At 39.7% G+C, this 144,179-nt stretch overlaps 1 protein-coding gene across 5 annotated transcripts; it reads left to right on the top strand.

Annotated features, from left to right (window-relative positions):
* Positions 1 to 2,333: 2,333 nt before the first annotated feature.
* On the top strand, positions 2,334 to 78,056 carry GK (glycerol kinase). 5 transcript variants are annotated; one of them, XM_013061114.2, is made up of 22 exons: positions 2,334 to 2,583; positions 14,161 to 14,234; positions 16,303 to 16,409; positions 26,412 to 26,489; positions 35,425 to 35,508; positions 39,105 to 39,181; positions 41,241 to 41,378; positions 44,524 to 44,633; positions 45,091 to 45,157; positions 46,220 to 46,237; positions 47,948 to 47,983; positions 48,362 to 48,429; positions 52,768 to 52,810; positions 53,252 to 53,332; positions 66,168 to 66,246; positions 67,277 to 67,373; positions 67,897 to 67,981; positions 68,741 to 68,861; positions 68,973 to 69,116; positions 72,090 to 72,170; positions 75,929 to 76,015; positions 77,868 to 78,056. In XM_013061114.2, the coding sequence occupies exons 1-22, from the start codon at positions 2,506 to 2,508 to the stop codon at positions 77,876 to 77,878; spliced, it is 1,764 nt and encodes a 587-aa protein (XP_012916568.1). In that variant the 5' UTR covers positions 2,334 to 2,505; the 3' UTR covers positions 77,879 to 78,056. The 5 variants fall into 5 exon arrangements, with proteins under 5 accessions (XP_012916568.1, XP_012916571.1, XP_012916569.1 ...); XM_013061117.2 differs by lacking the exon at positions 75,929 to 76,015 and having other exon boundaries at positions 2,335 to 2,583; XM_013061115.2 differs by lacking the exon at positions 46,220 to 46,237 and having other exon boundaries at positions 2,336 to 2,583.
* Positions 78,057 to 144,179: the final 66,123 nt, after the last annotated feature.

Genomic DNA, 144,179 nt, shown 5'->3' on the forward strand with positions numbered 1-144,179 from the left:
TAAAACTGTACTGGATCCTGAATTCTTGTGTCCTTAAATATCTGGCTGTGATTCTCCAACTAAGGTTTCTAGTTTTCCTTCCTTCTTTTGACTTGGAATCACTGAGAACTAAAATTGCTGTTTTGGTAATACCTGAGTGGCTCAGTAGCTTAAGCGACTGCCTTTGGCTTTGGGTCCTGGGATCCAGACCTGCATTGGGATCCCGCTCAGCAGGAAGTCTGCTTCTCCCTCTGCCCCTCCCCCTTTTGCTTTCTCTGTCTAATAAATATTTAAAACCTTAAAAAAAAAATTGCCGTTCCTGAAGCCCTGCAAACTGGAGCTAGACAACTTGAGATAAACTTCAGAGAAACTGTCACAACAGCCCATGTTTAGATGGTCTTCATGCCTTTTGCTGTATGGGCCATTCAGAAAGATCACCAGAGATACTCAGACTGCAAGCTAGGAAAATTTATCATTGTGCCACCGCCCGCTCTCTCTCCCTCTGAAGATGGTATGAACTTGACATCTAGAAATCCCACTGGCAGCACTCAGGACCACAATGGTTTTATAATTTGCTCCAACCAGTAACATTTTTTCCTTTGTTTTTCTTTTGTTTCCATAAAGAGGCTTTTAAAAAAATTACCTGATTGCTTGCACAGTATGGGCCTAACTTTGGGAACCCCCTTTCAAGACCACCTCCCTAAATGAGACACAACTATTTAACTTAATATACCTATTTTCAAAAGACTAGTTCCTGAGATACAGAGCAGACCTCTTAAGGTCCAGAACAGAATATTTAAACTCCAGTTAATGGGGAATAATATTGATCTCTGATATTTTTCCAGAAAAAAAAATCTTGATCAAAATGCTCCATTTTCCTTTCCACCTCATGAACTCTTGAAGTAGGCCAGGAGCAGCAACTGTTTTACATACAGTTAGTTGGTCATAAAGTTTAAACACAGGAACTGGCATTCAGATCCTAGGAACCCAGTCAAGTGAATTAATACATACCAGAGACAGTTTTGTTTGATGGCACCAATAAAACAATACGATAGTAATCAGAAGTGCCTCCACTGGTTAGCACCAAAGTAGCAGGTTTTTTTCACTTCCTTATCTAAATCATACAATCACCCCTTCCTTCTTGCTCATAAAAACCCCTTGCTCCTTTCATGACCAAGACCCTTTTTTGATTTCTCCAGAATCTGTGCACCTGAACCGCCATTCTGAGCCCCCAAATAAAGGCCTTTGTTGTTTTCAATTTTGCCTCCTTTACTCTGCTGATAAAATGATATGCAATAGAATAAGACAATGCAGAATGCGTAACATGGAAAGATAAATTGTTTTAGAAACATTTCTCAATAACGTAAATATGCATACAATATATTTATGTATAAATACATGTATTAAATATAAAATGTATGCGGACATGCGCGCGGACACACACACACACACACACACACACACACACCTGGAGTTGTCAACTATTTCTCACAGCGGGTTTTGGTTCAAAGTTTGAAAAGCCCCTGAAACAGAAGACTCAAAAGGATCCTGGCAAGGTAAATTCAAGGTCAAATGAGAGAGCCCCTTTCCTCGCCCTTTGCAATGTAGAGCAGTTAATGCAGGGAGAGGAAATTGCGTGGGAGGGAGGGGACACCGGAGCGAGGTCAAGTGAGGAGCAAGGGCGCATCAGGACAGGGAGGTACTGGATTCCCGACTGTCAGCTCAAGTAACCAGGAGGTTGATGCTACAGGCCTCCCTTAAATGCTAAACTGAAAGAACTTCCGCGTTCCTTGTCCCTGAAAAGCGTACAAAGAATGGGGATTCGCTGTGCTCCGGGAGGCCACACTACATGGGGCCAGTTCCCGCACAGGGAATTATTATCCAGGGCAAGGAGAGGGGAGGTGGGCGGGGCGTGGGAAGAGCGGGAAGGCCTGACCAGTTCAGTCGAGAAGAACGACTCACGTCGTGCTCTGCACAGCCCACCAGAGGGACCAGCAGTTCTGCACTCTGGGACCCATTCGCGGAAGGAAGCCCCAGGAGGCGGGTTGGGAGTTGTGCCCTTTTCCAAGAGCCAGCGGCGCTCCCAGCCAAAGGGCAGCACCCGCCTCCGCCCCCGGCCCTGCAACAGAATGGCTGGGCCGCTGGGTCGCAGGAACCCACGTGACCTGCTGCGCGGGCCACCGCCTCCGCCGCGCCCAGGCCCCGCCCCCGTGACGTCTCACCGCCGTCTGATTGTCGGAGCGTTCCGACTCTTTCCGCGTTCGCTAATTGGCTCGCCCGGCAGGCAGCGCTCCCCCCGCCCTGCCACGCCCCCGGAGTCGTGGAGAACGCGTTTGGGGGCGGGGTCTGGGTCGGAGGGGCGGGGTGATAGGGTTCCGCGCGGGTAAAGGGGCTGCCTGGAGCACTGTCCGAGCGTTCTGTCGTGCACGCCGCCTCGCTTTCCCGGCTCGCCGTCTGCCCCTCCCCCGCCCGCCGCCGTCGCCGGGGAAACGGGCCGCGATAGCCCGCTGACCCGAAGCTGGTTTCATGGCAGCCGCGAAGAAAGCAGTTTTGGGGCCACTGGTGGGGGCAGTGGACCAGGGCACCAGCTCAACGCGCTTTTTGGTGAGCCTAGGGTGACATTTGAGGAGGCGCTGAGCCGAGGCGGGAGCCCCAGGGACCTCGGGGCTGGTATTCTAGTCCCCATCCCGCGCCTTCCCCGACCCCGGGCCCGGTCGCTAGGCACAGGGTGGAGGCCAAGGCCCCCAGACCGGGACCTGCCACGCTGGAGCTACCCTGCGTGGGCCTGGGGGACCTCGGCCTCTCGCAACCCCCGCGGTCGAGTTGAGCAGCTCTGGCCTTGGTGGTGGAGCCGGGTCACCTACTAATAGGGGACTCCACCCCCAAAGGGAGCTATGACTCGCCGAGCATCCGTGCAGAGCGGCCCGCCTGCAGCCAGGGACAGGTGGCCACATTGACCGCTAGTGCGGGCTTCCCCAGGAGCATTTGGCCTGCGGGGCGCAGGACGTCCTTGGATGGGGCGAAAGCTGTGTCACGGCTTTGGTAGACTAACACGGCGTCCTTTGGAGCAGTAGAACGAATATAGTATTGGCGTGGGGATGCGTTGTCATCCTCTCCCACAGAAATTGCAGAAGGTGGAATGACGACGTGGGGGGGTGGTGGGGGGCGCAGAACACCTTAGGAAAAAGTCACACTACACTACTTTTACCGGCATCTTTACTTAATTTTGGAGACTGGAAAATTTCAATTTTTGATACTTTGCCAGTTACAGATGGTTTACTCCGTGCTTCACAGCGTAAAATGACGGGAGAATTCTGTTTCCCTTCTTATTTACCATGTATGACAGCAGTTTTATCACACTGAGTGCTAGTTAAGGGACTCTGCTTATTAATATGTTTTGTGCAATTAGGAAACTTGTTCTTAAAGTGATGTAAGACTGAGTTTAGTAAGATAAAAGTAATTGAAATAAGTGGTGGTTAAGAACTCAAGCTTTCAATGGACATTGGACTCATTTGACAGGTTGATGTAAATATTGAATGATTATTTAGCTCTGTCTTTACTTCAAATCATTTTTATGCGTTATGTTGTATGTGTGTATACTGTGTATATATGTAGACATTATATATGAAGTTTATATGTTTCTTCCCAGTTCTGTTGAGCTGACCACTTGACTAAAACCTGCATTTGTGCCTTCATTTTGATACTTGTCTCTCTTGTCTAAAGTGAAAAGCTTTCAGTACTATTTTAGTTTGAGTCTCCCTTAATGACTTACCCTGGTTTGAGTTACCAAGATGTAGTTCTACTGTCTCTTATATTGCTTATCTTTTGATCACCCAGGGCAGGTTTCACTTTGTCTTATTTTCATATCTTATTTTCACTTTATCTTATTTTCATATAAATGTAAAGTAATCCTGAATCATAAGTAAAATAATCTGTGTAACTGGATTTGATTAATATATAAAATACACAATCATCATTACCATCTCCCCAATTTTAGAAAGATCATTAAGACATGTGTGTTGGGGTGCCTGGGTGGCTCAGTTGGTTAGGAGTCTGCCTTTGGCTCAGGTCATGATCCCAGAGTCCTGGGATTAAGCCCCACAGGGAGCCTGCTTCTCCCTCTCCCATTGCTTGTGTTCCTTCTCTTCCTGTGTCTCTCTCTGTCAAATAAAATCTTTTAAAAAAAGACATGTTTGTTAACTGTGGGTTAATTTTTGAAATTATATTTAAGAATTACCCACACAATGCCTGCAGGGGCCATCCAGGTAGAAGAGAGCAGACTCAGGCCAAAGGGGATAGCCTACAGCTGCCAACCAGGAACACCAGGCAATGTTGCCAGAGCTTCAGATTTTTTAAGAAAAGCTGATAGTCTAGAATTCTCAGTGAAATCTTTCTCTTAAATGTTGGCAACTAGTTCATAAAGCCCAGTCGGGGCCAGACTCAACATGGTGATTATTCTCAAGTTTATACAGCTTTTTCCCTCTGTGAATATGGGTAAAGAATTTCATAACTTTGTAGGCTTCCTTTTTAGCAGCCAGCCTTACTGTGCTTGTCTTCCTTTTGACTCTTTTGACTCTTCACTGTTGACATCGATGTAGCTCAGCAGTCTTACCTATTGTAGGTCATTCCTCAGATTCTGCTGCCCAAGAGGCATTTTTCTGCATTGGTGGGGAAAGAATTCATCAACTGCAAGTTATCACAATAATTTGTTCAGTGTGTGATATGAACAACCTAAGCCCCCGGAAGCTGGGTTCTTTCTACGGGGCTCTGTATGGCATGATCTCATTGAGTAAGCTAAGGTGCAAATTCAGATTCCCATCCTGCTTCTAGAATGATACATAAAAGTTGATCAGTTAAGTTTTCTGCTTGTTGAGAAACAAATAATGAAGGCATGCCTCACAGGTACATAAAAGATTTAGATATCATGTGTGAAGTCGAACAGAACTTAGGAACGGTTTAGTGAAGTGTTTTCTTCTTTGAAGATTTTATTTATTTATTTGACAGAGATCACAAGTAGGCAGAGAGGCAGGCAGAGAGAGAGGAGGAAGCAGGCTCCCTGCTGAGCAGAGAGCCCGATGCGGGACTCGATCCCAGGACGCTGAGATCATGACCTGAGCCGAAGGCAGCGGCTTAACCCACTGAGCCACCCAGGCGCCCTTTTTTTTTTTTTTTTTAAGATTTTATTTATTTATTTGACAGAGATCACAAGTAGGCAGAGAGGCAGGCAGAGAGAGAGGAGGAAGCAGGCTCCCTGCTGAGCAGAGAGCCCGATCTTCTTTGGTTATAAGGAAAGTGGTTGCTAAACCACTCCCTGCAAAATACAGATAATAGATTTGCTGAATAAGTGCTTCCATCCTAAGGTGATTCCCAGGAGTTGTTCCAGTCGTTTTGTTCCTTGTTGTAATTATGACTCAGAACTCATTGCTTAGCTTCTCAGGAAAGAATACAGTGGATGTGAACTGTCATAAGGAACCTTACAAAGTTAAAGGTGTTTGAACAACTTCCTGACCATTATTCATCAGATTTGCATACCTCATTCCACTTTTATAAGACCCAGAACCTCTGCAAGCTTTCTTCTTCCTTTTTCTGTAATAGGAATGTTAGCTTTCTCCAATGATGGACACAAGATTTCTTTATTAATGCTCTTTCATCCGAGCAAATTGCCTCCTCCTCTGTTCCTCATATCTGCTGCCTGAAATTCCAGTCTGCTTCCAAATGGTGCCTTAACTGCCATCTCCTAGCAGGTCTTCCTCAAACCTTTGGAATTTCTATCCCTTCCTATACTACTTTTCTTAAACCTCTCTTCCTAGCTCTTATCACCTGCTCTGTATTAAAATCATATACCTGCTCTGCTTCGGAGCAGGGACCTCTTTTGAAGTCTTGTTGGTCTCTGTGTTCCTTAAAACACCTTGGTCAACACCGCAAGTGAACGTGTGTTTTGTCTACAGGGAGCACTTGCTACATATTTATTGAAGAGATGTTTATTTCTCTTTAATAGGTAAACTGAAATTTGATTCCAGTTTTGTTGTCTTTTTTTTTTTTTTACCTTGTCAAAAAAATCTTAAAACTTCTTGACTTGGGTATGTTTATTTAATTTCTTCTATTTTAATAGTAGACCTGCCTTTTTAGAACATGCTCACTTTTAGTTGTCAGAGTCCCCCCTGCGACCCTATGCATAGACTTTGTGCTAAAGGAAGAATTTCATACTTGTCTGATAGGAAAGTGAACTGAGGTTGGCACATTACAGAATAGGAACTTCTTGGAAAGAGAATCAGTGTAACAGGTTTTAAGGAGGGGCCATTTCTTTAGAAGACTATAAAGTTTCAGCTGAAACAGTCAACTTCCTTCTTTAATTTGGTAACTTTGTTTTTCCCCCCCATTAAGTTGGATGTTACAAAAAGCAAAGACTTGGAATGTGTTGTGACTTGAAATGGTGTTAGATGCAGCAATTGAGGATTTTTCCAGCATTATCTCATTTAATCCTCCTAACAACCATGGTGTAGGTAGTATTATTAGGCTCCTTTCCTGTGCCCAAGGTCACAGAGTAACCTGTGGAACTAGGTAGGATTCAAGGCCAGCTCTGTCGCACTCAGAAGCCTGTCCTCCTAATTCCTGCCTTAGGCTTCCCGGCTGCCTGGAGCGCTGTGAAGGGGACATGAGAGCCTGGGGAAGCCCACTTACCCAGCTTTCAGGTGTCCATTCAGAGTACAATCCCAGATGAGTCTTCACCAAGAAAAATATATGTACACATTTGTTTCGCAGTATGTAAAAACAAGACAAAACAAAACAAAAAACAAAGTTGCCTTTGAATAAGTCTTTCTGGTTTTGATCATCCAGTGACTCAGATTCAGTGGGTTCTGGGCAGGGCTCAGGTGTAGTCACCCTGCATAAGGGTTGCACAACCATTTTGTTCCAGTAGCCCGCATGTCCGAAACATGGCTAGATCTATAGTTCGTGCTTGTTTTGGCATGAACCATTGCCTTGGCCCCGGTTGTTCCATCAGACTTTGAGATCTCCTAAGGCTTAGGGACCTATTTCCACATTCCTTCTTTCATTCGACATATTTAATAAGCACCCATAAGGGGCTGGGAACTCATGAAATTTGGTAAAAACTAATCTGCTCCTAGGTAGGATGAGGCCACTGTTGTGGTAAGTTCTGTTTCTTTTGTGTTTTCTTTTTTCCACCAGGTTGGCTTATTTTCTTGCCTATCACCTTACACAAATGGCAAGAACAGGGTCTCATCACAGAGCTGCCACCCTCTTGTTCTCTTATCTCCCATAAGCATTGCATGTTAAGAGCTTTCAATTTTGAGCTCTTTAAAGGGCAGGATAGTATCTGTTTTTTTTCCTCCCCAAAGCCCGACACAGCACTTCACATGTATGTATTGGGTGCTCCTTACATGATGACATCTGAGCCCTTCAGATGTGTTGACTAGATTTCTAGGATTGGAAGACTAGGAGGGATAAAATTTGTGGAGTCTTGGAAAAAGTCTAATTTGGCAGCTATGGCTATGTTAGATATAGTATATGATATTTAATATGGTTTCATTTTAAAGAAAAACATAATGTCATTTGCCGTCTTTTCCTTACTTCTGTGGCTTGTTGGAAGATGCCAGGATGCCTTTTGTGGTCAAGTTGGCAATGTGATAGGTTTGTAGCCAGTATTTTTATTTCAGGTCTTTCAAGTTTATGTAGTATCACAGAGTTCTAGAGGGGGGAGTTTACATTCCTGAAAAATGTTTTATCACATAGTGAAGCTGCGTGTGGTGTAAAAGTGTAGTCTAGTGGGGAAATCACGTGAGGAGGGAAATGAATGTGCATGTTTATGATGGCTTAGTTAGTCATAGGATGAGTGAGCAAGAATAAGTGAATTCATCTTAGGACCCCAAGGGACAGTTGCTTTGTAAGGACAGTGTGTTGTCTCTTCACCGCTGTCCTTCTAAGATGAGGAATGCCTGCATTGTTTCAGAAAGTCCTTCTTAGATAGTTTTTTATAAAAGTAATTGTCCATGTGTCTTTACTTTTTAAGTCTCTCTCTCTCCTGCAAAGCTAGAATTGAGTCATGATTTATGCTTAGTGTTGACTAGAGCTGGTAACTTCTAATTCTACCACTTGAAGGCAATTAGTATCAGTAGCCCTAATAATAATAATAAGCATTAGTAGTAGCCGCAGCAGTAGTGGTGACATTTTGGGTGTGTATGCTATGTGCCTGCACTGCTAAATTTCTACATTCACTTCTTTCTTCAAATTTTTTTTTAATTTTTGAGATTTTTATGTCTTGAGAGAGCGAGCATACACACAGACACACGCATGTGTGTGCACACAGGAATGGGGGAGGAGCAAGGGGGAGGGAGAAGGGGGTGGAAAAAATCTCAAGCAGACTCCCAAGAGAAGCAGGGAGCTCCATCCCAGGACCCTGAGATCATGACTTGAGCTGAAGACTCCAGTGCTTAACTCACTGAGCCACCCAGGCATCCCTTAGTATCATTCAGGACTTAAATGGTCAGTATTCCTTTTATTTTCTTTAAACCTCTCTTCAGTTTGTAATTGAGCTCCCCATAAAACAGAATCTGGAACTGGCAAGTGATTTGGGCTTAGAGATGCATACAGTGGCTTTGAGTCCTCACCTCCACCGGTCAGTGGGGCTGCCGGCTGGTTGGCAGTAGTAGCTGCAGTAATAGTAATGAAAATAGTCATGGCAGTACCAGCGGAGGTCTTGCCATTTGGATGCGGAGGATGTGCCTGCCCTGTGTGAGATAATTTCCATAAACTCTTCCATTTGATCCTTTGATGGATGGAAAAGTCAAGGTTCAGAAAAAGTTAAAGTCAAACCACTGACGTGGGCAGAATTGGTGATTGACCCTGTACCCCCAGCGGTGTGTACTTCCCGGGCCAGTGCTCTTTGCCTCTGTGTTACACCAAGCATGAAGTTCTCATCCGCCTCTCTGACCAACCCAAAATTCTGAGAACAGATCCACCTCTTTCTCTCTCTCTCTTTCTAAATTAATATATAACCGACATGTAACCTAGTATCAGTGTAATGTGTACAAGTGTTGTTTGATCCATTTATGTATCATAATACAATGACTATGATAGCATTAGTACCTCTGTTATGCCACAGAATTATCATTTCTTTTTTTGTGGTGGGGACAATTAAGATCTAGTCTCCTGGCATCTTTGAAGCTTTTAATGCAACACTGTTGGCTCTAATCACTGTGGTGTGTGATAGAGCTCCAGGACTTACCTATCTATTAGTTCCAGGTTTGTAACCAGGTTTGTAATTCTTCAAATTTACCACCTAAAATAGAAGCAACTGCCCACTGGGCATATCTCTGTCTATGCCCAAATAACACCCCAGACAACACATGATCCAAAATGAACTCTGCAATGTCGTTAACCCCTTTGTGTGCCACAATGACCCTTCCTACCCTATCCTGTGTCTTGTAAACATTGCCAAGGCTAACCTGTCCCATCATCCATGAGTTTCCCCATTTCCTTTACTCCTCCCCCTGCAAACCCTTGATGCATCTAATTGCTTGTATCGTAAATTAAATGACTCTCAGCAATGCCCTTCAGTTTCTTTCAATCCTCACTGCTGCTCCCCCTCTGACAGGAGCCCTCCGCTGTCTCACCTGGATCCCCACGGACACATGGTAGCTGCTTTCCCCCCCTAGGTCTAGCCTCCTATCCCTTCCTAGGCCTACACACACTCCCTTCCAGTCCACCTTAAGTCCTAGCCTTGAAGTCACTTATTTTAATAGCCCCTCTCTCTGACCCCTATGGGTCTGAGTGAGGTGTCCTTTCTCCTTTTATGTCCTAAAACTTGGTGTTTGCTGACACTTAATGGAGGACAAAAGGGTCGTAATTCATATTAGCATGATTTTGTACTGGAAAAGCACTGAATTGGCATTTAGAAAACTCAGAGTTTAGTCCTGTTGGTGATTATTATCCAATCTTCTGGAGCTTACTTTGTAAGTACATATTAGGGCCATGGGGTTCAGTTTGTGTCATACATTTGTTTTTTACCTTAGAACTTCATTGTTAAGCTTTTTTCTTTTTCTTTTTTTTTTAAGATTTTATTTATTTATTTGACAGACAGAGATCACAAGTAGGCAGAGAGGCAGGCAGAGAGAGAGGGGAAAGCAGGCTCCCCACTGAGCAGAGATCCTAATGCGGGGCTCGATCCCAGGACCCTGGGATCATGACCTGAGCTGAAGGCAGAGGCTTTAACCCACTGAGCCACCCAGGTGCCCCTCTTTTTCTTTTTTTTTTTTTTAAGGTTTTTATTTATTTATTTGACAGAGATCACAAGTAGGCAGAGAGCCAGGTGGAGGCGTTGGGTGGGGGTGGTGAGGGAAGCAGGCTCCCTGCTGAGCAGAGAGCCTGATATGGGGCTCAATTTCAGGACCCTGGGATCATGACCCGAATTGAAGGCAGAGGCCTTAACCCACTGAGCCACCCAGGCGCCCCGTTAAGTTTTTTTCTGAGAGGGCCTAAATCTGGAAGCTAATGTCGATAAAATGTGAAATCCGAGGTATGGCATGGCCCAGAGGCTCAGCTGGAGCTCCCTGTCCCTTCTTTTGAGCCTCTGAAGGGTCCTAGAGATGTAAGCGGCATATTTTGAAAATATGGACTCACAGGATCTCAGCGATGTCTTCCAGGAAGTACAGATTCCTTGTGCCTTCAAATGTACCTTTTAATTAATTTTCTTTTTTTTTTTTAAGATTTAATTTATTTATTTGTTAGAGAGAGAGAGTTCAAGAGAGAGAGCACACACAAGCAGGCAGAGTGTCTGGCAGAGGTAGCGAGAGAAGCGGGCTCCCTGCCGAGCAAGGAGCCCGATGTGGGGCTCGATCCCAGGACCCTGGGACCATGACCTGAGCCGAAGGCAGCAGCTCAAACAACTGAGCCACCCAGGCATCCCAATTTTCTTAAAGAAAGCCTACGACTCTGTGCTGTTGTGCATCTGAAGTTTTTTTTTTTTAAGATTTTATTTATTTATTTGGCAGAGACAGAGCACAAGTAGGCAGAGAGCTGGATGTGGAGCTTAATCCCAGGATGCTGAGATATGACCTGAGCTGAAGGCAGAGGCTTAACCCACTGAGCCACCCAGGAGCCCCTGCATCTGAAGTTTTAACTGACTTTTAAATTCGGTGAATTTCAAATCTGAAAAGGGAGAAAAAAGTGAGGAATATCTGCAATTTTGAGGTTTTTCTCCTTTGCCACCTAATGAGTTTTAAACAATGACTATGCTAGAACTTTTATAAAACAAGCTATATAGCCACTGCCATCTTTGGTTGACAGTAGCTTTTGGGATCTGCTGGAAAACATCAGACTAGCATTCTTGCTCCTGGGCGTTGTGTTCTCATAGAGTTCATAACCCTCCAGGCAGAAAGTATTGTGAAACATCATTAGCCTTCTTCGTACTTTTGTCTATCTGCAGACAAATGGACAGTCATTAAACATCTTCACGTGAACCTAGATGTATGAGAAAAATAGTACTGCAGAATTTCACCATCCTGTATAATAGCCACTAGCCACATATGGCTATTGCCCACTTCCGATGTGGTGAGTCCAAATTGAGACGGACCATAAGCATAAAATATATACTAGATTTCAAAGACTTGGCTTCTAAAAAAGGTAGCAGGTCTCATTAATAGTTTTTGCTGTTGATCACTTGTCAGAATGATAATTTTTTAGCTCTAGTGACCTAAATGAAACATTAGTTAATTTTACCTGCCTCTTTTTACTGTTTTTTTTTTTTAATGAAAAAACTTAAAATTACATAAGTGTTTGCATTGTATTTCTCTTGGACAATGCTGTAGTAAGCAAGTTGATGATTCTAAAAATAGGAAACCTAGAAAGTGTCCCACAAATATGGAAGTGTTCACAGGGTCAGCTCCTAAACCTCTACAGATGGTACCTCTATATTCTGCACAGTTTCAGAACTCTGAAAGAGTAAGGCGGTCCAGGCTCCATCCTGTTACATCCAGATGGTTTGTGATTACCAGCATCGCAGTCTAATAAGCCGGATGGAATGTCCCAAAATCCTTCCTTTTTCTCTGCCTATTCCAAAGGCCTACAAATCCATTCATGTGAGGGTCCTGAAGTTAGCCTAGTGAAAACTACTAGATGATCGAACAGGGATCCTACTCCATTCAGAGCCCCACAGGTGTGCTGTTGCGGTCTTTGTGAATCCAGCCAACCAGAAGGGACACCTTGTCTCCTAACCCAGAGTCCTTTGGGGATTTGTGAGTAGATCCTGGGAGTCATAGTAGTATGGATAAAAATAATACAACTGTGGTTCTCTATTAGAGATTTCCTACCACATAACCATTTCTTATTTGATTTGGTAATTTTCTTCCAATAAGTACTGGGTAGACCATATTTTTTCAGGCATTCAACAAATGTTTATTGTAAGCCCTATGCCAGGTACTACTCTAGGCCCTAGAGATAATTCCAAATAAAACAGAACAAATGGAGTGAACATCCTAGAGATACACCCTAATGCTAAGTTGAAATTAGAGGGATATTATTTGGGATTCTGTCAAGTGCCTTTTATTTATGACATGTCAAGTTAACCTTTGACTTGTAGAATATTTTATCTCTTCCAAGGACTTGAGAATTTACCTTCTTGCTTTCGTTGCATTTATGATGTCCTCCCAAAAGGAAGATAGTGCGCTGGGGAGGGAGGGCCGCAGCTGCTCACGGTGTGTCTTCTCTTACTTTCTCTTTCATAGACTGCATTGAGCAGGTAGTTTTCTCCCACAGGAAACCTAGGCATGGAAACGCTTTCTTAACTAATTGGATGTAACTTCTCCACTGTAATTACAGTGATTTCGGAAGTTGAGTTTAATTAAAATAGGAATCACGACTCTGAAAGCCTAAGGACTCTGGTACTCAAGTATAGGTTCAGGCACGTGAAAAAGAGTGTATAAGAGAAAAGGTGGCGGAGTTTTTTTCTTTTGAAGATTTTATTTATTCATGAGAGACAGGGGTTAGGCTGAGGCAGAGGGAGAAGCAGGCTCCCTGCTAAGCAGAGAGTCCGACTTGGGGCTCGATCCCAGGACCCCGGGATCATGACCTGAGCCAAAGGCAGAGAAGCTTAACCGAGTGAGCCACGTAGGCACCCTAAGTTTTTTTTTTTTTTTTCCCCCTGAGTATTGTTTTAGCAGTAGTAAAATTGAGGAGGATTGTACAGCACTTCTTTGGTAGGTTTCATCCATTGGTTTAAATGATTTGTACCAAGGGGCGCCTGGGTGGCTCAGTGGGTTAAGCCTCTGCCTTTGGCTCAGTTTGTGATCTCAGGGTCCTGGGATCGAGTCCCACATCGTGCTCTGCTCGGCGGGGAGCCTGCTTCCCCCTCTCTCTCTGCCTGCTGCTCTGCCTACTTGGGATCTCTGTCAAATAAATAAAATCTTAAAAAGAAATTTAAATGTTTTTACCAAAGGTCAAAAACTCATGACAGGTATGTCACACGGAGCACTTTGCCAGATAGGCCAGGAAACACTTTTGCCCTGTTGATAGGGCTCTGTTTTTACCTTTATGAGAGCTAGATGCATTGCTGTGCTTCCCTTTGAAGGAATCTGTGCAGTGCCCTTCTCTGCGTGGGCATCAATGACTCTCAGTCTCTGTATCCAAGATGGAAGCAGGATAGAACCTTACAACGTCATCATCAGCGTTTTATCGCCTCTCTCTTATTCTTGGTTTTCCTACTCTCTCTTGAGATCCATGCTCATTAATTGGTTGATGTATTCAGTTTCCTACATCTGGAGTGAATTTTGTTTTGTTTTAAGAGTAAGGAATTGTCCCTTTAGCTTCATGTCCAATCGATTTCTCTTTATCATGACTCTATCTGAAGAGAAGGTAGAACATCCTGTGTGGCCTTAAAACTGATGAGACTGAGGCACTGGGTGGCTCAGTGGGTTAAAGCTTCTGCCTTTGGCTCAGGTCATGATCCTGAGGTCCTGGGATTGAGCCCCGCATCAGGCTCTCTGCTAGGCAGGAAGCCTACTTCCTCCTGTCTCTCTGCCTACTTGTGATCAAATAAATAAACAAAATCTTAAAAAAAAACCTGAGCAGACTTTTTCTGTCAGTGACTGAGAACTTCTTGCTGAAAAGCTCTGAACACCTTTGCTCTCTACGTGCATTTTTACCCTAACATTGTAATATGTTTTTCAGGTTTTCAATTCAAAAACAGCTGAACTACTAAGTCATCATCAAGTGGAAATAAAACAAGAGTTTCCAAGAGAAGGGTATGTCTCCTGCTTTAATACATAAAGATACCTCATGTCTATTAATCCATCTCGCCTTCTAAACCTTCTGGCCTTGTAAAGCAAACTTGACCAAACCTCTCCTGGGAAGACTTGAGAGAGAGGTTTTAGTCAAGGAAAGAAGTAATACCTTGGTGGCCCAGCAATAATAGTGATTGATGACTTGGGAATTCAGTGACAGGAAAGGAAGGGATAATAAAGTAAAGGAGTATTAAATATCGGAAATCCCGCACTGACTTTGAAAGCATTTAGTTCTCCGTCCATCCTTGGCGAAGCACTGCTTTGCTGATTGCAGTGTAAGCATTCATATCTCTTACCATCTAATGGTGAAGTCATCCTTCTTGGGAATAATGTGCGTATGTAGTAGTTGTGATTAAATAGAATGTTAAGTGTATTATTTAGAATTTAGTGATGTTTATGATGTACCCACTTGGAAAAGCTGTGGCAGTTTCTTATGAAATCAGCCACATATCTGCAGATTCTGCTCTTAGGAATTTATCCAAGAGAAATGAAAGCAGAAAGCATATGGCTATAGAAAGGCATACATGAATGTTTATAGCAGCTTTATTCATAATACCCCAAGCTGGAAACAACCCAAATGTCTGTCATCTGTGGAATGAATAACAGTGAAATACCATGAGGCAAATTTTAAAACACGAACTGATGCATGCAACAGCATGGTTGATTTGTATTAATATCATGAAACATGAAAAAGGCTGAACGCAACGGAGTATGTACTACCTGCCTGTATCTGAGATACAAGAAGAGACTAAAGTAAGATGATAGAAACCCAGAAACTGGTTGTCTATGGAATATGTGATTGACTTGAAGGAGGCATGAAAGAACTTTCAGGAGTGACAGGAATAATTCTAGATCTTGACTGACCTGGGGTATTTGTTAGATGGATACATACATTTGTTAAAATTCAAGAAATTGTGAACTTTCTATCTATTTTACTTTAAAATTTAATGGATTTAAGAAAGTAAAAAAACTTGATGCCCTACCAAATTTTGGTATTTCCTTTCCATGAAAAATGTTCTCCTTCATTTTAGAAAATTACTTTAATAGTAAAAGCTATTGATACGGTACCAACATTAGAATGGCTATCCACAGGCCTAATTCCAGTGCAGTTTGAAGAGAGAGCATCTGGGTCTTAAAGAAACAGAAGTTAGAAATATGTGGAAGGAAGTTAGGTTTTTAGAAAAAGAATTTAGAGAATTCAAAGCTCAGGAAAGCATGGCAAGCTCAAGGAAGACCAAGAAAAAAGGCACTTGAAATTCCCTTGTACTTGCAGATTGGAGGGTAGGATTTTTAAAATTTGGGGTCCTTTTTACTTGTGGTTTTCCTTGTCATTTGTTTTTTCCACATTTCTCTCCTGTGTCATTTATTATGAGACTTTTATCTTTCCGAAGTCCTCGTACCTTACCAAAATGGTACTGGCATTGGGCCTGAAAACTGAAAGCAATCCCTTGTCTACATGAGATAATTACTGGAAGAAATTGAAATTTTTCCCCTAAATTCTCACAAAATAACTTGGGAGAAAAATGGCAAAGGAGATTAGTATACTTTTCCTTTTGCTTCATGAATAAATAAATAAGTACATACCCAAATAAATAAGTAGATCAATCAGTCCATCCATCCCAAGATTCATACATATATTTCACTCTACTTAGAAATAGCTAGTAACTAGTGAAAACATGTAGATGGTTTATTAAAATTCATCAGAGCCACAGGATATAAAGAATTGGGGAACTAATTTCTTACTGGATTTGAAAAAGTTATTTAAAGTAGGTAGAGTGTCTGCTATTTGTGGTCATTACTTGCCGCCTTTCAGATGATTAATTACTATTTGAAGAATAAGGAAAACACAAGGGAATAGACTGGTGTTTACAATCATTTGTTTAGAATATTGGTGATGCTTTCCTTTCCTGATGTAATTTTTGTTGATTTATGCACCAGTCACACCCTCATACGTGCACAATTCTAGAGAAATAAATGACACATGTATTGCTTTCTTGTGGACTAACCAAATACATTCTTTTGTTCAAAGATGGGTGGAACAAGATCCTAAGGAAATTCTGCAATCTGTCTATGAGTGTATAGAGAAAACATGTGAGAAACTTGGACAGCTCAATATTGATATTTCCAACATAAAAGGTATTTGAATAGAATATTTTTCTCCATGTATTATTATCTCAATCAAATTTGTACATTGCTTTATTCAGCACATAACCGAGTGCCTGTGCAGTGGCAAGCATCATCTCTGTGTGAACCTAGCATGCGACAGTAAATGAGAAGATGAGGTCCCTGTTCTTATGAAGCTTGTATTCCAGTGGGTGTGAGCCCAACAATAAGAGCAGACAACTACAAGCTGATCTCAGATACTAAGAAGTCCCATGCAGAAGCTCAAACTGGGTGATACAGTGGTGTGTGCCTGGAAAGGCTTACTTTAGTTTGGGTGGCTAGAGAAGACCTTTTTGAGGAGGGGACACATTTGCTAAGGTCTCAAAAGCCAAAAGGGGCCAACCATGCAAATAGCTGGGAGAAAAAAGTTTGAGGAAAAGGAAGCAGCACGTGCTGCAGTGGTCCTGAGGTGGGAATAGCTTAGTGTATTCCTGGGTCAGAAAAAGGCCAGTGTGTCAAAAGTGGAGTAAAAGAAGGATGAGGGCAGAGGTGCACCCGGGGTTTCAGTAGGAGCAGAAATTGGGGAAACAGATAGGGCCTTGTCAGCCATGGTTAGGAGTTTGGGTGTTACTCTTAGTATTATAGGGAGCTGGCCATGAGAAAGTTTTAAGCAAGGTGACAGAATGGCAGTTTGCAGACAGCTTCCTCACTACAATGTTGAGCTTTGTGGTTAAGTCGTGAAGGTCTGAGTATGGACACAGGGAGACCAGTGTAGGGGGTGCTGTGGAAGTCCTGAGAAAAGAGGATAGTGACTTGACTGACAGTGGTGGCAGGGGAGGCCGAGAGAGGGGGCAGAACTTGACAGTGTATTGGAAGTTAGGGTAATAGAGTAGTGCTGTGGAGGGAAATGATGGGTCAAAGATGATGCTTGGGGTTTTTGCTGGAGCCCCCAGATAGATTGGGGAACAGCTGGCGGTGGGGGATTGGAATCAAAACATTTTAAGAGACTCTCCCTGAAATAATTGAGAATATTAGATCACTACAGATCTCTATTAATTCCAAGTAGTTATATTGTTTTTAAAGATTTATTTATTTGAGAGAGAGAGCACACACAGCCAGGGGGAAGGGCAGAGGGAGAGGGAGAATCTCAAGCAGACTCCGCCCATTGAGCCGCCCATTCACCCCCTTAGCTAGTTGGACCTTATGTAAGTAAGGGCAGCCATCAGTTTGGAGTAATGGTGCCTTGATTCACATCACATTGGCTCTGAGATTTACTAACACTCCTGAGTCGAAACTTCAATTACTTATTTTGGTAGAGATGCTGAGGAGAACCTTTGAATTTTTTTTTCATACTTTCGTCTATTTGTATAAATAAAACTTACTTTAAAAAGACTGGACGGGACGCCTGGGTGGCACAGTCGTTTAAGCATCCAGCTCTTGGTTTCAGCTTGGGTCGTGGTCTCAGGGTGGTAGGATCAAGCTCTGCTTTGGGCTCTGTGCTCAGTGGGGAGTCTGCTTCAGATTCTCCCTCTGCCCCTCCTGCTGGTGCTCTCCCTCTAAAATAAATGGATGCGTCTTAAAAAAAAAAAGACTAAATGTTATCAAAACCATTTATTGAGCAGACTCATGCACTGGGTATGCTAGGGAAACAGTGGAGCACAAATGTCTTGTAGCTAAGAACCAAGTGAGGGAGACACATATTAATGCAATCACAAATTAATGGAATATCCGACCCTTGGTTGTCCCTACATCTGTGTGGAAGTGCTTCAGAATTCCTTTAGAGTTACCTTCACCAACTTGTAGATGAGCTGTGCATCAAAGCAGTAGCTGGTTGTATCCTTGTTCTCATAGCTTTTACAACCTAAATGACCTAAACATACAGGAGGCATTCAGTAGCACACTCTATTGTCAAAATATCCATACCAAAGACATGAAGAATCTAGGTGACTTCTAAAGCCACGTTCAGGATGTGGATTCCAGGGTGATCAGCCTTGGTTTTGATGTCATTCTACCTTTCTCATAGGTAGGATCGGCTGCAACAGGGTGGCCTTCTAGACCTCGAGGCTCGGGTGCCATTCCTTTTCGTCCTCTTTTTTTTTCTTTTTTTAAAGATTTTATTTATTTATTTATTTGACAGAGATCACAAGTAGGCAGAGAGGCAGGCAGAGAGATAGAGGGGAAGCAGGCTCCCCGGTGAGCACAGAGCCTGATGTGGGGCTCCATCCCAGGACCCTGAGATCATGACCCAAGCTGAAGGCAGAGGCTTAACCCACTGAGCCACCCAGGTGCCCCTTTCTCTTGTTTTTGTGATATTTTTGAAGGTGATGCATACTTCCTATTAAGTGCCTTGCCTTCCCCTTGAGCTAATTACACTCTCTGTGTCTGGCCCTTGTGAAACCCATACCTGAGCCAAAGTGACCCGGCATTTCCTTCTCAACGAATACCAGAGGGTGGCCAAGATAGAGACTGTTCCACACCCCCCCCCATTCCAGGTCAGTTGTGCTAAATTTTATTTTAAGTTAGTTCATTGAATTGGCACTGCCAAGGGCCAGACTTTCGCTTGCCTACAAAGAAGTCTAGCTCGCGGAACACTGATGCTCTGAAAGATCTTCTGTCACCGAAACCTAGCTGCAAATGAGGGAAAAGAACTTTTTGGAGGTCATGTAGCTATTTATTAGTGTTAATATTAAAGCACAACTCCCCTGTCTTATGAGCCAGTGCTCATTTTCCTGAGCCATACTGCTAACTTCACAAACCACTTCTCTTTGTTTTTTAAACCACTTCACTTTTTAGGTCCCATGTAGCAAATAAATAGCTGAAGACCAATTTATTGATAGTCTTAGCTTTAATGTTAAGAGTTTAGGGGCGCTTGGGTGGTTCAGTCAGTTGAGTGTCCGCCTTTAGCTCAGGTCATGATCCCAGGGTCCTGGGGTTGAGCCCCCATATTGGGCTTCCTGCTCAGCGTCTCCCTCTGCCTCTCTCCCTTGCTAGTGCTCTCTCTCTCTCTCCCTCCCTCCCTCCAACAAATAAAAATCTTTTTAAAAAATCATTAAGCATTTATCATAGCTGGTTATATTTCTTTTTTTAAAAGATTTTACTTATTTTTTAAAGATTTTATTATTTTTTTTTTTTTTTAATTTTTTATTTTTTATAAACATATATTTTATCCCCAGGGGTACAGGTCTGTGAATCACCAGGTTTACACACTTCACAGCACTCACCAAATCACATACCCTCCCCAATGTCCATAATCCCACCCCCTTCTCCCAAACCCCCTCCCCCCAGCAACCCTCAGTTTGTTTTGTGAGATTAAGAGTCACTTATGGTTTGTCTCCCTCCCAATCCCATCTTGTTTCATTTATTCTTCTACCCACTTAAGCCTCCATGTTGCATCACCACTTCCTCATATCAGGGAGATCATATGATAGTTGTCTTTCTCTGCTTGACTTATTTCGCTAAGCATGATACGCTGGGTGCAGAGGGATGTAAAGATTGCTTAAAAATAAAATCTTTTTTCCTCAAAATGTTGAAAAAAGATTTTATTTTTAAGCAATCTTTACATCCCTCTGCACCCAGCATGGGGCTCCAACTCACAACCCTGAGATCAAGAGTCGCATGCTCCCTGATCGAGCCAGCCAGGTGGCCCTAGCTGGTTGTATTTCTTTTGAAAATTCTCACTTGATTGGTGTTAGTTGTCCTCCACCAGAAACCTGGTGGATTTCAAGTCTGGATGAACAATGTCTCCCAAATTAAAGTTCCCTTTCCAGCTCAACAGCACGCAGGAGTCCAAGACAAGTAAATAGGCTGCTTCTTGAGGAGTTGGGAAGCTCTGTTTGCCTGTGACTAGACTGAAGGAGCTATAGAGTATATAAAGAATTCAAATATCAGATACTCTTCATTCATCTTCCTGTGATAGAAGCAAAACATAACATATACCGCTTTAGCCCTGAGAACATAGGGGTACCTGGCTGTTCTGGCTGGTAGAGCATACAGGTCTTGATCTTGGGGTCCCGAGTTTGAGCCTTAGCTTGAGTATGGAGATTACTTTAAAAAATAAATTTAGGGGCGCCTGGGTGGCTCGGTGGGTTAAAGCCTCTGCCTTCAGCTCAGGTCATGATCTCAGGGTTCTGGGATCAAGCCCCGCATCAGGCTCTCTGCTCAGCGGGGAGCCTGCTTCCCCCCTCCACCCCCTACCCCCCACCTGTCTCTCTGCCTACTTGTAATCTCTGTCAAATAAATACATAAAAATCTTTTTAAAAATTTCAAAAAATAAAAAAATCCGAGAGCATACAATTTTCAGTGATTAAATTCTCTTCTATCATATGTAGTTACCATATTGTTAGAGGAAAGAGAAACCCCCCACATCTGCTGCCCAGCCCTGCTGAACGTATCCACACTCACTTCTGTCTTCTCTCTACTCCGGGCGGGGACAGCGTCTTAGAACATCTAAGGTGTCTTAGAAAGGCACCTTGTTCTCCAAAATAGCTTCCCAGCTGTGGCTACATCTCATTTCCAAATGTTAAAACGTGTGTTAAGCACACATTTTTCAGAGGCTGTTTTTCTTACAAAGCTTTAGACCTTTTCCCACACAGCACTTTTTAGTGGCCCCAAAGCCTTCCTCCAGGGCTCTTACTATTTCACTTCTGGTCGTTTTTGCTTTGTTTTTTTCTTTCTTTTCCTAAAAATGTGTTCCAATTATAAATTAGGATTTTATTTTTAATAATTTTTAAGTGGGCTCTAGGGCCAGCATGGGGCTTGAACTGATGATCCTGATATCAAAGAGTTGCATGCTCTACCAACTGAGCCAGGCTGGTGCTCCTGATTTTATTTTATTTTATTTTTTTATTTTTTATACATTTTTAAAAAGATTTTATTTATTTGACAGACAGAGATCACAAGTAGGCAGAAAGTCAGGCGGGGTTGGGGGGGGTAGGGTCGCTGCTGAGCAGAGAGCCGGATGTGGGGCTCCATCCCAGGACCCTGAGATCATGACCTAAGCCAAAGGCAGAGGTTTTAACCCACTGAGCCACTCAGGTGCCCCTTTTTTATACATTTTTTAAAATATTTTTTATTATTCATTTGAGAGAGATAACAAGAGCACAAGCATGAACAGGGGGAGAGGCAGAGGGAGTGGCAGAGGAAGAGGGAGAAGGAAACTCCCCGCTGAGCAGGGAGCCTGATGTGGGACTCGATCCAAGGACCCCAGGATCATGACCTGAGCAAAAGGCCAACTGAGTGAGCCACCCAGGCGCCCCAGAAAATTTCCTTTGAAACAAAACAAAACAAAACAAAATAACAGGGGTGCCTAGCTGGCACAGTAGGTAGAGCATGTGACTCTTGATCTCAGAGTACAAAGACAAACACTGTAGGACTTAAAGTACAGAGGATTTTAGGGTAAAGTGACAGGAAGTTAGAACACTGAAAAAGTTCAGAGGTACTGCAGAAGGCCTGTGTGCCCTGAGTAGAAATCAGTAATGGAGATGTATTTATGGCTGTAGGAGAATTCCTGAGAAGCTTTTGCTGGACTTTGACTGTCTGCAAGAAAAGCAGTAGTTACTTGGCACAAAGGAATCAAGATAGAAGGGAAAGAAGGAATGGTCAGGGAGGAACCTGTGACCAATGAGTCAGATAGAATATAGCCCTAGATTGCATTCTGAATGTAAGTTAAGAGTGAGCCAATAAAGAAGGGTAGTCTAAAGGGCAGAGAATATTGACTCAGAGACTGTAGCTAAGTGAACAAGAATTAACCTAGTGGGGAGGAACAGGAGATTTTACTGGACCATGAATTCATTGTGACCCTACAGTGTAAAGTTGTCACTAAAACTATCATGTTCACAGTATTCCATTGCTGAGGTCCCACTGAGTTCTCTGGCCTCTGTTTTGTCCTCAGTACTGCTGGGCAATTCCTTTATGGGTCCTGCTCTACAACTATTAGTCCATTCTTTTCCTCAATAATATCGATGACAATGAGGGGCACTTGGGTGGTGCAGTCGATTAAGTGACCAAATCTTAGACGGCTCAGATGGGATCGACCCCTAAGTCAGGCTCCACGCTCAGTCTGGAGTCTGCCTGAGAGTCTCTCTCTCTCTCTCTGCCCCTCCTGCTTGTGCTTTCTCTATCTCTAAGATAAATTAATTACTTAAAAATAATAATATTGATGACAATGGAAGCAGTAAGGAGCATTTATTAAGCAGTTACTATGTGCTGGGCACTATCGTAATAAGCATTAACCTAGGGGTTCCTGACTGTAACCCCATTTTGCAGAAGATGAAACAGATTGAGATCCAGGGTCATGCTGCTAGGAAACAGGAATTCGAATTTGAACCCCAGCAGTCTGGTTTCAGAGTCTGAGCTCTAATTAAATAGTGCCAGAAACCCTATGATCTTATTTTGCTTGAGCTCATTTGAGCAGATAACCTTGTGTTCTACTTCACAGAGAACATTGAGGCTATGGGGGCTTAATTCCTCATTTCCTATTCCTGTACGTAACCTAGAGCTCTTACCCACTTCCCCACATCCCAAGGAAAGCAACAGCCTTTTGTCTTCTTGAGGCTCCTCCCTCCACCTGTGCATTCATCTCATCCCCTCCTGTCACGACAAGAATCAAGACCATGTCCAAATGATTTCTAGCTCCCCTTCTCCCCCACCACATTCTCCTTTGTCTTCCATCTTTATTCCTACAAACATTAGTGTCTTCTGATACTAAGGAAATGCCCCCCAAATCTCTTCCTTTTACCCTATGCCTTGAAGTTTCTTGAAGTAAAGACTGTCAGTCATCTGTGCCTTTAGAAAAGTTGTTCTGGTAAGTAAATTTGCTTTGGATATAGGTTATTAAACTATTAGCTAGACTTTCTAAGAAAAAAAGGAAAGGGCTCAAATAAATAAGAAATAAAAGGGAGGAAGTTACAGCTGATACCAAAGAAACACAGCATCGTAAGAGAATGCTGTGAACAATTATAGGTCGGTAAGTTGGACAACCTAGAAGAAACTGATACATTTCTGGAAACCTACAGTCTTCCCAGACTGAATCATGAAGAAATAGAAAACCTGAATAGGCCAAACAAAAGCAAAGAACTTGAATCAGTAACCAAAAACTAAACAAAAAGGCCCCTGCCCAGCAAAGGAAACCATCAACAAAAGGCAATCTACTAAATGGGAAAATGTATTCGCAAATCATATTATCTGATAAGGGGTTAATATCCAAAATTACAAAGAATTACAACTCACTAATAGCAAACAAGCAGTCTGATTAAAAAATGATCATGGGACCGAAATGTCATTTTTCCAGAGAAGTCCTACAGATGGCCCACAGCATCTGAAAAGATGCTCATCGTCACTCATTATCGGAAAGTACAGATCAAAACCACAGTGAAATATCCCATCACACCTATCAGAATGGCTGTTGTCAAAAACACCATGACAGCCATTAGGGAGCATGTGGAGGAAGGGGAACCATTGTGCTCTGTTGATGAGACTGCAAACTGGTACAGCCACTGTGGAAAACAGTATGCAGGTTCCTCAAAAAAGTAAAAAACAGAGCTACCATATAATCCAGCAATTCCACTTCTGGGTATTTACCCAAAGGAAATGAAAACACTAATTCGAAAAGATAAACACACCCCTCTGGTCATTGCAGTTATTCACAATAGCCAAGACAGCAGCGCCCACAGTGTCCATTGATGGATGAATGGGATATCCAGTGGAATATTAATCAGCTATGAAAAATGAACTCTTGTCATTTGTGACCACATGGATGGACCTTAAGCATATGCTAAGTGAAATAAGTCAGAGAAAGACGAACACTGTAGGACTTTACTTTTATGTGGAATTCAAAAAACAACACAAAACTCATAGAGGCAGAGAACAGATCGGTGGTTGCTGGTGGAAGGGGGCAAAATGGGAGATGGGAGATGAAATACAAACTCTAGTCATAAAATTGGTAAGTCATGGGGATATATTGTACAGCCTGGTGACTATAGTTAGCAGTATTGTATTGCATATTATGTAACTTTGTATGCTGACAGGATACTAGATTTATTGTGATCTCTTCGCAATACATACACCTACCCAATTCTGTTGTATACCTGAAACTGTGTTCTGTGTCAGTTATAGACCTCAGTAAAGTACATACATTTTCATTTTACATATGCCAGTTTTCATTGCTGTTACAAAATCTCCTTAAAGTAAAATCTAAGTAATTACTTTCTAATTTAGATTTTAGTGTATTGTTTTAAAGATAAATAGTTGTTTTGAGCTTTAAAAAGATTATTTAACACAAGGGAAGTATTGGTCCTTCTCAGGTCTCTGCTGGTCAGAACATTCCTATTGTGTTTTTGTTTTTTTTTTTTTTTGTTTGTTTGTTTGTTTAAATTTTTATTTATTTGACAGAGAGATCACAAGTAGTCAGAGAGGCAGGCAGGGAGAGAGAGAGGAGGAAGCAGGCCCCCTGCTGAGCAGAGAGCCCGATGCGGGCTCGATCCCAGGACCCTGGGATCACGACTTGAGCCGAAGGCAGAGGCTTTAACCCACTGAGCCACCCAGGCGCCCCTCCTATTGTGTTTTATTCTGGGTGTACAATTTAAACAGTACAGACAGCAAGTTGCATGTTCCTAGGGGTGGTGGCGAAGGGATTTTAAATGACGCCACATGGAAGGGTGCCCAGCTGGCTCTGTCAGGAGAGCATCTGACTCTTGATCTTGGGGTTGTGAGCTTGAGCCCCATGCTGGGCATAGGGATTACTTAAAATAAAAATAAATAAACCATGCCATACGGTGGGAGCAGTGGAAGGAAATTAGACTGTTTAGCTTACACAGGGAAAGGGAAGACCTGGGGTGGGGGGCAATATAGCTGCCTCAAGTTTGTGAAAAACTTGCACGTAGGAGAAGTATTAACCTTCTACCATATATCCCCAAAGCCTGTAGCAGAGATCTGTAGGTGAAAACTACAAGGAAGAGGATTTTTTTAAAATAACAAAGTTGAGAATAAAGACTGGTCTGCCTCAAGAGAGGTAGCATTTTATCACTAGAAGGGCTGTCCGAATGGTCACAGGATGAATGGTTTTCAGGGAAATTTAAGAGGAAGACCTGTTATTGATTATAGAGCCTTTAAAGTCAGTTCTCACCTTACACTCTAGAGAGTTCGATCCTTCAGCCTGATGTGTTCAACCCAGGCTGCGTGGTAGAATCGTTGTAAAGGAGAAATACTGATGTTCAGATCCTATCTCAGTCTGTTGAATTGAAATGTTTGGGTCATGGCCTGGGCACTGATATTTTTTTTTTTTAAAAAGCTCTCTGATTGGTTCTGATGTACAGCCGAGTCTGAGAACCTCTGCTACAGCTGAATCAAGCTGAATTGAATAAAATGGCATGGGTTAGTATTTTTACCTAGAATAACTACGGACTACAGTGTTTGAGTTGTGCGAAGGTCAGTGTAATGTAAATGCCATCACATATTGTTGTATTTATGCCTTATTCAAATTCATATGTCTTAGAACATATTCCATTACAGAAACAAAACAATTTCTGAAGAACCACAGTAGGAGGTTGCCCAGTGTGAAGGATTTTAGCTGTAGCTGTTCTCTTAAATTGTAGGCGTGTGCGTGCCCCCAGAGAGAAATTGCCTATAGCAGTTTATCAGTAAATGGATGAGGTGATTATTGGTCTCCATAGAATAACGAATTGGGTATTATAAATCTGAAATTAGTGCATTCCCTTTTTTATAAGTTCACCTGGGAGCTTTTCGTTTGGATACAGACCTGGGTCCGTGTTGTCGTGTGCTCGTGAAGTGGGGAGCAGTCTTGCAGAAATATAGAGAAGCACTCGACAGTGGGTGTTTACTTCTCCCCGAGCTGCTCACAGACAGTATATTCATTGCCACTACAGAAGTGCCAAGTGTTTTTTCAAATAATTAAGTTTTGTTATGCTTGTTAAAAAAAAAAAAAAAAAAAAACAACAACAACACAGGAGAACTATTCTCCTGAAGTAGTTTTCTGCTTGTTTAATTTATATTCCCTTCTGTTTCATCTTCTCTTTGAAGCTATTGGTGTCAGTAACCAGAGGGAGACCACTGTAGTCTGGGACAAGTTAACCGGAGAGCCTCTCTACAATGCTGTGGGTAAGCTGTTGTTCATGGATGTCAAATTCAAGGCCTTTCTCCACTTGCAAGCACTGTTCCCCTGAAATGTGTGGCTGAGAAAGCATGCAGCCGTGTTTCCTATAGTCGGATAGGATGACCAGAATAGTCCTCTAAGAAATGAGTTGTTCTCTTATTTGCCACTGTCAGGTATTTATTGACATCTTGAATCACATCTTTCTCCTTTTCCTGATTGTTTGTATTATACAAATGGTTCAGCGTTGCCACAAATGTTTTATAGTCCCTGCCGTTTCTGACGCCTAAAAGAGATCGTGCCTCCTCCCCGTGAAAAATCAAAATTACACATGTTCACAGTCCTCTCTCTGTGAGGTACTTGTGTACCTGTTCTTCCCGTCTAGTAATTGGAATGGACTCATCTGAGGTTATGAAAATAAAATGTCTACATTTTAGCTCCTTCTGCTACACATCAGGCTATTTCGGCAGGGGTTCAAGAACTCAAAATTGCAAATAACACCAACATTAGGTATCATATCTTACTTAAATGTGAATGACCATGAGTATAATGTAGCATACTCTTGCATGTGACATTTGGGTGGTAAATGACACTGTCAGTTGCTAAAAGGAGAAGTTTGTTGTAAATATACTGTCACTGAAATGCATCATTCTGTTCACAAATAGCAAAACAAAAGTTTTTGTCAATAAAATACCAGGTTGTGAGGTAGGGAATGGAAGCAGAAGCAGAGATGGGATGATTTCTAGAGTGACCTGTTTTTACTTGATAGTTATCTGAGTAGTATAGTTACTTTAGTATTGATTGGGAGAAAGTGATATTCAAGCAGAAAATACACTAAAATGGTGCCTTGTAAGAATAGCATGAAACCTTTAGAAAAAACATCTATAAAAAATTAAGGCATTTCATGTTACTGTGTTATCAGAGACCATTTAGTTTGTCTTCTCTACTTGGTATAAAAAAATTAGAGGCTCAGAAATGTCAAAGAATTGCAACCATAGGTCTGTTACACAAAAGTACATGTTTTAAATCTTTATTTTGTTTTCATGCTCTTGAGCAAATCATGTTGAATACAAGCAAAGCAGGACATGACAATTTTCATGACTGATACCCAGGGGGTACCCTTTCACGGATCACTATTTTCCAACTTCTTGAACTAGTTAGGGTTTTACTCCGCCCCCCCCCCCCTTAGGGAAAAGGAAGGACCTTCTCAAAGGAACCAGAAAGTTCCTGTTAAATTCTAACTTTGAATTTTAAAAATGCAACTTTGGACTTTGAGTTGTCATTTTAAAATAATGCAACTAGGTTAGTTGAAGTTATACTTAAAAGATTTAAGTAAAGCTTTTATCAGAAATACTTTCTTTTCTGATGTGCTTATGTACTCGTTTCCTTTTCTTCTACCATTGTCCCTTTGTGCCCCATCCTATGTGCTTTTCAGTACTAATTCCTACTGCATCTGTAGAATGTGAAGAACCTTTTTTCAATCCTGAGGCAGGCTCTTGTCTGAGAACTTAGGTGTTTGGTGCTATACTGGGTGTGTTATAGAGGCTATGAGTTATTGGCCGGTTTTACAAACATTTTGTAACCTAGTTTTGGTAAGAGACTAACAAAATTAGGGAATCATTGATAAACTATGCTGCTAAAATGAATAGGAATTAGAGCAAGTGCATGTTAGTATGGATTTTGAATTTGGACATACTGTTGGGGGAGCTTGAACTCCGTCCTAGACCTTGAAGAATGTGTTGGATTACATTAGGAAAAACAAAAAATGAAAGCTAACGTGAATAAGTTATGAAAATGAAAACATCTAAACATACCTCACCAGAGTCAAGAGACTGATCTGATTTGCAGATAGGATGACTTATTTATTAGTTTTAATAGAACTAACGGCGATGATAATGCTCAGTAAGTCCTAACATTACTGTGTACTACACATTGTGCTAAACACTTTGCCCATATTATTTAATCTCAGTGATCCCAAAGCAGATTTTACATGCCTTTTCTTACAAATGAATTATGGGGGAAACAGCTACATAACTTGTCCATGGCCATATAGCTGTAAGAAGAGGTAAAGGCACAGTTTGAACATAACTCTCTCCAACCCTCAAGCCTGTGTTCTCGTTTGGTGAGAAAGGGGTTGGTGAGGCTATGGAGGGCACTGAAAACCGTACACTGGGTAACATGGGACAAAATGAGTAATAAAAGAAAGTTACCTTCCCGTACGGTGGAATGGGCTATTCCCAATGCACCTCTCGAGAACAGCTCGAGAAGTTGTACAAAACAAAATAAAACTGTCTGAGGGACTGGAAGGCTCCCAAGGCAGTGAGGAATTATGGGACCAAAATCCAGGAGAGAGGGAAAGCCCAGAGAGATAAGCCTGGCATTTGTTGCTGCTTATTCCTTAGAAATACTTGTAGATTCTTAGAGCGGTATCTGAGGCTAAGTAGCGTTTTCATAGGTTCATGGAAATAGGGAGGCAAAAGGTAGGCTGGCAGGAGTAGAGATAAATGTGGGCAAAATCTTGCAACTGTGAAGGGCCACCCCTTGAAGTAAGGTAAAGTAGGAATATACTACCCATCACAGGACTTAGAGGCCAGATTCAAGTAAGTTAAAGCACTGAGTGGATTATGGTGATCTACAATTGTTAATGCGCTTAGCCTAACTTCCTTTCAGAAACAAAAATGAACCCTTCCTGGAGGAAAATTATCTCTCCAATTTTTCATATATGATTTCTAGTTTTCTATAAAAAATAATTAAGCATACAAAACAAGACACGGCTAAAAACCAACAGAAACAAATAACCTTAGAAACCAACCCATAAGAAATCCTGATATTAGAGTTACCAGTCTTTAATCATAATCAACATGTTCAAGGAATCCCTTGACAGGATTGATGATCTTAGCCAAGAGTTGGAAAATTAAACACAAATTCTGGAACTGTATCAAAACTCAGTTGATGAGTTTTACATTAGATTAGACACAGTTGAAGATGAATTAATTGATTTGGAAGAGAGATCAGAAGTAAATATCCAGACTAGAGCACAGGGAGACAAAGGTTTAGAAAACCGAAAAGAATCTGGGAGAAAGATGGGGTAAGGTGAGGAGGTCTAACATACTTGTAATTGGAGTCCCAAGAGAAGAGGAGAGAGAAACGGTAAGGTTTTTCAAAACTGATGCAAGAAACAGATTCAAGAAGCACTGTGATTCCCAGGCAAGATAAATAACACAGAAAGTTATATGTAAACATATGCGGAGACCTGAAGATAAAAAGAAAAACTATGTAGCCAGAGGTTATGACCTTCAGGAGAACCCACTTTGAGGAGAATCGACTTTCAGTTGATTTTTCAATGGTAGCCAAGTAAGTCTGAATACCGTAGAATGAAATCTCTAAAGTGCTAAATGAACATAACTTCATCTAGGATTCTGTACCCATGAAAATTAAGGTGAAATACAAAAGCAAAGACAAAAACTGCTAATTTGGTGGTATAAAACAGTAACATCTTAGGAGGTTCAAAATTTATTAAGAATTAAAAGACATGGCAACAGTTGTACATGAAAGGAACTTGGGGTAGATGAGTCTATAAACTGTTTTTGAGGTCCTTGTATTGTCAAGGATGCATGTTGTAATAATCTCCAGGGTAAGCAATGAGAGTAAAATAATGTATAATTAGCAAGTTGATAGCAGAGGAATATTGAATGATTTTTTTAAAAAAGGCAGGAAAGGAAAGAAAAAGGAATGTGAAACAGGAAGGAAGGAAGGAAGGACAAATAGAAGACATTTAAATCCAAATAAGTACGTAAGTACATTAAAAAGGACGAGATTCGTTGGGACTGGTAATCAGTGGATGGGATTAGTGCCAAGACAGTAGAGAGAAGGCAAACTGGAAAGACCTTTCTGAGGGAGTCACAACCTGTATGTTAGTAAATCAGACGGGGCATAAAGATAAGGGGTGGCGAGGGGTGGTGGGGGGCAGGGCTGCAAGATTTTTAGCCTCAGGAAACAGACAGAAATTAAGATTTAATGGCTGTCAGTCTGGGAGAAAAGTGGCTGGCTTCTTTGAACAAGGTAAATATTAGACTTGTAATCAAAGCTCATTTCTGAGAAATTAGGTTCGTGGCTCTTGGATAAAGAGATTGTTCAAATGTAAGATGGAGACTTCAAGTCATTAACAGAGAGGTGAAAGTCTCCTTTTTATTACAGATGACATCACTGTAGGAATGAAGGTAAATGACTCAACAAATTTCAAGTGCCCTTCTGTGTACATACAGGTTCTGTGAAAAGCTCTACTAGGCAGTTGGTGACGAACTGGGCAGTCACCATGCTTGCCTTTGAGACTCATGGCTCAGGAGAGGAATCTAGAAGTGAGAAGGGAAAGCGAATAGAAAAGGAGGAGAAGGAAGGAGTAATGAGCTGAGAAGGGGAGCCACTAAATTATGACAAGGATAGATTCTGCCTCGCATTTCATGTCACCCAGGGAAACGCTCTGGTGTCATATCTCCATGCAAGTCTCAGTTGAGAATATCAACAGTAAATCTACAGCAGCTTTCTCTTAACACAGGGTGGGATTGGAAGAAACAGAATCAGATTGTCACCTATCTTTGTCTTTGAGCTTCGTCTTTGTTTATACCACAGTCTGTGCGTTTGATTCTCTCTCTCTCTCTCTCCCCCTCCCCTATGCCTTTCTCTTATAAATCTTTCACTCTAGGCCTGTCCTCTTCATCTCTCTTTACTTAATTATGTAACCTACGAGCAGTGTTTGTTATAGACAAGCCAACCAGAGAAGCAGTCTACACTTCTTTTTCTTAAAAATTGCATTTTTTATGTGGCCTGGTTTATGGTCCAGAGGTCCTTAATAAGCCATCAGCTTACTCACCCCCCAGTACCTGTTCTATCAGTGGACCTGAAATACATTTGATGAAGAAGCTGAAAGCTGAGAAAGGCTGTGTTTTTCTTGTTTGCAATAAAGGTGTATGTGTTTACTGATGTCTTTTGTAACAGATACAGTGACAGGCACAGAAAAAAAGCTTAAAAAATCAGTCCATGGAGGCACAGATGGCCTGTTTCATACAGTTTGAGAATGTATGTGTTAATTGTGAGGTAGACATTGGTGTCGTACCTGAAATGAGCAGTGTCACTGGGCATCACTGCTTTGCAGTTGCTGGGCCATGATGTAGCCATTGACTCCGATGGGCCGCCTGGCCGGATTGCAGGACCTTTGTGGCCCTTGTGTCCTTCGGCTTCTCTCCTCTGTCTTCACTCATCCTTGCCCCTGTGGTGCTTTTCTTTCTCCCTCTTAGTGCTCCCTTCATCAGTATTCTTTTCCAAGGACTACCCTCTACCCCAACCCCTGCCATTTTTCCAAGCCTTTTTCTTCCAAAACCAACTTAAAAAAAAAAAAAAGATTTTATTTATTTATTTGACAGAGGGAGACACAGTGAGAGAGGGAACACAAACAAGGGGAGTAGGGGAGAGAGAAGCAGGCTTCCCACTAGGCAGGGACCCCAATGTGGGGCTCAGTCCCAGGACCCAGGGATCATGACCTGAGCCCAGGGCAGACACTTAATGACTGGGCCAGCCAGACACCCCCAAAACCAGCTTTTATTAGTGGTCTGCATACCTTGCTGGGTTTACAAATACACTGCAAATGAAACTGAGCACAACTACAATGGCACAGCCAAGCCCAGAACCACTGAAGTGGGGGGAATGGCTTGAATCAGTGGCGTTTAATATCTTCTTGTGCATATTTCACTGATGCTACCAGTGAAATATTCTGCCCTAATGAGAATGGCACAACTGTTTCCCTCCTTGGGCAGATGTTGTCATTCTCTGTTACAGTGGATAGGTGTGCACGGCACCATCCAGTAGCTTTCTATAGAGCACAGCTCATACTTTAATATTAAAGTATTATTCATATTAAAGACTTACATCCAGGGAGGCAAGAGCCACTGATTTAAGACCTTTAGTATATGAAAGAAAACCACTGACAAAAATCATTTCTCTCCAATCCATTTTTCTTTAGTTAAATGGTACGGCAAACATTTCTTTCCTAAGATGTTGGATTTAAAGTTTCCTATGGCTCAGCCGGAGAACATGTGACTCTTGATCTTGGGACTGTAATTTTGAGCCCCACATTGGGTATAGAGATTACTTCAAATAAAATCTTCAAAAAAATAAAAATAGGGGTGCCTGCATGGGCCCATTTTGTTGAGCATCAGACTCTTGATTTCGACTCATTTCATGATCTCAGGATCATGGGATCAAGCCCCATGTTGGGCTCTGCACTCAGCACAGCCCCGCTTGTCCCCGCCCCTCCAATAAATAAATAAAATCTTTAAAAAAAAAATCAAGTTCCCTATGACATACAACTGTTCATGCAGTTATAAACATGGATCATCCTCTTTGCCTTTGTTACTTTTTATGTACTGGTTCACCCTGGGCCAGTGATTAAACCTGTGTAATCATTTGTCAAGCACTGAAGGACCTTGAGCTCAATTTTTTTAACCTTTTCTGGGTTGGTTTATATTTCAGAGGATCAGCATGAAAGAAAACCCTAAATGAGAAGCTACCTAAAACTTGGAAGCACACTTGTTTTAAACAACAAAAGTGTAGTTTTGTTTTTATTATTTTGCTTTGGAAAGGAGCAGATGTTTTTATTTTTGTAAGATCTAGAATATTCAGCTTGGTCAAGATATACTTAATTTCTCCTTATTTCAAGTTGTTTATTACCAGTCTTTGAATGTCTTACATTTCCTTCAGTCTGCGGTTAAAAAGAAATCTGTGTATTTTGCAATTAATGAATTCTTCAACTCTGGCCAATTTAAAAAGAAACTGGATTTGGTTTCAACTCAGAGGTTTCCGATCTTTGCTATTTCTTTATATTCCATTTAAGACTTTGAATTCATTCTGGCTTACCTGCATGGTAGGGGTTTCATACTGGATTCAGACTCTGGGTTCAAATCCTGGCTTTTCCACTTACTACCATTCTGTGCCTGTTCCCTCAACAGTTAAAATGGAGACAATTTAACAATTTAAGTGTGGACCTCTTAGACATGAATTAAAAATGAGTGAGTTACTACATGTAGAGTATTTACGGTGCCTAGCAGATGAGAAGGTTTCAGTAAGTGGTAGCCATGGCTACTGTTCTGAATTGGCTGCGGGTCTTTTTAATCCAGAAATGCCAAATGGAATCATTGACTTACCCACGACAGGTGTTCTTGGGAAAAATGCAGAGTTTACCTGGGTCGCACACACTTGCGTGAGTCATTGGTATGTTGCCATGTATACACCTAGCAGCTGAAATAGTTTTTAGTGTCCCCCTTGTGGCGAATATATGTTTTAAATCACCTCCCTCCCTTACACTCCATTTTTCTTTTGGCCACTTGAGATTTCTGAAGATGTCATCAGGCGAGGGACAGTCATCAATTATAGTCTCTTGTCCTTTGCAAGTGACCTCTTACCCAGCTTAATTAATAGTTTAACTTTTGGCAAGTGATAACACAAAGCAGTTAAATCTGGTTGACTATTATGCTGTCTGGGGGGGGGGGGGGGGAAGGAAGCGAGCTGATAACACTTTGTGTAACTGTCAGCAGTCCTTGCTTAGGGTGTGCCCCTTAACCTGGGGCCTCAGGGCAACTCCCTCCTCGTCCTCCCTGTAGCTCCTCCTCACAGTCAGTCCTCCCAGAGGAGATTTCGCTATTTGCCTTCGCTTCCAGTCCATTGAAAATAATTCTGATTATTTCTGGTTGATTTTAAATTTTTTTCTTAGGTACTTTTCCCTTTAATTGTTCTGACTAATCAGAACTGATACAAATTTCTGAATATTCTCAAAGTCCATTCTTCCCACCAAATTGACCCTGGTCCGTGGATGTTGAGGTGACTGCATTTCTCTTCACTCTTAAAACTTTGTTTCTCAGACTAGACCAAATCTAATGGATCTGTATTGGATGGGACTTTAACACAATTGAGAGTTTATCACATCCTCCAAGTGGGTTTTTTTAAACTTACTCACTTCATGGTTTGAACCATTTAAAATGGTTTTTTTTTTAAAGATTTTATTTATTTATTTGACAGAGAGAGCCCACCTAAGCAGAGAGGCAGAGAGGGGGCGGGGTGTGTGTGTGGGGAGAAGCAGGCTCCCCGCTGAGCAGGGAGCCCCCATGTGGGCTTGATCCCAGGACCCTGAGATCATGGCCTGAGCTGAAGGCAGAGGCTTAACCCACAGAGCCACCCAGGTGCCCTGGTTGGAACCATATAAATCCAATCGACTGGGTCTAAATAAGGGACACGTGTTATGAAGGTAGGCTGTCTAGTGTTCAGGACTCCCTAGCATCGGTTTTCCTTACTTTTTCCCCCAAATTACTCTGGAACTTACCAGTTCCCTGCTCCCTTGGGACATGCTTCTCCTGTTTGTGGCAGTGGGCTTCACCTCCTGCCACCCTTATCAGGAAAACACTTTCTTGGGGCCATGCCTTCCCAGAGCAGCCTTCTCCCATCTTCTGTAAATCGCCCCAACAGACCGTGGCAGGCTCCTGGGTGCCCCTAGCCCAGGCAGTCTGGCTTGCTTCCGCACACAGCCGTTCCCCGTCTCGGCCTGGGCGAGCACTCAGTAACCCGCTGAGCCGCTTTGCTAGCCAGGGTGCAGCTCTGCGCCGAGGTAGGCCGAGGTAGGGATGAGTCATCCAGAAGTGGAAGCCCGTATTCTGTACCTGCTCTTTGTCCACCCGGACGAAGTCGACCGAACCAGAGACTGACGTCAGGCCTGCCTTCGTGTCCCATCCACTCCCTGCCTCTTCCTCTGCTTTTTCTATGCTCACACGCGTAGAAAATGCTCATTCTGGGGAACTTGCCCACGTGGTCTGCCATTTTCCCAGTGGTCGACGACAGAACACACACCTTGAATCTGGCCACCTCTAGCATGAATTGCCATTATTTCTCCTAATGCTCCAGCCGCTCCAGTTTCTCCCGGCCCTTCCGACCCAGTTGCCGTTGTTCGCTCTGGCTCTTCGGTTCCGGCTGCTGGCACTTCCTCAGGTATTGGTGCTCCGGCTTCTGCTCACTCCCCGGCCTCCCGACTCAGACCGCCTCAGACGTGCTGGGGGAGATTGACCACCACTGCTGGATGCGGATCTGGCGCTTCATTTGATTGTTCTCAGAAATTATCTACACAAGGGGCTTGGTCGTCCAGCTTGGGGTCTTCTCTTTAGCTTTTGGTCTCTCTTCCTGCAAATCTAATTCTGCCATCTTAGCTTCTTTAATGAGTTTTCTAATTGTTTTGTTCTTAATTCAATTAATTTTGAGCATTCGTGAATTGTTTGGTAGTATATCCACCACTGACCATTTTTCTCTTTGGCAGTCGTACTAATTCGTTCCATGTATTCTAATTGCCTTAAACTCTTGGGCTGTAAAAACAAAGTGAATCTGCCAGCCTTCTGTGATCACGGAGTAATGGCAGGAGAGGGACAACGGAGACCATCTAGTTCAACTGCCTTATTTTATTGTATTCAGGAAATCTAAGCCACAAGGGGTCAAATAGACTTGCTTGAGTCACGTAGCTTGTTGGTGGCAAAATCAGAAGACCTAGAACTTGGCTCTCCTGATCTCACGTCCAGTGTCTTGACTCATTTCGGTGAGGGGTTGATTCTATGGATTCTGCTGTGGATACTTGCAAGCTCTCAAGTGAGGAGTAAAGTGCCCAGTTACGTAAATGGGCTTTGTCCAGGAGCAGTTAAGTCCCAGAGCCACTGGGACTTGAGAGCCATCTGGTCACCAGTTTGTCTGTCACTTGGTTTTTAAAGAAATGACTGGAACAAACTGCATATCCTAAAGTTCATGCCCTAGAAAAGAGCGTCTCAAGTTCTAGTATGTAATACTGAATAACTTGGGATGCTTATAGCAGAAGTAGAAAGACTCAGGCCTTCCTTGCCTAGACCTGCAGCTGGAATCGTGCAAGGTAGGGCTTGGAATGTGTGATTTCAAATTTTTCCAGGGGTTTCTGGTGTGCTTTTTGGGTAAGGGTTGCTGCCGTGGAGTCTGAACAGTGCTGCTTAGAAGATGGGCACCTATTTAAAAGGTGTGTTTCTGGGCTCCCTCCCTGGACCTACTTTTCTAGAATTTCAGGGAATGGGGTCCATCTTGAAGCTCCTTAGTGATTATTTACATTAAAATACAGAAAAGTCCTGATCTAGGAAGCTTTGAGTCATTAAACAGCCCAGAACAATGACTTTCAGGTCTTTTGTTCATGTTCCTTGATGAGGAACATATTTTACATCATGATTCATCAAATTCATATAACTAAAAAGTCCCACATACTTACAGAGTTCAGCAGACTCTGTTATTTTCCATTCTAATGCATCCTATTTCTTTTTTAAGAGTAGGTAGTCAAAACACACCCAGTTGATTTTTAACCCCCAGCCTGTTGTTGCTCGAAACATGGAGAATTGAGATGTGTTTGTTAATTCTATCACAGACTCAAAACTTCTCCGGTGAATTCCTCTCCTCTTCCCGATTACTTCTGTTAACATCTGCTGGGGTTGCCTGTGAGGAAAGTCTACTTTTGTTGCAGTCACGCCATATGGCCCCTCTGTGAAAAGCAGACTGCCTTGGTGCCCTTGACAGGGGAGTTCTTGCCAACTCCATGCAGCTGCTGCTAATGGCTCACATCAGTCACAGCGCAGCGCAAGTAATAGAAAACACAACCCTAATTAAGTAAAGTGAAAAATGTTTTAAAAAGTAATTCTTTTGTTCACGGAACCAGTAGTGAAACAGTAGCTTAGTTCAGATGCTGTTTGATTCTAGACTTGGACCATATGACCTGAATTCCCTGCAAGTCTTCTGGGATGGCTTCCGATGGAGCCAGTTCAGCTCTCTCTTCGTGGGGGCGGCAGGCCCAGCCACACACTGCCTAGTGGTGCTGAGGAGAGGGGCTCCCGAAGACGGAGCACAAATCTCCGTAGGGCTGCTTCGACCACACACTGTCTACTGAACCAGTCACTGGGAAGGGGACATGCATGGTCCTGGAGCTGGGGGTAGGGTCGAATCTCTGGCAAACCACGGGCCTGAGACTGAGGGAGGGACGATTTCCTGAAGAGAATTTGAGATACTGTTCCCAGGAGTAAGAGGAATACAGGCAGCAAATGCAGATGTGGGAGACAGACCACGGATTCCCCTGGCGTCCCTCTCTGCCGCCTCCTTCCTCAGCTGTGATGAGCCTTTTCTTGCCGCTTCTCACACCTGCAGAAACCACTCTTTTTTTTTTTTTTAAGATTGTATTTATTTATTTGAGAGAGACAGAGCATGAATGGGGGGAGAAGGGGGAGGAAGCAGATGGAGAGGGAGAAGTAGACTCCCCACTGAGCAGGGAGCCTGATGTCAGGCCCGATTCCAGGATCCCGGGACCACAGCCCAAGCCAAAGGCAGACGCCCAACCGACTGAGCCACCCAGGTGCCCCAGAAACCAGTCTCGGGTCTTGAAGTAGCCACTGTCAAAATAAGCTCAGGCAGCCCTCAGGGGAAATGACAATTTAAGTGATTACAAAGAACTGATTAAAAATCACTACCGAAAAGAACTGTTTTTTACATGAGTAAAAAACATGTAATAGTTGAAACATGAAATAGTCAAATAGTCAAAAGGGTGAAGCAAACTATGTGATTAAGTGGCCAGCATTCACGTGTATAAGTGGGCAAGCCTGTTTTATCTTCCCTGGGGCCCTTTAAATAAACTATGGGCCTGAGACTTTTCAGGAGGCATCTGAGCACAGTCACTGCCTAAAAATAACAACTGACCGCTAATAGATTAAAAGTGATTGAACTTAAGTACAAAACTTAAGTCTGACAAACAGAACTCCGCTGACCTATCGGTTACCTTCCACAGTTGCTTTATGTACTGTGTGATACCTTCTCTTTCTCAGGCCTTCTGTCAGGAAGCAGAAGAGAAATATTTTCACTGGAGGATCAGAAAGTGGAAGCTACTTGCTAGTGTAAATAATGTTGATCTCCCAAAATAGATTTTTTATGACCCAGCATGGAGCAAGAATGGCGACCTTTAAATAATTCTTTGAACAATTCTGGCTTCTAGCCTGCTTTTGAAATGGAGGAGTGTAATGTACGGAAGCATTTCATACATGGGAGACTGAATCTTACTTTTTCCTTCAATAAATAGTACCAGGTTCTGTGCTTTGTCACACATTGCTCCCAAGTTCTATAAGGCACCTGCTTTTACCTAGTACAGTGATCCTGACCTGTGTGTGACGCCCCTGGCAACTGGCCTATGGAGCATGGAGATTTTCTCTGTACTCCTGTATTCTTAGAAACTTCTTATCCAAAACATTTTTTTCATGGTTTTTTTTTTCCTATAAAAACAATACCAGATGAGTGCCCTCAGGTTTGTATTGTTCTCCTAACTTGGTCTGTAATTTGGCATAAAAGCTTTAAATTCTTCCTCATAAATTTATTCTTTTTTCTAACAATATGCCCATTCATTTCTAATTTTCTAATTTCAATCCTTTGAAAGCTCAGCATTTTAATTGCTTATGGAAACTAATCAGTCTCCTGTCCTTGACAGTGATTTCAGTAAGATCTGATTTTTTAAATGAAGTTTTTCATATATGTTGTTATATTTTGGTCTATAGTGTGGCTTGACCTAAGAACCCAGTCTACCGTTGAGAATCTTAGTAAAAGAATTCCAGGAAATAATAACTTTGTCAAGGTAAGAGATCTCTTCAGAAGTATACTATAAGAATGCTTATTTTTAAAAAAGATTTAGAGATTTCACCTGAAAGACTAATTGGGCCTTACATCGTGTTACACAGTAGTTATTTGATATGTTACACTATTCTCTGCAGACAGTTAAGGACAACTCAAGTATTTACCTTTCTGTCTTCTTGCCCTGTGGTGGATTAGAGGATTTGTATTCTGATGTTGATAGTCTGGAGGGTATTATAAAGTGTCTCAGTGGCTTAAACCATACTCCCACTTGTTTTCTAGAAAATTCTGGATGCTTTTGAGTTTTTAGGCATTGGGATTCAGGGAGAGAAAAGTCACTCCCAACTTCTCACGGAACTCCTTCCAGTTTTTTCATATGAAGAAGGCTGATAGAAAGTGCATAAAATTCAGTCCATATGTAGAGCTCTTGAATTAAGGGAGAGAGAATTTTTGGAATAGGCAAGGCATTTTTCTTACGAAGGTCAAGGCCCACTTCTCCTACCATTCAAAAGAAGTTCTGTTTTTTTGGCATATCCCCTTCATATTTGTCAGTGAGTCTCTTAAAACAGTGGCTCTTGGTTCCGAAACTAGGGTTCGAATCCCATCAATTGTAGCAATTTAACAAACCATTCCCTACCCTCACCCCCTGAATAACTTCAAGCTAGTCCTAAATATACCCCTACCCATTCCCTATTCTGTGCCGCATTGTCACCCTGCCCAACCCTCACCCCCACCTCCAGCTACACTTTGCTGCAAGTGATGCATGTTTTTCTCTTCTGTGCCATTTTTTTTCAATTTTTAAATTATTTTTATTAACATATAATGTATTATTTGCCCAAGGGGTACAGGTCTGTGAATTGTCAGGTTTACACACTACACAACACTCACCGTATCACAAACCCTCCCCAAAGTCCATAACCCAACCACCCTCTCCACCCCACCCCCCACGTCGTACCATTTTAGGCAACTTTTAAACTTGCTGCCTATATCATTAAAAGGAGATAGTATCAACTACCTCACTGTTGACTTTGTGGGATGACCCTTGGTCCTTCAAATCAAAGAGGAATAATCTCATAACTTATTTCCTCTCCTTACTTTTGAGTACGGGTCTTACTTTTTTCTAGGAAAGCTAGAAAACCATGAGTTAAGAGTCATAACTTAGAGGGTGCATTGAAGTATTGGTCTGTTTTGTATTTTCTTACCAAACATATCCATAGCAGATAAGAAGGAAGAAGGTATCACTTAACTGTAATTAGGGGATAAATCAGGAAACTAAGGATTGGGGGAGGGGAAAGATAGTTGCATTATTTTGATGTATGTATCCTCCTAACCTCTTTCATCAGCTCTTATAAATAAATATGTTTGGTATTTAATGTACTAACAAAAACAAGAGTTGGATCTGATCTGTTCTCAAGGAAGACTGATAAGCCCATATGTATTTTATATTTAGCATTTATCCTTTTTTCAGTACACCCTCCCTTTGTTTAATGTACTCGCTGAGTTTTTAGGCAACTACTTTCTTAATACAGAGCGACTCAGTGTTGCTTTCTTCTAGCATGTCCTTGAGCTCTACTTTATTCTCCACTTATGCTATTTGAATATGTGTGTTTGTGTATATATTTATATTTTTTACACATACAAGTATATTGTTAATATGTGTTTTAAAACATAAAATTATCTGGTTACTGTTTAATATACTCTGATTTTTAATAGTTTAAATTTTCACTTTCATGAAATAAAAAATGAAAAGGCAGAATTTCAGACTAGGTTCTGTATATAATAACACAAAAGCTAACATCTACTTGCTCACCATCTAGATTATAGGGTGTTGTGTCATTTAATTTTCTCTTTACCTTGCAGCGTGGATGCTCTTTGAACTGCAAACATACCATGCTGATCTTTGTTCATGAACATGCTTTTCTGTGCCATGAGATAGGAAAATCATTTTTATCCATATTACCATGGGACTGACTTTAGGGCCATTGAATATTTTGCGATTTGTTGGGGTTCTTGGTTTGGTGTTTTATTTCAATTTGCTGGCTGAATTTCATGACTGTGTTTAGTCCAAGACAGGCCTTCCACTTAGCACTTACTTCAGTGCGGTGAAACTTCGTTGGCTCCTTGACAATGTGAGAAAAGTTCAAAGGGCTGTTGAAGAAGATAGAGCTCTTTTTGGGACCATTGATTCGTGGCTTATTTGGGTACGTTTAAATATAATGTTAAGTATGGAGAAAGTTTTGTAGAATTCTTTTAGATGGTATTGCCTTCTCTCTATTTTCTACTAAGAGTTCAAACTTTTTTAAAAAGGCTTTATTTATTTATTTATTTATTTATTTATTTGAGAGAGAGAGAGAGAGAGATCGCAAGCGCGCGTGTGTGTTGTTTATGCATGAGCTGGGAGAGGGGCAGAGGGCAAGGGAAAGAGATTATTAAGCAGGCTCCATGCCCAGCTTGGAGCTGATGTGGGTTCCCATGACCCTGAGATCATGACCTGAGCCAAAATCAATGTTTGTCACTCAACCAACTGAGCCATCCAGGCACCTCGAGTTGAAACTTGTTAGCTGCCAAAATTATTAAGAAAAGCCACTTGAGAGACAGCAGAACATTTCAGTCTCCGTTTGGGAGGCATTTTTGCAAAAAGAAAGTAGAAGAGAAGTTGTAGGGGTCTGAAGGAAGGGGGTAATGGTTACTAATAGATAGAGTATACCCTTGCGGGGCTGGAAATATCTTGGAACTAGATAGAGGTGTGGGTGCACAACATCATGAGGGTGCTAAATGCCACTGAGTTGTCTTCTTTGAACTGATTAATGGTTAATCTAATGTGAATTTTTCCTCAAAAATTTTTCAATAGATGCTTTGAAAAAAAAAAAGCGTTTTTGCCTACGTCTTCCTTACTTTTCTTCCTTTATTGCCATAAAAATGGATGGTGATTACCAAAACCACATCTCATATTTATTATCCTTAGAAAAGGTAATTTAGGTAATTAATTAGTAATTCATAGTTTAGGTAGTCTTTTTCCTCTTGCCTATCATATGCTCTTTTCCAGTGGTCATTTCTTAAAGGAAGTAGCTATTTAGCATAATAGAACACCTGTGTGACTAGCAGCTGCTTTCAGCATTACGCAGCTGTCTCTTATTAAGCCATAATATGAAAGAATCATAATGGAATTTTGAAGTATAATCTTTTTGCCTAAGCTGAACACAGATGAGTAGAAACTAACATTTTAGACATTTCCCAGAGTTATCTCAAAAGTACATGTTCTCTCTCCCCCTTTCTCTTTGTTTGTTCTTTTGTTATTTTTATTACGGGCATTTTCAACTGTACCCAAGAGAGGGAATAGTGTAATGGACCTGTGCAACAGTGTACCAGCTACGGCAATCAACTGTGGCCAGTCTTGTTTCAGCTACACTCACATACGCTTCTCCCCACGGATCATTGTAAAGCAAATCCCCACACGTATCATTTCATTTGTAATTACTTTAGTAAGGATGTGACTATCTTTTCAACATTCAGGAGAGCTTCAGAGGAATATTGTCCCCGTTTTCACTTGCCAGATCCACAGAGCAGATCTTCTAGAACCAGCACTAGGAAGAAGGGCATTCCCCAGCCCTCCCTGTGCTTGGCCAGGCCACACCGGGGTTGGTGCTCTCTTGGCCCGCAGTTTTCATACCTGCCACATTGAAATACTTCTGACAGTAGTTCTGACAGCCAGTTGTTTGAAACCAGAGTAAGGCAGGGTGGGGCCCCTGTGAGCTGAGGGGGAGAGCTCAGTTAGCTGCAGGGTGGGGGCATAGGTGCTGAGAAGCCTTATCTTTTTTTTTTTTCTTTTTTTTTCTGAGATGCCTTTTCTGCTCTTTTGTTCCTTTCTTACCTCTTACTGCTCCCACACAAAAGAAAGCAGCAGTGCTGGGGGGTATTAACACAGGAGATTTTAAAACTCTGCTTTCAGGATACATACTTGGGTAGGCACAACCCAGTGAGAATTGTTATTCCAAAAAACTAAATCACAAACAGAGAACAGCGGCACAGAGTTCTGTGAGATCCTGAAGAGGCAGACATACACATTTCGCCAAATGTGGTAAGACTGCCTTTTCCAAAGATAACAGATGAAAGCAAAACTGATGTTTTTTCGGTTTAACTACCAGTTTACTAGTAGTTGTACTGCTGTTGTCTAATATGGTAGCGACTTAAGCACGTGTGGCTACCAAACACTTCAAATATGGGAAAGCACTGCTTCCTAGCCATATCAAATATTAAATATCAAATAATCGATATGTTCAGTGAGTGTAAAATATATACTATGCTTAAGTAGGTGAAATGTTGGGGCGCCTGGCTGGCTCAGTCAGTAGAACATGCCACTCTTGATCTAGGGGTTGTGAGTTCAAGCCCTGTGTTGGATGTAGACATTAATTAAAATAATAAAATAATATAAAATAGGGGTGCCTGGGTGGTTCAGATGGTTAAGCGTCTACCTTTAGCTCAGGTCCTGATCCTGGGGTTCTGGGATCGAGCCCCCACATCTGGCTTCCTGCTCAATGGGAAGCCTGCTTTCCCTCTCCCACTGCCTGTGTTCCTGTCCCTGCTGTCTGTCTCTCTCTGTCACATAAATAAATAAGATCTTTTAAAAATAATAAATGAATACATAGGTAAGTTGTCTCAGTAATAATTTTTCATATTAAAAGGATGTTTTGGGGGGTGCCTGGTCTCCTCAGCCACTGGAGCATACAACTATTGATTTCAGGGTTGTAATTTCATATTGGTTGTAAATTTGTATTTTCAAGTAATCTCTATCCAATATTGAGTAATTTGAAAAAACTTTTAAAAATAAAATCTTAAATAAATAAAAGGGTACTTCGGCTATATTGAACTAAAGAAAATATATAGTATTATTAAAATTAATTTTACCTTCTTTATATTTTAATGTAGCTATTAGAAAATTTAAAATTACGTATGTAGCTAGCATTGTATTTCTATTGGACACTGCTGAAAACTAGAAAATTAAATGACATATTCCATTCTGCTTCATGCACTCTGCTACTGATTATGACCCTTGGCAGCATGTAAATTAAATTACAAATTAGGGGGTGCCTCTGTTGGTCGAGCATCTGACTTTTGATATTGGCTCAGGTCACAGTCCCAGGGTCCTGATTTGGAGCTCTGCATTGGACTCTGTGCTCAGTGGGATTCTGCTTGAGGATTCTCTCCCTCTCCCTCTGCCCCTCTTCCTGCTCACATGCTCTCTCTCTCTCTCTCAACTAAATCTAAATATTTTTAAATCTTTTTAAAAATAAAAATAAATAAATAGCAAATTAGTACAAATCTAACCTGTCCTTTTATTCTGTCTAGAGTTTGACGGGAGGGGCCCATGGAGGGGTCCACTGTACGGATGTAACAAATGCAAGTAGGACAATGCTTTTCAACATTCACTCTCTGGAATGGGATAAAGAGCTCTGCGAGTGAGTTGTGTTTTGTCCTAAAAAGCATTTCCCATTACTATTTATAACCTAAATCTTACTATTTTCTTATGTTGATGGAGCACCAAACTTGGTCGATATCTCAATATAATATATAAGTCTATAATGTGTATTCAAAAAAGAGACTATTGTTGAATATATAGCAAACAGGCCAAATTGTCTTGATTAGGAAGTTAGGTTTCTTTAGAAAAGTACTTTGTAAAAAAAAAAAAGTACTTTGTTTTCTGTGTGCTTCTTATTTTTTACTGGCTTTGTATAAAGATAGAATGATAAATACCCAAACATACAACTATGTTCTGCTGGCTTATTATTTAACTCCACGCTCAAATATGTCCATTTTTAATGCTATTTACATTTTTGTCTTTAAAAACATATAAATGTTTCTAGATATTTATTTAAAATAGTGTTATATAACCAGTCTTGTCTTACTGTTTTTCAGATTTTTTGAAATTCCGATGAAGATTCTTCCAAATGTCCGGAGTTCTTCTGAGATCTATGGCCTAATGGTAAAAAAAAAAAAAACATTTAAAAAAATCTTTACTATTCAGAATTCAAAAGTAGTTGTGTAACATTTTCTAGTTTGAGAGTTGTGACTTTTCTGTAAGTGTGATAGTATATAAAATAAGAATTTAGTGCTGCTTAAATAGTTATATAACTTAAAAATTTTAGAATCCTTTTTACCAGTTGGTTTTATATTTCATAAACTTTAATTGGCCGTTCTTTAAGTATTCTACTTTCAAAGTATTAATGGAATAATTAACTATAGTTAATTTATAGAGGGTGGCATGGGAATGTTTGAGCCTGTTTATTCTTTTAGTTGAAGTAACTTTAGTAGTTTGTGCTTACAATTTAGAGGAAGGACTCTTCACATTTTATTGTTCTTTCTCCTGTTGTATGTCTTTTCATGGCCAGACCACATTTTTATATTAGATTTTTTTGTCAGCCTGAGCAAAACTTTAGCAAAGAAACTGAAAACAAAAGAGTCTGTTTTTGATTTGTGATTGCTAATGAAACTGGTTTCCATAAGGGACATTTTACTGTTGCTTTCACTAAAACTGGGAGAAAAAGTACTTTGAGCAAAAAGTGTGCTAAGCATCATTGAGTATCTCTGATTACACATCAGGGATGAAAACCTCCAGGAGGATTTGAACTGGTATTTGAGCACAAAAATCTAGAATTTACGATGAAATTTAAAAATATGTCTAAGGCCAGTTACCAGAAAAATACATTGTTTAGACATTTCATGACAAATAATAGAAACTGTACTTATAGAGTCAATAATAATAGAGTTGATTACTACGTGCTCTGGATAAAGCTTGAGCAGAGTTCGTAAATATTTCATTTCTAAAAAAGCATCCTGGAAGTTTCTAAGAGAAGCACGGCGCAACTGCAGTACAAGTGCTTGGATGACTTCATAGCTGTCTACAGACTGCGTTGGGTCAGAGAAAAAAACTTATCCTTGAGAAACAGTTTTAGAGAGTGGTTGGAAGAGCATTTACTGGCCGAGTTTTTTTTCTTGCATTTAAAATATTGTGCTTCTGTCCTCCTTTCCCCCTTGCTGACTGTAGAAAATCTCTCATAGCCTGGTGAGTAGGTTGCCCGCCAATTATGCTACCCATTCATTTGGAAAAGATACAGTGCATTTCCGTTTAGTTTTAGACAAGAAGAAGTCCATTTACTAAGCAGATTTATCTAGAATCTCCATGACCCTCCAAATTGCTAGAAGCTCTAGACAAGCTCTAGGTTTTCCTTAAACTCAGTCATGTCTGTTTTTAAGTTTCCCATAAGACTGAAAGCGGTGTTTCAAAGTAAAAGACTAAGCTAGTTTCCTGGAATGAGAAATTCTGATACTCCCATGACAAAGTACAGTTGGGATGTGCTTTGGGCTTTGGCGTTAACAGGGAAATTAGATGTGGTTTTTAAATGTCCTAAATGCCTACTGTGAGTGATACTTGACCAGCCTTTCAGACTAGTTAGTTGGAAATGCACTGTCACTTTTTCTGCATGCTTCACCAGAGGATATTCCCAGGAATCCTCCAGAGACTCCCCCCACCCCCCGTGAAGGAAAAGGAGCGCTTTATGTGCTGGAATGCACATGAGTAGATCCCGCTGGTAGTTTGATAATACCTCCATAGTGTCAGCAAAGCCTTCTCGTATTTATATGAAGATAGACAGCCTCTCGCTTTCCTACGGGTTCACTTTCAGTTCCTTATGAAGTGTACCCTTTGCTTATTATCCAGGTTCAGGTTTCCTAAGAGTATATCCAGTAAATAAAAAAGAGAGGTCTTGAATAAAACAGAAGGCATGAAAGAAATAAAATAATATCCACCATCTAGAAGATGTTTTCTATTTTGTACAGAGTTTCCACATATATGCTATTGCTTCCTTATCGTAGCTATGTGAGGCAGCTTCTGTTCTTCTAGCTAGGGAATCTGAAGCTCCTAGAGGCTCACCAGTGGGAGACCAAAGGGGCAGTCCATAGAAAGGTTTTTTTTGGCCCTGTTCCTAGTACATCACACTACTTCGTGGATCACGTTCCTTCCCCCTAATTCCTTAATACCAGTAGAAATTGCTTTGTATTAGAATTTAAAAAAAAAAAAAAATGAAGTTTGGTAAAATACACAGCCACTTAATTCTCATTTTTTTCTCTGGAATGCTAGCCATATTTGATCTAAATAAAAACCACTATGTGTGACCTAAATTAACTCTTGCTTATCTAAATTTGAAAAATGATGTCGGCTATGAACAAATAATAGCCAATACCCAAATGCTCTTGGGTTTCTTACTTCTCTCAAAAGCAGTTTGGATAAGGAAGGATACTTGGTAAAATACAACCTTCCAAACTGAGGCTGTTCCATGCCAGTTTGATAGCTATTCATATGTTTGTTTTAAAGGATGTGTGTGTTTTCCTTATTAATGGCAACGATAACAAAGAGCTATCAGACCTAGGCATTCATGTTACCTAGACTCCATTTTATATATCAAGAAACTGAGACCTAGAGAGGTTTCAGCAGCCTGCTCAGGGACTTAACACTAACTAACCAAGAGTAGACCCCTTGTCTTCTGATCCCCAGCCCAGTGTTTGACGTCCATTCACCAATACCATGTGTTGTCTTGTCATTCTAGAAATATGTCTCGTATCTGTCCTTGAACCACATATGTAGTTGAAACACTTGCTTTGTCTTGTCTGCCCACATGCTCTGGCATGTTGTTGTTTGTGTTCATTCCTGTTGCAGTTGTGTTAGTAGAGATAATAGTTCGTGATTACTCATAATCCTTTTTTTAAATTTTATTAGAAAGCTGGGGCCTTGGAAGGTGTGCCAATATCTGGGGTAAGTTTCCTCTCCCTGCTACTTCCCCAACCCTACCTGCTTCCATGTGAGGGGACTTCTTCCTCTATCTTAATCAGTCTGCCCCTTCTGAAACTATGGAAGAAAGGTGAAAGCGGCAGAATTGGCTGATTTTTGTTCTTAGGTGACACAGTGTGGGCCACTGGGAACATTTTGACCAAATTCTAACTCTTCCTTCCCATACCTAATATCTTGTAGGGGATATTAGGAAATGGGGAAATGGCCAAATGGAATCAATGCATAAATCAAGACAGGTCATTCCTTGATAAAGAAGAAAAGGAAAAATAAATCCTATGGCTGCTCTAAAGGGGAAAGTAATGGCACTGTCTTAGTGTTCTTTATTGTCATTTATGCTTTCAGTGTTTGGGGGACCAGTCTGCTGCATTGGTGGGACAAATGTGCTTCCAGGATGGTCAAGCCAAAAATACGTGAGTTGAAGAAACAGACCCCAAAACTAGTAGTGATTTGTTTGTTTATCCCTTTGGTCCTTTGAATGAGGAAAACCTGTTGAAGTTCATCCAGGCTAAAAATCAATAGCTTAGGAGTTCCAGTAAGTTTTTTGCCATTTAATTTTCCTTCTCTTCTTCAAATAAAATACATTATACCATATGTAAACACACTGCTGAGGCTTGAAAAGATCTTGATTCAATACATTTTTCATCCAGAAACTAAATTTTGGTTTAAAGGGTTAATGGTTTTAGTTGGGTGGGGATGCGGAGTGGAGGTGGGCAGAGCAGAGGGGAGGAAGAGCCATGATATAAACTACGTTTCAGGGGCGTCTGGCTGGCTCAGTCTGTACAACATGTGACTCATAATCTCAGGGTCGCGAGTTCAAGCCCCAGGTTGGGTGTAGAGAATACTTTAATAAATGATTGGGGCACCTAGGTGGCTCAGGTGGTTAAGCATCTGTCTTCAGCTCAAGTCATGATCCCAGCGTCCTGCAGTCGAGCCCCACATCAGGTTCCCTGCTTGTTGGAGAGCCTGCTTCTCTCTCTCCCTCTGCCTGCCGTTCTGCTTACTTGTGCTCTCTATCTCTCTGTCAAATAAATAAATTCTTTTTTTAAAAAAAAGTGTTCTGAAATAAGACATTGCAATATTCATTATGAAAGTAATTTGGGAAAAATAAATATGGAGATAAAATATTCATAGCTTTCTCCAAATATTACAGAATACTGCTTACTAAGACTCCCATGTGCTTTGAGGTTTGAGGCTCCTTCTTAATTGTTTAGAATAAAACAAAGTCATACAGTTTCCCTTTCATGAAAGGTGGAATGATCTTTCTTCCAAAGAAAGAAGTTTCTTTGGTGATGCTGTCATTATTGCTCAGGGTGGGGAGGCCGGAGATGGTCTGCTCTCCCCCTGCCTCTGGCCCTCAACCCCCACCACCCTTCCCCAGCTCATGCTCTCTCTTACTGGCTATCTCTCTCTCTCTCAAATAAATAAAATCTTTAATTTTTTTTAACATAAAGAAAAAATTTCAAAATGAACTATATTTCTCCACATACACTGTTCCTGCCCTAGTCTTTCTCACTAAATTGTAAAGGTATATTTTTGCGGGATTTTCGATGCAGTTTTCCTGGCATTGTTCTTTCTCCTCATTACCTAGAGTTTCTCCTTCTACAAGAAGTAGAAGGAGGGGTGCCTGGGTGGCTCAGTGGGTTAAGGCCTCTGCCTTTGGCTCGGGTCATGATCCCAGAGTCCTGGGATCAAGCCCCGCATCGGGCTCCCTGCTTAGTGGGGAGCCTGCTTCCTCCTCTCTTTCTGCCTGCCTCTCTGACTACTTGTGATCTCTGTCAAATAAATAAATAATATCTTAAAAAAAAAAAAGAAGTAGAAGGAATGATGGAAGTAGAGGTTTGGTGAATTGTTTCCTAATCTTGTCTCCTTACTACTCTTCCTTGGGAATCTGTAACAAGCCCCATATCTAAGAGATAAGATTTCTTGCATTTTTCAGATAAGAAAACATGTTCAGAATAGTTAAGCTAGTAAGTGAAATAAGCGGTCTTGGCCCCCAGATCCATCTGATTGCACTTAGCTGGGGCTCTGAACCTCTCTTGTGTTACTGTACTCTCTGTAGGAGAGAAGCACATTGACCGAGCAGGAGACTATCTACATTTATTTTTTTCTAGAGGATTTCCTAATTCTGTCATCAATGTTAACAACAGTGATTAAATTCTTCTTTTGTGGATAATGGAATGTCTAACCTTTTTGATGAATTGCTCTTGTGGTCTGGCGTGCTCAGCAGTCCTCATGTGACAGTGTGACATCATCTGCGTGAGGTTTGGTCGGGGAGGAGGGGAGATTGGTAAAGTCTTTGCAGATCAAGGTATCCTGAGGTTATGACTGAGAGAGCTTGAACAAGCGTGAGCATAGGTCTGGGAACATCTCTTTCTTCTGGCTTCTAGGCAGCTGTACCAGGAGTCAACAGACACATTGGAAAACTAGGCTCTTTCCCCTCCGCCCTTTTTCCTTTGCCAGGCATGCTAGTGCTAGTAAATCAGAGGGTCTCTCTCCTCTGTCAAGCAAGTACCTAGCACGGTGTAGAGCACATGGGACGTTCCCTATAAAATTGTTGGTTTTTCCTCCTCTTTGGACTCCCTTCCTGTGGAAGTGTTATCACAAGTCCTGGAAGGTTGGTCTAAGCCAGGGAGGGCTTACAAAGTACCTCCGCAGCCACTGTGCGTTGCATTTTTTGGAGTCTGAGTAGAGACCAGATGGGAGTTGTAAAATGAATGAGAGAGAAGCGATGGTCAAGATGAAGTCCAAAGAGGTTGCAGAGGGTGGGGCTGAGAATTGACTCAGTCTCTTCAAACCTCAGCAGGGAGCACAAGACAGGTAGCTCAAAATTCACTGGAAAGCCCATCTCTGTTTTGGTGCCGAGGAACGGATTATGGGTGATTCTCATTTTTCTTTCTGCTTTTCTGTATTTCCTGATTTTTCATGAATGAATGTGGATTATTTGAACATTTAGTTTTGCTTTGAAGGACAAGAACCTAAGATAGATGACCTCTCTCCCCAGAGGCATTAAGTATTCTAAAGGAAGCCTCGACCATCATGGCTTCGGCTGGGGCCATTCACCCTCTTCCTGTGGTCCAGCTTTGGCTGGTTAGTGGGCAGCCTTCGCTGCCACAGAGGTTAGAAAAGTCAGACATCTCTCTGGGATGTTTAAACACAGTACCGTCTTGAGAAAGGATAGGCAGCCCATATAAATGCTGAAAGCTCCATGTATGTTTGATGTCTGGGAAGAAGAAAATCATAAAATTTCAGAGGAAAATAATTGCCTGTGTACTGCTTTGCAGATTGTGGCCTATAGGTAGCAATGCTCATTAATTACATATGAAGTATACTCACTTAAGAATTCACTTTTATTAAATGCCTTGAGCCTCTGTGTCAGTTTGGTACTTTCAGACTTATATACTATTGTTCGGTGTGCAGGGTGTTAATATGGGGGCTAAATTGGTACAGACTTCTCCTTTAAAAATGTGAAATAGGTAATTAACTTTTTAAGGTTTGAAACAGATAATCATTTTTAAGAATACTTATTAAAGGAGATTAACTTAAATTCATAGCTTTTCCAGCATTGTGGAAATAAAAGGGTATTGTGATTTGTGTGTTTTCCTTCATAAATGTATTATTACCCATACATAATCTTAGTTGACTGGTGTCTTTAAAAATGTAGATACTCATTCATCACATGCTCCCTGAATGTGTTGGCTGTTTGTCTATAGGCAAAGAATATATTTGAGTGAAAAGAGATAGACCGACTTTGGTTACTTCTTATTCACAACAGTGGTGCCGGGAAAAATGTTTGCTAGAAAAAAAAAATTGCCCTTTGTTTCTATTTGCTTTACACGCACATGATGGGGCCTGCTGACTTAGTGCTTACTAGTGGTGGTTTCTGCTGTGATCCTTCTGCCTGGCACTGAACTGAGTGCTCCCTGTTTTCCCACCTGCTGGAATATCAAATTGCACAGCAGCAAGGCTCATGAGGAGGGATCCCAAGCCTTGGCAGAATGGTTTGTAGAGTGCCAAGGGTGACAGTCACAGCCAGCTCCATGGAAGTGACCCTTACTGGTATCACTTTGGATTACTTCTCTGCCTGGCACAGGTCAAAACTACTCACTCACGTCCAAATGCCAGACTTGTTGCAGAGTCCAAAGCTTATACTTTATATGGCTGCCGTAAAATAAATTCACTTCTTCCAGGGCGGCCACGTTCCATTCTCGCTCTGACCCTCCCACCTGTTAGAATGGCCTACCCTGCAGAGAGAATGGGAAAGTGAGGCCTTTAGTAGCTTTCTTCTCTATGCCACTCTGGTCCCAGAGGTCCATCTCCACTTTTCCGCATTCTGGTCCTAGCCTCCCCCCTCTAGGGCAGAAGATAGCAGAAGATAGCAGTTCAGGATTGTACTAAGGACAGAGCTAAGCAGCCAGCCCCAACGTGGGTTAGAAGCAATGTCACTGGAACTGGGATGTAGAATTTGTTGTCATTTGGTGACATTTTATACACAGCTCTGGATTGTGACTAGGCACTAAATGCTATGCTTGTATTTTTCCATTAGGATTGCACGAAGTACATTTTCTTCTAGACTTAGTCTTCAGAACGTTATTCCAAAAGGAATATGTAATGCTTGTAAACTTTTGGAAATTGTCCAAAACTTGAAGATAATGACTTACTGTATGTCAGTTTAAATGATTTGTATTATTGATGTTTCATGATTTATTTTTAATAACCTTGTCACACTGTTCTTCTTCCCCCAACTATAGATATGGAACGGGCTGTTTCTTACTATGTAATACAGGCCGCAAGGTTGGTTTTGAAAGTCTTTTCTAACTTCATATAAATAATGCTCGAGTATAATTTGCTATTAAGTTACTTATTCTGCAGATTTTATTTAATCTTTATTAGGGTTTAATTTAGAGCTCAATAAAAATTACGAAAATCAGGAAATTTAAGTGGCTCTAGTAAGAACTATTTTAGGTTCTTTGAAATTTTTATGTGTGTTTTTGATTGTTGGTGAGATATCTATACTAAGGCTATGTCAGATTCTTAATGCAAATCTAATTTGGATCAAGGAATAAACATTTTGTACTGTTTAAATATGTTCTTAAGACTGGTAATTTTGACTCTTTTAAATTGTTACATATTTATTGAATTATTTTTGTACTTAGGTCATCTTAGCTTTAAAAAATACTATTCTGCTATCTTTTTATTTTCCTGGCTACTGAAATATTTTTCTCTTTCCTACAGTGTGTGTTTTCTGAGCATGGCCTTCTGACCACAGTGGCTTATAAGCTTGGCAGAGACAAACCAGTGTATTATGCCTTGGAAGTAAGTAGTTTTCAATCAATATGGATAGTATGGCAAACAATCAAAGCCAGTGAAAATCATGATGCTTTCTAACACCTTTTCTGGTTAATCTTAATATGTAGGACTAAAAAAAATTAAGCTTTTTTTTTTTTCTTGGCATTTGGTTGAGTGGAAGGAACTTGGAATTGAGCTGGGGACAGGACTCCAAGGAGATCTTGAGTATATGGGCTCCTTGGTTCTTTCTCCAGTCCTTGTGGCACCTTGTAGCTGCTTGACTTGCTCTCCAAGTATTTCTGTTAGCTGGAAAATTCTGTGTTTTATAACTACAGTGCCCCAGTGTTCCAAAGAGAACCACTGGGTGCAAAACCAGAGGAACTCTATTCACGTGTCTCCCCATAAAAATAGGTTTTGTGTCCAATTTTGATTTGGAAAAGAAAGTGAGGAGATTTTATGCCATGTTTCATGAAGTAGAAGTATTTGTTTTAAACACGTTTGTAAATTCTGGTAGGAATAGATCAGTCTAAGTCTGTAGGAAATGTTGAATTTATATTAGAGCCATTACTTTTATTGGTAAGGTGAAAGAAGCAGTATTCTTTTTATCAAATCACATATATATTCTTTTTTTTAAGATTTTATTGTTAAGTAATCTCTATACCCAGTGTGGGGCTCAAACTCACCCCCAAGTCACATGCTCTACTGACTGAGCCAGCCAGGCACACCCCCTAGTCTTTTGTTGTTGTTGCTGAATATAGCGGACACACGATGTTACATTAGATTCAGGAGTACAGCTTAGTGATTTAGCAAGCTTACGCATTTGTGCTCACCACAGCTATAGCTCCCATGTGTCCCATATGGCGCTATTACAGTATCATTACCTGCATTCCTTATGCTGTGCCTCTTATTCCTGTGACTTACTGATTCCGTCACTGGAAGCCTCTGTTTCCTCCCCCTTCACCCATTTAGCCTTTCCCCACTCCTCCCCTTAGATACATTTCTCAAAGCCATCTCTTTACAATTCATTTTAAATCATTCCCTTGAAATGTACAAATATACAGTTGATCTGAAGGCTTACTGAGGCTTGTTTCTTAAAGTGTCCGATGATAATTTGGCCATAAGTGTTAAGACTTCTGTTTATAGTTCATAACTGGAATTGAAACCTCTTGACTCCCTTCATTCATTTCACTTGACCGCCCCCCCCCCTCCTCTGGCAACCACCCTTCTGGTTCTCTGTATCCATGAGTTTTGTTTGGTTTTGTTCATTTCTTTTGTTTTTTAGGTTCCACATAAAAGTAATACATAAATTTCTCTTTCTCTTTCTGACTTATTTCACATGGCCTAATACCCTCAAGCTTCATCCATGTTGTTGCAGATAGTAAGATTTCATTCTTTTTATGTCTGAGTAGGATTCCTAAACACCTCCGGATCTATCCATAGATCTATAGTATGTATATGCATATTCTTAATATTCCTTATATATATATTCCTATATATATAAAACACAGTATTCATTTATATATAATGTATATGTATATATGTATTATAGATGTATATATGTGTACACACACACACACACACACACACACACACACACCTTTACATAATCCCTATGCATTCATCCATTGATGAATACTCAGGTTGTTTCATATCTTGGTTACTACAAATAATGCTGCAGTAAACATGGGGGTACATATGTCTTTTTGAAATTAGTGTTTTTTTTTTTATTAGTTGCTCTGCCTAGAGCATGAAGAATTTATTTCCATTTTTTTCTTGCCCTCCTCCTGACATTAAGCACTGTGCTCTCTCCCCTACCCCCTTCTCTATGGATAATAGAAGCACTTCAGAAACACTTGGTCATGTAATAATGGTATCATATCATTTCTCAAAAGTTGAATTCCTATAAGCCCTGAAATCCTATAAGCCCTGTCCTGCTCTGTTTCCCCATGTGGAAAGTGCTTGGTACAGAGCTGGGCACATCAAGTATGTACTATCTGTTAAAAGTTACCTATGGCAATTGAGTAAGCTGCTCTCTTTTTTCCTTATACTGGACATAGTCTTTTAGAATTACAGATGCCTTAGACTTGGAAAGGGCCCCTGGATAGGGCTTACCTGATCTTTACTTCCTCTCAACATGAAGAGCCTTCTCTTCTTTTCTTCACCAGTAGCCCTCCATCTTCTGTTTGAAGATAGCACCAAAGACTGCTTCTTACCAACACCTGTACCACTGGACCTGGATCAATTGCCAAGAGCATTCAAATACTAGGGGGTGGCTTTTGTTTTTTTGGGTCTTTCTACTCCTAGATAAACTTCTCCAGTGCCCTGATGTCATATGGTTTCTGGATGCTTTCTAGTTCTGGACTGCATTACATGTATTCCAATTTGTCAGAATCTTCCAGAATGGAATAGAATACTCTACATGTAATCTGACTTGTACTCACTAGTGTGATTTATTTCTCTCTGACCTTAAACACTGCTTCTGCTACTCTAGCCTGAGAGTTCGTTAATTTAGTCTAAAAACCTCATCATATCATTGGCTCCAGGAGCAGATGTTAAAATATCTGGCTCTTTTTCAAATGACTCATTGTCATGTCACATCCTCTCCATTCTGTATTGGTGTGGATCTTTATTTTCCCCCTTAAGTAATCTCTACACTCAAGCTGAAGCTTGAACTCATGACCCCGAGATCAAGAGTCACATGCTCTACCAACCGAGCAAGCCAGGTTCCCCTGCAGATCTTTTGTTAATCTATATTCAAGTCTTTGCTTCTTCCTGTCAAATTTAACGATATTGATTTCAGCCTACGGTGACACAGTCTAGATTCTTTGACACTCTTTAATCTGTTACTTGTCCAGTTTTGCCTCATCTGGAAACTTAACAAGTATATGCTTTAAGGTTTTGTTTCGGTTCATGTAATTTTTTAAAACATTCATAGAATCTTTTCACACCACTGGGTGTGGTATATAAACAATGAATCTTGGAACACTGAAAAAATAAAATAAACAAAGAAATAAATGAATACAAGATTCATAGAATTTTAAAGCTGAAGGGGATGGTAGATTAGACTGACAACAGGCTTTGTTATGTCCTCACAAGGCATTTGAGAGTAGGAAGTGAAATTGGAGTCACTTGGCCATGGTAACTTTCGACAGCTAGTTAGCCGCAGATCCAGGATGCAAATTCAGGTTATTGGACATCAAAATCTAGACACCTGGCTACTCCTCTGCCATCTCCAGTCTCCTGAGTCCATCTCTTTTCAGTGCATCTCGGATATGTCCCTCACTTTGTCTGCTAACCCCGCAGCCTGCCTAAGCCACAACATACGCACTTGCACTTACACACACACACACGTTCGCAGTAGGAAATAGGATTTTTTCTTTTTTTCCCCTGTATCTTCTTTTTGTTTCAAGTAACAGACATGTAAAAAAATTGTACCAAACCAAAGCTATACTGGTAAAACTGTTCCTCAGTCAATTCCTGCTAATCCCACTTGGTCACACCACTTCCATTTTTTGGTAAGTGCTTACAAAGTGTGTATTTAATAATCATTTATTTAATTTGACAGATTGGTAGGGTTGGCAGTCTGAGGTATTAAAAACTTCCCCTCCGTTCTTTAAAAGTAGCTGCCCATCTTAAGTCTTTTAATCTTGCATTCTCCCTCTGCTGATTTGAAAGCAGCAGCATGCATTTCCTATCGTCATTGTTTTGGGTTTCTTTTCTTTTCTGGGTACCTTTATATTTTGTAGATACTATTTTAACCTTAGTCCGTAGTCCGTAGAGTATCCGACTCAATCTCAGGATTGTGAGTTCAAGCCCCACACTGGGTGTGGAGCCAACTTTAAAAAAGTGTATTGCTTAACTGTATATTTTCTTAGCAGTGTTGATAGTTGTTTAATAATTTGAATGTCCCACCCATGATGATGACTTAGAATGCTTTTCCTGTCACCTCTACCAGCAATCCTGTCACTGAGTTTAAAGTTTTCATTTCCACCCCGCCCCTGCCTTTTTTTTTTTTTTTTTTTAAGCAGGCTCCTTGCCCAGCCCAGAGCTCACAGGGCTCCAACTCTGAGATCAAGATTTGAGCTGAGATCAGGAGGAATGTCAGCACCAGATGCTTGAACCATCTGAGCGCCCCTGGGTTCCCCTCTGTTTTTCTTAAGCAGGCAGTATTTCTCTTTTCTTATCAGTAGATAGCCAATCATACCTAAGGGCTTATTTTATCATTTTTTGTGTCCAGTATCATTTTGGGGGGGGTTCAGACCTTTTATGGCACTCCCCCTATTTTTTCTTGCAGAAGGGCCTCCTTTTGTGGTTCTAAGAGCCTCAGGCAGTAAGCCTGTTCATTTTAGGTTTGTTGTTATTTTGCCCTCTCTCTGGGGTGGGTATAAAATCTTAGGTGATAATGGTGTGTTCTTCTACATACCTACATACTTTTTTTTTTTTAAAGATTTTATTTATTTATTTGACAGAGAGAAACCACAAGTAGTCGGAGAGGCAGGCAGAGAGACAGAGGGAAGCAGGCTCCCCGCCGAGCAGAGAGCCCGATGTGGGACTCGATCCCAGGACCCTGAGATCATGACCTGAGCCGAAGGCAGTGGCTTAACCCACTGAGCCACCCAGGCGCCCCCCTACATACTTTTCATCCCCTTGCTTCTCTGTGCTGCATCCCTGGCTAGTCCTCCCTCCCTACCTTACATTCCAAATTCTTTCTTTTTATTTTTTAAAGATTTTATTTATTTATTTGACAGACAGAGATCACAAGTAGGTAAAGAGGCGGGCAGAGAGAGAGAGAGAGAGGAAGGGAAGCAGGCTCCCCGCTGAGCAGAGAGCCCGACGAGGGGCTGGATCCTGGGACCCTGAGACCATGACCCGAGCCGAAGGCAGAGGCTTAACCCACTGAGCCACCAGGCACCCCCCAAATTCTTTCTTTAAAACAAACAAAGCAGGGATGCCTGGGTAGCTCAGTTGTTTAAGTGCCCGTCATTGGCTCAGGTCACGATCCAAAGATTTTGGGATCGAGTCCCACATGGAGCTCCCTGCTTGTGCTTGCTTGCTCTCTCTCTCTCTGACAAATAAATCAATAAAACCTTTAAAAAATAAAGCAAATCAAAACTTTTTTATTGTGAAGTATAAAACACATACAGAAAGATGCATAAAATAACCGCTTGTACAGCTTGACGAATGATGATAAAGGGAAGACCCATGTATCCTCTACCCAGGGCAGGACACAGAACACTGCCAACAGCCAGGAACCTGTGTGCGCCTCCGACTCCCAGCCTCTCCCTCTCCCCTAAGGTCACCAGTGCTCTGGCTCTTATTACAGTCACTTCCTTACTTTTCTTTATAGTTCCAGCACTTAAGAGTACAACCCTCAGGGCGCCTGGGTGGCTCAGTCAGTCAAGGATCTGCCTTCTGCTCAGGTCATGATCTCGGGCCCTGGGATTGAGCCCTGAGTGGGGCTCCCTGCTCAGGGGGGAGTCGCTTTTCCCTCTCCCTCCTCCCACTTGCCTGTGTGTGCTCTCTCTCAAATAAATAAATAAAATCTTTATTTAAAAATACATGTAACCCTTAAAACCAGAGTTGAGTTTTCATGTTTTTAATACTTTGTACATTAAAAAGAGAAAAGAGAAAGTGAGAGAGACTGAGTTACACAGTATATATTCTTTCATGGAGCTTCTCTCACTCAGCATCACATCTGTGAGATTCTCTCTGGTATTACCTAGAGCTTTGACATCATTCCTTTTCATCCCCATATGAAAATGCCATGGTGTAGTGTTTATCCAACTGTTGATGACCTTTTAGTTGTTTTCTCTTTTCGTCTCTGATGAAAAGTACTGCTGTGAACATTTCTGTATACCTCTGCTATGTCCATCTTGCTGTGGGAATAGAATATGTGTATCTTCCCTTTGGGTAGAGGACTGCAGACTGTTTTTCTCAGTGGAGGCAGCAAGTTAACTACCACCTGCCGTGTATTGGAATGCCATCTCCTCATCTTGTTCCTTCTAGAGTTGACCCCACCTATTATACTCTTAAATTTGACTCAGTAACTTCATTTCCACCATTTTTAACTGGTATTTGTTCATACCCACCTTATCTTGTTTTATTTCTCTCTTCTTTTGCTTCATAATTTCATGGCCGTTTTTCAAAAATGGAAATCATGCCTCAATTTATCTCTTTGAATTCTTCCAGCACGGACTTATTTAAAGTCCTTGTCAGATTAAAGTGACTTCTCTTCCAGCTATTAAGGCTTGTCGACTGATTTCGTGATAATTTCTTCATGTGTTTTGGACTTTTTACTTCCCCTCTCATCTTCTATTAAGCCATAGCCTTTGTCAGCAAATCGTTCTCCTTAGGCAAGCAGGAGAGCGCCACCTAGCACCTGGCTTCGAGCACTGAAGCTGATACTATTCCTTGTCTTTCGCAAGCAAGCCACACTCCTTGGAGGAGCTGGCTCCTGGCCCCCGCTCCTGCTTCCTGATGCATACAGAAAACCGAAGCAGAACCTCCTATGCTTGTGGTCTCAAGCCCTGCTCAGTTGTGCATTTCTGTTTCTGTACCCCTCGACCGCTGCTCTGCGTTTGAGTCAGCATGTGTTGTTTTAGTGTTCCCTTTTTACATTTTGCCCTGTTATCCTGTGTCTAGAACAGAGAGAGGGGATTTTTAAAGTGCAAACTCACCGTTTCTGATGTGGACATCACCAAGAGAATTCTTTTTTTTTTTTCCTCCCTCCTCCCTGGCATGTGATTCATCTGGTCCTGATACGTTAACCTCTGTAGGTTCCTATTTTCATTATCAGTAAAAAGGAATTGGGACACATGATTCTTGAGTTGTTCTAAGTCTTTAAAACCCCTCTTAAACTGCTTCAGTTTGTCCCACTCATTCACTAGAAAATTTCCCTTTTTATTCTTTTTTCCCCCTTTTTATTCTTTTTTTTTTTTAAAGATTTTATTTATTTATTTGTCAGAGAGAGAGCGAGTGAGAGCAAGCACAGGCAGACAGAGTGGCAGGCAGAGTCAGAGGGAGAAGCAGGCTCCCTGTGGAACAAGGAGCCCGATGTGGGACTCGATCCCATGACGCCGGGATGATGACCTGAGCCGAAGGCAGCTGCCCAACCAACTGAGCCACCCAGGCGTCCCGTTCCCCCTTTTTATTCTTTAAAGACTTTTTCAAATAGTCTCTGCACCCAACATGGGGCTCGAACTCAAAATCCTGAGATCAAGAGTCACACGCTCCACCAACTGAGCCAGCTGGATGCCCCTGCTGGAAAATCTTTCTTAGTGGTGAAAGAGGTTGACGCAAAATAGAGCAGTTGAGTAGGTCTGCCTTTTCTCTGCCATCTGTTAATAGGATGCTATCTTCCTTAAGCTGTGCTTCTCCCTTCTGTTGTTTATCTTTTTCTAAATATTTCACAAAACAGAAATGCTTTAGGGGCCTTTAATATTTATGACGTTGAGATTACTTAGGATTTGAGACTTGCATATTCTGTATTGTGTCACTGAGATGCAAGTTCCCTGAGGCCACGGTACTTGTCTGTCTGCTACACCACTGTTGGAACAGGCTGGCATGGAATAGGTACTCAGTAAATGCTGTTTACATGCCAAATCCTAATGCCATTTTTGTCTTTATTAGAATTGCAAAGAGGACTTCTGTATAGTCGCCCTTGGTTTCTTACGTCCTTTCTCCCATCTCTTCTTTGATATGATGATAGTGTGTTGAGATTTCCTTTTTAGAGTTTTTCATCCTTTTATTAAAAAAAGATTTTATTTATTTATTTGAGAGAGAGAGAGAGAGAAAACAGGCGGGGGATGGGAGGGAGTAGAGGGAGAAGCAGACTCCCCAGTGAGTGGAGAGCCTGACACAGCTCCTGATCCCAGGACCCGGGGATCATGAACTGAGCGCCACCCAAGTGCCCTGAGTTTTTCATCCTTCTTAAGCCAGATACTCCATTTTTGGTATAAGCCTGTATGTCAGTTACCTGTTGCTTTGTAACAGTCTTACCACAAAGGTAAGTGGCTTACAACCACTTGACTCAACAAAGCTGCAGTCAAGGTGTTGGCTAAGGCTGTGGTCTCATCTAATGTTCCGTCTCCTCCTAGGCCCTCTCACTCAGATATTGACTGAGTTCAGTTCCTTGTGGTTGTAGCACTGAGGGCTTCGGTTTCTTGGTTGCCTTCCAAAGGCTGCCCTCATCTCCTAGAGGCCACCCAGTTTCATCTCACATGAAGATCCCAACAGAGGACCCCTGTACTTTTTCTCAAAGCCAACAGGAAAGGGAGAGAGTCCGTATTACAGCCGTGGTAATCTTTGTAGCTTAATCGTGTATCCTGCATCATGGGTCCCCCCATCGCCATTGATGTACTGTTGATTGGAAGCAAGTCCTAAGTCCCACTGCGCTCAAGGAGAGAGGATCCCCCGTGGGCAGGAGGGGGGGACCGTGGAAGCCACCTTAATTAAGGACCTGTCTGCCATAGCCTGTAAACGTTCATGGACTTCTGTAATGTAATATCCTGGAAAGTATACTTTCTGAGCGGTAAATCCTTTTTATCTTAATTTCCTAACTTGTTACTGAAGTATTAATAATACAGATTACATTTTAAAAGTAATGGTCCCCCGGTTTAACTCTAGGTTTCAGTTCTCTCTTCTGTGTAATTAAAAATGCTATGGAGTTAGATTTTGCATTTGTAATCCTAAACACAAATTAAGTACAGTATAAATTATATACACAGATGCATATTACTGTCGCATGCACAAAGCTATGTTTACTGTGCCTAATGGATGATTTTAAGCAATTTGAGGATAATCTTAATTTTACGTAATTTTTCCTCCATACCCAGTGATTTTAACCATAACTGCCTTGTATCATACAACTAAGCCGTATCCTGAGACGTTTCCTTTATGTGGATACTGTTCATGGCAAAGAGGTCTTGAGGAAAAGTATATTTGTCTGCTATGACATTACGTCAGATGTACTTCATTACCTTTTGTTGTTGTTGTTAGAGAACACGCACAAGCATAAGCAAGGGTTTGGGGGAGGAGCAGAGGGAGAGGGAGAAAGAGAGACTTTTTATTATTGTATAAAGATTTTTATTTATTTGTGTGTGAAAGAGAGAGGGTGCACAAGTAGGAGGAGCAGGCAGAAGGAGAGAAGCAGGCTCCCCACCGATGCAGGACTGGATCCCAGGACCCCTGAGATCATGACCTGAGCTGAAGGCAGAGGCTTAACCCACTGAGCCACCCAGGTGCCCCCTACTTCATTATTTTTAATCTGCTTTTCTGATAGCCTGTTTCTTAGCCTTCCAATTAACAGGCTATGTATTTAGTTGTTTTTTAAAAGATTTTATTTATTTATTTAAGAGAGAGAGAGAGCGAGCGCCCGAGTAGGGTGGGGAAGGGCAAAGGGAGAGGGACAAGCAGACTCCTCACGAGCGCGGAGCCCTGTGTGTCCCTCACCCCAGGACCCTGAGATCACAACCTGAGCTGAAGACAGATGCATAACCAACTGAGCCACCCAGGCACCCCTAGCTTCTAAATTATTTATTCCTCTTGTCCTATTCATCATTTCATTTATTTTTCTTTACACCTTCTCGTTTCTATTATGTCTTTCTTCGAGTACAGCTATTCATTTTTTATGCACCTTTCCCTGGGTCAAGCCTTCAAATGAGAGTTCATTCATGTTTGTAGACAAGACACTGAAGTATTGGGTCTTAATATTTAGGATGTAGTCGATGGTAACTTATTTGATAGCAAGTAGACTGTCACCATCTGTCATTTTAGGCTTCTGTTCCTGTACCCTTTTTTCCTTCTTGAAAACATTATACCGTCTTCCACTTTATCCCCTGCCTCTGAATTCAGAAGACCACATCTTTTGTGAATTTGGAGGTTTCTTTCAGTTTTATTAATTGTTTAGAAGGCTAGCTAATACCATGTATTATGTCCAGGTACCAAAATTACATTCTTACTTCAGATGACTGTTCTTAATCTACCTTTTATCTTCTTATATTGAGTTTATTTTTTTGCTTACAGGAAAACACTCCTATCTATATACTCCTGATAACCAAATTTAAAATAATTTTCTTCTGGAGCCTTGAGAGTGGCTTTAATTTTTTTCTTTTGTTTCAATCAAAGTGATGCCCTCTGGCTCATGACCAGTTACTTTTCATGAAAACCTTGATACTCCTTTTGCCAAAACAAATTACTTCCTCTCCAAAAAAAAAAAAATAGTATCTAAGCATATAGCGTACTGCCTTTTCAGTGGAAATGAGGTTTATCAGTATTTGGTTTCCCAAAGTATAAAGTTCCACTAGCTGATAACCACAAAACCATTACACTAGACTTGTAGCCCAGCAGCTGTTTGAAGTTCATTAGTTTACTTGCCTAAAAATATTGAAAATATTTGCATTTCTTGGTTAGATACAGTTTAGGCCCAGTGTCTTTTGAGAGTATAAGGAGAAAGGGACACCTGTTTTTAGAATTACATCTAGAATCGTGCTGTCCAATACAGTAAGCCACTAGGATTATGTGTCTAGTCCAAACTGAGATGTGGTGTTAAGTGTAAATGTATTCCTGATTTCAAAGACTTAGTATCAAAAAATCAAATACCTCAATAATTTTTATATTGATTACATGTTGCAGTGATGGTATTGTTAGTATATTGGAGTAAACACAATATATTACTATTTAACTTGTCTCATTTTACTTTATTAACATGGTAGGTACAAAATTTAAATGACATATGTAGTTGATATTTCTATTGAACAATGCTGGTCTAGAAAATCTTACACATTTATTTGTTTTTAACAGCTACTATCACTGAATTGTTTGCTTCCAAAAGAAATTTGAGAGGAAAATTCTAAAGTCTTTAGTTTTCCTTGATGGTTCCACTAAGTACACACATATATGACATATCAAAGTTAGGGAGTGTATTGAAAACTTCTCCACAGAGACAGTGGGTTAGAGTCTTTTTAAGGTATTTGTTGAATTGGGCTCTTTTCCCCATTTTTAAAGCCTCGTTAAATTTGCCCAGTGATGTCAGATCTCTTCCTCAGTAATTTTTTTTATAGCTAAAACGAAACGCTGCTGTATAAAGAGAAAGACTGTGGCAGTCTGCCGCTTTGCAGTAACATATAGCTTCTCACAGAAACTATGAATGCTGGAACCAGTCATCGTGTTCCACGTCTAGTTTGTTTATAGTCTGGAAGTTGACAGCAAGGAGGGGTGGCCATCTGTAATTTAGTTAATTGAATTGGAGGCAGGGAGGTAGGCAACAGATTAGAAACATTCTGCTTTCTGTACTTAACCTCACCTGATGTTTGGTTTGGGATGACTCTGGAAGTAATTGACATTAATAATCTGTATGAATGAAACATCAGAAACAAAAAACCTTTTTTGAAATTCCTAATGGTTTGTTCTGGTACTTTTTTTTAAGCTTTTTTTTTTAGAGATTTTATTTATTTATTTGACAGAAATCACAAGTAGGCAGAGAGACAGGCAGAGAGAGAGGAGGAAGCAGGCTCCCTGCCGAGCAGAGAGCCCAATGCAGAGCTCGATCCCAGGACTCTGGGATCATGACCCAAGCCGAAGGCAGAGGCTTTAACCCACTGAGCCACCTGGGTGCCCTTGGTACTTTTTTTTTTTTTGGCCCCACCCAGGATCTTTTTATAATAGCTTTATTGAGATACGGTTCACATATCACATGATTCACCCTTTTAAAGCCTACAGTTCAGTGGTTTTCAGTATACAGAGTCATGCAACCATCACCACAGTCTAACATTAGAACATTTTTATCACCCCAAAGAATAACTGCACCACCCCAACTCTAAGCACCCACTAATCTATTCTTTGTCTCTGTGGTATCTTATTACAGACATTTTCATATAAATGGAATTGTGTACCTTACGGATCTTTTGTGACTAGCTCCTTTCACTTGGCGTAATATTTTCAAGGTTCATGTTACAGCAGAGCTGCTTTCCTTCTCATGACCAAATGATATTCCATTGGGTGAATATACTAGATTTATTTGTCCATTGTTCAGTCAGTGGAATTTGGATTATACTTTTTTAACATAGAAAACTAATGAAGCTAATACTTACATTCACTTATAACCCTTCCCCTGTCTGTTCATATTGAGTGTCATAGTAGTTTAAGTACGTGTTCTGATAGTCACCACCATTTTAGAGGTTATAAAATGGAGGCTCACTAAGCCGAACTAATTGGCCTAAGATCACATAGCAGTTAAAAACTAGCGTTTGGACTCAAAACCTGTTCATCTGACACCAAATCATATGTTTTCTTCCTTATTGCCACAGCCTCCTCCCCCACCTTCCCATCCCTTAGTGATTTTGTTGAATAATTACTTTGTAGTTAGCTTTTTTGCTCACTTTTTTGGTTGCTGTTGCTTGATTTAGGAACACTGGGTGTTACACGCAAACAATGAATCATGGAAAACTACATCAGAGTTTAGTGATGTAGTGTATGATGAATAATATATCATCATCATCATTATGTACTGTTAGAGGAAATGTTTTTGAAAAAAACTTTTAATATGGCCTCTCCTGATAACTCAGGAGATGAGACAGAAGTGTTTTTGGGTGATAATCTACTTCATAGTTCGGCAGCAGTCCATAGAACAGCAGATTGGATAGGTTCAAGGGTGTGCTGGAGGGCTCACTTCCTTGCCCTCTCTCATGAAAAAACTTCTCTAATGACCTTGGTAAAACTATGTTTGCAGTAGTAGACTTCATTTATGATACTTGTCAAGGCACCAGAGTTCACATTTTTAAATGATATCCATCTTGGAGTGTAACATACATGTAATGTTACAGTGGTAACATACATTCTCTCTGGGCTTCCTTTTCTTTTGTAGGGTTCTGTAGCTATAGCTGGTGCTGTTATTCGCTGGCTAAGAGACAATCTTGGAATTATAAAGACCTCAGAGGAAATCGGTGAGTATGTTCTAACAAAACGTTAGAATCTGAAGAATGAAAATTTCTAATATTTTACCTTTGCACTCTGTTAGTACTTGTACTTTGAGCCGTGTGTGACATTAAATGATACGGATTCCTATTATGAGTTGGATTTATACATAAAAGACTATTTTGTGAAGATTTAGGAAACAACAGATTGATATAATTAGTGGTGACTCTTAATAAACTGGCAAGGTAGGGCATAAAAATTACTCACGTAATTTGAACAGCGAAGATGGCCAGAGTTTGCAGGTAAAGTAGTCCAGTTACATTTTCCTGATGAGAAAGAACTTTAAGTTTCAGACTGAGCAGTAAAACCCTGGTGCCTATCGTATAACTATTAATATGACTATTTTTGGTATGGATAATTATTTTTGAACTCCTCCCCCCACTCTCTCATCTAGTTCTTTACGACGGCTTGAAGGTAAAACAGTCAGAAACACAGAAACACACTTCTCACTGGGGCTGCACTGGAGGCTACTTCACGTCGTAGTCAGCCAGTTAGAAATACTGGAAATGAGTTAAAATACCTGAATGAAATGAGTCCAGTTCCTTTATTTCTTCGCCTGGGTTACACTGTAGTGGGAGGTGTTCAACGTGGGGAAGTTTGTTTCTGTTGCTCCTAGCTTACGTCTTTCTTTCTTTCTTTTTTTTTTTTTTTAAAGATATTATTTATTTATTTATTTGACAGAGAGAGAGAGAGAGTGCACAAGTAGGCAGAGAGACAGGCAGAGGGGGAGAGGGAAGCAGGCTTCCTGCCAAGCAGAGAGCCCAATGTGGGGCTCGATCCCAGGACCCTGGGATCATGACCTGAGCCAAAGGCAGAGACTTAACCCACTGAGCCACCCAGGTGCCCCTAGCTTATGTCTTTCATTTGGAACATTTTGCTGTACTAGTGAATAAGAAATCAAAAGCCCGATCCTAATTTTTTATGCAGATGTGTTTATTGACTAAAGTAATAGATTATTTTAGAGTGACTTTTATTTCTCTCTCTCTTTTTTAATACTAGAAAAACTTGCTAAAGAAGTAGGTACCTCTTACGGCTGCTACTTCGTCCCCGCGTTTTCGGGGTTGTACGCGCCTTACTGGGAGCCGAGTGCAAGAGGGTAAGAATTGAATATGAGGTGTCCTTTTACAGGTCTTGATTTATTTACTAAATGAGCTAATTGGCTACTAGTTTCCTGTCTATTTTCAAAAGATTCTGAAGTGTTGAGGAAACCTTTTCTGTTTGGAGAGCATTAATTTCAGAACCTTTAAATTGCGAGAAGCTAGAAATCCTCTGACAATAAGCCCCTGCCACAGCCATGTTAGTGTTAACGATCTTTTTTCTTCAAGGCCTCTGCCAGTCATGTGTCCAGAAGACATCATCTAGATGAATTTTAATTTGGTGTTACGTTATTGTCTTATGTTCATTTGGACCCTGGACTTTTTCCTGTGTGGATGCAAGATCGTGGACCAGAAGAACTTTCTAAGCTGCTCAGTGTTTATGTCCAGTTTTTTTTTTTTAATGTGCATTTTCCCCCTGACCTTGTCTGTCTACCAATGTCAACCTTTCCATATTCAGGACATTTCAGATTGATGACTTGTGTGCTCCACTCTAATCTTAAAAATCTTTGTGTGTATTTTTAGGATCATCTGTGGGCTTACTCAGTTCACCAATAAATGCCATATTGCTTTTGCTGCATTGGAAGCTGTTTGTTTCCAAACCCGGGAGGTAATAAAGGCTTTTTTTTCTTGTACTTCATCCACTTTTATCACTTTCAAACGAATTCTATATTAATGCTGGAAATTTATTACATGCTTCATTATTAAATACCTAATCAAAAATTAAGCCTTCCTAAGGTCTCTTCTAATAAATACAAGTTTCTCACCTTTTTCATAGCGGTCACGACCTTCTGAGTTCCTGTCGTCCGCCAGGCGCTGAGTGTTCTACAGTTGGGGGGATATTGAGTAGAAAATGTTAGGTAAAGGAAATAGTAGCACAAACATAGGTATCAAGGCAAGAAACCAGGGTGCAAAGTTGGGGTTTTGGGCATGGCTGGCTCTTCGGGTGGGTGTAGAGGTGTAGTGAGGAAGAAAGGTGGTATAATGTATGAAGGAAGGCTTGGAAGACCAGAATAAGACACCGAAATTTGAGGAGTGCCTGGGTGGCTCAGTTGCTTAAGCGGCTGCCTTTGGCTCAGGTTGTGATCCCAGGGTCCCAGTATCGAGCTGTGTGTTGGGTTCCCTGCTCAGTGGAGAGCCTGCTTCTTCCTCTCCCTTTGCCCAGCGCCCTATTGTATTCTCTCTTTCTTTCTCTCTGTGTCAAATAAATAAATACATAACGTTTATTAAATTTTTTTTTTTTAAATCTAAATTAGATTCTATAGGCTTTGGGAAGCTCTTCAGGGTTTTGGGGTAGAAGACTGCCATTTTCGGAGATGTCACCATGGAGGAGTAGTTTAATTACATTTATTGCATCGTTTTATTTAAGATTTTGGATGCCATGAACCGCGACTGTGGAATTCCACTCAGTCATTTGCAGGTAGACGGAGGAATGACCAACAACAAAATTCTTATGCAGCTGCAGGCAGACATTCTGTATATTCCAGTAGGTTAGTAAGCCTTCATTCCTTTACATTCTGAGAGTAATGTTTCTTTCAGAAGAACTGGTATTTTTAGGCATATGTAACTGCGAAGATGTTGATGTCGCTGTCTTCCCTCAGTGAAGCCTTCAATGCCGGAAACAACTGCCCTGGGAGCGGCCATGGCGGCAGGGGCCGCGGAAGGAGTTGGCGTTTGGAGTCTCGAACCCGAGGATCTGTCAGCAGTCACAATGGAGCGGTTTGAACCACAGATCAATGCTGAAGGTATGTTTAAAAAATGAAAACGTGGGAGTGCCCGGCTGGCTCAGCCAGTAGAGAAACACGCACCTCTTGATCTGGCGGTCATTGGTTTGAATTCCATGTTGGGTGGAGAGATGACTTAAAATTTCTTCTAAATTTAAATGTAATGGTATACCATGGAAAGGAGAGAGAGTTTGCCTTTCTGTTTATACATGAGTTCAGAAACTAAGTAAAATAGCAAATGCTACTGTTTTAGATAGGTTACTAAGAATATTGGGGTACACTGCATATGAATAGTTCCTTCTTATTAAAAAAACATCCAAAATCCCATTTTTTGCCATTCACTTCTATTTACAGTCATTTCATGCAGGAAGATAACACTGTTTCTAGCTTGCTAATACAGCCTTTTTTGAAAGTAAGAAGGGAGATAGATGAGCCATGGAGCTGAATGTCTTTGGTGTCTGCCAGGGTTTTTTTTTTTGTTTGTTTGGTTTTGTTTGTTTGTTTTGTTTTTGAGGAGCCCTTGGTTTTTTGTATTTTCTTTAATTCTTTCTTTTTAAAATTATTTTTATTAACATATAATGTATTATTTGTTTCAGGGGTACAGGTCTATGATTCATCAGTCTAAGACAATTCACAGCACTCATCATAGCACATACCCTCCCCAATGTCCATTTCCCAGCCACCCCATTCCCTCCTCCACCGCCCCAGCAACCCTCACTTTGTTTTGTGAGATTAAGAGTCCCTTATGGTTTGTCTCCCTCCCAATCCCACCGTTTCATTTTCCCCTCCCTTCCCTATGATTCTCTGTCTTATTTCTCAACTTCCTCATATCAGAGAGATCATATGTTAATTGTCTTTCTCTGATTGACTTATTTTGCTCAACATAATATCCTCCAGTTCCATCCTCGTCATTGCAAACGGCAAGATTTCATGGAGTTTTGTTGACGGCTGCATAGTATTCCATTGTAGCTATATACCACATCTTTTTTTTTTTTTTTTTTTTTAATACCACATCTTCTTTATCCATTCATCTGGTGATGGACATCTAGGTTCTTTCCATAGTTTGGCTATTGTGGACATTGCTGCTATAAACATTCGGTGCACGTGCCCCTTCGGATCACTACATTTGTATCTTTAGGGTAAATACCCAGTAGTGCAATTCCTGGGTCATAGGGTAGCTCTATTTTCAACTTTTTGAGGAACCTCCATGCTGTTTTCCACAGTGACTGCGCCAGCTTGCATTCCCACCAACAGTGTAGGAGGGCTCCCCTAGATACCACCTCACGCCAGTCAGAATGGCTAAAATTAACAAATCAGGAAATGACGGATGTTGGGGAGGCTGCCAGCTAGTTTTCACACATGATTAGCCGGGCCTAAGTGGCAACAGTGTAAATAAATGAGCCTCAAATACCTGATTCACTGCCCTAACCAGCTAAGCTAAGCCACAGGCTCTGACCAATACCTTATTAAAATATGGTGGTGCATGTTTTCCCCCCAGTGGTGCGTTTCTTAAATGGAAATAAACATGAATACAAAAATAAGGCTTTATATATATTGAATTTGATTTTATAACTTTTTAAAAACCTATGTATAAAATTGCATCAAAGTAGATTTTGCACTACTGGGAAATAAGATTTCAAATGCATTTCTCTTTAATTTTTTGGAAGACTAAGCCAGCACTGCTTAATTTTAGTCCTTCCCACATGCAAGAAAGTAAATTGTAACACTAGTAATTTTACAGTCAGAGAGTATACCATGTAACTTGATGTAGAAATGTATTTCAAAATCTGATACTCTATCTGTAAGTAATTTTTACTTTTTAATATTGGATTAAATGGGGCTCCAAAAATTTTCTACCACTGGAAAAAAGAATTTTTTAAAAATAAACAACATTTAGAGTGAGTATATGGTCTTGCGATGCTAATCCTATTCTTAAAGCAAGGAAATTTTGTGCAGAAGTGTTTCCTGATTTCTGAGGATAGCCTTCTTTGCCTTTTTTTAAAGGCCTTAGCCCAGAGTTGGTCAGTCACGTCATCTGTCCTTCCCTTCAACTGCCCTACTCCTCTCCGCACAACACACACACACACACACACACACACACACACGTGTGAGAGGGGTACCTAGGTATAAATAATTCATTCTCTAGCAAACTTCTTTTAGAGCCCCATACAGGCCAGAAATTGACCTGATGTGGGAATATAGAGATGCCCTTCAGGAGACTCGAGTATGTTGGGAGAGGCAGATAAAGACATGACAGTTCACTGCAGTGGCTCATAGCCTCAGATGTGTGGGAAGTGCTGTGGGAAGACCAAGGAGGGACATAAGTGGGGCCCTGGAAAGCTTTCTGAAGTGAGTAATGCTGGAGCAGTATTGCCCAGGTGTCACAGACTTCAGGTGCTCTGGAAAGACCAGGAAGCCTCATGGGGATACCTTTCTGCATGCCTCGCTGTTACTAGGAGGAGTACATGTGGATGGACACACCAGTGGTGCCCATTTTTATTTAGTCCTCTTACTATGGATTTCCATGGTAAAAAAAAAAAAATCCTGTCTTGCAGGAATGCAGTTTGAATCCTGTGAGCAATCAATACTTGCTAAGTCCTTTGACTAGACCGACTAATAATTCTTCTTCTAGTCTTTCCACATTATAGTATACCCCTTCCCTGTACCCCAGGCTTCCCCTGCTTCCTCCCCACAAGAAAGAGCAAACAGATCCAATGGGAATCCCTTTCCAATCCATCACCCCTTCTTTGTGAATGGCCTGCCTGGTCTTCATAGGTAGCCCGGCTCCCAGTCTTCCTTTACCCTGCGCGCGATGTTGAATTTCCCCTCCATTTTCCAGTAGGTATCTCTCCCAAACCCGAGTTCTGGTAAAGCCCCATGCCAGTTGAATGCATCACAATTTGTTGAAGATGCTGAGTGAACATAAGTACGGTGCTTAGACTATCTCTGTAAACTACTTTTCAGATGTGTGTTTTTCCTACCTTCTATTTCTAGAAAGTGAAATTCGTTACTCTACATGGAAGAAAGCTGTGATGAAGTCAGTGGGCTGGGTTACAACTCAGTCTTCAGAAAGTGGTAAAAATGTTTTTATTATTCTTGCACTTTGCCCTAGTATGTTAATTAACTTCTTTAAGTATCTAACCATTTACACTTAGTAAGGCTGCTCTGAAGAAAAGTATTATCATATGTCCAGAGTTTCTAACATTTTGAAAACATTTTAAAGTTCTAAACATAAAATGTAAATTATGAGATAGATACATACTTAATTCTATCCTGCCCTCTCTTTTCCTTATTAGTTTCCTGGTACTTCAGTGGGTAACTGAGCTTTCTAAAAGTAAAATTATTTCTTTCTTCTCAATGAAAAAGAAAATCAATTAGAGTTTTCCTTTTTTTATTTTTTTTTTCACTTAAGTGTCTCCTTTTACCTTTTTGGGGGGCTGTCTTCATAGCCTGAACCAACCAAAACTTAGGTTAATTTCAGAATATATTTCTCTACCTCCTAGGCTGATTCCAAGTTCTTAGTGAATGTACATTATGAGAACTCATTGGAGTCAAGAGGAAGAAATGTACCGAATAGTAAATTAGAAGTATCATAATAGATTGGGAAATACTCTTGGCAGAAAATAGAAAACTATTTTTTTCAGTCACTTAAGTAGGAAGGTATTGGGCTTAAGTAAACCATTCAGTCATAGACAGCCTTAAGCTGCCTTTACTATGTATTTGATAATTAAACAGATTTAAACGTTCCTTTAATATGCCATAATATTTAAATTTTTCGCTAAGTGAAGTTTTAGAATGTAATAAATAGAACAATGTCCAATAATGTACTGAAACATAGACTTTAATGGAGAAGAGTTTATAAAGGAAATATTATCTGCCTTCCAACCCAGAATTGCATATAGAATTACTTTTAATGTATTTGGCTTTTGGGAGATACTTCTGGAACCATCCATTACCACAGATCACTGATCTGTATTTTTAGTCCTGGATGTTCCTACCTGAAGCTTTTTTCCCTCCGAAATAAGCTTAATATCTTTTTTCTTTAAATCTTTTGTTCTGTGTAGTTTTCTTTCCAAGTTGGCAGCAAAGCTTTTCTTACTAAGCTTTTTGTGATTTTGAGACCCTTTATAACAAAACTGCTTGATCATAAGTTCTCCTAGCTTGGTGCTAGTTGGCTTGCAAGATACAACATGGACCCTGATTTATTTTCTAGTTGCCCTTAATCAGTGGCTAATGAGCAGTGGAGTCCTGTTTTCGTTGACTTGGAGGATTTTTTAAATGGCACAGTCATCCCTTTGTCCCTCCCTGCACCCAGTGTGACACACACACACACACACACACACACACACACACACACACTTCTTACTAGCTAGCAGTTGAAGATCAAATTTTAATTGAAAAATTCCCATAAAACCAATTGGTCATTTTCAATTTGTCTGCCTTACTCTCAATGAATTTAAAACATAAGAAAAAATTAATGAAAGGAAATTGCACGATTTCTTTAGTTTCTGCTGTTGAGTTGTAGATTTTTCACATTTGTTTTTGTTTCAGACTGCAGTGCATTTAAGAGTTTGAAGACATTTTTAGTAGATTTTTGAAACACACTGTATAATATTGAGTCTCTAGGCTCTATAATAAACTCAGAATTATATTCAATTAGTGACATGCTTATTGTATTTCTTCAAGCAATGTAAACTATATATAACAGTAGCAGTACAGATAGAATCCTATTTTAATAATCTTGAAAGGATATTAGAATTGCTGTCTGGTCTTTCCATGCTCCTTAAATTGCTTTAATTTTTAAGGAAAATACTATGTTAGCTTAATTTCCAAAACAGTTCGCCACTTTTAAATCAGTCATATTTATTTTCTTATTTCTAATTATATTTGAATATTTTGTAAACAATTTTTAATACACATTTTGACACGTGTTTAAAATGTTGTAGAAGTGATTGAGAGTCTGATACGTTTTAGAGAGAGCTCATCATAAATGATAAGCTTGGCTTTGCACTCCAGACACACTAAAACAACATTTTGGAAACAGATCAAATTGGTTTAAAATGCACAGCTATCAAATAACGTGTGTGTGTGTATGTGTGTGTGACCAAAAGGGGTATATTTTCATTAAATAAATGACACCTGTTGCCTAACTGAAAAAAAAAATATATATATATAGTACAACACCAATTTAAAATTAATAATTAATTAATACCACCTAATTTGGTAAGGACTTGTGAATGCAGGGTCTTCTTTGCAAACTAAAACTCGCTGTAGCCATATGAGGAAATTAGTGATTAGAACTTAGCCTAACTGTAAAAAAACAAAAACAAAGAACTTAGCGTAACAGATACCTTGCTCTGAAGGAGCAAGAATATATGTTCCTTTCTGAAAATCAAATCGAAATGTGGTCTCTACAAATACGGAAACAAAAAGAAACTTTGGTTTTATCTGAAAAATAATAAAAGCAGTGATAAAATGGAGGAAAATGGTTTATATGCCTCTTTTAATCTGCCTTCTAAGGCAAAGAAATATGTGGTGAAGGGAAAAAAAAAGCCTCTCCTGAAAAGGCAGATAAATGACTATCATCAGTTTATATAAAAAACTATGCCCATAGCAAATAACTAGCTGCATTTCAGTGAAGCCTTTTCATCTAGTGGTTGTATATTCTTAAAACTTGGAGGTTAATTTTGAATATGCTTCTTTTTTAAAGAACATTAAATAATATAAATATATAATTTTTAAATTCAAGAATACCATATGTGTATAAAGAATATTCTTTAAAGGAAGAGATTTTGACAGAAGTTAGGTTAGAAAATATCAGCACAACCATATTCTCAGGCAGTTTTTTTAAAAATTTGGATTCATGGGCTCCTGGCTAGCTTAGTCCGTAGAGCTTGCAGTTCTTGACCTTGGGGTCATGAGTTTGAGCCCCATGTTGGGTGTAGAGTTTACATACATACATTTATGGATTTAAAAAAATTCGGGTCTGCCTAGGTGGCTCAGTCAGTTCAGTGCTTACCTTCAGTTCAGGTCATGATCTCAGGGTTCTGGGATCAGAGCCCTTCATGGGGCTCCACACTCAGCGAGGAGTCTGCTTCTTCCTCTCCCTCTGCCCCTCCCCCTGCTTGTGCTCTGTCTGTCTCTCAAATACATATATAAAATCTTTTTAAAAATACATGGATTCATACAGTTTAGTTTTTAAGATTTTATTTTTAAGTAATCCCTGCACTCAGCATGGGACTCAAACCCACAACCCTGAGATCAGGAATTGGACACTCCACAGACTGAGCCAGTCAGGCACCCCTGTAATGGGGGGGGCAGTAATAGTAATTGTGAGGTGCCTTTCCTTACATAGCACATTCTGGTTAAAAAAGAAAAAAACCCAATATTTTAGCAAAAATAGCCTTTGAAGTTCATTTTCACTAGACCAGTATAACTCTAATATGATAGCTAAAGGATCTCTACTTTGAATTGGGTTGTTCATTTAGTAACTTTGGGGTAAGAATTAAAAAAAGAGAAAATCAACAGCCTCCCAAAAAGTTCTCCATCAGCTCTCTTCAGCTTTGCCAGTGGAAGGCTTATGTGGGTTTATATATGTATTATGTTCTTGGCTACCTGTGGCATGCTATCTGTATTGTTTGTTAACTGTCATAAGCCTTCAAGATTGATTATATTTTTGATTTGAAGTAATAACTCTGCTAGCTTTTATGAATATACAATTTTTATAACTTATTTTGTTTTGCTGTCATGTGATTCTTAACACAAATATTGTAATTATGTGTCTCTCTTTTGGTTTGCTTGACTGGAATTCCCTTCTACTTGGATGACCACAGGTGACCCTAGTATCTTCTGTAGTCTACCCTTGGGCTTTTTTATAGTGAGTAGCATGGTAATGTTAATCGGAGCAAGGTACATCTCAGGTCAGTTACTCTTTAAATTAGACAATTTTATTAGTTAGCACTAATGTATTTGTGTATAACTTGGCAGAAAATGTTTAGTGTTTTTCATTCTCCCTGTGCTTAGGAACCTGGAAAATCCATGAAAAGTCTAATTTGTTAGACCAATTAATCTTTCAGGACAGTCAGAATTGAGGACTGTGGCTCTGCTTAATTCTTTTATTGTTAGTAAATGACAGTTTCTTTGAGGGGCTACCTTCTGCTGTCAGCTGTGGCAGGAAGCAGAAGTGAAAGTAGTGCTGTGAAAGCTTACATGAAAGAATTTCAGAGTGACAGATGAATGTTCAAATATAATTTTCTGACAGTTTAATTGGCTCTCAAACGTACGTATTTTCTCTAAACTCAAGAAAACTTGCTATGCGAGTCTAAGTATTTCAGTTCTGGTTAAGAGTTTCCAAGAGTATGTTAGCAGAGTCTCTGGAAAACTCTAAAATCGTGGAACATATATAGTCTCTTTTATTTTAGTTAAAAGAGTATATTTTGTGAGATGAAGTTTTAAAAATGATTGCTAAAATAATAAGAGTTAGACTTAAAACTGAAGTATTTTTTGCACATTAATTTCTGCTCATTAGAAAAATAAAACTACTTAGCATGTTATGAAATTCATTGCATAACCTGTGATAATTTAAATGTAATAATTGTTCTGGGGAGCTTTTCCTGATGATAGCTCAATTTTTCTTCCAATTGAGGCTTAAGAGCTTATGTGGCAATGACTTGTCCCATATGTTACCAAGAAAGTGAAATGTTTTTTTCATAATTATAGAAAGAGCTCAATTATTTCTCATAATTAATTAGATGTTGACCTGGGTTTAACATGTAAAATGTAAACTTTATTGATAACGGAAGGAACATCTGATTGTAGAAATCTGGCAAGCATTAACTTGACGTCATTACTTTAGAGCTATATGTAAATTTGAAATGAAAAGTACTTACAGTAGCAGAACATTAGATTATCTTTTAATGATAAAATATGAGTTACTTGCCTGAGAACTTAAAACTAGACTACCATTTTCCATATCCTTCATATTTGGGATCAGTTTATTCAAATCTGCTTTCGTAAAAACAGTACCTTATATTGGTATTAGTGCTTTCACCTTATGAAGGACTTCTGGATGCTTAAGTCTATACAGAATTTATAGATGTCTTTTTTCTTTCTGCTTCTTGGGAATGTTTGGTGGAAAAGTACAAATATTGTAATCTTCCAAAATCTCCAAAATGAATATCCAAAAATATTTTCCAAATATTGTGATAATCCAAAAATAAGTAATTTAGGTTTACAAAGAAACTTATGACTTGTTTCAGGAAATGCTATATCATTTTTTCATAATCCCGAGTTTTGTTTTTTTTTTTTTGCTACATAATGATGGTCTGGAAAGGGGGGAAAATATTGCAACTGAATGTTTTCAGTGATTTTTTTCCTCCTGTTTCCTCCTTGGTACCATGAGGATGAAAAGTCCTACTCTCTATCAGAATTGAGCCATATAGCTTATCTCTAAGCTAAGGGATACATTATGTGTCTAAATTCCTAGGCTCCCAAATGGATATGATTACCATCTTTAGGTTCTCTCTCTTGGTAACATATGCTGAGATTTGAGAACAGTGGCAATCGCTTGCCTTGATAAACAATTAACAATAGTGTTAATATTTGCTAATTTTGGAATTGGCCTAGTTACATTTGTTTGCATTTTAACTGAATCCAGTATTTAGAAATAATGTGGAATGTGTAGCTCAAATGATTGAATAGTCTTCATTGCCTCAACTCCTAAATTGCATGTATGTCGTTACTGATACATGTGGTTTTTGTCCCTCGTTTTAGGTATCCCATAAATGATACCAACTCAACGGATTCCAAAGATGCGAGCTCTTTGCCTAGTGAGAGAATCCAGCGATTGTCTCTTAATGTGGTGACACTATTCATAGACTCTGATTTTATTTATAAGCCACTTGCTGCATGACCCTCCAAGTAGTCCTGTGGCTTGAAATAAAGAAAATGCAGCAGAAAGAATGCTATAGAAACATTTGGTGTGTTTTTTAACATCAAGAGTTAAGATTGGACCAGCCACCTTGGAGGCTGACCCCTCCTTTGCCATCGTGTCCTGCCCCATTCCCTCTGAGATCTAGGAAGAATTCAGGTCCTTCATTTCATTGGAATCTTTCATCAAACACACTCAAACGCTGATGATGGTCTTAGGATTTGGTTCTCTGCACTACACACACTTGACTAAGGGGTGATGACTAACCAGCTAAAAATGAGTGGCTTTTTGTTCCGTTTCTTTTTAACAGACCCTAAAAGTTCTCTTTTCTGCATATTAAGGAGGCCACAACATCTTCCCCAAATGTTTAAATGGACACCTCTATGGAATTCTTAAAATGCAAATTGAGTACTCTCATAGCTTAGACATTTTCCAGAAAGGTATTTGCCAAAACTGAAATTCTTCAGATACTTGACGTGGTCTCACTCATTCACTGAATTGCCGTCTGGATCTTCTAGGGAAAGACACTTTTTCCTTTCTTTTTTCATCTCTCCTTTTTGTATTTCTTACTTTGTATGGTAACATACATGCCTATATATATTTTATATAGTGAGGGCAGCCCATTTATAAATCAAGAGTACATTTTACATGATCTCACTAATACAGTGAATATCTGTCTGGATCTTACAGGGAAGAACACTTTTTCTTTTCATCTCTCCTTTTTATATTTCTTGTGTGTCTAACATACATGCCTATATATTTTATATACAGAGGGTAGCCCATTTATAAATTCAGAGCACATTGTATTCAGTAGGTTATAATGGGGCTGGTCTTAAGTGGACCACTGTGTGTATAAATATTTTGGGGAAATCACTGTATACTTTTTGGGCAACGGTTATGCATATTTACCAGGAGAAACTTTTTCTTAAGAGAGCCAGCATTTAAAGTTTAAGTATATGTTCTTAGTCAATAAAAGAAAATGTACTTTATTGTGACTTCAGCTATATTTCTTATACCTTGCCTTTTTATTTAATTGTTTGAGCTGGATATATATCTTTAAAAAAAAAGGAAAAAGACAAAACTGTGGAATATTATGGTAAATATTGTTTTCAGACAAGCACTAGTCCATATACGGTTATCTTCCTTTGACATAATTTTAGAAATATTTGGGATTGTTTAGACGGGATAGCAAAAAACACTGAAGTAGAAGAAAACCTTAGGAATAAAGCCAAGAATCCCTTTGTATCCAAATGTGTTATTAGTTGCTTGTAAGCAAGTATAATTTCTATTTGGGATCACGAGACGTATCTCCAGTTACTGTCCTAATACAACTGAAGAAAGGTTTGCAATTAGAAATGGCTTCCAGTGAAACCAAGAATTTCTCAAAATAGTATTACATGTTATAAAAACCTACCTAATCCAGCATCTTACTGTCAATTTTATAAAATCCTAAAATTAATTTCTGTTTACTACAAATAAAATACTATCTCCTAATATTTTTTTCAACCAGTGCTGAAAATGGGGAAATATTTATATATTAGTATAAAAGGTCTTGTTTTGTTTGGCATTAATGGTGGCTTGCATTTGCAATTCTGATAATGCTATTTCTAAATTATTCAATCTACTTGGGTTTTATTGCTACAGCTGCCACTTGAGTGACAAAAATATTATAGAAAGGTACTGTGAAATTATTATTTTGTGATGAGGGTACTTTTAAACATAATTATGTTTCTACAAAATCAGTTAATTGTAAATAATTGTTAAATCACTGTGCAGATAATTTTAAGATTCCATTAATTTTCTATAAATTGAAATATTTATAAATGTTTGAAACTGTGCATATTGGTATTTAATGATAAAATGACTTAAAATAAATTGACCCCTCATTCTTACTTGCATTTCTCATTTATAGACTAGAACTTAAAATTAAGGTTAAACCCAGAAGGATGTTTCAGGAAACATAAAGCTCAGCTGTTAGCACTTGATCAGGCACACTCTGAAGAACTAACCAAGAGCCTAAGAAATAGTTTCTGAAATGGTGAGCACCTTAATCATTCTATTGGAAAAGACTACACTGTCATCTCAGCATCCAGAAAAGAACCAGTGAGGTCAGAAATCATGATCACTTAGGGCCTCTTGTGCTAGCCATGCCTTTCTACTGGTTTCTTTCTGTTCTATCTGGGTTTGCTGATGGAGTCAAGTGTGCCATGATTCTCTCAACCCGATGGCCAAAACTTCAACCTTTTTTTCTTTAGTTAATCTGTAAAACAAGTAAATGCATCTTTGCTTCTGTAACAATATATTCGAATTTTTAGTGTTTCTTTTGAAACGCCCAATATTCTTTGCTTTCTGAGTGTTTTGTATCATGTTGGGAATGAAGAATGCTAGGTATTTATGAGAAACCAGCAGAAAAAGATGTTAACTAACAGCACTGATGGTAGAGTAGGTAGCATTTAACTCATAGTGTCTACCTAATGGTAAATAGAAGTACAAATATTATTTTTACAGCTTCAATGAGCTATAAAATTGATACACAGAGAACTGCACATATATAATGTATACACTTTGAGGAGTTGGGACATATGCCAACACCCATTATACCATCACCACAATCATGGTAATAAACAAATCCATGCCCTCCACACGTTTCCTTGTGTCCCTTTGTTTTGTGTGTATGTGTGTGGTAAGAATGCTTAACATGAGATCTACCCTCCTAATGTATTTTTAAGTGCACAGTACCATGTTGTTAACTGTAGACGGCACATTAGACAGCACATCTCTTGAATTTTCTCTTCTTTCATAACTAACTAAAGCTATTGAACAGCAACTCTGCTTTCCCCCAATCCCTGGTAACCACCAACCTATCCTCTGTTAACTGTGAGTTTGACATTTTTGTTTCCTTTTTTGATTCCACACATAAGTGAGATTATGTGTATCTGGCTTATTTCACTGAGCATAATGTCGTACAGGTCTAGTGATGTTGTTGCAAATGGTAGGGTTTCCTCCTTTTTTGAGGCTAAATAATATTTCAGTGTGTGTGTGTACATTTTTTGTACATTTTTTTATCCATTCATCTGTTGATGGACCTTTGTGCTATTTCCATGTCTTAGATGTGAATACTGTTGTGAACATGGGAGTGTAGATAGTTCTTCGAGATCCCGATTTCCATTCTTCTGTGTAAATACCCTGAAGTGGGATTATTGAATCCTATAGTAATTCTTTTAGTTTTCCATAGTGACTGTACCATTTTACGTTCCTACCAACTGTGTAGAAGGATTCCAGAAATTATTTTTGACTAACTTGAATAGCGTATTTTAACTAAAAATACTGAAATAATGAAGTCTGCTTGATCTTTGTTTTTGCAACCTAGTAACTTTTTTTTTTCCTGACAACTTTCATGAGGTCACGTAATAGTGGGAAAACTGAGTGAGGGCACCTGGCTGGCTCACTTGGCAGAGCCTGCAGCTCTTGATCTCAGGCTTGTGAGTTTGAGCCCCATGTTGGACATAGAGCTTACTATAATAAGGAATAATAATTAATAATAACTGTTAAAAGCCTCTAAAGATTTCATTGTTTTAAGGAATCTCTAAACTCAGTGTGGGGCCCATACTCACAACCCTGAGATCAAGAGTCACATACTTCGACTGAGCTGGCCAGGCACCCTGAAAACTTAATTTTTAAATCAACTCGATTACTACTTGGCCTGTACTTTATATAGGCACTTAACTTAATTCCTGTTTTATGATAAAATACTAGCTATGCTAAACACCACAGAGGAAAAAACTCAAAAATATTTCCTGAGGTTTTCTTTTAAATCCCATTTAGTGAAAATGACCCATTAAATTACGTGTGGGGACTGCAAAAATACTCTGAGAAGCAGAAGGTAGGTTCAAAACAGGTTGCTCAAGGGGTGCCTGGCTGACTCACTTGGTGGAGTGTGCTGCTCTTACAATGTTAGGGTTGTGAATTCAAGCCCCATGTTGGGTATAAAAATTACATAAAAATAAAATGTTAAAAAATAAATAAATTGGTATAATCACAGAACAGAATATGTGTAGCTTTAGAAAAGAATGATACTGTAGAAACATGGAAACTATCCAGGAAAAAATGAAAGAGTAAGGTGCAGAGGAGTGCATAAGTGTGCTCTTTCTATTAAAAGAAAAGCTAGGATGTTTGCCTATGCTGTGAGGACATCTTAAGGAGCTGTTAATAGTGTTTACTTAGTAGGACAGAAAGTAGTGATAATTGGACATGTGGGAGACAAGGGTGAGAAAAACCTTTTCACTTTATATCTATTTGAACTGCATTAATTGTTAGCATATGTAATCTTGAACCATGTTAATGTATTAGTTGTTTATAAACCTAATTTAAGGGGTGCCTGATCTCAGCCCAGGTCTTGATCTCCAGATGGTGAGGTTAAGCCCTGTGTTGGGCTCCATGCTGGGCATGAAGCCTACCTAAAAAAAAAAATCTAACTTAAATTTCTGAATTTAAATTCAGAAGTCATTGTACATGAGTGTTCATGGCATCATTATTCATAATCGCCAAAAAAGAGGAAACAAGCTGTTGATGAATGGACAAATCAAAGGTGGTATAGCCATACAGTGGAATATTAATTCAGCCAAAAGAATGAATAAAGCACTGATACATCCATGTTGTAATATGATTGAGCCTTAGAAACTATACAAAGTGAAAAGACACAAAAGCCACATATCGTGTGATCCCACTTATAGGAAATGCCCAAAATAAGGAAATTCATAGAGGGACAAATGGTTATTAGTTGCCTGAGTCTGGGCTGGCGGGGAAGGGAACAGAGAAGAAATTGCTAATGGGTATGAGGTTTTGGCGGGGGGCGGGTGTGTGATGAAAACATTCTAGAATTAGTGGTAAAGGTTGTACAACTCGGTGAATATACTAAAACCCACTGAATTACACACTTTTAAAGGGGTGCATTTATGGCATATGTATTATATCAATGAAATATATAATGTTACGAATTCAGATGTTGTAAGTTAGTTACCCACAGGCAAATTCAGCCCACAGGCTTGTTTAAAATAACAAAATTGTTTTTAATTTGCATTAATGTAAAGTCAGCCTATGACCAGTCCCTGATGGGATGTGAGTTTGTAATCTCTGAAATGAGCCCTCAGAAGGAAGGCTCCTTGGAAAAATGGAGGTTAGTAAATTTAACTTTTTTTCTTCCGTTTCCATTAACTTTTTCAAGTATCTAATATTGGAAATATGGGAAATGATTTAGTCACTAATACATAAAAGATTGTGATGAAACGGAAGATCTGGCCTTCTATTCACCTTCCCAGAGGTTTCCATGGATGTCTGTCCAATAGAATGTATTCTATACTAATATTATAGGATGCATTTAACCTGCTTCCCCCAAAGCCTTGATAAATAAAGAGGCAGTCTTCCAAAAGTGTTACCTAAAATACATTGCCATAATTACCAGTAACTTGATTTTTCTCTAACTGGAGTCCTTCAACGGTGTCATGTCTTAAGATTCTAAACAGTTGTTTTTTTTTTTTTTAAAGATTTATTTGGGAGAAAGAGTGCAGAGGGAAGTGGAAGAGGAAAGGGAAAGAATCATTTTTTTAATTTATTTGCCAGAGAGAGAGAGAGAGAGCGAGCACAGGCAGGCAGAGGGGCAGCAGAGGCAGAGGAAGAAACAGGCTCCCCGCCAAGCAAGGAGCCCGATGTGGGACTCGATCCCAGGATGCTGGGATCATGACCTGAGCCAAAGGCAGCCGCCTAACCAACTGAGCCACCCAGGCGTCCCAGGGAAAGAATCTTTTTTTTTTTTTTTAAGATTTTATTTATTTATTTGACACAGAGAGATCACAAGTAGGCATAGAGGCAGGCAGAGAGAGAGAGAGGAGGAAGCAGGCTCCCTGCTGAGCAGAGAGCCCGATGAGGAACTCGATCCCAGGACCCTGAGATAATGACCTGAGCCGAAGGCAGCGGCCCAACCCACTGAGCCACCCAGGCACCCCCAGGGAAAGAATCTTAAGCAGACTCCTCACTGAGCAAGATCATGTCCTAAGCAGAAACTAAGTGGGACACTCAACCGATTGGCACCACCCACGAGACCCCAGTTCTAAACAGTTTAATATCATATGTTCATTATCTCCCCAAACTGTTTAAACCTTCAGCCCTTTGCTGATTTACCACCACAGCTTCTTAAAGGAAGAAACAACAGGTCCGTTTGTAATATACCTGTTCAGCTCATTGTAAATTGAATTCAAAGAACAGTGAATATTTGCAGGTTCACAGTCTACATCACTGGTTTCTCAGCTCAGGAAGCTTTTTTCTTTTTTTCTTTGTTTTTAAACTAAACTCTGCCCAGTGTGAGGCTTGAACTCATGACCCCTGAGATCAAGAGTCCTGTGCGCTATTGATGGAGCTGGTCAGGTACTTCCCAGGGAGCTCTCTTTAAAATGACCATTTTTAGGGCTCTGTGGTGGCTCAGTGGGTTAAGCCTCTGCCTTTGGCTCCGGTAATGATCTCAGGGTCCTGGAATCGAGCCCCACATTGGGATCTCTGCTCAGCGGGGAGCCTGCTTCCCCCTCTCTGCCTGCTGCTCTGCCAACTTACGATCTCTCTCTGTCAAATAAGTAAAATGACCATTTCTTTGGGTTCCTGGCTGACTCAGTTGGTAGAGCATGTGATTCTCGATCTCAGAGTCCCAAGTTCAAGCCCAAAGTTAAACCTCATACTTGCTTTAAAAAAAAAAAAAAAAAAAAAGAAAAGAAAAATGGGTGCCTGGATAGCTCAGAAAAAAATAAAAAAGACTTCTTTTCCTATTGTTCCTATAGTAAGCATCTGCCTTTGGCTAAGGTGGTGATCCCGAACTCCTGGGATCGAGCCCTGCGTCAGGCTGTCCAGCTCCCTGCTCAGTGGAGAGCCTGCTTCTCCATCCACCCCCTTCCTCTGCCACTCACCCTGCTTGTGCTCGCTCATGCATGCTCTCAACCCCTCTCCTCAAATATATAAATGAAATCTTAAAATCTGAGCATTCCTGTGCTGTTTTTTTTTTTTGATCAAATAGTTATTTTGGAAATAGGTAAGAATAATACTGCTCTTAGGAAAATTGGAAAATGGGTTAGAAGAGTAGAAAATAATCCACAATCCTAAAATGATGTCTGTGGTTATTTTTTTCCCCAAAGTTTAAGGCAGTGTTTTCAGAGATCTTGAATGTTCATAAACTTGATGTACAAGTGTTAATACAAAACAACACGAGGTGTCATGTGTATGGACACATGCAGGTGAACCAGAAGAATAACAACTTGCATAGGGATGCTAAATACCGAGTTTAGGAGGGTGGTTACCTCTGAAAGGGAGAAGGTGGAATCAGAGAATCTGAAAAGTTGTGATTCTTCAAAAAATTAAAAGAGCTAAAGCCATTACAGCAAAATCTTAAGCTCTGATGCTTCCGAGCAGTGAGTACACATGTATTTACTATCTTCTCTGTACTTAAAATACTTCATAATAAAGATAAGGCATATCGCTCTCCTAATCATACATGCTCAACCCATTCCTTGGTGTGCATTAGTGCAGTTTTGCTTATCCTGAAAGCCTTCCCATTAAAAGGGCTGAAGTCTCACTGATCTTCTGGCACAAATACCCAAAGCCCTTTTCTTCCCTCAGAGAGAGGCACAAATACATGCCAGGCCTGGACAGGGCCGTGGGTATGGTACACAGGGCTTTGCATGCTCTGAAGCTCATTACTGCTTATTACTGCTTCCTGGTTAGCTTCAGTGACTCTGGCTAATTGAATTGCACTCCCTGGTAACTGCTCGGGCGTCCCAGAAGGTTGCCTTTCAAAACCGAGGAAAGAAAATCCTGTCTTCATAGGCATCCCCACGTTCTTTGGTTGAGCCAAGCAGCTGTTTGTTCAAGCCAAAGATTTGTTTCCCACAACTGGAAGAATTGCTGAGGCTACAAGTGTTAACAGAGACTTCTTTCACCTGATCATAGTAGGCGGGCTTTCAAATATAGAATTATTTTAGACATGCATAATGCAAACATTAAGTGATTCTGACATGGACAGAGGCTCAACCATTTCTGCTGAGTTGTTTCAAACATCCAGTCACAATTTACAAAGCCATGTGCACCATACAAGATTCCTTTAACTCCTCCAAGTTCATCCCCTGTAGCCAGATCTTTTATCGCCTTGCTAAAAGCCCTGTAGATAGAACAGGATCCAGTGACTGGGCTATTAAAAGCAGGTTTCTTGTTAGAAACAAATTTAACCCCTAGGTGGCGCTGCTCTCCACAGTTAGGCTTTCCTGTCTTCTCCGCTTTGTCAGCTGTCATGTACTGACCAGGTTCGGGTACTCATTGTTCGTAATCCTAGTTAAATAAAAGCAGTGTGGTGGCCACGGGAGATATCCATGATGCCTTCATGTGAGGATCATAAAAATCAAAGGCTTAAGCAAAGCCATAAATCCATTTACACGTCCCTGCAGCCTTGAATTTCCTTAGTTTTTTCAGGTCATCATAAAATTAGATTTATAATTCCCTTCACAATCTATACTTTAACATTTATCCATTATTTAAAAAGTGGAATATCTCTGGTAATTACACATTATATGCTTTCCTAAATGTGTTCACAAAGGTCTTAGTTATAGCCTGTTTTCTTTAAAGGTCTTTTTGTATTTTTTTAGATTTATTTTAGAGCCCAAGCTCAAGGCAGGGGGTCTGGTGGCGGGGGGGGGGGGGGCGGCGGGGGGGTGTGGATAGGGAGAGAGAGCTGAGCTGCAGCCAACACGGGGCTCAGTCTCAGGACCCTAAGATCATGACCTGAGCAGAAATCAAGGGTTGGTGGCCTAACTGACTGAGCCACACAGGTACCCCTGAAAGCTATTTTTAAACACATGGGTTCATAATTGACATTTGGGATGACATGTTAGAATCAATCAATTCCCAGAGCACCTGGTGTCTCAGTCGGTTAAGCATCTGTCTTCAGCTGGGGTCGTGATCTCAGGGTTCTGGTATTGAGCCCCACATCTGGCTCCCTGCTTGGCAGGGAGTCTGCTTCTCCCTCTCCTGCCGTTACCCCTGCTTGTGCGTTCTCTCTCTCCCAAATAAATAAAAATTAAAAAAAAATAACCAATTCCTAAACAAAATTGTGCCCCCTTTCCCGGTACCAAATTACTTTTTTTCCTATTGTTTTTGTTTTACACCTGTTTGGTTCTAGAAAATTATAAAGAAATAATCTTACAACAATCCACAAACATGGTAAAATCAAGACAAAATTTTGTTCATTGTACCATATGTTGATATGATTATTGTCTCAATACCAAACTAATCTTGTTTAACTCTTAATGGTTGTCATTAGCTTTTTACATATTGAGCTTTACAAAGTTAAGAAGAAAATATTCTTATAATCCATCAGCTTTTAGATCATATGTTCTAAGCACCATAAGCACTTTAGGATCCAAATAAAATAAAATTTAATTTAGAAAATGATGAGAAATCTAATTTATGGAATATTTTGTAGCAAAAACAAAAACATTCCCCAGTTGTACGGGACAAAGGGTTTACTTTGAAAAAAATCACAGTAATCATATTAATGTTATTCAGGATTTAATTTAAATTTAAATTTAAGGAATTTAAATTAAATTCGTTTAATCACAAAACAATTTTGAGCCAACGATTATAACACCCTAATTCCTTGGTATCTTTTGAGTAGACTATTTTATTTGTTTGTTTTTGTTTTAAATTTTGTTCATTTATTTAAGTAATTTCCGCACCCAGTTTGAGCCTTGAACTCATGTCCGTGAGATTAAGAGTCACATGTTCCACTGACTGAGCCAGTTAGGTGCCCTAAGTAATGTATATTTGAAATTGAATTCTTTTTATATAAAATAAAGCATTTTAAATTTTATTTTAAATAGGCTCCACACCCAGCATGGGGCTTGAACTCACAACTATGAGATTAAAAGTCTAATTCTTAAAAAAAAAAAAAAAAAAAAAAAAAAAAAAAAAAAAAAAAAGTCACATGCTATAGTGACTGAGCCAGCCAGGTGCCCCTAAAATAAGACATTTTAAAAAGAAATTTCTGTGCATATACTACTCTAAGAAGAAACATAAACAACTTTGGAATCATACAATCTGAATGAATTTTTAGCTTTGAGAAGTAATGGTATTTTGCTTTGTATTGTCCTGTTAGAAGCTTAGTTGGGTGTGTATGGATGATAAAAATGTATAAGCAGGAAAACATAGTGAAAGACTGTCTTACACCAGCACTCTTTTTGGAGCTCTGCTGTAGAAAGATATTAACAATGTTTTTATCCAAACCAGGTAAGTAGATGTTAACTTGAAATAGAGTGAATGGCCTTAGAGCTATATTATTCTTGTCTCTGCATGCAGGTTTCTAGGTTAAGGAATGATGAGTTTTGTTCCTAAAATTGTTTTTAGTGGAGCTCACTTTAGTCCCCTTGGAAAAAGGTGTGGAGAAAGGCAGGTATGGTTTTTCCTACCAGCTTGTTATTTATTGACTTTAGAATATGCAGATGAACTTGGCCATTCTAACCACATAGGCTTAAAGATATTTCTGAAATCAAAGGGAAAAAAATTCAAATCCAATTCTGCCATTAAATATTTGATTACTAATGTAAAATATACTTATATTATTACCAAAATATACATGAATATCTTCTCAAAATCATGAATAACGGACGATTCAGTTAGTGATGTCTTCAGTGTGAGCATTTCACTTAGGGTAGTTGCAGGTCTGATAGCTGGGTGTATCAGTTACCCATTGCTGCATGAAAGACTACCGAAGAGGAAATCCAAAAAGCTACACTCTTTTTTAGGGAAGCATACATAGGTACTAAAACTGTTAAAAATGCTAAGGAATTATAACCAAGGAAGTCAAAATAGTGGTTACTTCTGGGAGCGTGTGGAGAGGGTATGGTTGAGTAATGTCTATTGTTCATTCGGCTGCCACAACAAAAAATACCATAGACTGGGGACTTCAACAACAAACATCTATTTCTCACAGTTCTGGAGGCCGGGAAGTCCAAGATGAAGGCACCCATGACAGAATTGATGTCTGGAGAAGACCTGGTTTCTAGACACTTCTTGCTGTGTCTTCATAAGGCAGAAGGAGCAAGGAAGCTCCCATAACACTTTTCTTAGGGCACTAACCCTATTCATGATGGCTCCACCCTCATGACCTAATCACTTTTCCCAAAGCCCCTCCTCCAAACACCATCATACTGGGGATTAGGCTTCAACTTAGGAATTTGGGAGGGATACAAGCATTCAGTGTACGGCAGATGGTATAATATGGGAAGCTTACAGGATGATGGCCATTCTAGCTCGTGATGTGTACATGGAAGTTCACCTTATAACAATACATAGCCTCTTCAACTATATACTCTATTATATACTACATTGTATACTATATAGACAGAGTATACGTTCTATTATATATACTCCTTCTGCATCTATATCATATCTCACAATAAAAAGGGCTAAACATACAAAATATTTAACAGAGACCATGGATGAAAGTATCTTAAATGAGGAAAAAAAGCACGAGAGCAAAATCGCAAACCTATCCAAAACTCTTACTCTCTTCCCTGCTATGTTTTGTCCATAGCACTTACCACCATCTGACACATGGATTTTATGAAATGACTTTGTCATCTACTTCCCTTACCTACATTTTTCATGAACAGGGGATTTTTTGTTGTTGTTTTTAATCCTCCATGCCTAGGAGTAGCACATGTAGCACATGGTGGGTGCTGACTATGCATGTGTTGGATCAAGGAATGAGTGAATAGCATTTTAAAAATTAACCTTTTGCTGCAAGAGAGACTGTTCTGGTGGTTTGCTGCTTTATGAATGATGGGCCTCCTGGTGGCTTAGATAATGATTTTCCATCATGTATCTGGTGATCAGTCACTGGAGTGTTGGGCTTCCCACAGAGTTTGGTGGGAAGGAAGGCCCACTGGCCATTTTATCTTCTAGGAGTTGCCTTTTCTGTCACTTTTAAGCTTATGCATTTTCCTTAAAGTTGAGGTAAAATGAGAAAGGTTAACAGAAATTACCACAACTCAGAGCAATTCTAGGACATAGCTCCTGCATATTACAGTCATCCTGTTATAAACTCCATGATACTGAATTTCTCCTGCTGTGACCATGTTAGGTCAGAGAATACTATTGAGGTTCCTAAGAAAGGTCTACACTAAACTATTTTTTAAAATAAATTTTTGAGGAGTTTGTTTATTTTTGAGGAAGGGGGCATGAGCAGAGGTGGAGCCAGAAGAAGAAGCAGACTTCCGGCTGATCAGGGAGCCCGATGTGGGACTTGATGCCAGGACCCCGGGATCATGACCTAATCTGAAGGCAGATGCTTAAGGACTGAGCCACCCAGGTCCCCTACACTACACTATTAACAGTGCTTTCCTACTGGACCTACTGGGGACGGGGACTTTTAACTTCTCCTGGATATATATATATATATATATATATATATATAGTTTGACTTTTTAAAAAAGTTTAGTAATGAATTGAAACTACAGAGAACAAATTGAAAGCAAATTCAAAATGAAAATACATTTGAAAACATTGGAGGAAGGCAATGGGGGAAAGAACATAGCACCTAAAGTCTCGGGCTCTGCCTGGATTTGACGCACAGTAATGAGTCGTGCGGCCTCCGTCTGATTGTTTAACTTGTTTGCCTCAGTCCCTCATCTAGAACATAAAGATAACAATCCCCCCTTCTTAGAGTTATGAGGAGTAAATTAAATAATGCATACACATTGCTCAGAACAAGGGTGTCAGAACAACTGCACAATAAACGTCTGTAGGGAAAATAGTAATGATACAATGTTATAAAAGCAAAAGGATCTACAAAAGAAGAGGGTCCCTTCATGCCCTATGCCCATCTCAAAATGTCAAATGTCCTCAAAGGCCAGGCAAGAAATGTAAAAAGGGAAGAAAGAAAGCAATCTGGGAGACACACAGGTCTGTAGAAAAGACTGCGTACGTTGCCTGAATGGCGCAGTATGTTTTCTCGGTGCTGTATACTTTTTTCCTTTTAACGATTGGAGGGCGTTAGGCTTGGGAGGAGGAGAAAGATATAAGTGCTTCTGAGGCCAGTGAGGAAAGAAAGGGAACATAGGAAGTGGGTCCCAAGTTTCCACAAGAGGAGAGTCTCAGGCTCTTCTCCCTACCAAGAATTAGGGAGTGGGGAGAAAACTTGAGAAGCCTTGTAGGAGAACAGGTGTGGCAAGGAACAGGTAGTGAGATGGTGCTCAGGGACGCTGAGCCTGTGACTAGAATCTTCCTCCGGAAGAGACAAACATCTCAAATCCCTAGGGGTAGCCAGAGATGTTGAATGCTTTGCCCAAGGTCAAAGAGCAAGTGTGTAACAGAACTGAGATTCAGGGGACGCTAGGCGTTTGCCTTCTGCTCAGGTCGTGATCCCAGAGTTCTGGGATCGAGTCCTGCATCGGACTGCTTCCTCAGCGCGGACACTGCTTTTCCCTCTGCCCCTCCCCCTCCCCCTGCTCGTGCTCTTTCTCTCTCTGTCTTTGATAAATAAATAAATAAAATTTAAAAGAAATGCCTTCACTTCTAAAAAAAGAAAAAAAAAGAGAACTGAGATTCAAGGCCAAATGTGTCAGACTGCCAAGGCGAAGCTCTTCACCACTGTACCAGACTTCTTAGCATCATTGACTCTCTTCCGGTCATGATGAACTGTTGTCCTGCCATATGCGTTTCTGGACCCCAAAACTGGTTAATGTATACATTCAGAAATGGTACCAAGAAATGGTAGTGGGACAGGAGACAGTCATTTAACTGCCCTGAAATCCTACTGGGTTAGCTTTGATTCCACATTCTAGTCTATGACACAGGCTTACTTCCACTTTCACTCTATGAAGTCGCCATGATGACTATTCGCAAGTGTATTTACTTGCAAGCCCTTATTTTCTACTTCAGTAACCTCTGCCATTAATATTTATTATTAATCCATAAAGCACACATAATTGGATCTAAGTAGGTGACCCTAATTTAGCAAAGTCCTAGCCCATCAACTGCAGAAGATTTATTGGTTCCAGGAGTAATTCATTTTTTTAAATCACTGATTCTCTGGGGGGATTTCAGAGCCTCTTTTCATGGCCACTGCTTCTCAGATAACTGACAAAATAGCCTGAGCAGACTTTGAAAGTGCTGGATATTTGATAAATGTCCAGAACTTTCATTTAAGGTTACGGACAGAAGGTGATCATTCCTCTGTGAATAATATCAGAAAAGGAAAGACTGTCTTGATATACCCAGGATAGAAAGGGCACAGTGAGTGATACACTTGATAACTTAATTTGGTGTACAAATTTCTTTTTTGTTGTTGGTTATTTTGGACTTTGAAGATTTTATTTATTTATTTGATGCAGAGAGAGAGAGAAAGAGAGCGCGAGCACACAAAAGCAGGGGGAGCAGCAAGCAAAGGGAGAGGGAGAAGCAGGCTCCTCGCTGAACAAGGATCCCCATCTGGGCTTCCATCCTAGGACCCTGGGATCATGACCTGAGTCGAAGGCAGACACTTAACTGAACCACCCAGGTACCCCTAGGCATACAAATTCTTTCCCCACCTCTCTGGCAGTGATGAGTGTGGAAATAATAAGCTAAAATATCTCTATTAATTTCACAAACAAAAGAATGGATCCAAAAAGGCTCAGATAAACAAAAATCATTCAGGGAAAAAATTGAAAATAAAAAGCCAAAGAAATCATTTACTGTGGATGAAGATTTTAAAGACCACATTTTCAACACAGAAGGAGAGAGAGAGAATGCAGGGGAAGGAGAGACAGAGATTGAGAAAGAAAGTGGGGGATAGAGAAGCAAATGAAAAAAAATCCAAAGGGCACCTGAGAGGCTCAGTCAGCTGAGCCTCGGACTCTATTTTTTTTTTTAAGATTTTATTTTATTTCAGAGAGAGAGAGACAGCAGGTGAAGAGGCAGAGGGAGAGAGAGAAGCAGTCTTCCCATTGAGCAGGGAGACCGACATGGACTTGACCTCAGGACCCTGGACCATAACCCAAGCCAGAGGCAGGCGCTTAACTGATGGAGTCACCCAGCACCCCTTGATTATTTTTAGTAAAACTTACTGAAGAGAAAACCTATACAGAAAGGACGCTCAGAGCCTCCCCTATCCCAGGAAAGCAGGAAATAAGTCTCCCATGTGGAAGGAGCTGCCCCTGTCCCAGGAAGTAAAGAGACATCCTTATCACCAGGTGTGGGGAATTTAGAGACCAGAGGCTTTCTAAACAACCCTGGTTACTTTTTACTAATTTACTACCGCAATCCAAATTCTGTCTAGAATTCCTGGCTAATTGACACTCCCAAAGTTAAGTTTTCTTTGTTCTGTCAATTTCTCACAGATTTATTATGTCTTTCTCTACAAAGGATAAAAACTGTGTGCCTTGGTCATTTATTCAGGTCTTAATTTCATTATTGGACCTCCATGCACACTTAATAAACCTTTGGGTTTCTTCCCTTGTGCATGAGTCGTATAAATTTAATTCCTACTGCAGCTGGAAGGCCTTGAAAAGAATTTCTCATTCCCCTCAAAACCATGTGTGGCTGGCTGTTTGATTAATTGCTGCTGGCTTGATTCCAGCTCCCTATATCCAGCCCCTGAGTGATCCTCTTGGACGATGACTCTGGGCTTGATTATGTGACTTCTTTTACCAATAAGACAACAGTAAATGGGAAGCAAGCAAAAGCTTCCAAAGTCGTAGCACGTTGGGATATCATTTTTCATTTTTGCTTGATGCCCTGAGACTACCATGTCAACAAGGCCAGCTCGCCTGCAGAAGAGGAGAGCCCGTGGAACAGTTAGGAAGTCACCTCAGCTGAGGGCTCATAGTTCGCTGACCAGTGCATGAAAGCCCAGATGCCAGCAGCAGAAGAAGCACCCATCTGAGCATAGCCCAGACTGCCAAAGTTCAGAACTGTGAGTCCATGAATGATTGTTGTTTTAAGCCATTATGATTGGGGGGATGGTTATGACCCAGTAAAAAGTGATACACCATGTCAGCCGCCTCCCGGATTGTCTTATATAAAAGAATCTTGTTTCCCTCTCTCACAAGTCAGTAGTGTGGTGTTGTGATTTATAGTAAGACAAATATATTTGGTCCTTGGCACAGAGCTTCTAAAACCCTTGGAGTTTCCTGTGAGGAGAGTGGTAAAGGGGTCTTTTGTTTATGTTAATGAGGTGAGTTTGGGGAAAACACTTGAAGATGGAGTTGCCGGTGGACCCAATCATGTTCTTAAAGGGCTGCGGACTGGAGATCACGCTCAATCACCAAGGGTCAATGATTTAATCAGTCACACCTGGGTCCTGAAGCCTCCACAAAAACCCAAAAGGAAGGCGTTCAGAGAGCTTCTGAGACGGTGGGGCGCTGGAGGTGCAGGGAGACGGGAGGGCTCCAAGAGCTTGGCGGCCCTGTGCCCCTTCCCACTTAGCCAGTCCTGTCTGTCTCCTACATATGGCTCTTCCTGAGTTCCATCCTCTTCTGATTCACCAGGGACCTGGTAAGTAAATGGTTTCTGTGTGTTTTGTGAGCTGCTCCAGCAAATGAATTGAACCTGGGGAGGGGATTCTAGAAACTTCTGATCTATAGCTGATCCGTGAGAAGCTCGGTGATGACTTGGATTTGTGACTGGCATGTGAAGGGGGGGTGGGGGGTGGGGGGGGGTGGCAGTCCAGTGGGATTGAGCCCTTTACCTGGGGTATGTCACGCTATCTGCAGGTAAATGGTGTCAGAATCCAGTTGAATTGTAGGACGCCTGGCTGGTTTTGCCGAGCTGCTTGGTGGTGTGTTGGGGCGGGAGATAACCCGCGCATGGCAACTGGGTGCAGGATCACAGGTAGAATCCTTATTACAGGTATTATGGAGCCATTTGGGGAGCTATGCATCAGCTTTGATGCCTTCCTCTCTATCAGCCTGCACATATCCATCACCAAACTCTCTTGTTTTTACTTCCTAGAAATCCAAAATGCTTCCCTTGTTATTCACTTATAGAGGCAGCATCCTAGTCCAGGCTTGCTCTGAGAGTTGAACGGGGATTGCTCTTTCTCCTCTTCCGGCATCTCCCCTGGGCCCATTCGGATCTGCTGACGGGTGTAACAGAATGAGCATTTTCAGGCAAATGTGACGATGCATAGCTCCCCCTTCTGTGTCCACTCCTTCAGTCGCTCTCATTGACCCAAACAGGAAAGTCCCTGTTTTTCCCTTTCCCGGCCTTTGCCGCCCCATCCCCCACTTCTGGCCTCACCTCCACAGGCCTCTCTCTCTGCCCAAGCTCTTCCTTCAGGTCGGCTAATGGGCTGTGCCACAGCCACAGAGCCTTTTGTGGCATGCTGTCGCTTTGACCACGAATTTTTCTGTTTTTTTTTTTTTAAAGATTTTATTTTATTTGTCAAAGAGAGAGCACAGAGGCAGGCAGAGAGGCAGAGGGAGAAGCAGGCTCCCTGCCATGCAGGGAGCCCGATGTGAGACTTGATCCCAGGACATGGGGATCATGACCGGAGCCAGGCAGCCGCTTAACTGACTGAGCCACCCAGGCATCCCGAATTTTTCTGTTTTGCCCCCACAGACTTTTTTTTTTTTCCAACCTTCTTCTGTCCCCCCCCCTGGCATCATCTGCTGAGGGAAGCCTTTCCTGGACTGTACTGACGTCCTGTCTCATTCGACGGTTGAGTGTGCTCCTGTTGGTGTGGTGCCTAGGATGAATGTCTGTATCCCCAGCTATACTATACACTCTGGAGGGTAAGAAGTATGGAACTTTGCTCCCCCCTTGGCACCCTAATCCCTTAGCATAGTACCTGACACAAAACGGATACCCAGAATATGACTGGATAACTTTGATGGGCAGAATTATGATTGCACTTGGCATGCGAAATAAATTCAACAGATAGTTCCTGAGTTAAGAACTGCTGAATGCATAAGCCTGGGATAGGAAGGGGATAGTGAATGAAAAATTCATATCCGAATTGCACTGCATTTTTTGCACATCATATACTAGGTATTTCTGGAATGAGTGAGTAATTTAATTAGAGGATTTTGAAGGGGTAAATAAGACTGTATACAAAAAACCAACAACATTTCCTTTATTCTTGCAATAATCAATTACGTGGTTTCCTTTGTGTAGCTACGGCACTAATTTGTAAACAAAATTTAAATGAGTACTTCCGTGGCTATCCATCTGTGAACAGTGGTGAAGTTCTGTGGGATAATACCTTGTGATCATAATTACTGAATATCTCTACAGTCCACAAAAAGATCTCTCTCGGTTTGTGCAACACTAAACTCTTACCAGTAGAGAAATGAGCATAAATTCAAGTCCCCTTTTCTTAAGCATAAGTAGCAATCAGAACAGAAGATAAATATTATTTTGACCCCTGATCATCCTCGTTATTAACCTTCTCGAAAGCCTCTTCATCTCTCAAATGTATACAAGTATAAAAAAAAAAGTGGTGTCCTAGAAAAGCCACACGTTCAGAAGTACCTCACAGACCTCCCGCAGTGCATTGCTGCATGAGTGGTCCCCGAGCTACTCACACCTTTCTGTCTTCACACCTGTGATTCCTGGGTGCCACGTGGGGAGGGGTGCACTGAGTGAGTGCTTGGCTATGTAACTTGCTTTGCCTACAGAATGATGAGTATAAAATGATGGCTTATTTAGGCCTGTGTTAGGAGGTTATTTTATTTTATTTTTTAATTTTCTTTATTTTTTAATAATTTTTTATTTTTTATAAACATATATTTTTATCCCCAGGGGTACAGGTCTGTGAATCGCCAGGTTTACACACTTCACAGCACTCACCAAAGCACATACCCTCCCCGGTTATTTTATTTTATTTTATTTTATTTTTTTACCCAGCTAAAGCTAGTGCCCCAGTCTTGCTACTCTACCAGTTTTCTAAACACAAACCTGATCTCTGAGTCCATTACTTATAGGCCTTCAAGATTCAGAAGTGGCCTTAGGGTACCTGGCTGGATCAGTTGGACGAGCAGGCTGCTCTTGATCTCAGGGTCATGAGTTGGAGCCCCATGCTGGGTACAGAGAGAACTTAAATAAAACTTAAAAAAAAAAAAAAAACAGGAATGCCTGGGTGGCTCAGTTGGTTAAGTGTCTGCCTTTGGCTCAGGTCATGATCCCAGGGTCCTGGGGTGTATTTCCACATCAGGCTCCCTGCTCATTAGGAAATCTGTTTCTCCCTTTCCCTCTGCCCCTCCCCTCAACTCATGTGCTTGCTTGATCGCTTGCTATCAAATAAAAAAATCTTTAAAACAAAAATTCAGGAGTGGGTGTATGTGTTTAACTTTCAATGGGTCTGAAAAAGGCCCAGTGTCCATGGAATTACATATGCTTCTGTAGAGTCTAATCTAGGAGCCACTTCTCAGTGTATTTTGAAATTGCAGCCTCTAAAATTAGGGATCCTGCATAGGGGATCTTTGGCCACACATGACACTGACTTAGGGCTCTAAGTCTTAGGGAAGGAGAGATGTCAGCAGTGATTTCCCGTTGAATTTCTAGTGCATACTCATCGTCTTCATGCAGTACTCTGGCTGGGATGCAACCCTCTTGACATTGTTAAACAGTGATAAATAGGTCCAGATGCTTTACTTTAAAAGGACGTTTTAGTTAATGTTCCTTGAGGAGAAGTAATAGTAACCAGTGTTGCCATTTGTCTGGTCATTCTGGGCTCCAGATGGCCTTATCCGTGCTTGAGGAAATACGAATGTTTTATTGAGCTGGAAGATTAAATAATACGAGCTGAGCCACTTCTATCACTATGGGAGGGGTTTTAAATTGAAGCCGCAGGCATTTCTGGTGAAACGCACACATGTAGTGTAACCAAGTAATCAAAACTGCTCTCTTTTGCAACAGGAGGAGTGCGCTGTGTCTTTTCCACAAACAATTTTAACTCCCTCCCTGCCTCCTAGTAGAAAAGCACTTGGGAATATTATTGACTAAATTTACAAAAGAAGTAGGTTCAGGACTATGTATCTCTAAGTCTCTAAGATAATTAAAGATTTTGAAAGTGCGATTACCTGGATAAAATGCTAGTAGGTGATTGCTTAGAAGTCATTGTTGGTTCTTTAACTTCAAATACACTTCCTCCAAAGGTTGTCAGATTAGTTATGTGATGGTTGCGGCAAGGAGATAAGATTGTAACCCTTATTCCACATTAACACTTAATAAAAATGAGCTGCTATTAGTACTTGATCACTAGTGATCGCTGGGAACCCAGTTTAGATGCTGGAAACAATGGGAACTAGCCTCGAGAGATGGCAAACATGGCCAAAATCTTTGCCTTCGTTCCCAGTGTGGTTGATTTATCCGCCTCGACTGGCAATTGGCCATGTGACTTGCCTTGGCCAATGAGACACCAAAAATGTGATGCAACCACAGGTTTGAGAAGTGTTTGTACAGTTTGGGTTTGCCCTCTCTTGCGCCTCTCCAGTGAACACCTTGTGAAGAACCCCCGGCTGTCCTGCAGAGGACAAGGAGCCATGTGGCCCTGTCACTAACAGCACTCCAGCCAACAGCCACCAACCTGCCAGGCATAAGGGAGTCATCGTCTACATCATCCAGGTGGCAGCTGAGTTGGCCATGAACGAAAGCAAGTGAAATCAACACAAGTAGCCTTGCTAAGAATCTGCCCACTGACCCGCAGTCCTGGGAGCTAAATAAATGCTGGGTTTTAGCTGCTGACTTTTATAGAAGTTAAGCAGTAAAAGCTAACTGCTACATAGCTTCAGCCAAAACAGAAGATTGATTGGAAGACCCTTGTGTGTTTTGAGGCTGAAGGAAGTGGAGGAAAGGACAAGATAAACTTGAACCTAAGGAGCAACCCATACCAGGGACTTGAACATGAGCACTAAATAAAACTGATCGCCATCTGGGATGAAGAGAACTTTTAAAGGTGCACGTAGCTAGTGAGCAATATTAATTTTTTAAAAACCTGTCCAGTGTTCACCTAAATAGAATTCCAAATCCACCTTTAAAAACATTTCCTGCCTGGGGTGTCTGGGTGATTCAGTCCATTAAGCTCAGAGGCTTGGCTCCTGATCTCAGCATCCTGGGATCCAGCCCTGAGTCCAGCCCCTTGCCAGGTTCCCTGCTCAGCAGGGACTTTGCTTCTCCCTCTCCCCACCTGGCTCATGCTTGCTCTCAAATAAATAAATAAATAAATAAAATCTTTAAAAACATGTACTGCTTCGCTACAGCGAAACAAACACTTTGCTTTAATGCAGGGACCGCCTGAGAATAGCAAGCAAGCATTTGCAACTTTAACAGCCCTGGAGTTCTGATGCTAGTCTGGGCTTTCATCAAAGGCGAATGGGTAGTAGCTGCAGAAGCTGTTGGTCCATCAGAATGTTTCCTCTGGATCTTCTTTACTAGATATCAATCACTACACGTGCCACATAGGCTAAAAAAAAAAAAAAAAAAAAAAAAAAAAAAAAGTATTACCCTTTCCAGCACTGTGTCAGAATGGAAAAATAAAACCTGCTAATAAGAAATGAATAAATATGAAGAGTGAGGGCTTCTGTATTTTTAAAATATATTTTTATTGAGATACATACAGCAGTGTGTGTTTAAGGTATACAACATATTGATTTCATATGTTTATATATTGCAGTATGAAAAACACCATAATATTAGCTAACCTCTTGATCATGTCACATAACTGTTCTTGATGGTGGGAGCAATGGAGAGCTAGTCTAGAAGTTTAGAAAATGACGTGGGTGACTTGTAATCATTATGCTGTGCATAGGACCCACTTACCTATCAGTTGCCTTGGACCTTTAAATACCATCTCCCAGATTCCACTCCCCCACCCCTACCCCTGATAAATACTATTCTACTCTGGTTTTACAAGGTAGGCTTTTTTAGATTTCTTACACAAGTGATAGTATACATCATTTGTTTTTATCTGACTTACTCTGTATAACATCCTCAAAGTCTGTCTGTGTTGTCATAAGTGGTAGGATTTCTTCATTTGTCATGGCTGAATAAGCTGTTGTGTATGTATACATCACATCATCTTTATGCGTTCATCCCATTATAGAAAGATAAGGTGTAGCCAAGTTTTGGTTATCTTGAATAGTGCTGCAATGAACGAGAATACAGATAATTCTTAAATGCTACTTTCATGTCTTTTTTTTTTTTTTCTTAAGAAAAAGTGTATTTACTTTGCCTCCAGTTTGAACAATGGGGGCTGGTAAACTCTGTGAGAAAATGGGGCTTAAACTCTGGACCCTGAGATCAAGAATTATATGCTCTACTGACTAAGCTAGCTGGGCATCCCTTCAATGTTCATTTCTACTGAATATATTTGACCTACATCAATGTGTATATTTAATGTGTAAACATGGTAATTTGATAAATTTATATATTGAAATTAGACTCTAATTGTAGCAATAATGAACACTTCTGCCACATTACATACTTTTTAGTGGTCAGAACAGTTCTAGTCTCTTAGCAAGACATTTTCATTTTCCTTGGATTTTTACTCAGGAGTGGGATGGCTAGATGGTGTGTTAGTTGTATTTTTAACTTTCTGAGGAATTACCATATGGTTTTCTACAGCAGTTGCACCAGTTTATGCTTCCAGCAATTGTGTGCAAGGCTTCCCTTTTCTGCAAATGTTTGCCAACATCTGTTTCTTATCGATGATCACCATTCCAGCAGGTGTGAGGTGAAAGCTCATCACAATGAGCTGGTTTGCATTTCCCTGATGATGGGTGATATTCTTTCATGTATCTGTTGGCCACCTGTACATCTTTGGAAAAATGTCTCTTTAGGTCCTCTACCCATTTTTAAAATTTTGTATTTTAATTATTTTTTAAGTAGGCTGCACAACCAGCAGGGTGTGAACTCAAGACCCCGACCTCAGGACCTGAGCTAATAACAAGAGTCAGACCCTTACCTGATTGAGCCACCCAGGCACCCCTCCATTTTTGAAATCAAATTTTTTTGGGGGGTGGTGGTGTTCAGTTATATGAGTTCTGGATGCATTTTGGATATCCAATCCTAATTTGATAAATGGTTTGCAAATATTTTCTACCATTCAGTAAGTTGCCTTGTTTTGTTGTTCAAGTGTAATTAACATAAAGTATTGTTAGTTGCAGGTTTACAGTATAAGAATTCAGCGATTCCATACGTTTCTCAGTGTTCATCAAAATAAATGTGCTCTTTATCCCCTTGACTGATCTCACCCACTCCTCTATCCATCTCCCCTCTGGCAACCACCAGTTTATTTTCTGTATTTAAAAATCTCGTGTGGCACCTGGGTGGCTCAGTCAATTAAGTGTCTGCCTTTGGCTCAGGTCATGATCCCAGGGTTCTGGGATGGAGCCTAAGGTTGGGGGGCATCCCTGCTCAGCGGGAAGTCTGCTTCTCCCTCTCCGTTTGCTGCTCTCCCTGCTCATCCTCTCTCACTTGTTCTCTTTCATTCTGTCTCTCAAATAGATAAATAAATAAAATCTTTTTAAAAATCTCTTGGGACCCCCAGGTGGCTCACTCGGTTAAGCATCTGCCTTTGGCTCAGGTCATGTTCCCAGGGTTCTGGGATCAAGTCCCACGTCAGGCTCCCTGCTCAGTGGGAGAAGCCTGCTTCTCCCTCTATCTCTGCCTGCCACTTTGCCTGCTTGTGCTCTCTCTCTTTCTGACAAACAAATAAATAATCTTTAAAAAATCTCTTAATGGGTTTGCCTTTCTTTGCTCAATTTCACAATGAGTGAAATCATATGGTATTTATCTTTCTCTGACTGATTTATTTCACTCAGCCTAATAATCTCTAGCTCAGTAGCCAAGATACAAAGCCACTTAAGTGTCTATCAAGATGAATGGATTAGGGAGAGAAACCATAAGAGACTCTTAATCTCACAAAACAAACTGAGGGTTGCCAGGGGGAGGGGGGTAGGGAGAGGGTGGTGGGATTATGGACATTGGGGAGGGTATGTGCTATGGTGAGTGCTGTGAAGTGTGTAAACCTGGCAATTCACAGACCTGTATCCCTGGGGCTAATAATACATTATATGTTTATAAAAAAATAAAAAATTGTTAAAAATAAATAAAATGTTTAAAAAAGATGAATGGATTAAGATTTATTGTGTATGTGTGTATATATAACATACATACTGTGTGTGCATATATATAACATATACTGTGTGTATATATATAACATGCTGTGTGTATATTTTGTGTGTGTATATAATAATGGACATATATATACACACACACAATGAAATATTACTAAGCCATAAAACATTAAATCTTGCCATTTGCCACAAAGTGGATGGACATAGAGGATACAATGCTAAGCATAGTTTGCCTTTCCATTTTTTTGTTACTTTTGCTATGCTGAAATGTTTTAATTTGCTAAAGTCCCACTTGGTGGTAGTAGTGCTTATGCCTTTTGGCGCCTTACCTGAAAAAAACACTGCCAAAACCAGTGTTGAGAAGCATCTTCCTTGTTTTCTTATAGTAGTTTTACGTATCTCGTCTTAGTTTTGAGTTCGTAATCCATTTTGAGTTAATTTTCATGACTAGTGTAAGACAGGCGTCCAACTTAAACTTCTGACGTGTGGATATCTGGTTTTCCTAATACTGTTTGTTGAAGAAACCACTGAGTGTTCTTGGCTTCCTTGTGAAGTATTAGTAGGCTGATAAATAGAACCCAGAAGTATTAGTAGGCTGATAAATAGAACCTTGTTTATCATGTATCTTTTTTTTAATGCTGATAAAACAACTCTAGCTTTATAGTATAGTAAGAAATGAGGACATGTGAAGTCTGCAGCTGGGTTCTTCGGCATGATTGCTTTACTACTTGGGGTCTTTTGTGGCTCTTCGCAAATTTTAGCTAAGTTAACTCTGTCTTTTGAAAAATGCCACTGCAATTTTAATAGGGATTATACTGATTTTATAGGTGGCTTGTGGTAGTGACACTGTGGTCATATATTTCCAATCCATGAACTTCTGGTATCTTTCTTGGCATTCACTTATCTTCGGTTTCTTTGTTCAAAGTCTTAACGTTGCACAGATCTTTAACTTCCTTTGTGGGGTGTATTCCTAAGTATTGTTTTTGATGCTATTGTAAATAGATTAGTTTTATTTTCAGAGGTTTCATTGTTAGTCTATGGAAACATGACTGATTTTTAAAATGATATAGATAAATAATATGTATCACATAATATTATATAGATGTGTTGTGTAGTTCTGCTGAAATCATGGATTAGTTCCAACCATTTTCTGTTGCATCTTGAAGGTTTTCTGGTCTCTCATCTGCAATAATGACCATTTTACTTACTTTGCTATTTAAACAATTTTTTTTTAAATTTCCTTTTATAATTGAAGTATAGTTCAATTAGTTTTGGCTGTATGTCATAGTGATTGAACATTGCTATACATTACAAAGTACTCATCATGGTAAGGACTGCTATCCTGTGCAGTTGGAACAACATTATCAACTGTATTCTCTGTACTGTATTTTTCATCCCTGTGACTGACTTTATAACTGGAAGCTTGTACCTCTTATTCTCCTTCACCTATCTGACCTATTCCCCCACCCTCCATCCCTCTGAAAAACCACCAGTTTGTCCTTTGTGTTGGACTCTGTTTCTGTGTGGGTGTGTGTGTATGTATGTGTGTGTTTTAGATCTCACAGAGAAGTTAAATCATACAGTATTTGTCTTTCTCTGGCTTACTTTGTTCAGTATAATACTCTCCAAGTCCACCTATGTTGTAGCAAATGACAAGATTCCATTCTTATTTTTTATGTTTGAGTAATCCCACATTCTGTATAAATACTACATCTTTACTCGTCTGTTGATAAACACTTGGGTTGCTTCCATAATCTTGGCTATTGTCAATAGTTCTGCTGCTAAAATAAGGGTCCATAATTCTTTTCAAATTGTTAGGTTTATTTTAGGTAAATACCTAGAAGTGGAATTGCTGAGTTATGTTGTATTTATGTCTTTAACTTTTGAGATGGTCCATACTGTTTTCCACAGTGGCCATACCAGTTTACATTCCCACCAACAGGGCATGAGCGCTCCCTTTTGTCTATATCCTTGTTGCCCTTGTTATTTCTTGTCTCTTTGATAGTAGCCATTTTGATGGATATATGGTGATCCCTTATCATGATTTTTTATTTTTTTAAATTTTTATTTATTTTTTAAATTTCTTTTCAGTGTTTCAGAATTCATTGTTTATGCACCACACCCAGTGCTCCATGCAATATGTGCCCTCCTTAATACCCATCACTGGGCTCACCCATCCCCCCACCCCCTTCCCCTCCAAAACCCTCTGTTTTTCAGAGTCCACAGTTTCTCATGGTTCATCTCCCCCTCCGATTTCCCCCAACTCCCTTCTCCTCATCATGAGTTTTTAAAAGATTTATTTATTTGAGAGAGAGTGCACATGCATGCATCTAGGGGGCAGAGGGGAAGAGAGAATCCCAAGCAGTATCGCTTGGGAATCGCTAAGGAAATGTTGAAAAACAAAAATAAAACTGGCGGCATCACGTTACCTGATTTCAAGCTTTACTACAAAGCTGTGATCACCAAGACAGCATGGTACTGGCAAAAAAACAGACACATAGAACAGTGGAACAGAGTAGAGAGCCCAGATATGGACCCTCAACTCTATGGTCAAATAATCTTCAACAAAACAGGAAAAAATACCCGGTGGAAATAAGACAGTCTCTTCAATAAATGGTGCTGGGAAAACTGGGCAGCTATATGTAGAAGAATGAAACTCGACCATTCTCTTACACCGTACACAAAGATAAACTCAAAATGGATAAAAGACCTCAACGTGAGGCAGGAATCCATCAGAATCCTAGAGGAGAACATAGGCAGTAACCTCTTCGACATTGGCCACAGCAACTTCTTTCAAGATATGTCTCCAAAGGCAAAGGAAACAAAAGCGAAAATGAACTTTTGGGACTTCATCAAGATCAAAAGCTTCTGCTTAGCTAAGGAAACAGTCTTTTCCTTTTCTTTAAGTCTCTTGTATTTCCACTCTGATCTTTGTTATTTCCTTCCTTCTGCTAACTTTGGTCTTTGTTCTTTATCTAGTTTCTTGAGGTATAAAGTTAGGTTTTTCAAGGTCTTCCTATTTTCTTAATATGAACATTTAGCCCTATTAACTTCACTCTGAAAACAGTTTTTGCAGCATCTCATTTTTGTTATGCTTTGCTTCTGTTTGGATTTGTTTTGTTTAAATGTATAAGTTTTTAAAAGTATTCTTTGCTCTCCATGGCTTTGCTGTTAAGTGTGGTTAATTTGCTCATACTGGTCGATTTTTTTTTTTTTAGCTTTCCTTTCATGATTTCTAGTTTCATACCATTGTGGTTGGAAGAGATAGCCTGTATGACTTGACTTTACTTAAATTTGGTACACTTGTTTTTGACATTCTACAGTTTATCATGGAGAAGGTTATGTATGTACTTGGGAAGAATGTATTCTGCTGTTGGATGTAATGTTCTGTAAATGTCACATTAATTTGGCCTAATGGATCATTCGGGTCTAGTATTCATTTTGTTTTCTGTCTAGATGATCTATCCATTGCTGAAAATAGCCTATTGAAATCCCCTACTATTACTGTACATTTATTTCTCCCTTCAGATGTGTTAGTATTTGTGTAATAGACTTCTGTGGTCTGATGTTGGATGTCTATATACTTCAGATCTCTCTCTCTCTCTTTTTTTGGGGGGGGTGATTAACCCTTTCTTTGTCTCTTTTTAGCATTTCTGGCTGATAAACGTATAGTCATTTGTACTCTGATTTTTAGTTTCTACTTGAATGGAATATCCTTTTTATCTCTTCCTTTGGGCCTTTGTATGTCCTTAAAGCTGAAGGGATTTTCTAGTAGGCAGCATATAGTTGGGTCTTTGTTTTTTTAATAATATATCTAGCCACTCTGCCTTTTGATTGGTGAATTCCATAATTAGTGATTCATAAAAATTTTAATAGTGCTCTAAGTGTTTTCTGGTTATGTCATATTTCCATTGTTTTTTGTTTTTTTACTTCTGTCTACATTTGTAAATAAGTGATGTTTTTCCCTTTCGGTGGTAAGGTTGTTTGCTCTTTATCTTGTATGAATCCACTCTAAGTCTTTGTGCTTACCTTGAGGCTTACAGAACATATAAATAAAACAGTTCATCTCCAGCTGACAGCAAGTTTCTACAAAAGTTTCACTTTTTTGCTCCCCTTCTTTATATTCTTGATGTCCTTGTTCATCTCTTCTATAGTGTTTATTCATTAACAATTTTTAAAAGATTTTATTTATTTGACAGAGAGCATGAGCAGGGGCATGGGGCAGAGAGAGAGAGAGGGAGAAGCAGGCTCCCCGCTGAGCAGAGAGCCCGATGCGAGGCTCGATTCCAGGACCCTGGGATCATGTTCCAAACCAAAGGTAGATGCTTCATCGACTGAGCCACCCAGGTACCCCCATTAACAAATTTTAATCCTTATAAATTTTAATACTTAGACCTTTTAATACCATTAAGTGCACCGTCCTTTTACATAGAGGTTTTTAAGTCTTACCAGTGTGTTAGATACTTCCATATGTTCTAATGTCGCTGATGAGTGTCTTCATTGCACCTCGAAGAACTCCTTTCAACATTTCTTGCAAGGCATGGTTAGTGGTGATGAACTCCCTTGGCTTTTGTTTGTCTAGGAGACTGGTTATTTCTCTTATATATCTGAAGAATAACTTTGCAAGGTAGAGTATTCTCAGCTGATTATTTTTCCTTTGAACGCTTTCAATATATCGTTATATTTTCTTCCGTTCTGGAGGGTTTTCTTCCGAGACATTCACTGGTAGCCTAGTGGGAGTTCCTCTGGAGATGACAATCTGCTTTTCCCTGGCTGCTTTTTAGGATTCCCTATCTTTGATTTTTAACAATTTCATTACAATATATTAGGAGAAGTCTTTTGCATTGAGATAAAGGGGTCATCTATTAGCTTCATAAACTTGAATGTCCGTTCTCACCCTAGCTTTGGAAAGTTCTCAGCTACCATTTCTTTAAACTTTGTGCCTTCTTTTCTCCCTCTCTACTCCTTCTCAAACTCTGATTACTCTCATATGCTTTTTTTGATGGAATTCCACAGATTACATAGGCTTCCCCCCCCCCTTTTCAAGATTTTTCTGAGTGGCTCAGTGGGTTAAATGTCTGCCTTTGGCTCAGGTCGTGATCCCAGAGACCTGGGATAGAGCCCTGTGTCAGGCTCCCTGCTCAGTGGGGAACTTGCTTCTCCCTCTGCCTGCTGCTCCCCCTGCTTGTGTTCTCTCTCTGTCTGTCTCTCTCACTCTAGCTCTCTCAAATAAATAAATATTTTTTAAAAATTATAAAATTGTTTTTGTTACTTCAAAAATCCCCTTTTCTCCACTATTCTGTCTTGAATTTGATGTACTCTACTGCAGATGTTTTACATTATGTCTTTTACTTAATTCATTAAGTTCTTCAGCTCCAGAATTTTTGATTGTTCTTTCCTTATGATTTCTTTCTGATAAATACTTCATTTTGAACATGTTTATTTTTGTGATTTCGTTGTCTGAGTTTTCTTGTAGCACGAGTTTCTTCACAAGCAGCCATTGTGCATTCCTGATCATCTAGATGATAAAATCCCTTGCTCTAAAACTTTACTATTGAACAATTACCTTGTGGCAAGGACCTGTTTTCTTAATTTCTTGATGCTTCCTGTAGTTTTATATCCCTGCTTTCACATTTGAAGTAGCAGATACCTTAAATCCTTGCTAGTTGCCTTTGGATGGGTTATTCTGTCTGCCGGTGCTGTTACCTGGCCTTTTCTCTGCTTTGATAGGAATCTACCTGATCTATCCTTGCTCCTTTTTACAGCAGAATTGTTAAGTTTTTCTCTGTTCGGTTCTGAGAACTCCCTGGGCTCGCTGTTAGTAATCTCTCTCGTTTCCCAGAAGGTGGCATCATAGTTCAGGTTCGTGGTTTCTCCCTTACCCATTGATGCGGGCCTGTTTTTCCGAGCACACTCCGTATCTACCCCAGCTCTCTTGCACTACTGCACTCAGGACTGTACACAAAGCCAGTTGCAGAGTGGGTGCAAGTGTGTGTTTGGTTCTCAGGACATTGGGGGCATTCTGACCTGGTAGGGAGACCCCCAGGTGTGATAACCCCAGAGGCTCAATAGTGGACTTCTGATGAATGTAGTCTGTAAACACAGTATCACTTTCATACTTTTGGGTATTCTTATCTGCTTTTTAAAAAAGATTTTATTTATTTGACACAGAGAGAGCACAAGCAGGGGAGCAATAGGCAGAGGGAGAGGGAGAAGCAGACTCCCCACTGAGCAGGGAGCTCAATGTGGGGCTTGATCCCAGGACTCTAGGATCATGACCTGAGCCAAAGGCAGACACTTAACCCACTGAGCCACCCAGGCGCCCCTCTTAGCTGCTGCTTTTCTCTATTTACCTTGCTGTCAATCAGGGGGGTTCCACTTGTGTACCCTCAGTACTGCTGGAGAGCAACTGGTTTCTCCATTTACCACCCACCTTGGTCCTCTGGAATATTCCATCACCATTCTCCTCCACCAAGAGAGAGGTTAGGGGAGGAAGGCTTTGCCTCCTAGTTCAGCCTGTGGAGTGTTGCCTTGGAGCAGCTGGAGGTCAATGGTGAGGGATGGGCCTGGTAAAGCTCTTACTGTTTCCCTGCATCCAGACTGATATTGTGTGTGTTTTCCTTCCTAGTGGCTGGAATCTCCCTCTGGGAAGAATAGACTTAAACAAGTCCTCTCTTGCCTGTAGGAATCTGCCTAGGTCAGCATTCTCTGTGTTTTTTTTCTGAACTGCAGTGACAGGAATTGTGGCAACTTGGCTCCTCCCCTTGTTCTTCAGCCAGTACTGAGGTGTCTCCCACTCCAGGATGTTCAGGTGGGGGAGACTTGGCCTCAGCCCTGTGGTGTGTGGTGCCAGATCGCGCAGCTTGCACAATGGCACAGTGTGTCTGTGGATACACATTGACTTCTTGGAAAGGGGGAACATCTTAGCTAGTTGTCATGCTTTGAAATCTTTTAGTAAAATTAGTCTTCCCAGGGAGAAAAGAGAATTGCATCTGTCAGGCACCTGCCTGGCTCAGTCCATAGAGCATGCAATTCTTGATCTGGGGGTTGTACATTTGAGCCCCACTTTGGGAGCGCTGAATCCTAACCACTAGACCACCAGGGAGGTTTGAGCCCCACTTTGGGTACAGAGAGGACTTAAAAGTAAAATCTGAAGAAAAGGCATTTGTCTTTAGTTTTGAGATAGACAAGTCTAGGTTAGGTTGAGATTTAGAAAACCATAATTCAAGTTTAGGTTCTAAAGTCTGGTAAGGCTGAAGATGACCTATGCCACTGTCAAATCCTGTGACACTGGGCCTTGTACTTAACTAGCTATAGGCTCACTTGGCAGAAGGCCTGAAATAGTAGATACTCAGAACATTGAGCTACTATTGTAACTAGGGCATTAATAAAGGAAGTTTTAGTCTTCAAAATTAAGTGGCAGAAAAACCTCCTAGTCTACAAGAATATACATTAAAGTGTTTTGGAGAAAAAGGTATCTACATCTCTATGTGATTTATTTCCTTTGGAGTGAAATGACCATGTATACCTTAGTAACTGACCCGCCTGGACCTGGGGTAGCAGATTAGGAGACCCTTGGACTTGGTGTGAAAGCTTTTGGTTTTAAGCAATAGAAACAGGCTGTTGGCAAAGGGAAAAATGTATTTATTGAACAAACCTTAAGTTTTATCTTTGACTCCAAGGACTGGAAGTGACTTCAGCCTTTGGATTATATCATCGCCAAATCTGGATCACCCTAAGCAGATGGTTGCTCTTTCATACCGCTGTAGTCAAAGGATATATTCTGTGTCATCGTTTCTAATTCATGGGGTATAAATAGGAACAACCAACACTGCCCAGGTTTTATGTTATGGTGTCTACCACCAGCCATTAAATGAATCACTCTTTCCCCCTGCTCTAGTGATCGTAGAACCAAGTGTCCTGAAGAAACATACCTCAGTCTCAGCCCCAGAGGTGGCCACTGGGAGTAGAGGCCGGAAGTAAATTTGGATTGTGTTGACCTGCTACAGCATAGGTGTGGTCAGCACGTCATAACCTAAGCCATAATTGCTCATAATACCTTTGAGATTCGCAGCCTTTGTAGATCCTCTCCTTAGCCTTTTTTTAAAAATATTTTATTTATTTATTTGACTGAGAAAGAGATCACAAGCAGGCAGAAAGAGAGAAGGGGAAGCAGGCTCCCCGCCAAGCAGAGAGCCCAATGTGGGACTTGATCCCAGGACCCTGAGATCATGACCTGAGCCAAAGGCAGCGACTTAACCCACTGAGCCACCCAGGCGCCCTCTCCTTAGCCTTTGATGATAGAAGTGCATGAGCAGGTTTGGAAAGAGAACTTAGGCCAAAAAAAATTAGTGTCCTTTATTTCAAAGCTTGCTTTCTTACTGATCTCAATGCCGTCAATAGCAAACACACAAGTAGAATTAGCTAAAACCTGCTAAAAGGAAATATGACCTCTTGTGGAAAGTGAGTTTTCTTGTTGGTTGTAGGATACTATTTCTAGACCATTTTCTCACCTATTAAAAAACACAGTACAGGCATACCTCAGGTACTGTGGGTTTATTTATAGACCTCTGCAATAAAGCAAATACTAGAATAGATCTAGGTGAATTTTTTTTTGGTTTCTCAGTGCATATGAAAGTTACATTTATACTACGTGGTCACCTGTTACGTGTGTAATAGCATTAGGCCTAAAAAAAAAAAACTATGTGCATACTTAATTATTGCTAAAAAATGCTGGACATTATCTGAAATTTGTAATTACTCATGACAGACTACCATAACAAAAAACTAATTGTGGAAGTTAAAAATACTGATACAATTACCAAAATGTAACCAACACAAACAGAAAAATACTGTTGGAAAAATGGTACTGATAAGCTTGATTCATGGAGGGTTGCCACAAAATTGCAGGTTGTAGGGGAAAAAAAGCAGTTTCTGCAAAATGAAATAAAGTGAAACACAATAAAACAAGGTGTAGCTAGGATGCCTGGTTGGCTCAGTTGGTCTAGCATGTGACTCTTGATCTTGGGGTTATGAGTTTAAGCCCCTTGCTGGGCATAGAGCTTATTTTAAAAAAAAAAAAAAGTGTAAACCTGGTGATTCACAGACCTGTACCCCTGGGGATAAAAAAAAAAAAAAGTGTGCCTGTAGCTGAAAGCTCACAAAAAGAGAAAGAAAATGAAGTTTGATTTCATTATGTTCGAGATTTGAATAACTTAATGCAGGTGTTGCTTTAAATGGGCTATAAATAACAAATTACATGTATTTCAGTGGCTTGAGTTTACTTCAAAGGATTCATGATGTGCAAACTAAACAGATGGAAGGGGCGCCTGGGTGGCTCAGTGGTTTGGGCTGCTGCCTTCGCTTGGGTCATGATCTCAGGGTCCTGGGATCGAGCCCTACATCGGGCTCTCTGCTCCGCAGGAAGCCTGCTTCTCTCTCTCTCTCTCTCTCTCTGCCTGCCTCTCTGCCTACTTGTGATCTCTGTCTGTCAAATAAATAAATAAAATCTTAAAAAAAAAAACAAACAGATGGAAATGACCAGGTAGAAGCCGTTCCAGGTCACATATTTGATTAAGTTCAAAGCAGTACTCCACTACAGCTCTAGTCCGACAACTTGCTTCTCTTGATCCCCTTTCTCTTGCATTGAGATAAAATAGAAGGCTCCTCGGGGCACCTGGGTGGCTCAGTGGGTTAAGCCGCTGCCTTCAGCTCAGGTCATGATCTCAGGGTCCTGGGATCGAGTCCCGCATCGGGCTCTCTGCTCAGCAGGGAGCCTGCTTCCTCCTCTCTCTCTCTCTGCCTGCCTCTCTGCCTACTTGTGGTCTCTGTCTGTCGAATAAATAAATAAATAAAATATTAAAAAAAAAATAGACGGCTCCTCAAAAAAGGATAGAGAGAATGGGATTATAAGCAAGAATCATTAGAATATTAAAACCAAGCTCACAAATCTGTGATCATGTACCATGACCGTAGATAAGAAGAAAATATCTTTACCACATATTTCCAAGGAGTCTTCTTTACTCCCTTTAGGAACTTACTCTTGATTTCGTTATTGTGTGTTTAAAAGAAAAATCTTTTTAAAAAATATGTTATTTATTGATCTAGAGGGAGTGTGTTTGTGCTTTAGCTTGGGGTGGGGGTAGTACAGATAGAGAGGAAGGAAAAGAATCCCAAGCTGACTGTGCACTGAGCGTGGAGCCCCACAAACTACCTTATTGTTGGGGGGGGGGTCAAATGGGGATGGGGAGCAAAAATGTATCTCCTGTAACCAACAAACAGTGGAGCTAGATTCATGGACATGTAGACACAATGGAGGTGGGCCTTCCCACTGCCGCGCACATGCGCACATGCACGCCATAACATTCCTGCTCTCTGCTGGCTTGTCTTGTTCTCTGCTCTAAGAATGAAGTCTCCACAGAAGGAACGACCCCACCTGGTAGCCCTAGGCACCCATCTGTCCAATGTTCTGACTAGCAGGGAAGGAAACTTCCTCTTCCAAGAAGTGTGGAGAGGACCTTTACCCCAAGTGCGGACAAGCGGAAGGAGATACTACAGTTGGCAGTTTGAGAAACACCCGAATTTACTGAAGGAGGAGCAGCTCCTCAAAAAGATCCTTATTTTAGCAATATAGATTTGATTTGGAGAATATTTATTTACTATGGTCTAGTTGTGAGCCAACAGATCTAAACACACAGAACAGAGTACAATCCAAAAAAAACAATTTCCAAAGATCTGTTTTTATTTTTTCTTAAGTGGGCTCCATACCCAAGGTGGAGCTTGAACTCTTGACCTTGAGATCAAGAGACACGGTCAACCAACTAAGCCAGCCCTCTACCCTGCAAATTTTTTTTTCCTAATGATCTTTATAAGTTTTAGTATGGTAAGAAATCATTGCTATAATTTATACACATTTATTAATAGAATCCAAATGCATAAAGCAAAAATTCACAGAAATGAAAGACTCATAGCCAAATCCACGTGCATAGTAGAAGATACTAACTTATTCTAGTTTAATGTATGAAGAAGATAAAAATCATTAAGGATACAGACAATTTGAACCATGCCATCACATCTGATCTAATAGAAATACCACACTCAGTAGGGGTAAGGCACATAATTTTTTTAAAACACAAAATTTATAAAAATTGGTCTGAAGAAAATTGGTCCATAAAACAAATATCAACATACCCGCAAAATCAGTATCCTGCAAGTCCTGGTTTTTGAGCAAGTGTAGTTGAGCAGGAGTTCACGTCTCCTGTCACTAAGGAGGCCCCTCAGAAAGTGACCCTTCAACAGAGCACTAAAAGCTCAGGGCAAAATTGTGTGTGGGGGGAAAGCCTACCAAAAAGCTCCAGAGAGTGAACCAAACCAGGTATATTTTGTATGGGATTAAAACTTGGAAGAAGGAAATAGCTTTAGGTTTTTCACTTCAAACTGGTTTTTAAAAACAGCAATGCACAAAAACTTGTTTTGGGCAATGGTCCTCACTTATTCATAGATACTTTGGGGGAAATCGATTAACTTAAAGCCAAGATTTGGTGACTATTTGGCAAATGTCTTTGTGTTATGGAAGTTTATGCCTAACTTTGCCCCATCCAAATAATATGGTAGCCACCCCCTTTACCCCCAATTTCTTCTCCATGCCTTCTAAAATCAATCTTGACCTATGATCCTACACCCTAGCCTGTCTGAACTCCTTGGACTCATTCTATCATGATTATTACACTGAAATTAAGTATTCTTCGCGTACTGGCTTACCTTTGAGAACTGAAAGCAAAAAGGTGCTTATTGACACAGACAATGTAGACAGATGACCTGAACTTTCATGATAAAAGATAAATTTGAAAACCTTTCATATTAGACATTTAAGGGTCCAGATTAAAACCACGGTTTAAGAAGTTGCTTTGGGAGGAAAGGCTCAAAGGAAATGAAAGTCTCGAAAAAAATGGAAATGTTTAACCACAGTTCCCCATTCTTGTTCCTCTGTTCACCTACTAATTAATGCTGGGGAACAATAACAATCAGGAAGGAAGACAAGGACTTTGTGTAGTGAGGGACAAGGGAGACAGGAGAACTATATGGGTATGGATTTGGGCTTCTTTTTGATAACCTACAGAAACAGGACTAAGGAGCATAATAAAATTGGACCTGGTGGTCTCAAGGCTAATAATCATGTCCAAGACACAAGGAAGCCCTTTGAACAGTTTCTTGTCTTTTTAGTCTCTCCTCTTTTCCAGTAACTTGTGAGAGCTCATTTGTTTCTTCTATTCTTGGCCAGTACCGGCCCCATCGCACTACTTATTGGGAGCAGTACTTTCTGTTCCTGAACTTTTCTGTGTAATGCACTGCTGTAAAGATTGTAGAAAGGTAGGGATTTTACACTAGAGGCTAACGATTTAGCCTGCTATAGTTTTATAGATGGTGGCAGAAAACACAAGACTCCTGAGCCAGAAAGAAAGAACTGTATTATTCCTGGCCTAGCAGGAAACACAGTGTAGTTAGGATGCGAGAGCTGGCAAACCTGCTTTACCTTTTCCCCAAAAGGAGGCATTATCTTGAGTAACCTAGCAGAGAAATGTATCTGCCTCTACCCTGGAAAGAGACACTGACTCTTTCTTCTAAGGCTGTTTTCTGTATGAAACTTGGAAGTGACAGTTGAGAACAAAAGCTGTCAACAGCTCTTCATGAGATGTGTAGAGTCACGGAAGACCTGTAGAGGATTGTTTCCTCACCAGCTTCTTAGCTGATCGGCAACATTACAAGTGCCAAGACTTGCATGTTACCATTGAGATTTGTAATCCTGACTACTTTTCTCTTAGCCATCATGTCTTAATTTCTGACTGCTTCCCTGATTCTATGGAGCTTTTAAATCCAGGATTCTGTATGTTATTTTATAATAAAATTTAATTAAAATTATATTAAAATACAACTGACCTGCATCTTACAGAAATTTGATGAATCGTAAGTTCGACTCAGTCAAAGCTTCTTCTGTAATATTTTGGAGTAGAATATGTTTTATCTATTTTCTTGCCTTAAGGAAGGATTGTGAAAAGTAATTTATTTTAGTGTGTTAATAATTGATAATGGATTGAATTAATTACCCCTGCAAGGACATTTGTGTTTTAACAAGTGTATAGTCATAACAAAAGGAACTGTCATTATTTATACTAGGCATAATGGTTAATGGAAAAGCTATCTTTTCAGAAAGATAAAATGGATCTATGCATCTTATGGATAAGAGGGATAGATAGATCAGAGCCTTTTGTGACCTATCTATGGGACTCCATCTAAGTTAGAAAAAGACTTCATCATGTAAGTATAGTGTGTGACCTTAACAGGCTAAAGCAGGCCCCAGTGACCCAGACTTGCTTTATCCAGAGCTGCTCTGCTTTCTTTGTTATGTGGTGGATCCCCACAAAAGATTTCTTTGAATTAAGAGCTTTCCAGATCACAAAAGGACAACAGCTACAGCAACAACAAAAAAAAAACATTTGAAGGTCACTGGCCTAATTTATTGATGATTTTGAGCTGTCTATAGCTGAGTTCTTGCCTTTTCTCTTTTAAACATCCGTGAGGTGAGGAGGCAGTATTTGGAACAGATTATTTCTACCTTTGTTTCCTATTAACCACAGGACTAAGTTTTTAAATCCAAACCTATCACATTAACGTCTGGAAAAAATACATTAATTCATGGTGATGCAGTAACTCTATATTCTAAAGAACAGATGTTTGATAGAATGTGTAAAAACATTTAAAAATATTAAGATCACCTGGGGAAAACGTGTCTTTCAATTTACTTAAGGGGCATTTACTGCTAATTTCTACTACACATATTCAAAGAAGACATATTTTCTTTCTGCTATATTTGGTGTGACAGAATGCAGTGTCCATGAGTACTGGAAACTTTGCAACAATCTAAGAATGTGACTTTTAGGTTGTAGAGTCGAGCCAAGTAGAATGTGCATAATTGGTGGATATTTGCCTTATGACTTTCTAGAAAAATTGGTTCTTCCTTCTATGACTATATTCCCAGAATACCCAATTATTTCAACTCTGTGAGGTATATACCAAAGGCTCTGTTCTAGTGACTCAATTGTTAAAACTGCATGACAGAAAGAAACTTGATTATAATATCCAGTAGAGTTAAAATTAAAATTAAAATTTAACAGATGTTGTGCTTTCTTCAGCAGCACATATACACAGGACAAAAAATATTGTCATAAAATATTAAATAACAGGTATTTATACCATCAAGTTCTCCAAATGTTTTACCTGCATTTGACTCTCTGGTTCTTGGCTTCCTACAAATTCAGTGGACAGTAAATCAACAACAGAAATCCAAGACCTTGATCCCTTATGTTACTGTTGCCTTGACAATTAAAAGAACACTTCAACTAACAGATGATTTATTTTAATTTAATTTATTTATTTATTTATTTATTTTTAATTTTAATTCTCAGAATTAAAAATTTTTTTTTTCCTTGAGCTATTACTTTTCTTATGGAAAAAAAAGCATTAAAGAACAGGCTTTCCTTTTTCTTTTTTTTTTTTGTGTATTTTTTAAATACAAATGTTACTACAGATTAAATGGGGATATTAAAAAAAAACTACATACTCACAGGAATTCTTATAGATGGGCTCTATTCTCTAAAAAGTAAATAGCATTTTGTCTTTTGTCTCATTGAGTTTTCTGATAATTTAGTCTGCAAATCTCTATGATCGCTCTTCAAACACTTGTAGTGAAATTATTTCAATTTTTTATTTCCTTTTATTGCCTGTATTTCAACCTTATAGAGTATTGAAGTTATTAACTTTGCAACTCTTCACTCAGTTTTGGCATTTATATCTATCTAAAATTGTCTTTTTATTTTATTTCATTTATTTATTTATTTATTTATTTTAAATTTATTTTTTATTTATTTTCAGCATAACAGTATTCATTATTTTTGCAGCACACCCAGTGCTCCATGCAATCCGTGCCCTCTATAATACCCACCACCTGGTACCCCGAGCTCCCCCCACTGCCCCTTCAAAACCCTCAGATTGATTTTCAGAGTCCATAGTCTCCCATGGTTCACCTCCCCTTGTTTCTCTTCAGATCGCATAAATCTTTCGCCTTTTAAAATTGTCTTTTATATCTATACTTTCAAATTTACTAGGTTAAAATTTATATATAAACATGTTAATTAAAAAAATAACTTCTCAATTTAGAATGTTGTTCAGCTGGGTTTCCTGGTTTTTTTTTTTTTTTTTTTTTTTTTTTTTATCAGCACTTTGCCAAAGAGGTAATGTTTTTCTTTTTTTAAATAGATGCTATGGTTGATTACTCTTTCCTAGTTGATTAACATATTGCTGTTTTTGTTTTTTTTTTTAATTTTACACTAAATAATTAATTTAATTTTTCTAAAGATTTTATTTATTTGACAGAGAGAAATCACAAGTAGGCAGAAAGGCAGGCAGAGAGAGAGAAAGGAGGAAGCAGGCTCCCTGCAGAGCAGAGAGCACGACATGGGGCTCGATCCCAGGACCCTGGGATCATGACCCGAGATGAAGGCAGAGGCTTTAACCCACTGAGCCACCCAGGTGCCCCAATAATTAATGTTAAAACTGTAAAATAATCCAGACTCGGAGGGAAAATTGTAGCTTTAAATTCCTATGTTAAAAAAAATAAATACTGGAACTAAGATATGTATTTTATAATAAAAGAAAGCAAACTAAAAAATTAAAATCAAAGATATAGATGGTGGTTAATGATACTGAAAACAAAAAAAAAAGAATGGACAAGTCAATTAAAAGACTGATTTTTCAAAATGACTAATTGAGAAAAATAAAACTAAAATCAAAATATTTAAAAGATATTTTACTACCTATCACACATACTTAAAGAATGAGAAAATATTATGAATAACTTCCTGCCAATAATTTTAAAAAGCCAGGCCATGTACCAAAAACTCCTAGGAAAATAAAGCTCATCAAAACTACATCAATAAAATTTGAAATCTAGGGGGGAGACAAGATGGTGGGGAAGTAGGAGGAGGCGCCATTTCAACCTGTACCCTGAAGTGAGCTGATTATCTACCAAAGAACTCCGATCACCCATGAAATCAGCCTGAGATCAGAATTATACACGTCTGGATCTCTCCAGGGGCAGAAGACACCAGTGGGCAGGTCAAACGGAGTGGGAACGCTGGACTGATATTGGAAGATAAACAAAAGAGGGGGAGGGATCCAGCAGAGGCCACCCATTGGAAAGTAATGCCCCAGTATGAGAGTGCCCTGCGACTGGGGACCAGCATTAACTTGGAGTCTGGTTGAAAGCACTCAAAAAGAGCAAAGGATTACGGGGTGGAAATTGTGGGAATCCGGGCGGTTAGGGACAGGGGCTTAAGTCCCCAGACCCAGGACAGCCACCCCTGGCGCTGAGCCAGAGAGAGTGCAGTGGAGAAACCAGGTCTTGGTCCCGGAGCCACCAGCGCACCTGAGAGCGCATGGGGTCCCGTGAGGGCCTGGGAACCTCACCAGCCGGCAGAAGCACAGCCTTTTTGCAGTCTCCACGCGTGTGCTGCACCATGCTATCAGAGCCTGAGATGCGCACACCCCACACCCTCCCCTGAGAGAGGTGCGTGCAAGCCTAGCACTCTCGGTCCCAGAAAGACCAGGCGCTCCCAGCCTGGGCCAGCGGGATAGCCTCAATGTGCGGTCGCTACTTGGGACCTCTCTGGTTGTCTGGAGCTGCCCAGACAGCCGCTGCTCTTGTGGTTTTGGGTACAAGCAGGAGTTCCTGCGTCCCCAGGGACCGTGACTCGGTACATGCTCTGCCAGTGGCAGAGGGGGAACTTATGTGCTCTGCAGCACGCAGAGAGGAACAGACTGAGGCTTCTCTCTGAGAGGGAGGTCGGGGTGCAGTTTGCTTTCCTCTAAACCTACAAAAACCATCAAAAGCTGTCAAGGCGAGAGAAAACAAACAAACATAAAAACCTCCAGAGAACAAAAGCCTGAAAAACTGGTTTCCTCAGAGCCCATCCCCTTGAGTGGGATGGAAGGACTTACCTCAGGGAACACTGACTGACAACCCATGTGGCAGGCCCCTCCCTCAGAAAACCAACCAGGAAAAAAAAGAAAAAAAAAAGACAACAAGGGAACAACCACCACTACTTCATAGATACAACTTTTATTTTTAATTTGTTCCCACTATTCTGGTTCATTTTTTTTATATATACATAATTTTTGTAACCTATTTACCATCACAGTGAGATGTTCAGTACATCAAATTCCATAATAACCTTTTAAACTGAAATTTTTGATACATATACCCATGTTTTTCTTTTGCTTTTCTATTTTTCAATTTTTTTTAATTTTAGTTTAGTTTAGTTTTTTAATTTTTATTTTTTAATATTCATATAGAGTTAAACTTCAAGGTAATCCCCTTTCCCCAATCAATGCTACCCCTATAGGTAAACCAATTTTTAATCCCCCTTTATCTTAGGAAAGTTGAGTCCTTTAACAAAGAGATCGAGATACATCCAGGAAGAATCAAAATAACCTTCCTCGCACACACTGAGAATTTATAACGACTCTCCATCTTTTTCTTCCACCAGTGCTTCTGTGTATTTGTGTTTGTCTTGATAGTATATAAATCTTATACTTGGGGTTCTTTTTGATGAGGTTCTTCTTTTTTTTGCTTATATATATATATATATTTTTTTTTTCTCTCATCATATACTTTTATCAGTCTTTTTGTTTGTTTTTGTTTGTATACTTCATAAATCTTAACTTGGGGCCCATTTGGGCTGAGCCTTCTCTTTTATCTTCCCTTTTTTTCCTGTCTCTCTCTCTCTCTTTCTTTGTTTCTTTTTCTTTTCTTTTTTCTTTCGTTTGGGTGGGGACTCTTGATTGTTCAGAAGCATTCCAGGGTGCACCTTGTCTGCACCATGGTTGATACATCCAGCTACATCTGTTCAGCCATCTCTCACCAAAAAGACTAGGAGGAGGAATGCCCAACAGAAGAAAAATACAGAGGATGGAACTTCTGCAACAGAGCTAATGGCTACCGACATAGACAATATGTCAGAAAGGGAATTCAGGCTAACAATTATCCAGGCAATAGCTAGGTTGGAGAAAGCCATGGATGACCAAACGCAATTGATTAGGGAAGAACTGAAAGCCACCAGGGTTGATGTTCAAAATGCTCTCAATGAGTTCCAATCTAATCTAAATTCTCTCAAAGCTAGGGTAACTGAGACAGAAGATAGAATTAGTGATCTGGAGGACAAACAGAAATGATCAGGAGGAAGCCTGGAACAAACAGCTTAGAAGCCATGAAAACAGAATCAGGGAAATAAATGATGCCATGAAACATTCCAACATCAGAATTATTGGAATCCCTGAAGGGGAGGAGAAAGAAAAAAGTCTAGAAGATATAGTGGAACAAGTTCGCCATGAAAATTTTCCCAATCTTGCTAATGGAACCAGCATTCATGTACTAGAGGCAGAACGGTTTCCCCACAAAATTAGATTCTTGAAAGCCCTCGAGACACCTAATATCAAGAATGAAGAATTATAATTGTAGGCAGACCCTCTTGAAGGCAGCTAGGACAAAGAAGCTCCTTGCATACAGAGGAATGCCCATCAGAATAACGTCAGACCAGTCCACAGAAACCTGGCAAGCCAGAAAGGGCTGGCAAGATATATTCGGGGCACTAAATGAGAAGATTACTATATCCAGCAAGACTGACACTCAAAATGGTTGGAGAGATAAAGAGTTTCCAAGACCAGCAAGGCTTAAAAGACTATGCAACCACCAATCCGACACTGCAGGAAATATTAAGGGGGGGTTCTATAAAAGAGGAACAATCCTAAGAATATCATTGAACAGAAATATAGAGACAATCTACAGAAAGAAAGACTCCAAAGGTAACACGATGTCAATAAAAACGTATCTATCAATAATCACTCTCAATGTGAATGGCCTAAATGCACCCATAAAATGACACAGGTTGTAGATTGGATAAAATGACAGGACCCATCCATATGTTGTCTACAAGAGTCCCATTTTGAACCTAAGGATACACCCAGACTGAAAGTGAAGGGATGGAGAAGCATCTTTCATATCAATGGGCCTCAAAAGAAGGCTGGGGTAGCGATTCTCATATCAGATAAATTCGATTTTAAAGTAAAGACTGTAGTCAGAGATACAGAAGGACACTATGTAATTCCTAAAGGGACTATCCACCAAGATGATCTAACAATTATAAATATCTACACCCCCAATATGGGAGCAGCCAATTACATAAGAAAACTATTAATCAAGATAAAGAGTCCTATTGATCCAAATACTTTAATAGTAGGAGATCTTAACATGCCTCTCTCAGGAATAGATCATCCAAGCAGAAAATCAATAAAGAAACAAGAACATTGAATGACACATTGGACCAGATGGACCTCATAGATATATACAGAACATTCCACCCTAAAACAACAGAATACTCATTCTTCTCAAGTGCACACGGAACCTTCTCCAGAGTAGACCACATATTGGGTCACAAATCAGGACTCAACCGATACCAAAAGACTGAGATTATTCCCTGCATATTCTCAGATCACAATGCTTTGAAACTGGAGCTCAGCCACAAGGAAAAGTTCAGAAGGAACTCAAACCCCTGGAAGCTAAAGGCCACCTTGCTTAAGAATGCTTGGATCAACCAGGAGATCAAAGAAGAACTGAAACAATTCATGGAAACCAATGAGAATGAAGACACTTCGGCCCAAAACCTATGGGATACAGCAAAGGTGATCCTAAGGGGAAAATACATAGCCATCCAAGCCTCCCTCAAAAAAATGGAAAAATCCAGAATACACCAGGTATCTCTGTACCTTAAAGAACTGGAGAATCAACAACAAATCAAACCAACTCCACATGTAAGAAGGGGAATAATCAAGATTAGAGCAGAGATCAATGAGGTAGAAACCAGAGATACAGTAGAATGTATCAATGAAACTAGAAGCTGGTTTTTTGAAAGAATCAATAAGATCGATAAACCATTGGCCACACTAATCCAAAAGAAAAGAGAGAAAGCTCAAATTAATAAAATTATGAATAAAAAGGGAGAGATCACAACTAACACCAAAGAAGTAGAAACAATCATCAGAAGTTATTATGAACAGTTATATGCCAATAAGCTTAGCAACCTAGATGAAATGGATGCATTCCTGGAAAATTATAAACTCCAAAAATTGAACCAGGAAGAAATTGATAACCTGAATAGACCGATATCTAGTAACAAGACTGAAGCCATGATCAAAAACCTCCCAAAAAACAAAAGCCCAGGACCTGATGGATTCCCTGGGAAATTCTACCAAACTTTCAAAGAAGAAATAACACCTATTCTCCTGAAGCTGTTTCAAAAAATTGAAGCAGAAGGAAAACTTCCCGACTCTTTATGAAGCCAGCATTACCCTGATCCCCAAACCAGGCAAAGACCCCACCAAAAAGGAGAATTTCAGACCAATATCACTGATGAATATAGATGCTAAGATTCTTAACAAGATCCTAGCAAATAGGAGCCAACAGCACATTAAAATGACTATCCACCATGACCAGGTGGGATTTATCCATGGGATGCAAGGGTGAGTCAACATTCACAAATCAATCAATGTGGTAGAACAAATCAATAAGAGAATAACGACATGGTCCTCTCAATTGATGCAGAAAAAACATTGGACAAGATATACCATCCGTTCCTGATTAAAACGCTTCAAAGTATACGGATCGAGGGAACATTCCTCAACTTCATAAAATCTATCAAAAAACCCCAAAGCGAATATCATCCTCAGAGAGGAAAAGCTGACAGCCTTTCCTTTGATATCAGGCACACTCTTGCCACTTTTGTTCAACATAGTATTAGAAGTCCTAGCAACAGCAATCAGACTTTTTACTGTCTTCATAGTTGATAAAAAAAAGTTCTTACTTCTACTATGATCCCTTAATGGTTAACACTTTTTGCATCCAGTACAGAAATTTTGATCTTCTCTAGTGTCATCAAAGTGCAACTTTTGTTTCCTCTTCAGACCTGTCATCATATTCCCTATTTAATCTTGATATTCCCTATTTAATCTTTGTTATTTTTCCTTTGCATCTTTTATTTTTCTTGAACAAATGATTAAGGGGTTTATTTAGTTATTACATTGTACTATTTAAAAAGTAAGGTTTGTTTTGTTTAAATTTCATATTATACCTTTGTTTTTTAATTTAATTTCCTAAAAATACTCAACTTTTATTTTTACTATGTTCAATTATCCAACATATAGGACATCATTAGTTTTTGATACAGTGTTCAATGATTGATTAGTTACGTATAACACCCAGTCCTCAACACCACATGTGACTTTTAAAATTAGGACAAAAATTTTTAAACTTCTTACTTTTAGGAATCATAAGTGGATTTAGTCACTCTAGTATTTCTTACAACTTATTTTTCATTTCTGCGGTATGTTTTTCATTTAACTCTTTCCTACTTATTCTCACCTCATTTCTGAGATTTTCATTTTCAAATAGTAAATAATTGCTTTTATGTGCTTTGTGACCATGAACCTAGGTCAGATTTTAATTGTGTGTAAGGTGTTACTTTGCTCTTTTCTCAGTGATAACTTCACGTGGTGTTTGACCTCTATGTTGAGTTGTTCATTTTGATATGATATTAGTTGTCCGAAAGCCTTAAAAATGACACAGAAATTGGGATAATTTTTGTGAGTCAACAAAGTAGTTACTCATTTTTTATATTCTTGGCATTTTAGTGGTAAGATCTTTTTACATTCTCACTATAGCAGTTTGTCTTCTCTTTTCTTTTCTTTGTATCCGTGTTCCCCTCTCTGTTCTGCTGTTACAAGTTGTTACAATTTTCTTGATTGTTTCAAAGGACAAACTTCTGAACTTTTGGCTTTGTTAATTTACTATTTATTTGCTACATCATTGATTCCTTACTGAATTATTTCCCTTCTTCTTCATCCTTGTCATTTAATTTGATCTTCTCTAGCTTTATAAGATGAACATTTAGATAATTGATCTTAGGCCTTTCCTATTTTATATAATAAGAATGTAAAGCTATGTTTTTTTCTCTAAGCATAATAAATGCCTTCTGCAAATATTGGTATGTTATATGTTCATCATGATTTATTTAAAATCACTTGGAATTTTCTTTTTTTTTTAAATCACTTGGAATTTTCTTAATTGACCTGTAAATTCTTTTTTGACCTATGTGTTATTAAAAAGCAAGTTTTTGTTGTTATTTTTAAGTACTTAGGACTCTCTTAGTTATCTAATTCTACTGATTCTAATTTGCTTCTGTTTGTGTCAGAGGACATATTCTGAAAGAGTGCTCTCCTTTGAAATTTAGGGACATTTGTTTTCTGGCCCAGCTCAGTGTCTACACTGGTAAACGCTTCATGTGTTCCGGAGAAGAACTTGTATTGTCTAGCTATTGGATGTAGTTTTCTAGAAATACCATTTGGGATACAGTAATCAATAGTGATAGTCAGATCTTCCATATCTGTATTGATATTTCACCTAGGTGGTCTGTCAATTACTGAGTAGTGTTAAAGATTGCAAATATGATAATGGATTTGCCTGGTACTTTTGCCAAATCATACTTCAGCTATTTCACAGTTCCATTATTTGGGGGAATACTGTCACGGCCAGCATGACCAATCGACCAGAAAATGTGAGGATAAGAGGATGGTGAAAAGAAATTTAAGAGACAGAGAGATGGAGGCAGGAGGAGCACTGAGGAGGATGTCCAACAGTGCCAATTTTATTCCACATCTTACAATCATTTATAAGGCAGACCACAATAGGAGGAGTAATACATCAGTATCTAGTCAAATGACCACAAGCTCCTATAACAAGTTTACATTAACTACAAGCAAACCCTGGGGATGCCAGGTAATCACTGCTAAAGCCATTAGCAAGACAATCAACCAGGCAGTGGTTATGGGAGGTACAGGAACAACGAGGACCAACTAAGAATTTATGACCCTGACCACATTGTTCCCTTCTGTAGGGAGAGGGTGTGGGAGGTCACGTACGCCAGCACACGACACATAGCCAGACCCTTTCTCAGTGTCCCTCAACTTTCCCGTCCTTAACCCCTTGTCAAGGTGTCCGGACTTTAAAGGAAACACAAGTCAGGGCCTGGTTTGGTCCTCGACTCCAACCGTGCCGTGGCCTCCAACAGAATACATAGTTATAAATGTTAAGATTTTCTGATATATTGAGCCTGTAATCATTATGAGTTGTCACTTCTGCCCTCTGGTAATATTCCTCGTCTCACTATCTGTTTGTTCTTGTATTTAGACAATTATTCTAGTCACTCTAGCTTTATTACGATTCAAGATGCATAGTATATAATTTTGCTTCTTTTTAGTTTCAGTGTCTTTGTGCTTTTCAATTTAACATGTATCTTTACTAAAAGCATATACTTGAGTATAGATTTTTCACCTAGCCTAAAAATCTCAGTCTTCTGAGAACTTAGTCTACTTGTACTGCAGTGATTTGAATGGTTGAATTTTTATTTATTATTATTTTTATGAATAGACCATATTTTTAGAGCAGGTTTTTTTTAAAACATTTTACTTACTTATTTATTTTTTTATTTATTTGAAGAGAGCTGGGGAGGGACAGAGGAAGAAGAAGAAGAAGAGAGAGAGAATCACCAGCAGGCTCCACGCCCTGTGCATAGCCAGATGTGGGGCTCAATCTCACAACTCAGAGACCATGACCTGAGTCGTGGTCAAGAATGTTGATATCAAGAATCTGATACTTAACAGACTGAGCCACCCAGCCACCCCTAGACCAGTTTTAATTTCACCAAAAAAGGAGCTGGAAGTACAGAGAGTTCCGATGCATGTTTCTCATTGAAAACCTATTTTTTAATATATATTGTGAATTCATTACTATAAAACACATGATAACCTTGTATGTCAAACCTGAACAAAGCTTATCTAAAACATGTGTTTTTTTTTTTTTTTCCATAAGGCACATCACAGTTACTTTGTGCTTAGGAAAACTAGATGGAAAACCTGGGGGTCTCATTTGGTTAAATGACCAACTCTTGATTTCAGCTCAAGTCATGGCATTTACCTAGTTAAGTTGAAAACTTGCATACAGAACAAATTTGGAAGACAAATATCCACATAAAATCTTGCATAGGAATGTTTATAGCAGCTTCATTTATAATTGCCAAAAGGTGGAAGCAACCAAGATGCCCTTCAAAAGGTAAATAAACAAACCGACACAACCTATTTGATGGTTCTCTCACTGAGTATTATCTAGGACAGTTGGGCATCAGAATAATTAAAACCATCCGAATAGAGTGCCTGGGTGGCTCATTGGGTTAAAGCCTCGGCCTTCAGCTCAGGTCATGATCCCAGGGTCCTGGGATTGAGGCCGGCATCAGACTCTCTGCTCACCAGGGAGCCTGCTTCCTCTTCTCTCTCTCTCTCTCTCTCTCTCTCTCGCTCTCTGCCTGCTTCTCTGCTTACTTGTGATCTCTGTCTGTCAAATAAATAAATAAAATCTTTTAAAAAACTAAAAAGAAATCAGATTATACCCTTCCATAAAAAAGGAACTCATGAGTCCACACTGATACAAATACATAAGGGAGAAAAGAAAGCTCTTCTTTAATAAAATAACAAAATAAGGAAGTAATGCTAGGCATTAATAACTGGGAAAATAATGCTGGTGGCTGAAGCTTTGTTAAGGAACAACATGCTGGTGTAATACTGAAAAAGCACTCTTCACAATGATGATTTTACCACGGAGAAATCTGAGTCTGTATGAGGAAACATCCTCCAGACCCAGGTGAAGGATCATTTTATAATGTGAAAACTTGCAAAAGTTCAAGACTGTTAAGAATATAAAAGGACAGATTAAGCAACTCTTTCAGACTGAAGATTTATGAAACATGAACATCACAAGCAACTGTTTCCTGGGCAAGTAGCTGGACTAGAAATGGAGAAGGTACATTCATGTGGTGGCTGCCAAATTACAGTGAGATCTCTGAATGGGAACATACATTGTAGGAATGTTGGTTTCCTTGTGGAAGGGTGGCTAGTGTGATGGAAGGCTTGTGTGATGGTGATGTAGAAGACTGTCCTGATTTTTAGAAGGTGTACACTAGAGTATGTGAACAGTAGTAGGGCATTATAATAGAAAAAGATGCTTTTTCTTTTCTTTTCTTCCTTTCTTTCTTTCTTCCTTCTATCTGTATATTTGTATCTATGTAATATATCTATATAATTTATAATAAAGAACAATATTTCTTAATCATTTCATTCAGGGGAAATTTTTGGAGTAATTTTAGGTTTAGCCACACAGGCAGTTATTATATTCACAGCTTTTAGTAACTTAATGAGGTCACTAATTTGTAGATATATTATTATTATAATAATTTTCACTGTTATTTTAAGTAGAGAATGGCATTTTCCTGTGGATGTGCTTATTTTAGCCAATTCATTAGCTCACTCTCTGTGTAGTTTACTATCCCCATTGTAATTATCCCTCAGAATAATATACTACTTAAAATATAACTAATGAGATGCTGTACTGGTCACGCAAGCATGCTTCAAGATGACCTTGAGAAAGACCTGTAGTAGTAGCAGCAGGCCTCTGGTGGAGACGGTGATATACGTCCTTGAAGCGAGCTCACCATGGAACACCACCTGCTTCCCTTTTTCATTGTCTCCCCTGCCTCAGAGAAAGCCTCCTGCTAGAATAATCCCTTTAAGTGTACTTGCTCAACTACAAATTCCATGCTGCTTGACCAGGCACATCCTACTCTTTTTACCTGTAAGACTTATGATCAATGTATGACTCATTCCTTCTTGTTTACTTACAAGGCCTATGACTAATGTATATCCTTCTTTTCCTCCTTTGTTGGTTGCTATCTTGTATCTAATAAACACAGGACTGAGGAGTCATTCTATAAGCCACAGTCCTTTCAGCTGTAGTCCTCTGCTTACTCTCTCTTACAGCTGACGTGTTTGTGCCTCATTCTTCTCCTGTGCGCCATTAGGAAGTGGCACCCATAAACTATATCCACTTTATGTCACGAAGGCAGGGAATTGAAATTACAGTTTTTCCATGCAAAAAAAAATGTATTCAATTAGATCTTAAATTCTTGTCACAAATTTCTCCTATACAAGTTGCTGATAAAGTAGATAAATAGTACATGATTTATTTAGCATCAGTTTCGAGGCTCCCCATTCTTAAAACTAAAGGCAAACTTCTTGGGAAGAACAAAAAAGGCTCTTAGGAAGAACTGACTTGAATTTAATTTTGTTTCTTTGTATACATTTTTTAAGTTCATAAGGTAAATATAAGTTTTTGTTAAATTACTGAAGTAAAATTGAAGTTGATTTTCATTAATGTTATTGACAGTGTTCAATAGCAAATTTTAACTCAGCCATAATCCAAAACAGTATGAAAACAAATTAGTTTAAGATACAAATTCATATGACTTTGTAAAAACATTCCTTATAGAGTGATATCATGGAAATGAACAGTTAGGTATAGTAACTATAGAATTACCTTATAAAGGCTTTATTTCCTTGAACTCCGTTTACAAGCTTGTACTTGTAAAGAATTGTTACAAGTAAAGAATTGAAATTTTTTTAAGAATTGAAATTTCTTTAATGTGAGACCGGTGCCTAGTTTTTGCTGCACAAAATACTTAATTCTCAGGCAAAGTTGAGTTGAATGTAAAGCGATCTATTTTCAATTGAAATGAAATAAAATCTACTCTTGCTCAGGATGCTTGTTAAACACAGCAGTTTGTTCACATGTAAAAGAATGGAAAACAATAGCAAAATATTCACTGCTTTCTTATGAATGGCAAGATAGTCTTAACAGTAACTGTGAGAGAAATACACTGCTGGCTTAGGACAGAGCAGTCATCTCAATTTGAGTGCCATCAGACTACATACTACAGCTCACTGACATTTTCTTCTCACAAAGTCCACTACTCTGGTTGAGCCAAAGATTCAGAAAAAGGGTTACACTTGCTCAGTCTAGAAAGGAAGATAAATGTTCATTTTGTCCTGTAGTGCTTCCCTTGCTTCAATAAGACTTGAGATTTGATTTCCTTCCACACTCTCAAGCCTAAGCACAAAAAACAACTTTCAAATTTTTTTTCGTCAACATGATTTTCCATAACATTTCATTTCCATTTAAATCAGAGGATTTTGCCATCTGACGCCAAAGCATTTTCTCCAAGGTCTTGCAGAGACTTGTTTAATGGCTTCTGTATTAAAAACTGTCTCGTAAGACTAATACAGAACTGAGCTCCCTTCTTGGTGGTACAGTCACAGAGTGACTATACCAGGTAGAGTTGTCATACAAAGGATGTTTTTTGAAGCAAAGAAGATGTTGGGGAACAAGTTACAAAGCTGTGACTCCCCAGTTAGGGCTGAGTGGGTTTCCTTTATTTAGTGTTAAGATGAATGTTCACAAAGGGGAGTTTTGTCATCACATGTACAGGTGGGTATGATGTCATGCATGATTACTTAGAAAACATGCCTATACATGCATTGTATGTTATGTTCCTGAGGTTTCTTTTACTCCTTGAGTGGAGATTTCCACATTACAAACAAGCAGAGGTGACTGTTGGATGAAGGGAAGAGGGCTGTGAGCATGTTCCGAGAGACTGTATAAACTAGATGGGGCACTGGTCGTAATGAGCACTGAGTGTCGTGTATAAATGATGACTAACTAAATTTTACACCAGAAACTAATATTACAGTGTATGTTCACAAACTGGAATTTAAATGAAAGGTTGACACTAAAAAAAATAAGCAAAGTAAAAATAAATAATTAACTAGATGGGGGTTGGGGCTCCTTAATTCAGGGAATGCAGGGCCTTGCTTACTTCTGACCCAGCACTAGGGGGGGTTTCTATTCATTTAGTGTCTCTGATAGGGCTTTGCTCTTTCCTTGTCTGATAGACTGTTCATATTTTGCAGTCACTTTTTTCGCTTAAAGTCCTTAACTACCAAGATTTTTTTTTTGTAATTCTAACACTTTCTAGGAGTTCTACAAGACCTGTGCTTGGGCAAATAGAGTATAGATGGCAGAAAATAGCTGGGAGCCTAAAATGACTTTGTGTCATAGAAGCTATGTCTCCGTTTTCTTTTTCTGGGGACCCTTAACTCTTTCTACTTAGTTTTTGAACTTCTTCTTCTTTTTTATTTAAAATTTCTTTATTTTTTATTAACATATAATGTATTAATATCCCAAGGGGTACAGGTCTGTGAATCACCAGGTTTACACACTTCACAGCACTCACCATAGCACATACCTTCCCCAATGTCCAAACCCCACCCCCCTCTCCCTACATCCCTCCTCCCAGCAACCCTTGGTTTGTTTTGTGAGATTAAGAGTCACTTATGGTTTCTCTCCCTTCCGATCCCATCTTGTTTCATTTATTCCTTGCCTACCTGTCAAACCCCCCACATTGCCTCTCAACATCCTCATATCAGGGAGATCATATGATAATTGTCTTTCTCTGATTGACTTATTTCACTCAGCATAATACCCTTTAGTTCCATCCACGTCATTGCAAATGGCAAGATTCAATTTCTTCTGATGGCTGCATAGTATTCCATTGTGTGTGTGTGTGTGTGTATATATCACATATTCTTTATCCATTCATCTGTTGATGGACATCTAGGTTCTTTCCATAGTTTGGCTATTGTGGACATTGCTGCTATAAACATTTGGGTGCACGTGCCCCTTTGGATCACTACATTTGTATCTTTAGGGTAAATACCCAGTAGTGTGATTGCTGGGTCTTAGGGTAGCTCTATTTTCCACGTTTTGAGGAACCTCCATGCTGTTTTCCAGAGTGATTGCACCAGCTTGCATTCCCACCAACAGTGTAGGAGGGTTCCCCTCCTCGCCAGCATCTGTCATTTCCTGACTTGTTATTTTTAGCCATTCTGACTGGTGTGAGGTGATATCTCATTGTGGTTTTGATTTGTATTTCCCTGATGCCAAGTGATATGGAGCATGTGTCTGTTGGCCAGCTGGATGTCTTCTTTGCAGAAATATCTGTTTATGTCTTCTGCCCATTTCTTGATTGAATTATTGTTCTTTGGGTGTTGAGTTTGATAAGTTCTTTATAGATTTTGGATACTAGCCCTTTATCTGATATGTTGTTTGCAAATACCTTCCCTCCTCTGTCAGTTGTCTTTTGATTTTGTTGACTGTTTCCTTTGCTGTGCAAAAGCTTTTGATCTTGATGAAGTCCCAATAGTTCATTTTTGTCCTTGTTTCCCTTGCCTCTGGTGATGTTTCTAGGAAGAAGTTGCTGTGACTGAGGTTGAAGAGGTTGCTGCCTATATTCTCCTCAAGGATTTGTATGGATTCCTTTCTCACATTGAGGTCCTTCATCCATTTTGAGTCTGTTTTCATGTGTGGTGTAAGGAAATGGTCTAGTTTCATTTTTCTGCATGTGACTGTCCAATTTTCCCAATTCTATTTGCTGAAGAGACTGTCATTTTTCCATTGGACATTCTTACCCACTTTTTTGAAGATTTGTTGACCATAGAGTTGAGGGTCTATTTCTGAGCTTTCTATTCAGTTCCATTGATCTAGGTGTCTGTTTTTGTGCCAGTACCATACTGTCTTGATGATGACAGCTTTGTAATAGAGCTTGAAGTCTGGAATTATGACCCCACCAACTTTGGCTTTCTTTTTCAACATTCCTCTGGCTGTTTGAGGTTTTTTCTGGTTCCATATAAATTTTAGGATTATTTGTTCCACTTCTGAGAAAAAACATTGATGGTATTTGATAGAGATTGCATTAAACATGTAGATTGCTCTAGGTAGCATAGACATTTTCACAATATTTGTTCTTCCAACCCATGAGCATGGAACATTTTTCCATTTCTTTGTCTCATCCTCCATTTCTTTCATGAGTACTTTATAGTTTTCTGAGTACATATTCTTTGCCTCTTTGTTAGGTTTATTCCTAGGTATCTTATGGTTTTGGGTGCAATTGTAAATAGGATCAACTCCTTAATTTCTCTTTCTTCTGTCTTGTTGGTGTATGCAACTGATTTCTGTGCATTGATTTTATATCCTGACACTTTGCATTGATTTTATATCCTGACACTTTGCTGAATTCCTGTACAAGTTCTGTCAGATTTGGAGTGGAGTCTTTTGGGTTTTCCACATAAGGTATCATATCATCTGCAAAGAGTGAGAGTTTGACTTCTTTGCCAATTCAGATGCCTTTAATTTCTTTTTGTTGTCTGATGGCCGAGGCTAGGACTTCTAATACTATGTTGAATAGCAGTGGTGATAATGGACATCCCTGCCGTGTTGCTGACCTTGGTAGAAAAGCTCTCAGATTTTCTCCATTGAGAATGATGTTCACAATGGGTTTTTCACAGATGGCTTTGATGATACAGAGGTATGTACCCTCTATCCCTACACTTTGAAGAGTTTTGTTCAAGAAACGATGCTATACTTTGTCAAATGCTTTTTCAGCATTGTTGAGAGTATCATATGGTTCTTGTTCTTTCTTTTATTAATGTATTTTATCACATTGATTTGTGGATGTTGAACCAACCCTGCAGCCCAGGAATAAATCCCACTTGGTCGTGGTGAATAATCCTTTTAATGTACTGTTGGATTCTATTGGCTAGTATTTTGGTGAGAATGTTTGCATCTGTGTTCATGAAGGTTATTGGTCTGTAATTCTTTCTTTTTTTTGATAGGACCTTTGTCTGGCTTTGGGATCAAGGTAATGCTGGCCTCATAAAATAAGTTTGGAAGTTTTCCTTCCATTTCTATTTTTTTGGAACAGTTTCAGGAGAATAGGAATTAATTCTTCTTTTTTTTTTAAGATTTTATTTATTTATTTGACAGAGATCACAAGTAGGCAGAGCAGCAGGCAGAGAGAGAGGAAGGGAAGCAGGTTCCCTGCTGAGCAGAGAGCCCAATGCGGGACTCGATCCCAGGGCCCTGGGATTAGGACCTGAGCTGAAGACAGAGGCTTTAACCAGCTGAGCCACTCAGGCGCCCCATGAATTAATTCTTCTCTAAATGCTTGGTAGAATTCCTTGGGAAGCCATCTAGCCCTGGGCTCTTCTTTGTTGGGAGATTTTTGATGACTGCTTCAATCTCCTTACTGGTTATGGGTCTCTTCACGTTTTCTATTTCTTCCTGGTTCAGTTTTGGTAGTTTCTTCTATCTCACTAATTCTCTCTTCTGCCTCATTTATCTTGGCAGTAAGAGCCTCCATTTTTTATTGTACCTCATTAATAGCTTTTTTTATTTCAACATGGTTAGATTTTAGTTCTATTATTTCTGCAGAAAGAGCTTTTATTTCTCCAGACAGGGTTTCTCTAATATCTTCCATGCCTTTTTGAGCCTAGCTAGCACCTTGAGAATCATCATTCTGAACTCTAGATCTGACATATTACCAATGTCTGTATTTATTAGGTGCCTAGCCTTTGGTACTGCCTCTTGTTCTTTTTTTTTTTTTTTTTTTTTTTTTTTGTGGTCATTTTCTGCCTTGTCATTTTATCCAGATAAGAATATATGAAGGAGAGAATAAAATCCTAAAAGGGTGGCAAAGACCCCAGAGAAATGTGTGTTAACCAAATCAGAAGAGACCTCAAATCATGGGGAAAGAAAGGGGGTAAAAAACAAGTTCAAAAAATATTTGAGAAAAAAGAAAATATATATATATTAGAATGGTGAATGGAACAGAGCCACCCACTTAATTTTGGGAGTATTTTGGTCTCTTAGAAGAAATTACCTCCCAAAATTTTAAGGAATGATAAATATATATATATATATATATATATATATATATATATATACACAAACACAACAATAAAGGTAAACACTGTGAAGGGATCGAATATGACTATAAAGATGAAAATTTTTTAAAATTCTAAAAAAAGGAGTTGATAAGATAAGTTGGTTGGGAAAAAAAGAAAATAGAGAGAATTTGCTCAGGCTGGAGACTATAACAAAGCCCTGTGCTAGATTTAGGGTATATTTTGATCTATTAGACAAAGTTGTATCCCCAAAATTTTTAGAACAAAAAACCCTATGTGTATACAAAAATAAAGTTAGATCCAACGAAGGATAAAATATGACTACAATAATGAAATTTCAAAGGTTTTTTAATGAAAGTTATTGTTAAGATAAACTAGTTTAAAAAGTTAAAAGAAGAACGAGTGAAAGTTAAAAAAATAGAATAAGAAAATAAATAAAATTAATTAACTTTGCAAGACTAAGGAATCGTGGGGAGAAAGCCATGAATTCCATGTTTTGCTTTATCCTCCTCTGGAATTCCACTGTTCTCCTTGATAAGTGAGCTTGGTCTTGGCTGGTTTCTTGCTGATATCCTGGGGGAGGGTCTGTTGTAGTGATTCTCAAGTGTCTTTGTCCAAGGTGGAATTATGTTGCCCTTGCTAGGGGCTGGGCTAAGTAATCTACTCGGGTTTGTTCTGAAACCGAGGGGAGCTTTTGTTCCCTGAAAGCTTTCCATAGAGCTCTGGAGGAAATGAAAATGGTGGCCTCCCAATCTCCAGCCCAGAGTAGCTGAGGGCTTGGGGCCCCACTCCTCAGTGCACCCTCAGAGAAAAGTGCTCAATCACTCCCGTCTCCCTGGTCTCTGGCCACACTCCGAGCTCACCCTGCCTGTGACCAAGCATCTCTGTCTCTGGCACACAGCCCCGCCTGAAGTCTCCAAACCCAGTAGATCCCTACCACTCTTCCAGGGGTGGTATCCCCGGATCTGCCACTTTTGGGGGTCCCTGCTCAAAGATCAGTGGTCTGCTGTGCCATGGATCACAGTTTAAGGTAACCCCAAGTTGAGAGTTCACTCCTTGGCTCCATCTCTGTAGCTGGCTTCCCCGCTCTAATACCTGTGAGCTCTATGATACTCAGATACCCCCAATTCTTCTGTGACCCCACTGGACCTGAGACCATGCTGTCCCCACGAGGGCTCCACCTCCGCTTAGCCTCTGGAGCGATGTCCCTCAATGGAGCAGACTTTTAAAAGTTCTGATTTTGTGCTCCATTGCTCCTCTGCTTGCCGGGAGCTGGCCCCTCCCCTGCCGTCTATCTTTCCATGGCTTTGGATTCACCCTTCCACAGGTCCTAGCTTTCAGAAAGTGGTCAATTTTCTGTTTCTAGATTTGCTGCTTTTCTTCTCTTTGAGCTCCTGTTGGATTTGTAGCTGTTCAGAATGGTTTGATAAACTATCTAGCTGATCTCCTGCTACCTGACATCATCTCAGCCTGCTACTCCTCTGCCATCTTGACTCCTCCTCTTGAACTGAGTCTTTATCTTCAAAGCACCAAGCAAAATCTGTCCCATTTTCTTGAAAGCATTTCCACAGTGCCCCCTTTGGGTAAAGCATCTTGCTTCAAAGTCTTCCTCTGCTACAACTTTTGATTTCTTAGCGGAGGATTTATGTTCTCTTTGTCCACATTTAACACCATGGTTAATGTGCTCAAGTGAGTTGGTTCTTGAGAAATAGCCATTTTATGGCATTACCTAGAATTGTTTTTCATTTTATCATCAAGAATTGTTGACATCAACATCTCTTTATGAAAAAAGTAGTTCTACATAGTAATGCAATGGTTCCCCTCTCAACCACTCACCACTCCATGACCCCTTATTTTTAACAGTTGAAATATCTTGTGCCACAAACTCTGGAAAGTACAGCAGAAATACAGATATTAATATTGTCCATCCACACAGGTATTTTGTTTCTAGATATAAGGACAGAAATAGTAAGTAGATTTCTACCTTTGCTTATCCAAAGCAATGTTTTCTTTAATGTCACCATCATTTATGAATATTTTTATTGAGGTGTAATTGACATATAATCACTACATTATTTATTTATTTTATCAAATATTGATAAATATTTATTATTAAATCATTAAATATTAAATATTTATTATTTATTATATATTAGTATATAATTACACTAATTACATCAGGTTAAGCTATACAATATAAAACTAATGATTCAGTATTTATATATGCTGTAAAACTACCATAATAAGTAGTTACTATCAGTCTTCATACAAAGATATAAAACATTTCTGTTTATGATTAGAACATTTACGATTTGCCTTTAATAACTTTCAAATATGCAATGAAATACAAGGTTATTGACTCCAGTCATCCTTCTATAAAATTACATCCCTAGGACTTATTTCATAACTAGAATGTCATACCTCTTGACTCCATTCATTTCACTTAACCCCCCACCCTCTTCTCCTCTGGCAACCACTCTCCTGGTTCTCTGTATCCATGAGTATTTTTTTATTTTGTTCATTTTTTTTTAGGTTCCACATGAAAGTAATATTATATGGATTTGTCTTTCTCTTTCTGACTTATTTCACATGGCATAATACCATCAAACTTCTTCCATGTTGTTATAAATAGTAAGATTTCACTCTTTATGGCTGAGTAGTATTTCTAAATACCTACATATCTATACATAGATATATAGTGTATACATATATGTATTCCTAATATTCTTTATATATATATGTATTCTTATATATACAAAATACAGTGTTCCATTATACACACACACACACGCATACATACATTATCTCCATGCATTCATCAACTGATGGAGACTTAGATCATTTCTTATCTTAGCTATTATAAATAATGCTGCAATAAGAAGAAGAGGGGTGCTTATATATTTTTAAAATTAGTGTTTTTATTTACTTCATATAAATACTCAGAAGTGGAATTCCTAGATCATATGGTAGTTCTATTTTTAATTTTCAGAGGAATCTTTGTAATGTTATCCATATTGGTTGTACCAATATATATTTCTAGTAACATTGCACAAAAGTTTCCTTTTCTTTATGCCAACACTTGCTATATCTTGTCTTTTGGGAGTGGGGGGAGTGCAGAGGGTGAGAAAGAAGAAAGAGAATCTAAAGTGGGCTCCATGCCCCACACCAAGCCTGAAATGGTGTTTGATCTCACAACCCTGAGATCATGACCTGAGCTGAAATCAAGAGTCAGACAGTTAATTGACTGAGCCCCACAGGTGCCCCCTTATTTCTTGTCTTTTTGATAATAATTCTGCTAGGTATAGGATAATACGTCATTGTGGTATTGATTTGCATTTCTGTGATGATTGGTGATGTTGGCATGTTTTCATGTTGGCTATTTGTACCTCTTTTGGAAAATGTCTATTCACATCCTCTGCCTATTTTTTTATCAGATTTTTTTCTATTGAATTGTATGAGTTTTTAAAATATATTTTGGATATTAGCCCCTTATTAAGATACATGATTTGAATAGGAGAAATTACTGCAATTGGTTGCCTTTTGATTTTTTGATGGTTTCCTTTGCTGTGAAGAAGCTTTTTAGTTTGATATAGTCCCATTTGTTTATTTTTGTTTTTGTTATTTTGCTTTTGAAGTCACATTAAAAAAAAAAAACGTGACTAAGATCAGTGTTCTGGAATTCACCACCTAGGTTTTTTTGTTGTTTTTTTTTTTTAATGAGCATTTCATGGGTTCAAGTCTTAGGTTGAAGTCCTCAACCAAATTTAAGTTAATTTTTATATATGGTGTAAGAGAGTAGTGTGATTTTTTTTTGCATATTTTTGTCTAATTTTCCAAATGTTATGTATTAAAAATATTATGCTTTCTCCATTTTACATTCTGGTCTTCTTTAACATAAGTTCTCATACATGCATGACTGTATTTCTCTTTATTCTGTTCCATTGATCTATGTGTTTGTTTTCTTGCTAACATCATTCTGTCTTGATTACTATAGTAATATAGTTTGAAATCAGAGAACATGATGCCTCTAGCTTTGTTCCTTCTTAAGATTGCTTTGGCTATTTAGGATCTTTGTCATACCAGGCAAATTTTAACATTGTTTGTTCTATTTCTGTTTAAAAAATTTAGTTTATAGATGGCTTAAAGTAATATAGACCTTTACAAAAATCTTAATTATTTCAACCTATGAGCACAGAGTGTCTTTCAATCTACTTCTAATTTCTTTATCCACTGTACACACATTTTAGGAGACAGATTTTTCACTTTCTTGGTTAAATTTATTCCTAGACATTTTATTTCTTTCATGCAATTGTAAGTGGAATTATTTTCTTAATTTTTTTGGTAGTTTGTTAATAATGGAGAGAAATGGAACAGAATTTTGTGTATTGATTTTGTACTCTGCAATTTTACTGAATGTGTTTATAAGTTCTCACTTTTTTGGGTAAAGTCTTTAGGGTTTTCTAAATATAAAATCATAGGTTCTGCAAATAGTGACAGTTTTACTTATTGTTTTCCAATTTGGATACTTGTCATTTCTTGCACCTAATTGCTGTGGCTAAGATGTCAAATAATATGTTGAATAAAATTATCAGAAGAACCTAAAGTACTAGATACTCCAGGCTTGAAAACACACACACAGACACACACACGCACACACACTCCTACCTTAATTTTTGAAATAAACCATTGCATGCCAGTGCCAGTCATAGTTAGGTAATTGTGTGGTTTGACATTTCTCTAAGAACTCTAAGTATCTTTAGATAAAGAAAAATAATTTGAACCATCATATTAGATCTGAAAATTCAAAAGCTATACATTCTTTCTTCGCCAAGCTGTGCATTCATTTTCCAAACAGTAACATCTATCAAAAAGAAAAACTGGTCATACATATCTTTTTCCTTTTTCTGAAGATAGATTAAATTGAAAATAAATGAAGTAAAAGAAAAAAAAATGGGGTTCCAGTAGTAGACAAAACATTTCAACACAGTTGTAAGACCCAGAGTACAGATCAGAAGGCTTAACCAGTAACCGGGAGAAGAGCAAGAGGGAGCCGAGGTTCTGATACAGAAGTATGGAGCCAACAGTAAGACATTGTCCCATGGATAACCTTGAGGATCAGTATTTTGAGAAGCTGGGAATAACTTGGGGCAGATGTGAGACATGAAAGGAAACCTAAATATGAGTGAAGAAATAGTATTTCAAACAATAGACTTCTCCCCTTTAGGACTGATAAAATGTTTTTCATATGAAAAACTGTATTCTGCTACCCAGGTAAAAAGAAAGAAATGAATGGCTCTGGGGTGGAAAGTTCTTCACATACCAGCACTTGGACAGCCCCACTCTAAAAGCCTGCCCTGGGGGCACCTGGGTAGTTCGGTGGGTTAAGCCTCTGCCTTCGGCTCAGGTCATGATCCCTGGGACCTGGGATCGAGCCCTGCCTTCGGCTCTCTGCTCAGCAGGGAGCCTGCTTCCTCCTCTCTCTCTGCCTGCCTCTCTGCCTACTTGTGATCTCTGTCTGTCAAATAAATAAATAAAGTCTTAAAAAAATAAAAAAAATAAAAGCCTGCCCTGTCTTCCAGTCACACACTGAAGCACTGAATCTTCATTAGTCCACCACAACAAATCACACAGTGCTCCTGGATTCTGCTTGCATTGTCTCCTCGTTAAATACGAACAGATAGTCAAGCCCAACACAGATTCGAGAAAAGCCTGAAACCTGGCAGAGGGAGAGAGGGAGAACAAGATGTATAAGCAAAGTCTTTCTTGAATGAATGTAACTTCAGAAAAAGTATGTAATGGAGTGTGATGCTGTTCAAAAGAAGTGAGAGACAGAAGGTTATTGGAAGGGGAGAAGAAATGGAAGTATCTTTGCTGAATAGCAATTAGTAGAACAGGCAATGGGTAATATTCCAAGAAAAGAGAAATGGATGACCCAGAATATGCAAGAGGAAGGTGACAACAAACTATCCATTGCAGCTTCAACATCCATCTGCCGGGGATTCTCAAAAAGGCAAAGGGAAAAAACATGTCTTCATATTGAAGAAGCATCCCCAAACCCATGAAAATATAAATCCCAGTACTGTGATGAAGAGCTGTGAAACTGCACAAAAACTAAAGAAATTTAGAAGTTTTCTTCCTTTCTTTCTTCTTCTTCTGCTTCTTCTGCTTCTGCTTCTTCTTCTTCTTCTTCTTGGTCTGGAGGAAGGAGAGTGAGGAGGTAAAAGAGGCTGAGGAAATAGTTACCTGCAAGGAGGGATCATTTTTTAAAATTTACATTTTTTTCAGTGTTCCAAGAGTCATTGTTTATGCACCACACCCAGTGCTCCATGCAATACGTGCCCTCCTTAATACCCACCACCAGGCTCACCCAACCCTCCACCCCCCTCCCCTCCAAAACCCTCCCTTTGTTTCTCAGAGTCCACAGTCAGAGAAGAGAAGGGAGTTGGGGGAAATCAGAGGGGGAGACAAACCATGAGAAGGAGGGATCATTTAATTAGCACCGCTATTCTCATCAGCAACACTGGATAGCAGATGACAAAGCAGTGATTTTTGTTTGTTTTCTTTTGTGTTTAATTTTGAGAGATGATTTTAAAACAGCTGTTCACTATTCAGTATTTTCAATTAAGTTTGAGTTAGAATAAAAAGGAATTTCAGACATCAGAAAACTTCTTTCCACCTATCTGATCCTAGGAGGTTACTTAGATGTTTTAGCATTATAAGGAAATAAACCATAAATAAAAGGTGACAAAGGAAATGACATCAGAGTTCAGTCCCCTGGAGTAGCAGACCTAGAGATGGCAGTCAGTCCAGACTAGAGAGGCCGGGCTGCAGTTTCCAGGAGAAAGGGAGGTGTTTGGTGAATAAAAAGGAATATGCAAGAAATTCATCTTTTTTTGGGGGGGGAGTTTTTAGAACATTTTATGACAGGCAATGTAAGTTGGGAGTCTGGGGAGAATCACAGGGATAAAGATAAATTAAATTAAAGATAAATTAAAGTTACAGAGCACTTTATGAATTGGGGGAAAAGACCAAAACATAAACTTTATCAGAGTAAAACATTGTGTCCTGATTTAATTAAAAAGGGTAACAATTAAATTTGGAAAATGAGAGAGTTAAGGATATTTAAGAAATAACCTTTTACCACAGTAGAGAAAAATCAATGAACCAAAATTAGTAATATAAGCACTCAGTTTTTAGATAAATGATTAAAGGGGAATTGATCAGGGAATTTTTTATTGTTAAAAGTCCTGCTGTGGGGCACCTGGGTGGCTCAGGTCATGATCTCAGAGTTCTAGGATTGAGCCCCGCATCAGGCTCTCTGCTCAGCAGGGAGCCTGCTTTCCCCTCTCTCTCTGTCTGCCTCTCTGCCTACTTGTGATCTCTCTCTCTCTCTGTCAAATAAATAAATAAATAAATTTTTTATAAAAAGGCCTGCTGCTTTTATTTTAGGCATTTGCAAGTTTATTTTGATAATTCATCAAGCCATTTTTTTGCTACACCAATCACTAATATAATTGCATTTTGTCATTTCAAAAATTTGTTGACACTCCTACTTAGAGTGTCAAAGGCAGTGACACATATCATACATAATCGAAATATCAATAAATACAATACAGAATGGTTCTTTAAATTACATCTTCCTATAGTCTTTTCAAAACCCATACACTTTTGTTTGGCCATATTTACAATCTCCTTTTGCTGCTTGGTTCTACATGCCAGCTGTTGTGATGTTTTGATTTATTTTTTTAAAGAGAACTCATTATAAAACATTTTATGTCTTTCTATCTTTAAGCTAGAAGGCAGTCCTCAAGGTATAGAGCCATAGCATTTCCTTCTGGAATATTGAGAATTTCCTTGGAAAATGAAGGCAACTGCTTATTGAAACAATTTTCAGAACATAATCCAACAAAAACAGTATTTCATTTACATGAGCCTCACACACTTTCTCACATCATCCTCGAGTATATCAATCAAACTCAGGCATTTGCTGATATTCCAGCAGCAAATTTAAAAATAAAACTCTAAAATCAGAGACTGAAATCAGTCTGCATTAGCTTCGAAGTCCACTATCTATGTAACTTCCAAATGTTCTTATTTTGTCCATTTCTGGTTTCATTGGGAGAAACAATGTTCCACATTTCTATCCTTTGTGTACATTGTGCAGTTAAATGCAAATGGCCTGGCACTATTCCTGGCACAGATTAAGTCTGTAATTCATGGCAGGGCAGCAGGGTGGTTGCTGCTGTTAATGGTTCCGATAAAATTTGTCATCATCGTTGCAAAACCCAACCTTCTCCACAGAACTTTGTATTTTTCGTGTTAGTTGACAGATGGGATAGCACTGATTCTCCCTTCAAGCTAAAAATATGCATGGCTGCAGAAATGTCACCAGCAGATAGATAGTTACACTGAAAGAGATGACATTATGAGAAAGTCAAGGTTTGGTCACAGAGTAACATAGCTGCTTTCCTTAGGCACTTGCAAAATGCCTTCATAGCTAATTCCAAATGAGCTGCTACCCTGAAGATCTGTCAACCATTGAGAGTAAGTGTCAGGTAACTGATGACTTGGGAAGTCAACTCAGATTTGATTATGTAAGTTCTGCTGTGTCTCAGAAAGTGTTTGTTTTATACTGCTATTTTCCTGATGACACATTACAGAGATCTATACTGAAGAGAAAATAGATAGTAATTGCAGGTTTAAAAATGTATTCATTATACTCCTTAAACATATAAAGGAAAGTTAGAATTTTTGTTTTCTATAAAAGATCTAAATTTGCTAGCAGTTTTCCATTTTGCTGTGTTTTAAAAGAAGGGGGAAAAAGGTGACTTTTTAAAAATTTTTATATATTTTTTTAACAGGTGACCTTTGAGCAGCAGACTTGGACTGCATAGGTCTACTTATGTGCAAACTTTTTCAGTACAGTACAGTCCTGTAAATGTATTTTTTCTCTTCCTTGTAATTTTCTTTACCTTAATTATAAGAATGCAGTATAGAATACCTATAGCCTACAAAATATGTGTTAACAGACTGTTTAAGTTATCTGTAAGACTTCTTATCAACATAGGCTTTTAGTAATTATGTTTTTAGGGAGTCAAGACTTATACTCGGATTTTCAATTTTACAGGGGTTAGTGACCTTAACCCTCACATTGTTCAAGGGTCAGTTGTGTAGTTTAACCTGCCAAGATATGATCTCACAGTCTTCACAAATATAAAAATCTATTTTCAATGATTTAGTCACTTTCAGATAAATACTCTGCTTCTCAGGCCAGTGGGTACATGTAAAGGTGTTCAAGTTAAAACTAGAATGAACTATCACCTCAACCTGTTGGGATGGCCATTATCAGAAAGATGAGATAAGAAATGTCAGCATGAATGCAAAGAAAAGAGAACCTAGTGCACTGTTGGTAGAATTGCAAACTGGTGCAGCCACTATGGAAAACAGTATGGAAGATTTAAAAAATTAAAACCAGAACTACCCTACGATCCAACATTTCCACTCCTGGAGATATATCCAAAGGGAATAGAAAAAAACTAACTTGAAAAGACAGCTGTACCCCCATGTTCATAGCTGCATTGTTTACAGTAGCCAAGATTTGGAAACAACCTAAGTGATCGTTAATGGATGAATGGATAAGGAAGTTGTGGTATATACACCGACTGTGGAATATACTCCATCACACACACACAACCAGGAAATCTTACCATTTGCAATAACATACATGGACCTTCAAGGCATTGTACTAAGTGAAATAAGCCAGACAGAGAAAGAGAAATACTGTATGACTGAAAGACAAATACTGTATGATCTCATATGTGGGATCTAAATATATATGGATCTAAATGTACAAGTAATTTAAACATACATAAAGAGATCAGACTTGAAGATTCCAGAAGTGGAGGTTTGAAGGGAGGAGAAATTGGAAGAAGATGTTCAAAATGCACAAATTACCAATTATAGGATAAACAAGTACTAGGGACATAACTTACAACATGATGACTATAGCTAACACTGCTGTAGGATATATAGGAAAGTTTTTGGATTAAACTGTGAGAATTCTCACTACAGGGGCACTTTTTTTTCTTTTTTCTTCTTGCTTTGCTTTTTCCTGGATCCATATGAGATGATGGATGTTAACTGAACCTCTTGTAATCATTTCAC

The sequence above is a fragment of the Mustela putorius genome, unplaced genomic scaffold (assembly GCF_011764305.1).
Source record: "Mustela putorius furo isolate JIRA1106 unplaced genomic scaffold, ASM1176430v1.1 tig00003836_pilon_pilon_pilon, whole genome shotgun sequence".
Classification (NCBI taxonomy): Eukaryota; Metazoa; Chordata; class Mammalia; order Carnivora; family Mustelidae; genus Mustela; species Mustela putorius.

Coding starts and splice junctions, on each gene's coding strand:
- GK (XM_013061114.2), top strand. CDS start 2,506: ATGGCAGCCGCGAAGAAAGCAGTTTTGGGGCCACTGGTGGGGGCAGTG. Junction 39,182..41,240: donor GAAATAATAACTTTGTCAAG/GTAAGAGATCTC, acceptor GACTGTGTTTAG/TCCAAGACAGGCCTTCCACT. Junction 67,374..67,896: donor TGGGAGCCGAGTGCAAGAGG/GTAAGAATTGAA, acceptor GTGTATTTTTAG/GATCATCTGTGGGCTTACTC.